Here is a 141,516-nt window from a genome sequence, read left to right on the forward strand (position 1 = left end):
AAGATTAAACCACCCAACAGAGCCATCTTAGGGTGTGCTTTCCCAGTGACAAAATTATCCCAAGGAGTTCCTGTCTCTCGGCAGCACTTTGTGCCCTCAGCTGTACCAATGCACCCAGTTTTTCTGTCTTACTTTTAGCCCTGATTTCCAGCTCAGCCTTGTGCAGCGTGATGGGGTGAGCAGTGAACTTCATCAGTGAGGCCACAAAAAAGCAAGTCCAAGGTAAGAGCCCCTTCTACTGAAGGAAACACATTTTGGGATAGAAGCCAGGACCACAGGAAGCTCCAGGTTGTACCTTTTGGTTCCAGGAAGGAAAAAATTTGAGGTTTGGAACCAAATTCTGATCTTTCTAGACACAAGCTGGCGAGGGACATAGATGCTTCCCAGCAAGGGCTGTCAAGGTGACTTGGGAATGTCCTGATGGGGGTTGTAGAAAAGGCCTCAGAACATTGCAGAGCTCTTGGATCTGTGCACACAGGATGATGTGTTTAGGCTAGAAATGAGCAAATAGAGAAAGTGGGGAGTGGGGTAACTCTTTTGAAATTCCATCAACAAGAGGCAGAGAAAGGGGCTCAAGATGTAGATTTAACTTGTGGGCTCACCATGTGTCAGGAGTGAGCTGGATAAGCATGGCCCCACTGTGGTGGGGAGGATGGGCTGGGAGATGGGTCAGGACCCCTCCAGCCCAACTGACCGGGGACAGTGGCTGGAGGGGGATTTCACCATGTCAGCAGCAGTGCCCATCTCTCTGGGGAAAGCTCTCGAGAGGACTTGGCTGCCCAGTCAGCCCTGGAGAGGCAGCTCCATGACCTGATCAGCCTCACCTCACCTGCTTCCTTTAGGTGTGTCCCCCAAAACCTACGGGGCTGTTTATACAGCAGTCTTATAAAGCAGGGACAAGTGTTTTGTTTTTCTCTCCCTCATTAAAGGAAGTGTCATGCAAACGCTGTCAGTGCAGCAGATAGGTTACCACCCAGGCATCTGCATGCAGGGACCAGATCTCTGTCCTGGCAATGTGTCCCCTCCCAGGTGAAAGCCTGTCCAGGAGGAGATTAGGCACTTGATACAGAGGAAAATTATCACCTCCTTCTTAATTATTCCCAGCCAAACTCAAGTTAAATTAACTGATTACAACCTGGCTCATGCGGTGCTCCCTGCCCTTTCCCAGCATGGGTCCTTGCACTACCCCTTTGTGGCTGAGGCTCTGTCATCCCTCCTGTCTCCCATCCATTTCATGTCACAGATCAAGCCTAAAGATCTTAAATTCTGAGTTGGATGATATGGGTGTTGCTGCTGGCTCTGTCTGGCACACTCAGTGTGGGAGGTTTTGAAATTCACAGAAGAAAATGGTGATTTGAGCCACGAATATTTTCTTTAAACTTGTCTTTGTTTCTTTGGACAGAGGTGATTCCAAGTGCAGAAAGCTGTGGTTTCCTCTGGAGGAACCAGGGAATCTGGGCTGAGAGCAACTTCAAAAATTCTTTGAGTTTTGCTGGGAAAAACAAAGTGAGGAGAAAAGTTGCTTCTGGCACCAGCTTTGCCCACGAAGGCAGTGGGGAGCCTGCACTGCTGAGGGGTTTGTTCCCCCTGCGGTGCCCACCTGGCTCTGGCACTTTGCTGTGGTTCCCCCTGAGGAAACCCCTCTTGCCTTGCCTGTCTTCTCACAGGGTCAAGCTGCATATTTCCATTTCATAGTGCAGCTGGGCATTGATGCCATGTTCATACATCGCTTTCATCAGTCTGGTAGTACCATGCATTTATTCATCTTTGAGGTGGGAGGAGACATCTCCAGTGTTACCTGAGGTCAGAGTGGGATGACAGCTCTTTGCAAGGTCTCTGGTTTTACTAAACCAGTTTTAGGCCCTTAAAGTTGATCCAATGGGAATGTGTAATGTAAGGTGGGGATCTGGCTCAGGGGTTCAGCTCATCAGCATCCTCCAGGCACAGAGAACTGTTAGGACACTCCATGGGGTGAATTTTTCCCAGTGACACCCTTTAGAAACAGATTTCCTTGATCATATTTGCTTGGTAAATCCCAGATAAGTGCTGAACACCTGAGCTGTGGTGGTTTTGGAGGGAGCTCTGCCCAGCCCCGTGAGGATGAACGCAGTTCGCTTTGCATTTGTTAACTCGGAAGGGGTGGAAATGGAGCCAAGCCCACAGCGCCGGGATCAAACCCACGGGCACAGCGCCGGGAGCGGAGGGTGCCCGGCGCTGGGCGTGCCCGCGGTGATGTCCCGGCAGTGTCCCGGCAGTGTCCCGGCAGTGTCCCGGCAGTGTCCCCTCAGGCTGGTGACAAGGCTCCCCCTGTGGGACGGCGCCGCGCCGCACACCCGTCCCAGCCCAGCCCATCCCGCCCGTGCCCGGCGGCAGTGGCCGGGGGGCACACGGCGGTGGCACAGGCTGCAGAGTGCCCCCAGCCGAGCACCTCAAGCGGCAGCTGGGATAAAATCTGTGCAGCAATCTCGCTGCCGGAACAACCTGTGGGGAGTCTTCCATGCTCGCTGCTCGGGTAGGCTGGCCAAGCCCTGGGATTTTCAAGACGTATTGAGGAAACAAAAAAGATCTCTGTTGTGGGTCTGTGGTTCAACTGGCCGTGATGGAGCTGGGTGGGCAAGAGCAATCCTCCAGCAGCACGCACAGCGCTCCTGCCCCCAGGGTCACATCATTGTAGCTGCCCCTATCTCCCTCTGGATTGATGCCACCAAAGTCATCAGCGTTACTGAGGATGTCTGCCAGCGTGAGGGAGCTGCAGCTGGCACAAGCTGACGCCTCTTCCCTCCCAATGCCCGTGCTCCTTGCCATCCGTGCTGGTACCAGGTGAGGTCTGTGCTGCAGCCGATGCACATGGCCAGAAGCAGCACTGTGGGCTTGAGTTACCCAGATCCCACTGAAATAAGAGCCCAGACAAGACAGAAATACAATGGTGAGTCTGGGGGAGCAGTGAAGAGGCTGGAGCTATTATAAAGCCATTATGGAGCTCTTGCAATACTATAAGCTATTGCTGCTTCTGCTCCCTGGAGACAAGGGTCCTGGAGTGGGAGCGATGCTGCTGCCCCAGGGCATCCCCGCCGCCTCCATCCCTGCACTTGGGCTCAGCCCCAAAAGCACACGCCTTCAGCCAAGGCACCTCATGCCTGATTTCTTCATTGCTAAATGAAATGTGTGATTTTGGACCTGCACACCTGTTCCCTTAACACTTTGTGGTGGTGACTCCTCCCAGGGCTAGCAAGGATGGGGGGACCAGCTGTGGTCAGGCGTGGCCTGGCGTAGCTCCTGTGATTAGACAGAAAAATAAAACCTCAGTTCTTCTCTCTGAGGAGAATTTTTTCCAGCATCACGAGAAAACAAAGCAGACCAAGAGGGATTATTTTCCCCAAACAAGATGCTGTTTGAAAACACCCACTTGGAGTCACACACAATTTTTTTCCTCCCTGGTTGTTGCAACTTCGCCAAATCAAAAATTTGGATACTGAGTTAGCTTCTGAATTCATGAGACCAGCTTAAAATTCCTGAAACTGTTTTTTTTTTTTTGAAAATTCTCTTTTTTTTTGTTCAGTGCCTACTGCTGGAGCCTTAAAAGACCTCATTTTCATGTCCTTTTGACCAGAGCAGCTACAAACCCCCTTTTGCTCCCCCCTCCCCTTCCTTTCTTCCTGATTCCCAATGGATTGAATGAATTCTGGACCCGGGCCTTGAAGCAAACATGAAGCATTGGGAGATTTGCAGTTGATGGTAGGAGTTGTCAAGAGCTGTTGTCAGCACAGCTTACAAGATGTGCAAGAACCATCACCAGCAACTGTTCCTTCCCAAGCCAGCTCTCCTGACAAGACAGCGAGCACACGGAGCCGCCTCTCCCGGCGCAGGAGATGGGAGCAGAGCTTACCCTGCTGTCAGTTTGAGCGGTGTTGGGTTGGAGCTGGAGAAACACCCCCGCACACGCACACACCTGCTCCCACGCAGCCTGGCTCAGCCCCAGCCGGCCCCGTGCTGCCTTTCACACTCCAGCCTGAGTGGGTTTTTGCTGCCGGGACACAGCTCGGTGCCCTGGATCGGGCTGGGACAGCCAGAGCTCCCTGGGGACTCACGGACGCGCTGGGTGGGGACAGGTGGAGAGGCCAGGGCTGGCTGCTCGTGCCAGGGCTCCAGGAGGACACACTGGCTTTGTTTGCCTGTGCAATGTGGGAGGCTCCCCCAGCTTGGCACCAGAAGGTTTGTGCTTTTTAAAAGACTATTGTTTTCACCCTGTGTTTTTGGAAAAACAAGGGCTGAGCCAGGCAGAGGCATGAGAACCACCCTGGCTTCTTCTGCCTTGAGTTTCTGCTGCTGTGGGCACCTCCCTGGCAGCACTCCCAGCCCCTGACCTTCTTCCCACATGGTGCAGTTCAGACCCCTGATCCTACAGAGCTTTGGCAGATCTCATTTGCTCACATCTCTCCCTTGTTTCTTTCCCTGAGCCTCTCTTAGCAGGATAGGTCTCTGCTGCATCAGGACCAGAGCTTATGGCAGAACAAGCACACCAAGGTGTTTTTCAAAGACTTCTCCAGCCTTGGCCTTGCATGGACATCCCAGCTTTTGTTGTGGTGGCCAAGCCACTGGCCAAAATGCATTGCCCTCATCACTGCAGAGCTGTGGCGTGTCTCAGCAATCACAGGACTAATGACCCAAATAAGAGAGAACACCCAAATATATTTGAAAAAAGCCCCATATGTGTTTTGAGACTCGGCAGTGGTATCTGAGCTGGGGCTGGCAGGGTCTCCAGTGCCTTTTAGCTGGGCTCCAGCTGTGGTGGAACACACACATGCCCTTTTCCTAGGAGAACTAGGCTCAGGGCTTGTCCTCCCTGGCTTTCACTGCTATCAAATGCCTGCCTAATGAGATTTATTAAATCAACTAACTTTGGTATAACAATGACAGGAATGCAGATCTCCTCTGCCCAGCCGGGGCTTGCTGCAGCTGTGCACAGCAATTAGAGGTGACTCACAGGGGCAGGTGGACTTGGCCAAGATCCTGAGAGGGCTGGCCCTATCCCTGGGATCCAGGGGGCAAAACTGGCTTCATGGTGGTGCCAAAAAAGTGGGTGTTTATCTGCATGTAATGATTTTTTTTTGGCCATAACTGCATTAGCATGGAAGGCATTTGCAAGGTAACACCTCATTTATGTACCTTTACATAACAGCAAGGGGCTGCTGCTAATCGGCAGAAATATTTAAGTTTCCCACCTGGAGCTGGTTCTGTTTACTGATGAACTTGTCTCCAGCTCAGCTGCCCATCAGCTTGGAGGCTGGGAAAGGGCCTGAGCTCCTGGAGTGGGTGGCTGTTGGGGAGCTTTGGAGCTGGAGGATGCTCTTCCAGGGAGTGAAGGTCAGGTTAACGCCCAGAAGGTGTTTCCTAGGTGTGGGTAAGGTGTTCGCTTTGGTTTAGCTTGCCTTGGCTCTGCTCATAGCTCCCTCTCAATGGCAGCATCAAATATTTCCTTGTGTAATGCCTGGAAGGATGAAAATTCACTGTCTCAGCCTGAAGTCATGAGCAGTTTCCTGGTTGGTGTCCCCAGCTTGCCCCACAGATAAGGGCTGTAATGCTCTTTGGTTAAGATAACAGGGAGCCAAACCTGTCCCTGCTCTTGAGAAACTTTAATCTCCTGATCCAGTTCCTGGGTTGAAATGGTCTCCCACAGCAGCAGAGAGGGATGTTTCTCAAATCAGAGTACTGCAGCTACTTGTTTTTAACTTTGAGCCTCTCTTAACTGCTAATTGTGAAAGAAGCACTCCCCAAGCCCTGCTATAAAGCCATGCTCCACCTGGGGCAGGTGGGGGAAAGCTGGGAAGATCTGGCCTTTAACCTTGAGGAGTTTTTCCAGGTGTGCAGGTGTTTGTAGCCTTTGTAGTCAGATCCAGGGGTGGGGAACGTGACTAAAGTTCTTCTCAGCCTATTTAGTGGGGTGAGATGTGTGGATAAAAGCACTGAGATGTTGGGTTTACTGTTTCAGGCTTTAAATGCAAAAAGCTAAATTGGGAGCAGGCTTCATGGGGGGAGACTGAGCCCTGCAGCAGCAGCAGGAGCAGCCCTGAGCCAAGTGCTTGGGGCAAACCTGAGCTGTGCTGCCAATCCTTTATATCTCTGCAAACACAAGAGCAGAATATCTCTGTTGTTTTCTTGCTTTGGCCAGACCTCCCTCCCCTCCTGCCCAAAAAGTGCAGGCTGAGGACACAGCCCAGACCTTTGATTTTTGGGAGAACTTAGGGGCACAGAGACCAGCCCCTGTTTCAGTGATGCCAAAGAAGTTTTTTGGTGATTTACAGTGTATTTGCTGAGCGAGTTGGCAGGTGCTCTGAACGGGCAGAGATGGAAGGAGGTTGTCATGCAGAACAAAACCAAGGAGAAAGTCTAATCTGTGGCCTTACTGCTGAATGCAACACAGAACTTAGAAACCGTCTGGGGGAAAGTAATGGGTTGAATGAATCTGGTTGAACAGTAGGAACTATACAGATTTCCATAGGTGGTGTTGCTCTAAGTGCTATCTCTAAATGCTTCCTCTATGAAGGAACCATCATCAAAGCAAATATTTAAATAATGTCAGAGGCTCCTTGACCCTGAAGTGTGCAGGGCTGAGGGGAGGGCATGAGTCACAAAGAAAATAGCTCTGTTTTCCTTGTTGCTCAACCTCTTGCAGTCCTCACCTTTTATATAAAAATTAGTATTAATGAATCCAGCTGACCTTAAAATAAGTACCTCTTTGAGTCAGGTGCCAAGGAGTCCTCCAATGAGAATGTGAAAAAAAACCCTTGGTCATGAAAAGAAAACATCAGCAGTGTTGAACTGATGAATGTGGATTGAAAGAGCAGCCTCAGCCCTTTGGACACCACCGACATTAACAAAGCTCTGACAGAAATCACTGGTCCTCATGCCCTGTGTTTTCCTTTGGTCTCCTGCTCACCTCTGGTTACTTTCTGTTACCACCAAAGTCGCAGTCTTGTGGATCCACTGCTACTTTTAACTGCAGTTCTGACTATTCACGTTCAATGTCAAGTGTCAAACAACCCTTAAGTAAACAAGAACTTTCTGAACATCACCCCAACCATTCCCTTCTGTTTTCTGAAGCCTGTAGGCTGCCTTCTGCCTCACCTCATGCAGGTACAGGCCCAGACTAACCCTGCTGGAGTACACAGAGCTACTCTCATTTCACAGCACAAGTAGGATCAAACTGAAGCTCCAGGGACAGCAGTTTATCTGCCCAGAGTAAGCACTTGTTTTTCTAATATGATTGCAAATTAATTCCAGAGATAACGTGATACCATGTAATTGAGAGTCCTCTGAGCTGGTGGTACCAGAGTCTGTTTTTGCCAAGTCCTCTGCAGACCAGTGAGGATGTTATTGCACCACCAGTAATGAAGATTTAGGGAGTCTTTTCTTGCTTGAAGGCTTGTGTCTTACATCCCTGTGCTGCTAAAGGTCTTTCTCTCATCCCTAAAAATCAATGCAATACTAAATTTTCTTTCTTCCTTCCACCTTCCCTCATTCTTGTATTGCTTGGTATGAGATGGGCCAAGGGCTCTGTGTGTGCTGCAGTTATCCCAAGGTTGACTGGATCTTTGCAAGTTAGAGAGATAAAAAAGCTGTGCAGAGGTAGCTGCAGCCCTTTTTTAAAATCTGAAATGTTAATTTGAGTATTTCCTCAGCCCAACCATCAATTTGTCATGGAATCTGTAAGTGGGTACTTGTCTCTGGAACCTCCAGCCTACTACAGGACAGGACTGAAGCAGGCCAGTGACTTCCCATCTTACTCGTGCCTGCTGCCAGGCTGGGGGTTTCAAAGTGCAGGAGCTCCTGGCACACACAGTTCCTATTAAACACTCTTCTGAGTGACACAAGGGATGGGAGTGAAGTCTCCAGGCTGCTGTGAAGGCCATCAGGGGGGTTCCTGTGGGTTGGTGCCACCTGGGGCTCTGGGATTCTGCGGGATACAGATGATGGAGAGGGGCTGTGTTCCAGCCAAGGGACCTGTGGGTGCCTGGGATAACCCTTCCCCACCTGACCAAACTCCTGAGCTGCTGTGGAAATGCAAAGAAAGCGGGATAGATGTTAGTAAGAGTTGCAGTGTAAACCCCATTTCTGCAAGGCTCAAAGACAGTTGATCAGAAGAAACCGGTTTATTGTGAGGTTTAGGAAAACAATTTTTATGCAAATTGCTTTTTTTTTTTTTTGCCAAGTAATGGAGTTGATACAGAACTTGGAATTATAATTTTAAGAATACAAATACATAGTATCTTCTTCAACAAACACAAAACAGACTTCTCCAGGGAACATTAAATGAACAAATGTTTCCTAAAATAAATGGGCAACAAATATGGGGTGGGAGGGACAAAATAAAACAACAGTCCAATTCAGAAGCCAAAACCCCACTGAAGAAGCAGCAGTCACATCTTCAATTTTATACTCAGGCTGTACTTTCACTTTGCTTTTCCTGTTCAATAGCTGGCAGAAAAAGAGGAAACAAAAACACCATCAATAAACATTACTGTTTATGAACAGTAAACTTAGCCTTCCTATGGAGACAGACTGAGAGAGTTTTGGGGGTGTACCACCTGAAGAAGAGAAGGCTCTGGGGAGACCTTAGAACCCCTTCTAGTGCTTAAAGGAGCTCCAAAAGAGCTGGAGGGGGACTTTGGACAAGGGCCTGGAGTGACAGAAAAAGGAGGAATGGCTTCACACTGACAGAGGGCAGGGTTAGATTAGATGTGAAAGAGAAATTCTTCCTTGTGAGGGTGGTGAGGCCCTGGCACAGGTTGCCCAGAGAGGCTGTGGCTGCCCCATCCCTGAAAGTGTTCAAGGCCAGGTTGGACAGGGCTTGGAGCAACCTGGGATAGTGGGAGGTGTCCCTGCCCATGGGAGGGGGTTTGAACAAGATGCTCTTTTAAAGTCCTTTCTAACCCAAACCATTCCGTGATTCAATGATAATGGTTCTGCAGGATACAAATTTCTATGATCATACTTAAAGCCAGAGAATGGTTAAATCCCTATTTGGTTTTTTTGGTTACCCTGAAAATGACAACTCATACCCACATCTGTGTAGCTGAAAGGGAGCAGTTCATGATGTGCAGAGCTTCTCTTGTATTTACAGCTTTGGCATTGGCAAGGATAACAAAACAGGGAAAAAACCCAGGTATCTAATGTTGAGGGACTGTGCATCTCCATGGCTATCAGCACATACATCCAGTGATTAGCAATACTCTTCTGAAGGAAACTGCTCACAAAATCTGCTCCAAATGTTCTTTTCATATCTGAAGCTGAGCATGAATCCTAGGCTTATCTGGCTGCCTGTGTCTGGGAGAAGACCCTGCACGAGAAAAGCTCAGGGGTGCTTTTCTGAGGGAGATTTGCTGTTAGATGAGGATGATGATAGGTTTTGCTTGCAGCGTTATTCCCAGAGAAGGTGCCTGGAGGTCTCCTGCCCGTGGCTGACAGCAGGTACCAGTGGGAGGCAGCAGCTCATCTGCCTGATAACATTAAATCCAGAGCTCGGGCACCCTCTGGGGATACTGCCTGGCCTGCCAGGGATGGGGAAAGGTTCCCCTGTGCCTCCAGAGGAGCTGGAAGCAAGGTAATTACAAACAGATTGATCCTGTTACCAGCACCCAGTGGGAACACTGGTCTTGCTTTTAGCAGAAGCAAGAGCAATCCCATCAGAAAGGGTTTTTCAGACAAAATGCACTATTGGTTATAATTACTCATATCCTTGGAAGCCCAGTATAGAGTCTTAGTATTATCCCCACTTAAAGTCAGGGATGAGTTTGAGCCTGTAATCCTGTGATTAGTATTCATTTTGCATATGAACTGCAATACAGATTATGTCCTTGCTACTTGTACTTCAAATAGCCTCATAAGCACTTACTTTCTTTAGTGGGCAGTGGATTTTTCTCTCTGGTTTCTGTCTTCTTCAGCTTGGTCTTGTCAAATGTTTCAATTTCTGCAAAATCTGGTTTGTCGGACATGATGGGTCCTGACAAAGAAAGGGAAAACACACCCATGGCTTCATTAGCTAGTGCTGTGATATCAGCCATCTGCAAAGCATTTTCTCCTCAAGAGAAAAAATATAAAAATACCATAAAAATGTTTATTCAAAAAACCCCCACAAACCTAGCACCCAATGTGGGACCTTTCCCTGAGGCTTGGCTCTTTCAGAGCAAAAGAGGAAAGGCATAAATAGAATTTTCTCTAGATTTCTCTGATGAAATTCCTAAAAAGCATAGTTTTCACATGGCAACAAGAATAATCAGTAATAAAGAGACAATGCTTAATTACCAGTAATCAACGGTGCCCCCTGACATAAACCTGTATTTTAAGAAATGCTGCTAACAGGAAAATCTACAATAAACGCCAAATCCAATAGGAACAAAGAGCTTCAATTATGATTTTCTTTTAATTAATAGGATTTGTCTTTCATTCTGAGCCCCCTGTACTGAGCACATCCATCCCCTGAGCTGCTGTGGACACTTCAGCGTAACAATAGAGGACCGGTTCCCCCAGCCCTTTGTTTGCTCTTGCTCCATACCCCAGTCACAGCTCAATGGCTTTGATTATACTCTGTTATAATAAAGAGAAATCCACAAAGCACACCAGCATTTCACCTGTCAAAACTTCCCTAATCCAGTTCCTCTCTTTATTAAGAAATTCGAGTTAAAATCCAGCCTGGGCGTTATTTCCCTTATTTCAGTGGAGTCTCCCATCAAGGCAAGGTTTGGCCCGGAGATGGCTGATATAATTATAATTTTTCCTTCCTGCAGAAAATCAGATTTCATTGCTATCTGCACTGAGACAACAGAGTAAATATTCACAAGGAAAAAATTTAAAAAAAAATGAAAAGCTACTAAAACCACATGGCATTACCGTCTGGCTGCTCTCTCTTCAGCTGCTTGGTGGCCGTCTGAGGCAGTGTGAGTTGAAAAAGGTCAGGGTAATCCCTCCTCTCCTCTCCCCTCCTCCCCCCTCCCGAACCCATAGCTATTAATATTGATTAGTTCAGTGCTGGGATTGCTCAGCGTTTAGGAAAAGGACAGATTGCTCCTGTAGAAAGTGCATGAGGGAGGGAAATGGGAAAACTGACATGGAAAACTGCCAAAATACATCTTGATTTTTCTTTGTTTCTGTTCTCTTCATGTACCATGACAATCATATAGAAGTTTCCCTTCCCACCATTTTCCAGTGCTGAGGTTTGCAGTAAAGGTGAGGTTTGGGGATTGCTGCTGCCAGATTAGTTTTTGGGGAGGGGATTGTAGGTGCATTCAGCAACATGCCTGGGGATCATCCCCACCTGCCCAGACTGACAGAAGCATAAGGGGGCTTGGGGCTGTGGAGGGCCCTCAGCACAGCCATGGTGTGATTGCCGTGATCAAGGGCCAAGTCTGAGATTAGCACGGCCCAGGCACCACAGTGACATCCAGGAATGTGTCCTGAAGGGATGTACAATGAATTTCTGCTTGCTCCTGTTTTGGTAGCTATTAATTCAGTTGCTGATGCCTCCCTCAGCCCATGGCTCTGGAAGCAGGGAGAGAAGGGCTGTGTGCATCCTCCTGGATACTGGTGTGGGTTTCCTCTTGTGTACCTTTCAGTGTCTCCATCTGAAATTCCTGTCTAGACTCCGTAATAGTCAGAAGGGAGGCAACAAAGTTGGGATAAAATTAACTGTGCCCTAGGAGTACCTGGTTTTCTCTACTGACTATGAGGCAGCCTGAACAATGAGTTCAGAGGGACAGAGATCTCTCAGCTGACTGGGAGCCCCTGGAAGGTCTGTGGATCTTTCTGTTGGCACCGCAGGCTTAGGTAGTGTGGGTTTGAGTCTGATATGTGTGCATGGAGAAAATGGTTTTAATGTGCTTAAATGTGTCTTAAGGATCTCTTCTTACAATGTTTGTTTAAATTAAAACAATGAACAGGCTTGTGGCTGGGCTTGATCTTAAATATTTTTCCCAACCTAAGGGATTTGTGCAGGCTGGCTTGGTTATCTCTGCATCTGCACTGACCACACAAAATCACTGTGTGTGTGCACCATATTTAATGTCAGGACTCAGTTCCTTTGCTTCCACCCCACATATCCAATCAGTTGTCACAAATAGAAAGCTGCATTCCTGCCTGAAACCCCCTGGGAAAAAGCAGGAAGGCAGCCACTTGGTGAATATTTGGTGTAAGCCGTAGCTGAGATTTGGCATTGAACAGTCTTTGTGTCTAGTTTAAAGAGAGAGCATTAACCTCTTTTTTGGCTGGACACAAGATTTAGAAGATCAGAAAAGACTTTAAAACATAATCTGAGTGATTCATGAATCCAGGCAGTTCATGAGTTTCAGTTTTTTAAATATTTGTCCATTTTTAAAATAACAATTATAATTCTGATTGTGAAGAGAGACTAAAAGGACAAACCCTCTTAAAATTCAAAAGTAGCACAACTTCTCTCAGTGGTAGAGAGCAAACAAAGTGTTCAGGACAGCAAAGCAGAAGAACCTCAGTTTGGGTTCTCTGTGTCCAGTCATGGGCTCTGCCCCCAGGATGCACAGCAGAGCTCAGGCTCTTCTAAACATGCTAAGACAGGGTGAGCACGCTTGTTTTCACCACCACTACCACTTTAATTGCCCAATTTATTGGCAAACTTAATATTAAAACCAATTTGGGATACATTGTTTGGGTTTTTAGGCTAAAGATGACCACGTTTTAAATTGAAATTGGGTTGGGTTTGTGAGGAAGGTGCAACAGTGCTAAGCCAAATAACATAATGATGAGAAATTACATGTTCTCACTCTGCTGAAATCAGGAGATACTCATCTCCATAACAAACATCTTGACCATTGCATAAAGTGCCTGTCAAGTTTCTGTAGCTTGTAAATTCGGTGCTGTGGTCAAACACAGCTTGTGTGGGATTCAAACCTCATGTTTACGTGCTCTGTGCAGCACACAGCTGGATGCAGTTTACATATGGAAAGTTTGGAATTTGGCCTGAGGGCATCACATACTTCGAGGGAAAGATGGGTAGGTAATATCTTACTCAGATGCCTTTTCCTTTCACTAGTAATGGAGATATTCTTGCTATATATGCAGCAAAGCTGTTCTTTGTCAGGTTTTGAATTGCAGGATTTCGGAGTCACCATCTTCAGTAAGGGGAACATGATGTTTGCCTGGCCTTGGGGTGACTGTGGTTGCAATGAACCTCAACTTTCTCTGTGTTGCACAGAGGCAGCAGAATGATCCAGTGTATGGAAATGTGAAAAACCAGGAAGCCAGTGGAGCATGCAAACTACAGAACCTTTATGGATGCTCTACACATAAAGCATGTAAAGCTACTTTGGTATGGCTGTGCCTGAAAAGCTGCCTCATACAATGGAAGCTGTGTTTTGTTTCAATTTGTTGCCAAAAGATGAAGGGCTGAGTCAAACCTGCCAGGACTGACACTTCTGATACCAGTGAGTCACCTACCATTGACAGCAGTAAACCATGCCTGGCAGCACAAGCCACTGAGTCTGTCAGACACCCACAGAGCAGCAGGGAAAAACAAACACTTGCTACCAGGATTCGGTAATAGGTGAGAGGAAACGTTTAGAGGGAGCTCAAGTGAAAAGTCTGAAGAGTGAGGCTGGGTGGTTTGGACCCTGCTGCCACTTGACCTTTTCCCTTGGCTGCTGTCACTTGGAAGCAGCGTACCCAGCCCGAGCAGGGCTGGGGCTGCAGGGACATTAATATATATTATCTATCTATCTATGGGCTGTAGCCTTTCGCAGGCTGGGGGATGCTGTGCTCATGTTTGGCACAAGAGGGGCTCTGGAAATGCCAAGTTTCATAGAGACGCGGTGGGCAACTGCCAGAAGAAGGGGTTTCTTTCTCTTTGGTGCAACAGTAGGAATCAAATGGTATCTATTTCCACAGGGAGCTGAGGGGGGACAAAGCACCCTAACGCGAGCAGCCGGGTAGAGGAACAGACGCTCGAGCAGATCAGTGTCTGTAGCTGAGCCAATAAGCTGACACAACTGATTTTATAATCACATTAGTGCTGTCTCGAAATAACACACCCACTCAAATATAACAGTGATTTCATTTTCAAAATGTTGTGGTATTTTTGGTGCTAAAGGTAGGGGATCAATTTGTCAAGGCTGAAAGCTGGGCTGGAATCTGCATGCACCCTAACTCCTGTAGGTCCTCGTGAGCACTGAGCAGGTAGCAGGATTGGGTGTACTATGATCTGTCCTTAGAAGGTTTCCCGTCCTCAGGGGAACAGGAAAAAGAAAAGACTACAGCTTCACTGAAAGGGTTTTCTTAGTTCTCTTTGTGCCTTTTGTTCCGTCTTGCTGCCAAAAAAAATATCCCTGTTTGGGAATGGAGACAGGTTCCCAGGCTAAGAGACAATGAATCCTGGGGGTGTAAGGAAGGCACTGATCCCTCTTTGGCAGACTGTCTGCTGTAATGCCGCACTGCCCATGAGTAAACACTCGACACTTGTCTTACAGTGGATGTTTTATCATTACCTAAGGTGTTTCATTTTCCTTATCAAGACCATTGAACCTTGAGGGTAGGTACATGGAGAAGATGAGGGGGGAGGAGAGGCAGCTGTAGATAGTCCTTCTCCTTGGGCTATTTTTTCCAACCCCATGTTTTCCAAATAGCTCAGGAGTTCAGACAAGTCTATATCAGAAGCCCTGTTGCAGCAAAGAGCAAAAGGAGAAAACATAAGCTCGTGGGAGTAGAAATTTCCTCTCTCCCTTTTTTTTTTTTTTTGATATTATAAAACTTGGTATGGGGGTGAATTTTTAAAAGTTTAACCAGATGGAGATTTTTGCAGCAGAGCTTTCTCAAGAACTGACCCAAAAGCATGTCTTCCAGCACAAAGTACTTGGCTCTGGCCTGGCCCCTTCTAGCAAAATATGTTGACCTGTGCATGCATTATTAAAGGAAAAAGTAGAATTAATACAGAATGTCCATGCACAGGCTTCCCCCCCAAAGCCAGGGTGGGGAAAGAAGCAAGTGATGTGTTAGTCACATAAGTTAGTGCTACAGAGCACATGATAGTTTGTAATGAATAGTGGTATAGAGACTCAAGTTTAGCATGACTTTGAGTCTTTAACAGTCTTTTTTTATTTTCCTCCTTTCTGTCTCTGGACAGAAGCATCTCCTGCAAGCAGAGTTTAGGGAAAGAGTAAGACAGGGAAATCTTGGATGAGCATTGGGAGTGTGCTCAAACATGGCTCTTCTCAGTGTAGCTGGCTGCTCTGGAATTAAACAATGCACTCTTGGGATTCTCCCTCTCTGCTTCAGACAGGAGAAACATTACCATTCCTAATGAAGTTCAAATAGTGGCACCCACTGTGCAGCAAATAACCAACATAATCCAGGAGAAGATAATCAAAGATCATAAAATCCAGAGATCTACTAACTCTATATTAACTTCATATTTTCCTTTTGTCCACAAGAGAAAGGACAATAGGTGGGTCTGTTGTTACAGTCCGTGTTGTGCTGGGGTAGATACAGAGGTGTACTCCTCACTCCTGAGACACAGGGCTGTGGATGTGGTTTTGAGGGGTGCCTCACCAGCACTTCTCTTTGTGTTGCCAAATCATTCCACTCTCAGTAGCCTGGGACTCCTGGTAGCTTGAGTGGTTTTATGTTTGGGGAGAAGAAGATAAACCCTGAAGTTTTTCAGCTGCTTAAGGAAACAAGGCCGCTGAAGCAGAGGAACAGAAAAGGCAGCCAAGTTATCTTTTCTAGCTGATTACTCTGAGCAATTTACAGAATAAAAGCTTGTATTTCTCCATCATCTTTTCCAATTTTATAAGCTTGTTATACAGTGTAACCCAAACACATGGGTATTACATGCTGTGTACAAGGTCAACAATTATGTAAGAAAGTGGTCATCAGTAAGTTCCACATCTGTTAACTTCTGCCTTTTTGATGAAAGCTGCAAGTATTTTACGTTAAATGCTGTTTTTCTTTTTTAAAATGTAAAAAAAAAAAGAAACACGATACTATTTACTTCTCCTGGCATCTGAAGTGAACATCTCTTTCTTCAGAACATGACTGAACTAGAAAATTTTATGTAAAGTGCTGAAATCAGTTGGATTAAAGCTCTGTCTTCATCCCAGGGTTAACCTGAGCTCTGTCAAAATGACTCCTCTGGAGTTAGTGTACCTTGAGTATGAGTGACCACACCATGAAATAACATGGGAACAGCAGAGAGTGATTGTGTTGGCAAATGACAAATTGTGGTAACGTGAACTGTAGCCTTTCCTCAACCCAAGGTAAAAGCACCACAGCAGCTTGAGTATAGATTCCATGTGAGTGCAAAGAACAGGAATTCAACAGGGATGGGGACGTACAAGCTTTAATTTAACTTTAACTATCTTTGGGGCATGAGTGTGTATGTCTACAGCCCAAGCTGGTGAATGCAGAGAAAAGCAAATAGGAAGTAAAAATGCAAGTGTGCAACACCGCAATTTTTGCTTGCCTGGTGCATACGTTGAGTGATTTTCCCCTTTAGATGAATACTAGCTTGCATAAAATTCAAATAACTCAGCTGTCTACAGATGGGGGCTGGGGAGGAGTGTGGGAAGGGGAACAGACGGAAGGAAATGGAGCTGAGAAGACTGAATTAACCTTTCAATGTCTTGAATTTCAAGGAGGGAAGAATCATCTCTTGTTAAGCCTGCAACCATGCAATTAAAATATGAACAAGCCTTAGAAGCCACATTTGACCCATATTCCTAGATTTCTACTTTAAAGACAGATCTTCTAAAACCAAGATTCAGATCCAAAAAGTGTTCAGAGGAAGAGAAAAAAAACCCTCATGCTGTAAATGTTTATTTTAATCACAGAACTCTAGTAGAAAAATGAGTAAAAATGTCTGACATTTACGCAGAACATGTGCCTTTGATATTGAATTCAGTTTTAAAAAACCCTTACATATGTGTCTAGTAATGGCTGACAGTCTTTGAAATGATGAATGGTTTTCTCCGGGCTGGAGTTTGTGTTTCTATAAAATAGATCCTTTCACCTGCTTGCTTGAGAAGTCCCATTTGTTAATACAAGGCAAAGCTATAAAAATGAACTTTGATTCTTAGGTGCCCTTTTGGACACCATGAATTAGAACAACTGGATACTTGCTGATATGAGAGTTTCCATGGACAGTTATGGATGTCCAGAATGGCCAAGTGTCATGTGCTGGGCATCCTGGAACAAAATGTTTGTTAGAAAATGTTATAATGCTGGAAAAGAAGAACAAAGTAAAGACTCAGTTTGGGGACGTGTGTCAGTTTCTGGATGAAATATGCAGGAAAGGAAAGGTCTTTGCAGAGCAACCAGCTGGAAAGTGTTTGCTAATTCCTGCTTGGTGTTGAAAGGACTCACGTTTGTCAGTATTTTTTGCAAGACATCAATAGGATCCACTTAAAGCAAAAATTCCAAGTTCAGAAGAATGTATCAAATAATTTTTAAGTGAACAGTTAAACCCAAAAGCAAACACTTTGCTGACATACAGATAATTTCCAGGAAAAACTGTTTGGCATATACTACACAGGTATTACAACAGACAGTGCCTTGTTTTGCTACGTGTCAGATTCCCATTTCCTCCCAATAAGACAATAACCTAGTATGAAGGTGAGGAGTTGCATGGCAGGCTACCAACCTTCCAAGGATTTGATGACTTTGCAAAGCTGATTTAAGTTTTGAAGTATTTTAGCTCAGTTTGTACTAAGCCTTGTACAACAGTGAGCACAGTTGGGATAAGGATATTTTTCTTCAAGTAGCTTCAGTTTCTGATGAGGCGTAATGCAGGGCTGTTGCTGGAAGTAGACTTAACTGGAAGCTAAAGTCTTCAGAGAATATTTATTCTAAAGTCATTCTAGGTCAGGATGGGAATTGGGGATACATGAAGGAAACATGGCTCCAGTTCTTCTGTGACATATACAGGCGATAGTGATTGTGCTCATGAATAGCTTTTCCTGAAAACAAGGGAATCACACCAGTAATTATTTTAGATCTACTGAGTTACTTTGTAAGCACTTAGCAGTCAATCTCTGCAAAACTTTTAAGCTGAGCAGTTTAGCTGTAAGGACTTGTAAGAAAACACTGAGCTACAGAAATGGCTCCCCCTTCGTGGTGTGGCTCTGGACATGGATTTACTGATGAGGCAGGGATGCCATGGCACTCTGGCTCTTTGGTCCTAGGAGCCAGATGCTGACCAAACGCATCTGCCAAGCTCCTGGAGCTGTGCAGCAGCTGGGGAATGGGTCCTTCTGCTCCTGAGCAGTCTCACACTGGGGCTGTGTCACTGTACAAGGCAGTGCACTGTCATATGTCCTGACATGGGGTGACAGTGCTGTGTCACGTGGTGGGACTGCAGCCCTGCCCTGCACAACCCCTGCTCTGAACGTGCCTGTGGGTTTGGAGTGGGAAATGAGGCTGTGTGAGCTCTATAGCCTGTACAGCACTAGAGTGGGAGGAATATGAAATGCTGCCTTCAAAATTCAGGTGTGCCTGAGACAGTGGAAAAGGTGATGGGAACAGCTAATGGACATTGCTCTATTGTGATGTTTAGGAGGGAGCTGAGAGGCAGATGCTTTCAACAGCAGCCACTCATTAAGTTGTTGCCTCTCTCCTCTCTGTATTTACTATCTTAGAAAATGTGGCTAAAGAACCAGATAGAGACTAAGATGGTGAAACACCTCAAGGGAAAGTCTTACAAGGAGCAGATTAGCTCACTGCGTTTGTTCAGCTCAGAGACGAGGAGACAGAGGGGAGCTCTCATCCATACCCTATAGCTTCCCTTAAAGGCAAGGGGAGATGCTGATCTTCTCTTTGATGACCAGTCACAGAACCTGAGGAAATGGAATGAAGTTGTGTCAGGGAAAGTTCAGCCTGGACATTAGGAAAAGGTTCTTTACTGGGGGTGTGGTTGGTCACTGGAACACACTCCTCAGGGAACTGGTAACAGTGCAGTCTGCCAGAGTTCAAGGAGCACCTGGACAATGCTCTTAGTCACATGGTTCAGCTTTAGACAGTCCCATGAGGAGCAGGGAGTTGGACTCTATGCTTGGGTCCCTTCCAATCTGAGATATTCTATGACTGTGTGACTCCCGGGTTGTCCTCAACCTTTCAAGTAGACAGCAAGAACACAAAGTGAGCAGAAAAGCCTAAAATGGCAGCCTGGACTGCATATGTCTGCCCCCTGCAAGGAGCCTTGGAAGCCTTTGAAAGGAGGTAGGATAAGCTGGCATGAAATGGTGCATTCGGAGCCAGTTCAGAGGAGGGAAGCCACTGCTTTGGACTCAAAACCAGCAAACAGGTGCTGTGCAGTGCCTGCCTACCTGCCTGCCTCTGCTGTCTGTCTCCTCTCACTGCGTGTGCTTTCTGTGTCAGGTTTCTTGCAGTTTTATTCCTGTCAGCTGGCCAATGTATCTGCTGAAGAGCCAGCTGGAGTCCACTCTCCCCCATGTTTCCTCAACAAAATTGCCAGCTTGTTCTGATTCAGTATCTTTATTGTTGTTGATGAGGCTAAATGAATCAGAAAGAACACGGGTATGTATACAAAATACAAATTCGGAAACCTCATCCTGATGTGAGGAAATTTTATTAGTGGTTCAAGTGGAGAAGTCTGCTGTGGAAGCAGATGGACAGAACACACAGACTCCCTGAGAAGCCATTTCCCCCGACCCTACATATTTTATTGGGTTTTCGTGGTACCTCCTAATGACGCCAAATCTTCCAGCAGGAAAGCAGAGTTTTAGATCTGATTAAACCTGGGTTAATTTACTGCGGGACTGTGACTCTCCCTTCTACGGATTCTAAATGCAAAACTTCTTAATGAGTCTTATAAATGTATCTCTAGATAAAATTCAGAATCCGTGCTGGAAAACCTGAAACAAAATCCTCCCAGCTATTGAAAATACAGACGTTTCAGTTAATCCCATCCTGCTTGTATAATTTTTTCCCCCCTTTCATATAGTCTTTGTCAGTTTTTCGTGGGGGGAAAAAAAAAGCTTTTCCTGAGAGGATTTTCACTAACTAAATCCAAGTTTCCTTAAATGCCTTTATTAAACCCACCACCTATGGCTGCTGGCACTGCATGACAGAAAAAGCAGTTGTAGTTTCAGCGTGGCATGTGGGAACCACAGACTGCCAGGCACTGGTTTTAACACTTCGAGTGTAAGCTTGCATCTCCTCTCTAACTTATGCTAACTCACTTAAAGGGTGCTAAATTTTGTGTTTCAAAATGCATTAGCTCTTTGTCAAAGGGCACTTCGTTACTTCTGGCACGTTTACATTTGGGAAATGTTTGGCAGTGATTGCTCCTGATCCTTCAAGTCAGAAAATTTGCAGGAAATATTTTAATATGGTTAACAGAAGAGCAAAACTGGAATCACAGAACCAATTAAGCCAGAAAAGACCTCTGAGATCATTGAATCCAACATATGTCAACCAGGCCACGGCACTGAGTGCCACGTCCAGGCTTCTCTTAAACAGCTCCAGGGATAGTGATGCCATCACCTTCCTGGGCAGCCCATTCCAATGTCTGATCACCCTTTCTGTGAGGAAATTCCACCTAATGTCCCAGCAAAGCTAGCAGGGTACGAGCCCACATGGTGCCACTACTGGCTGTGGCCACTCTCTGGCCGTGGGCACCCCAGGATGAGAGGCGAGTCTTAAACAGCACCAGAGGTGGTTTAGGTCGGACATCGGTAATTTCTTCACGGAAAGGGTGATCAGACATTGGAACGGGCTTCCCAGGCAGGTATTTAAGGAACCACCGGACGTGGCACTCAGTGCCCTGCTGTGGTGGACACGGTGATGTTCGGTTCAAGGTTGGGCTCGATGAACTCAGAGGTCTCCCCCAAGCTATTTGATTCTGTGACTCTGAGCCCGCACGGGCCGAGGCGGGAGGGTGCCTGAGTCACCGTGCGGGCAAGAATATGAGGAAAACGTTAATTTTGGGATTTTGGGCCGGCCGCTCCCGCTCTCCTCACTCCCCCCAGGGCCGGGCCGCCGCCGCCTCAGGCCTCGGCCACCGCACCCCCCCCGCCGCCCTCAGCGCCCGCCCCGCCCCGCCCCGCGGGCACGTGACCCCCGGGGGGAGGCGGGCGGGGGGGCGCGCGCTCTGCACCTGTCAGTCAGCGCGTCACTTCCGCCCGTCGCCGCCGCTGCCGTCGGGGACCCCCCGCTCGCGGCTCGGAGCTCGGAGCGGCTGTGAGGGCACGGACGGCGCCGGGTCCGGCAGCGCGGCGGCCGCGGCACACGGCGCGGGCAGCGGCCGGCGGAGGAGGGCTGCGAGGAGAGCGGAGCGGCGAGGAGAGGCCCGTGCCGGTCCCCGGGGTAGGAAGAGGCGGAGGAACCTGCTGGTGGTGCTGAGGACGGCGGGGAGGGCGAGTCACCCGGCAACGGTGAGGGGCGCGGGGCGCATGCGCGGGGGGTCTCCGCTCTGGCTGGCCGGTGTCACCTCAGGCTTCAGGAACCTTCTGGCACCGACGCCGAGCGGGGCGCGGGAACTTCCTCCTGCCGAGTTGCTGGAGCCGCTCGCAGGGAGCTGTCAAGAGGCGGGAGCGGCTCCCAGGCTGGTGTCGGTGGGACCTCGCAGGCAGCGCTGACAGCCCAGCTCCTCCAGGAGTTGCGTGCCCAGCACGGCCCAGCCTGGTGCCCCCTGCGATGGGGCTTGGCGCGCTGACAGCGTTAGCCTCGCAGCTCCCTGACAGCGAAGTTGGTCCCAGAAGTTGAAAGAAGGGCAGTCACTAAATTGCCTGTGATCGCGAAGGCAGCGCTGGCATTAAGACCGCTGGGTCATTGACTTAACGCGCCAGCCTGTGACCAAATGTGTCTTCCGAGGGATCTGTGGGTTTCCATTGTTCGTGGAAGCTCCTTAGAGATTTGAATATTTGAGTGGAAATGTTTCTTGCTATCAAAAAGTTGCTTTAACATGAGATGTTCCAGGGTGCTCCTTCCAGGTTTGGAAGAAACCGCAACAAAACCCAACAACAAAAACCCTGCCGTCACACACTGCAATGCCAGTTTTTAATGCACAACTCTCTTATTCTCAAGTTCCTTGGTCTGGCTGCATTTTAAGAAAATTTTACAAAATTTTTTACTGCTGTCAGGCTCAAGATGGGGAAAAGAAGTAACAGATGAAGAAAGTAAAAAGTAAATACTGTGTAATAACTTTTGCCTGTAAAAAAAAAAAAGAAGAAAGTGAATATATAAAAACCTACAGTTGTTTGTTTTTCTTTTGGCATGTGTTCCTGAATGTCCTCAGGGATGGAATTGTTAGTATATGAGTTTAGAACAAATTGTTAAACCATATTAGCATTTAGGTTTGAAGTTTTTCTGTCTTCTGTGCAGTCTAATCTGCCTGCCTAAGAAGAACAGAAAGCTGGTTTGTTTGCCTATATTATCAGCAATTTAGCTATTTTGTTTGTTTGCCTTTTTTTTTTCTGCTCGTTACTAGTAAATTGCTTTATATGTTCTTTGTTGCATAGACTTGAAAATGTTTAGAATCTCTTTTAATCTTCTTTGTCTCTATTTTATACATTGTTTGGCTCCATAGGGATCCTTTCCTTGTCTCGACTATGTAACAATAAGGAATTAAATACCTCAGTGTTTTGAAAGCATCTAACTGGAAATTTACCATATTGTTTTAGAAAAATCAATCAAGTAGACTGTCCCATGGTTACATTTAGGAAAGCTGACTCAGAGAAGCTCCTGGAAACTTAATGCTTGCAAATTTTGACATGGACAACACGTCAAAACATCTGAGTTTGGCAAATGATAGTTTTTATCTGCTCTGTGTTAGTTTGGGCACTTGGTTTTTGTGTTGCTTGGAACACTGGAGGATCTTCTTGCAGCTCATTAAAAGGCTTAATTTAACATTTGTCATGTGTGGCTCATACCCTGAGACCTGTGCAAGCAGTGAAGCGCTGCTTTCTAATGTACATAATGGCATGTTTGAAAAAGCAGGTGAGGCTGAAGAAATTCTGTGCATTTGGAACAGACTTCAGAAAGTTCTGTGAGACCCTGGTTGCTGTGTGTGAGGGCTCTATGGGGTAGGGTTTTTTCCTTTTCTAATACTCAGCCTTTTGGTTTCTGTTCAAATGTTACACTGTAGCAGTGATGCCTCTTTCCAGGGCTCATTGGAAAGTGAGCAAAACCTGCCAAGTCTGGGGTAATTTTTAAGTTAGGATTTTTTTTTTTTTTTTTGGTGTGGTTGTTCTCTTTTTTTTCCCATCCCCCACGAAAGAAGCTGCAGCTATGTGGAAGAGGAAGTGATGTCGGTAAGAGAATGCTTCAAGTTGTCCTCTAATTCAGTGCATAGCACCAGGTTAATTTTACTGCCATATTAACACACGAAAATCTAGTGGCCATTTAGGTGGGAGTGAACTAACTATGTGTAGGGCAGTTCATCATTTGCATCTGTAAGGACGAAGGATGGCAAACTTTTCAAACTTTTTTCCTTGCATTGCAGGCCTGGTTGTATATTTATTGATTATTTCAGATGTGAGGACTGTTATTTAAGGACTGAAAAATAACACTTTATCCAAAACATACGAGGAGGAGGTACAGAATCGAAGGACTATTAAATCTTCTGTGAAGGGCTACGGAAAAGGGAGATTGTTACTTGTCATGCAGTTTGTAAAGTGATGGCTCTTTCAGTTTTTCAGCAGAGGGGCTTTATGTCTCTTGTCAAAATTGGATTCAGGCAGAGAATACAAGAATTTTACATTGCTCCCTGGAAAGTTATTGAGCAATTCAGTCTTGCTTACTGTTATCTTCTGTAAGGTAAGAGATCTTACGTGCAAAAATTTTGTTTGAGAATGACTAGCTCTCTCAAAGCTTTGGTAAATTCAGATTTATCTTCACAGTTTGTACTGGCTTGATAGCCAGCTGTTGAGATTTGTGAAAATTCAGTCAGTTCAGGTGAATTCTGTGGATTATTGCAGCCAAAACCATAATATATTTGTTACTGCATCTTCTACCAGGATTTTTTTTCCTGTAGAGCTGATTTGTTTTGAAGTCTAAAAAACATAGTTTAGAAGGTCAAAACCTGTTATGTTTGCAACATATGGGTGGAGTCGTTCACTACAAGAAATGGGTAATATTTTGCAGGACTGTATTCTGATCAGTGAAAATAGTTCTATTGTGATAGCAACAAACCATTCTAGTCTTGTGGTCTTTCCCTTGTAAATGTGTGAAATCCTGTATATTTGTTTTAAAAAAGAAAAGAAAGATATGCCAAACGAGCTTAAACTACAGATAGGGCTTTATGTTTGTGTTCAGACAGCTTGTAACAAAGACTGCGGTTACAGAGGCTCTTTCCTATTGAGAGGTTTAAATGGTTTTTATTTTCTTCACTGTTTGGACATTTCTAAGGACGTTTGGGTGGGGCATCTGCTCGATCTGAGCCCTGTATCTGGTGGGAACCCTGCGCTGATTGTCCAGGTTCCAGTCTTGCTGGCAGCTCTCCTCGTGTGTCTCTTCTGTTCAGTGTTCCCTGCAGTGTGTTCCGGATTAAAATTTGTGCTCAGCTGTGTAGGATAATAATACATGGGCAAAACTGAAAAGGTGAGAGCTGGAATCTTACGAATGTGGCTCTTTCTTCCTTTATACTCTTTAAAAGTGTGTATGTTTGAAAGGTTTTCTCCCCTTTTTGCTGAACTTCACATTTAATGAAATCTTTTACTGTCTTGGCACTCTAGTAATGTAATCAGGTTAGTTAATTTTAGTCTGCAATGTAACTTTTAACCTTAAGGTTTCTGGTGGTGTCTTCAAATTTAGTCATAATCAAGTTTTGACAGGAGACATCAGTACCGGATCTCTTATTTTTGTCTTTTTTTTTTCTTTCCCCATCTCTTGAAATTCAGAGAATTGTTGCTACAGGATTGAACTCTTCACTGAAATGTCTTAGTGTAGTGGGGAGGCTGAGCCTGTCCTTTATTTTGGTGGCATGTGCTCAAGGTTCTGACAGAGGCAGTGTTTCAATAGTGAAGGGGCTGTGTAACCATTTTGTAATCTGCTGAGTTCCAGTGTGTATTTCTGCTTATCTGTTTGGGAGGGGAGAAACAAACTGATGATAAATATATGTAATAGGATAACTTATGTATAATGAATTAAGTGCATTATATATTTATAGTTTTCTTTTTTGTTGTCTCTGAGGTAGCTTGAATTCAGTTCCAAAGTCTGTTTTAACAGCAGTGACAATTGTTAAACTGCTTTAGTTTTATACCATGAAGCTCTCAAGTTGCATAGTTTTACTGATAATTTCTTCCTGTCTGTTACTTTACTGTACTTTTATAATGCCATTGCACTGAAGTTCTGCATTATCTGGTGCAGGGGCAATGAGATGTGTGTGGTTGGTGGAGTAGAGCTTTGCATTGGGGGGTGGCGAGTAGGATGAATATAATTAGCTGTTACACAAGATACAAAAGCCTTTTTATTTATTAACTACTGTTGTTAAGAGTGTGATGGGATCTGTGTGAGCAGGAAGTTTCTTTATAATTCTGCACATGTGCATTGGCAGCAGCAGATGAGAGCAAATCTGGCAGTGTGTGGTGGTGGGTGTGAGGCACTGAGCAAACATCTACTTTTTCTGGTATCGCTGATGGTTTTATTTTCTTGCTACAATGTAGTTGGAGGATTATAAGTTGCTGTAATGCTGTGAAAAAGCCTTTGGATTTTATCTAGTAAGTGAATATAAAACATTATTTTTGCATATCAAAACCAGCTAACATTTTGGTGATCTCTCAGCTTGTTCTTTAAAAGTGTAGAATTTTTTTGGAATGTTGCTTAAATCAGTCCCTGTATTTGAGGTTGTTCTAATAGATAGGATCTGGCTCTTGTGAAGGTCTGTGTAGGATGGGCTTTTTCAGAGACAGTATGATCAGGTTATGTCAACTGAAATTGTAGACTAAACTATAATGACTGGAAAATAAATACTAATCAGTATTATAGTTTCTTGGCTTGTGAATTAAAAAAAGGTGAAATCCAAATTTCTATTAGTTTTTGTTATATCTCTTCCAGAGGAACTTTCATGAGGTGTTTTGTTGCTTTCTTGCATGGTAAGGACATAAAGGCTTAATTTAAATTGCTCTAATTTGTAAATTAGAAGGCTTGCTGCCACATTCCCAGGAAACAAAAATTGCGTTAGAATTACATTCCACTAAATCTTATGTTGTATTTTTTGTGCTTCTACTTGCTTTGTCAGTGTAACCAGTATTTTGTCAGTTGAGTGGTTTTTGAGACTATCTCAGAAGTGCTGGTGGCAAACAATGGAGAATTTCTGCTAGTAGAATTGAGGTTTAACGTGTGTGTGAGTGTGCATGTGAAGGCATACGCAGGCAAACAGTTCATTGATGGAAGAGCTGGTGGTCATGCTTCTGCTAACTCCTTTTGTGATTGTGTGCAAAACTGCAATGAGCTGGTTTCCTTCTGATTCCTACTTGACCAGAAAGCAAACAGGGCAGTGAAGAGTTAGGAGCCATAATGAGAAATGAAGGGAGCAGGAAATTCATATCTGCTTGAGAAGATACTTATTCTAACATGGATTCCTTCAACGCTGCAAGTTAAATTTTGTAGTTATACTTAATTTCAAACAGTATGCTTAAGAGGACCAGCTTATTAAATTTAAAATGATAACTGAGCCCAGTTGTCTGATTTGCCAGTTTAGACTTGTGACTAAAATACCTCATGATAGCTGATTTCACTGACAGTCAAAAAGAGGAAATCTTGCTTTAAGAATCTATTTTAAGCTAATCTTGCTGGTTTTAAGAATTTTATTTTAAATAATTATTGTTTTGACTACACAAATATATTAATGAGTACTTAAATGTGATTATTCTTTTAAATGGAGGATGTTCTGTGTCTGTTCAAGCAGTGGCACATCTCTGCATGCCTTTAACTTGCTCCTGAGACAAGTTTGTTCTTTCCTGTGTCCTAGATTTTTGGTAGAGTTCTGTTTGTGAGGTTTATTTCAGTTTGTCTTTTGTATTAATTTATTCAAGCCATATCCCCTCCCCAGCCTGGCCATCTTTTCAATTTTGACTGGATTAATTCAAACAAGCAAGATACTCTGTTTTTACTTGTTAGCTGAACAAAAGCTGAAAATCAGATGAGCAAAAGCTCTTTTGCCCAAAAGCAGTTCATCTATTGAGAATGCTAGCAGTAATTTGAGTATACAAATGGCGTAAAAATCAATCGGTGTCAATTGTTACAGTTCTGACATAACATTACAAAAATATTAGTTTCCTTTTAACTCAACAAAACTTAAGCTCAAGAGTGCTGGTTGTCATTTTTTTGAAACATAACTAGTGTGTACTCCAGCAGTTGGCAAATGGCTCTGTGTGTTCTGTAGTGAGCTGGGACACAAAAGTTTCCCAGGGAAGCCTTCTTGCTCCTGCTCACGCTTGGCAGCTGGCTCTGGATGATGTCATGAGGAGATGACATGAGGAGAGCTCCTTGTGACTCCAAGTTGGAATCTGTGTCTTAATTTTTGGCCATCATTTAGAAATTCTTAAAATATAACTTTGATAATTTCAAGCTTAGCCAAAAAATCAATTCTTTATTTGGGTTTAACAGTATGTTTGCTGTAGGCATCCAGGGGGACATTACAAGTTCTGTCTAGCTGTAAGTCATATAAATAACATAATACATTATTTTTCCTTATCAAATATAGAGTATGAAATAAAAAAACTTTGAGACACTAATGTTTTTTGTGGAATTTTATTTGTAAATAATTATTGCAGACAAGGAGCATTGATCGTCTTTGTACTAGAGGATGTGTATGTGATCTTTTAGGACCCAGTTTGCAGGCATGTGGTGGTCCACAGGGTCACAGCACTGCGGGCTGAAAAAGCCAAAAACTTGAGGTGTGTTTCCTGAGAAGCAGGGACAGGCCATTTTGTTGCTTTTTTCCTATCTGAAAATCTTACAGTTAGTTTTTGCTTTTATGTGTTAAGAAAAAAGTCACTGGAGATGTTTGCTAATGCCACAAAATAATATATTAAAAATAGGGCAGAACAGCAGTCAGTGTTAGCTTTGGGTTTGGCTTCAGAGACAATACGAATTTCTTGCTACATAAAACAAGCAAATAAAAGAATTGCTTAAATAGTTGAGACTTGTGGCAGAAATTCTAAACGCAGAATTAATGTTTTCATTCCTATGGCATCGTTTCAGTTGCAGCCTTTGTTTATTTTTACTTGTTGCTTCATTCCTTTGTTTCAAGGAAAGGTAGTGGAACCCTGAGGACTTTAAAATGATACCCGTATATTATTTGTACTTCAGTCATTAATGTAAAAGCTGAACTAAATGTAAGTCTAAATTTTCATGTGTATTCCTCAAATATTAACAGTTAGCCATATATTCTGTGGGGTTTTTAGTGGTATTTCATGTGTGGTTGTAAATACTTCTTGAGCTGCCAAGATAAGTAAATGCTATTATGATGGGAAAATGAAGCTCATGGTGCTGTTTTCCCAGTAGACTCTCTGAAGAATTTTCCTTAAATTTTAAAAATTTTAAAATAATGCATGACAGCACTGAAATCCACAATACAGAACAAAACTCTGTGTTTTACCCTCATTTAAGATGCTTGGGCTCAACATGTTGTAAAGGACAGTAAGTTTTTTTCAGTCTCTTGTAAAATTGTGGTATAATATGTGGTTATAATAAGGTGTATTTTTAGTTTCCTGCATTTATGTTTTGCAGAGCGTGATTATAGCTTAAGGATGTTTTAAAATGTTTGTTGTAACAAGGAGGGGAAGTAGACTGAAAAAAATGTAACCAGAATGTTTGTAATTAAAATCAAGCTAGGTAGTTTTCTTTTGTGTGGGTTTTTTTTTAGTTGCTATTTTTTTTTCTTTTTCTTGATGGAACCTGCAAAGCATTTTGGTTGTGAAATTGTGAGAGACAAGCACGTGCTCGAAAGGATCAGGATAATATGGGCAAAAGTAGAAAGAGTTGACTGAATGGGTTAGCTCCTGTTTCCTGAGTTGTTTGATCAGGGCAAAAAAAAGTATTCAAAAACTCCACAACATTGCTTAGTATTTGTAAAAGACTCTGGAAATAATCCTGAAGGTTACATGTCTTGTCCTAGTTTTCATATGTGTTTGCAGCGAAGTGCTGCACTTCCTGAGTCAAGGGAGGGCAAGTGGGGAAGCTTTTGATCCATATAAAAAGCGGAGATAAAATGTTTAATTATTAACAGTTTTTACAGTGTTGGAAATAGCAGGAAATAAAACTTACTGGAAGTTGAATAACTTCCAGAGTTTGTAGCTCTTTCTAGATTTGGTAAATGTCAGATTAATTGTATTACAGCCTGTGAAGGTACCAAAGCCTGAACTAAAAGGGAAAAGACAGAAAATGCTCTGAAAATAAATTGTTGCCTCTAATGATATATTGAAATGTGTGCAAAAGTACGTGTATCTGAGAGGGTGAAAATGAGGCTTTCACTAGTTTTTCTAGGTGATAATAAGCCATATAAAGCTTTCTTTAAAGTATAAACCTGGTTGTAAATCCGGTTTTGCTCTACAATGAGACAACCAGGCTGTTTCAACCTCATTGTTACGTTGCCAAGCCAGTTAAAATAGAAGTCTGTATTTTTCTCTTTTTTTCATGCCTCCTGAATGAAATTAATATTCAGGCAGCCTGTTCATCTGCTGCACCTGGCAAAAGTGGCTGAGCTTTCATGTCAGTGAACTGAGCACAAAGTTGCCTCTGCTGAGAAAGCTGAGCCTCAAGATTGTTCATTTGGTGCCGTATTATAAAGAAGTGGTTACTTCTAATTTGGTCTTTTTATTAGGTGATGTTTGTTTTGAAGGTTTGTTTGTTGGTTTTAGCAAGTCAGCCTGAAGCATTGTGGCAGATCCATCAAAGGTTTTCTCCCAGCTGTCCTTAACCCCACAGCTGGCCAGTGTGAGGTTTTCTGGTTCATTGTGGACAGGCTGACTTTGGTAGAACTTGAGAAAATAGACTGTGTGCAACTTCATATTTTAAAATTTGCATGTTATATTGGGATTGATTGAAATCTACTTACATGCAAAGATTATGTTAACTTTCACTTAATATACTGAAACAAACAGAAAAAGGATTGTACAAGGCCTTCATAAATTATAGGAAGGTCATGAATTGCAGCTGCTTCACTGTTGGAATATGGCAGGATCTTTTAGTAACCGAGAATTTGCAATAACAATTTTGAATAGGATGGTAAAAAACCAAAAAAATAAAACCCGTTGACTGGAGTATAACCCTTCATTTTCCATTCTCAGCTCACCTGGAGTCCTGATCTCAGACCAGTATTCATTCACTTGGGTGAGATGTAACAGATTTACAACCTGTGTGTAATATAAGGCAATAGACAGAGACAATTTAAACAATTTTAAGCCTGAAATATTTTTTGCTCTAGGCCTCAATGCAAGAAAATGCTGAGGAGGTGGAAGCAGTCCTATATAGAGCTTATGACCAATTCCCTTAGCACATGGATGCAGTTTGGGGGGGATTGGGAGCAGGAAAACTGCTTTATTCAAACTACTGGAAGTACTCTGGGTTCCTGTTGTGATAGGCTAATGGTCTGGCATTTTGGTACTGAAACCAGAGGGGTTGGTTGTCAGGAATTTGCAAACGAAGATGAAGTTTATTTGTCCTGATGTGGAACAGAAGCGAGAGCTGATGTGGGAGAACAAAGGGAGGGAAGGTACTTGTCTCCAGTCTGTCATATCAATCTCCAGTTATGAAACAGAAGGTTTCAGTGAATACACTTTGAAGCTGGGGAAAGCCTCTTTATTGTCTAGTTTTGGTGATGTGTGTTGTGGTTATGCGAGTGTGTATGTCGCAAGCTTGTTTTGCCCAGTCACAGTTGCTTGAGTTTATTTAGAGCAGGTAATGGGTGAGATCAAGGGGTTGAGGTGACCCTTTGACTGATTCTGGGCATTACATTGGGTCCACTGTGCCATGAAGCTGCAATTTAAATTTTTAATACCACAGAAAACCATAAAGACAATTTAATGTGGTTTTGTAGCTATTTTGAGAGCTGAGAACACGGAAAATGTCCCTATATTCTGGATTCTAAATAAAAGGTGGCAAAAATGTGGGTGGTTCTATGGAATCTGACTTGGGGGATTTTGCTTCCTGTATCCAGATCTGATGATCACTTGGACTTTGAACTGGCAGTTAGGACACATTGTCAACTTCCTAGAAAAGATGATCAGTACCACCAAAAACTGGTCGACTCTAGATGTTCCTTAGTTAGGATTTTGGTTTTGGTCTTGCTGTTTAAAGATGTTGCATGAAACCCGTGCCTGAGATCCTTCTAAAAATTTCATAGCCATTAAATATTTTAGCATGGTAGGTACTTTAAAACAGTCTGTGTAACCTACTTAGCCCTCCTTGATTCTTTGGAAGAGGATTGTAAGAGTCTGAAAATTATTTCTTAATTGTTAAGACTTAGATGTCCCGTGCTAACTTTCGCTTCAGGTTTGGTTAACTTGTGAGTGAAAAAAGGGATTTGCTGTTCTAGGGGGCTCTCTCATAAGCTGTGCTAATGTGGTCTTTATGCTTTTCTTGTTCAGAACCAGAAACTGATGATTTGACAAGAATTCCTCTAATGTGATGTTTAGATTCGTGACCGAGTTTAAAACTGTTGAAAACTTTATGATCTAATAATATTTTCCTTATTTTCAGATTAACTGCTGAAGTACTGATCGAGTTCTGCTATTCTTCAATGAGGAACTACAGGCTGATCTTTTGCCATAATCTTAAACAACCATAAATGACAAAAGAATGCTTGGTCAGTGAGGGCAGCTGGCGCAGACAGCGTTTTTCAAACTCGGCTGTATAAGTACTCTGAGGTGGGTGTCTTAACTTGTTTTACTGGGGGGAAAAAAAAAAGAAAAACACGTATGGATTTCAGAATGTCTAATCTGTTAGAATTTACCTATTAGTAAACAGAGAATTTTAGTTTGCTTGCAGTGCTTTGACTAACAGCAGGTACTTCGTGTTCTGTGTGTGCCAGCCCCTGTGAAAGTGACTGCTTGCATTTAAGCAAGTATGTTTTCTTTTCTTTTTGTTATTTATTTTGAAAGGACAGTTTTTTCTTTGCTAGAAGAAATATTTTGGTTTTGACAGGGTAACAGCTTGACTGACTTACACTGCCCTTTGTTATCTATCTAGATCCTTTATCAAGCAAAGACTTGCAAGTGAAGCTTGAGCTTCTGCATGACAGAATGGTATCACTGAGCATCTAGAAACTAGCTTTGGGGGTTTTCTGTTCAGTAAAAATTTTAATTTGATGCAGGTGTTGAAAGCTTTATTATGTAGACCAGAAAATGCCAAATAGATTTTAAAATTATTGCAGTGCAGTTGTGTATCACAAAATACTTAATCATTTCATATAATTGAGACTTGGGGTTTTGGTTTGGTATGATCCATTGGTTTCATTTCCTGTTGAGGAGCTTTTGTATTGAGTTCTGAAAGCCTGACTACTAAATGCTGCCAGAAAAAGTACGGAAGAATCTACCAAAGTACCTTAGAACTTAATTAGAAATTCGGTAACTAGAATTTTCTGTATTTTCTTTGCTGCTCTATACGTTCTTCTCAGTCCTCTGTTGAGGACAGAACACCTCAGTGATAGTCATTTTATTGAGTTAGCTGTGTTTGGAGCCATTACAGAACTGTCCATTAAATCAGTGAATGGATGGAGACAGACTAGAGAGTATTTGCATTAGGTAAATAAAACACTTTGTGTTACAGATCAATGCTTTCAACAGCATATATTGAAGTGAGATTTTGGTTTTAATTTCTTCTATTGACAGAAAAGACAGCTTTGATTTTTGGCTGCAAAAAGATATGAGGAAGAGCTCCTCCCCTTCCTTGAGTAACTGCAACTCTGTTCTTGCTAACAAAATATTTGGAATTCCACTTGATGAGCTGCAGCAAGAAGGGCAACCAGACAATGAGGTTCCATTCATAGTCCGCCATGTTGTGGACTATATTGAGGAACATGGTATGTATTACCTTGCTGTATTTAAAATAATGTATTTCACGTTATTTTACAGAATAGATTGTGGGGTTTGAAGAGTACTTGTTTTCTGAAGTTAATTATTCAATTGGGTGTGATTTGGTTGTTTCAGGTACTTCCTTTCTTTACTCTTTCTGTTATGGTTATCACTGTTTTCTAGCAAACAGTGATGCAGTCAGCTCAGCAGGGCACCTGATAGGAAATGCAGTGGTTTAGGAACTGCTAACATTTCCCTTGTTATTTTATTGTTTCCTTGGCACAAGACTGTGTGTGTTCGGAAGAGAACTGCTGGAAGTCTTTCAAAACTGTTGTTCAGAAAATGTTTCAATCAGTGTGGAAATTGTGCGTATCTGATTATCAGTATTTTTCTGATGTATTAGTCCATACTGGAGCTAAAGGTTTATTTCTGCAATTTGTTTTCTAACTCAGGGGGTCTGGAACAAGAAGGACTTTTCCAAGTCAATGGGAATGCTGAGACAGTGGAGTGGCTCCGGCAACGATATGATAACGGAGAAGATGTGGACCTGGTTAAAGAAGCAGATGTACCCTCAGCTATTAGCCTTCTTAGATTTTTTCTTCAAGAACTTCCAGAGCCAGTTATTCCAGGCAGTTTGCACATACATTTGATGCAACTTTCTCAAGGTAATAACTATTTTTGATTCAATGTTTTTTTTTATGATTTTAAGAGTAAAACCCAGTATTGAATTGAGATTTGTAGTGGCACTAAGGTGTCTTTGGTGCTCTGTGTAGTAATAATGATAATACTGCTGTGTGCTTTGGTTGCAATGTTATCTGTCAGGACTGGAAATGGGATTGAGGTGTACTCAGTGTGACAGCAGACTTCCCTTCTATGACTGTAAAATCTAGTGTGAAATTTGGCTTTTTCCTCCCGTCTTTGAGTAGATCACTGTGGATGGGTTTACATATGGATTCTTTCTGTCCTGCAAGTCCCCGTTTAGTTCCCTTTTGTTAAAAATGTGGAGAACCTTTGCTTAAACTTGCAGCTTACTGTCTTTACTGTCTTTTTGTAAGTGTAAAAGTTATTTCAGAAGCATTGAAAGTTATCTGTAGCAAGGAAATCAAACCACATAAACCCTTAAACAGTGTTTTCAGCTGCTAAAATTAGACTTCTGATTTCCTCTAATTGGGTTTTGCCTGTCTGACAGACATATCTCAGTTAGTTTCCAGAATTACATCATCAGCTGCATTTGAAGCAGTGGAATTGCTTAAAGAAATGCAGAAGGTGGTAGTAATTGTTGACCCATATGTTAGTTCTGGTCTTTTCTCTCTTCAGCAGTTCTTCCATATCATTAGGTCAGGCTTAGTCCTCAGGATAGCTTCCTTATACAGCAAGGTGTGGCCTCTGTGCATGTTAGAAGCTCTTTGCAGGCAGGTGGTTCCTCAAAGACAGGTGATTTGAGTCACTGAGTTGTGAATGTGGTGGTCCCAGTGCACTAGGCCATGTGTCCCACAAGTGTGTATCCATGCTTCAGTGCCTCAGGACTTCAGTTAGAGGGTAAGAACGTTCTCCCTTTTGGTCTCTGGTTGTTTAGAACTTAAATTTCAGATTTGTTAGATTTCGGGTTGGTTAGACAAAACATGGAGATGTGTATGTTCAAAGTGGTCTTGATTATCACCTCTCTGTGCTCCCTTTCTTTTTAAAAGTCTACATTGTTAAAGTACTTTTAAAAGTCTTTTTTTTCTGTTCTGTTTCCAAAATGCATTTCTACAGTAAGAACTGTCAATGGAATGTTCATTTTGTTGTGTTATGTGTTGAAACAACTATTTTATGTGCTTGGTTGCCTGTATTCAGCTGCTGTAGATGTTGACTGTGTCTGAGCAAATGAAATCCTGTACAGTTCCTGCTTAGTGTTCCTGTACATGCTCTTAGGGAATTTACTCACTCTTTGCTTTGATATTAAGGACTGGGATGTCTCTGCTCTCTCATCTAGAGAGGCAATGATGGCTCATCATCTTCAAACGTACTTTTCCCTCTCTAACTGATCTTAGAAGAGTTTTCAAGTGTCTGAGAAAGAAGGGGAGGCCTCTTTCTATCAATTTTTCTCCCATTTTGCTTTCCTGACATTTCTTTTCCAATATATTGAATTTCTCAGTTAGGTATAAACAGCTGTAAACTTTTTGAACCTTGCTGCCTGTAAGGCAGATGAGGTAACAAATGAGCTTTATGGGGACATACTTCGATGAAGAGTATAGGTAAGTGGGGTGAGAATGAGGAGGTTTTATGGTGACCCTTTTTGAGATCTGAAATTGAATCAGTAAGCTTTGAACTAAGCATGTGTAAAGATGATTGCATTGAGATAGCTTGGATTTGTCAGTTAAGTATTATAAAAGCAAGTAGAGTGGTGAGAATGGGATGCTTGTAGAGGAAAAGGTGTCAAAGTGGCTTGTCTGCCAGAAGAATTTAACTTGATGGCAGTTAAGTCACTATCTGGAGCTGTTGTTGTCTCTAGAGCTCTTCTTCAAAGCAGTTGTGATGTAACAGTGGTAAAACAAAAACATGCAAAGTTTGCCCTCGGAAATCAGAAATTTGAGTGAGCATTAATTGGGGAAAATGTGCAGAAGAGAATGTGGTGGATAATATTGAACAAATGCAAGTCAATTCTCACATTTTAGGCTGTGGTTTGACCAAATTACTTGTACTTTCAGAAGTAAGTAATGGTCATAGTAAAAAAGCTGATCAGTATCAAATATTAAAAAGCAGATATCTTCTTTGAGATTAAAATATTTTTATTACTTTTTCAGATTACAATAATGAAGATGAATTTGGAAGAAAGTTGAGGTTCCTCTTGCAGCAGCTTCCACCTGTTAATTACAGTTTGTTAAAGTTTCTGTGTAAATTTTTAGCTAACGTAGCATCGCATCATGAAGAAATTTGGTCAGCAAGTTCTTTAGCTGCAGTCTTTGGCCCGGATGTTTTTCAGTAAGTTAATTATAAAAGTTCATTCAGTGTTTCTGTGGGAATTTGAGTGTCTCTCTGTACTTTAAAGTCATTCCTGGCCTGTGAGCAACAGTAACAAAGTGCACAATATGTTTCAGGCAGAATCATTCTGTTTCCACCCACTTTCTCACCCCAGTTTGGTTTTACAATTTTTGCTAAGAATTAAACAGCAGCTCGTCTATGAGTTGTGGCGTGAGAAACCACTGGTTTGATTGTTGCATTACTGTATTTATTCTGAGGTTGAAATATTTTAGTGATAATATGTAAGACTGCTATTTGTAGCAAGAAAACAATTCTGGGAGGAGCTGTTAAACTACCAGTTTATACTATTGTTTCCTCACCACAGGAAAATACTTGAATTTTAAATATTCCTCATGAAAAATTAATTGACTAAATAGTTGCTAATTCATTATTGTAAAATATAAAATAGTATAAAGCTTTATAAGGCAGTAGTGTGAAGGCATGCTTTAAATTCAGTGTGTTCAGAATGGATAGGGGATAATGTTGTGAAGTGTAGCACTTAGTCATAGAAGACATTCAGAGGTGTTCTTTGAGGAACTGTGGGATTTAGATTTTTAAACTAAAACAGTGTTGAAATCTTCAGCATTTACACAGATGTGGAGGATCTGAAAGAACAAGAAATAGTTAGCAGAATAATGGCAGGACTTCTGGAGAACTACTATGAGTTTTTTGAAAATGAAGAGGAAGATTTTTCATCTACTAATGATTTAAGCTCAATAACCGAGCAGGTAAGAATATTTTGAATGGCAATATGTTACCACTTAACTGCCTGTTACACATTTATGTTTATGAAAGATATATTGAAATACAGTTTCTTTAGTATGACTTTGAGAAGTTTCTTGTAAACTGACAAAACCCGGCATTTTCTTAATTTTCTTAATGCTTTTGTAATAAGCATAGCTGTGCTAGATTAAAAAACACATACGGACTAAACCAACAGTGTTATCCTGCCCAACAGAGAGACACTGTTGTAAACAGCTTTAAAATTGCCAATTTAGGAAAGAAGAACTGTTTTTTGATCGAATGAAGAATGACTTTCTTGTTGGTCAAGAGTATTTCTAGGTGTGTCTTACAGGAACATGCAGGGTCTTGCACTCCACTTGATGTTATCAGTGGTGCTTTCCTGTGCCAAAGTTTTTGAATGGTGTTTCTCATTCTAAGACTTGAAAATGATGTATTTTCTGTAAACAAGAAACAGGATAAATAATAAGCAGTTGCTAAGGTAGGTAACAAGAAGTACTGAATTTTAAAGCCTATCTCACAAACCCCTCCTCTAGCAAGACAGGTAAGGCAAGTACTGGGGCAGTTGGTTGCTTCCTCTTCCCTGCAGTAGATGTTGGTCTGGTCTGCCAGGCATGGGCAGCAGGTTCTAGAGTGAGCAGCGTCTGCTGTGTGAGCTCCTTGAGCAAGCACTGCAGCTCTGCAAAGCTCCATGCAGGGGTATGTCTGGCACTGAGGGCTGCCACAGCCCTGCTGCGTGCAGGGAGCTGCTCAGCAAAGCTGGGCTGTGACTCCTGCAGCCAGAGGCTGGGGGCTGCTGCTGAGTTGGGATAACTGCTCTGTAAACCAGAGCTGCTCTGTGCTCTCTCTCATGCTTTGAAATTACTGATTTGGCTGTGCCTCATTATATGTTTCAGCAAAAGGGTTTCCTAAACTCAAAGTCTGTTTGGTGTCTAGTTTTGTTTGTTTTTTCCCTTCGTTGGAGGGCTGGTGGGGTGTCCCTTTAATTTCGTGGTGTCTCCACCAGATGTCAACAGTGCGCTTCTGTCGGGGCCGGTGCAGTGGGGACAGAAGGGCCGCTGTCCCCGCTGGGCACAGCCCCGTTGGCAGCTGCCCCAGTGTGTGGGTGGGCTTGCCTTTGCTTCACTGGCACATCCTCTTGCAATTGCAGAGGAAAAGCAGGGATAAATACATTTCTTGCCTGGAATGTAGTGCCATATAACATACACCCCTTTTAAAAACTAACGAATATCTCCTTTCTGCCTTCTGTGTAATCTTAAACTTCTGAAGTTTCAATTCTTCTTAATTTTGTGTTTTTGTTTTACACTGGTGATAGATTCTATAAAACATATTTTCTTGAGGCTGCTGCTTTAATTTTTGGGTTTGCAAGATTGGGAGATCAGTAATCAATCACAGAGGCAACTTGGAAGTCAAACAGAATCACTTTGTTCTCTTTATCTTTTCATGTTTTAGATGTAGTTGCTTTTTAAAAAATGAAGTTGACTGTCTTGAGTTGCCAGTTGGCTATATTGTTTTGCTTTTGAATTGGCTGCATTTTGCTGCTTCAGTAAAAACATCTGTGTGTGGAAACAAAGAAACAAAAATAGACAAGAGCACAGAAACTTTTTAAGTGTTCGTTCAGATCTTTGAAGTTTGGCTTCATAGACTTCTGTATTGCCTTCCCTAGGAGGGTTTGAAAATGCTTCTGATACATGAATAAGGCTACCTGTGGAATAGAGTAGAATTATCTGTTTTAGACATAGAAGAAGAAAGGTTCTGTAGTTCATGATTTCAGTGTGGTTGGGATTTTGTTGTTTCTTCATTCTGCTTGTGTTTATTTATGGCATCAGAGGTGCTTCTTGCTTTTCAGTTTTTGTCCAGTGTTCAAAAGCAACTTTTTAATGGTGTAGAATTTATGGTTTTACATAAAAGCAAGTCTAGTGTGCCTGTTTTTTCCTAAAATTGAGAAGTGTTCCCCTACTACACGTTACTTTCGTACCTTTCATGCTCTTTTAATTCCCTGGACCTTTTGAAAGGAACTTTTCAATCCATTGACTTTGGTTAAATCTTTTTTAGCTCAATGATCTCTTGGAAGAAGAGGAAGATGTAAAGCTTGAGCAGTCGGAAGAACTTCCAGAAGACAGCACAGAGAAACCTGTTGAAAGGCCAGCTGTGGTGCATCTAGATATGACAGGGACTCTCTCGGATTCCCGGAATGTTACAGCATCAACAAGGTAACTTGATTCTGCCTTGGAGTTTGGATTTAAATTTGGATTGTAATTTATTCTGTCAGAGAGAGAAACTGTCAGACTTTTAAGTGTTGGTGTCTACAAACTGAAGTTTTAGAAGCAGGTGCAGTTCTTCCAATAGTAAAATACGGGTTAAAATAACTGTTTCCAAATTCAGCAGAGGAATGCCTGTAGAACTCAGATTGGATTATAGATGGTGATTTATGCAGGGAAAGGTAAAAAGGGCATATTTTAGTGAAACTGTAAAGTGGTATTTAAACGATAAATTTTATAGCAGAAATAAGAAGAATCTGCATACTGGTAGATTCCAGCGTGTTCTGTACCATCCTTCCAATGGGAAATCCTAGGACTGTTTCTTGTCACATGCTGGTAGAGAGCTGTGGGCAGGTTTGGAAGTTGCAAAATGTCATATAGGCAGGAATGTTGGAGGGGGAGTCAGCTTTTAAGAGCAATTCTCGTAAAAGAGATGCCTAAACATAAAATCATACTTTCATTTGAGAGCTTATCGGTGCTTGCTTGTAGTACACAGATTTATATTTTACTTGCTTGTAGTACACAAGGTTTTATTTTTAGATATGCTTTACTTGTACTTAGAGTTTACATTCTACAGATGGTGAATTTTACCTCTTCCCCTTTACAGCATGTGTTTGGTATGGGCATTGCATGTAAGAACTTGTAGGGAGGAGTGAGGAGGAATCTATAATAAAAATAATAAAAGCAGAAGAAATGTAGGGAAAATCACAAGTAAGTTGCTGCCTAAGAATGGGTAGTTTCAAGAATGTGGATTTTGGGTTGGAATCTGTTCAGCTGCTGGCTGCATGCTTCATTCTACTCCATGGCAAGAAGCTGTAAAATATCAAATAATGACAGAACCATGTTTTTTTGTTTTGTAATTTAAATTATATTTTAATAGTTAAATATCTTTATTGGTAGTAAAGCTTCTTATTTTTAGTTTGAATTAAATTTTTAAAAAGTTGCAGTTTAACTATTCACAGGTATTAGGTTGCTTCTGGAATGTGTAAACACAGCAGTAGTGACAAACTCAACATGTTTGAGAGTTTAAATTGGATAGCCTGAAGAAAAAAACAATTTTACTTGATGTTTAAGGTTAATTAAAAATGAATAGGCATTAATTATGGTTGGCATTTTACATAATTTGTGGGGAAGGATAAGTAGGAATCCTTTAGAAGAAGGAGAATTTTGACTGTAAAACCAGAACAACTACAGGAAACATTAAAAAAAAAAAGGGGGAATGAGAAAGTGTTCTTTACTAAACTTTTAACCACTATGAATACTGTAAATATTTTCCCAAACCTAATGGCTTTTATGTATGCATTATTGGCCTTTTTTTGATCTTAGTTTCTTGATGTAAAAAAAAAAAAGAAAAAAAAAATTAAGAAACTAAATGTTAATGCAGGTTTACTTGGATTATTTATCTTTGTCCTGATGTAGAGCCTGTGGCAGCTTATACAGGAAGGAGGAGGAGACTTAGATCTTAAACGTGATTCTTGCAGTTCTTTAACCTGAGGTTTTGTTGCCTTTTTGCTGTCAGATTTTGGGATCAAAATATCTGTGTATTTTGGTCTCTCTGTGGAGAGAAGTAGAAGAGATTGTTTATCTTGATCTGTACAGCGGGGCATCTGACCTTCCTCCTTGTTATTTGGACTATAACTTGCTTCTAATTGTGCTCACTACCTTTTTTTCTACTCATTCTGTTTGTTCTTGCTGAAACCTATGACCTTCCTACACTGCGTGGTGTTAATTTGACTTTGAGTTAGAGATCTTGTAAGAATGTGGATAATCATTAATGCACTTTGATTTAGTGACTGCTTGAAAGTGGTATTTCTAAATAAACCTGTGGAGTGATCTCTGAGCCCGTTACCCAGCAGGGAGCATTTGTTGCTTACAGGTTGGCAGTGAGCACATAAAGGAAACTTCTCCTTTACCAGAAGCCTTTTCCCCACGGCTCTTTTTCTTTTTGCTGTCCTGACTTTTGGAGTAAAGAACTACTGACTCAGCATTGCAGCTGAATTTTAAGACATGCTGTTGAAATAAGTACTTTAAAATCCTTCTCTGTCATTATTCCAAAGTTTTCATCCCTGAGCCTTGCCAGGCAGTATTTGCTTTAATTGGACAGTTCATCTCAAATGTTGTCAGTTAGAAGCCTAATATAAAAACTCTTTGGTTTTGGGTTTTTCAAGATTTTGTGTGTAAAAATATGAGATATGACAGGCAGTAAGCTGTATAAACAGTTTGCTTTGTTTCTACTAAATGCAGTGACAAGGGCAACATCCTCACTGCTTCTGTGATATTTTTGTTAACCCTTTTGTGATTTAATTAGCTCTGATCAGAGACAAGTGATAATATTAACAGCCACCAAGGGAGACAAAATGCATGGTAAAGCTGACCAAAGAGAAGAGCTGCCTAAATTGCTAGGAAATACATTATTATTTTAATGTAGTGCTGTTTTTAACATCCAAATACTTGTTCCTCCTTCCATCCTGGAAAATCTGTAAACAACACGTTAGGAGAGCTTTCAAGTGTTGATTGGGCAGCTTATTGTCAGGAGTGACCTCATGTTGCAGTCAATTTCTATTTAGACTGCAGGGTTTAGTGCAGCACTCCAGAGGTGCCGGCTCGCAGGCAGCCCCCGGAGCCCAGCCAGCAGCATGCACAGCCAGCAGCCCACATCACGCTTTGCTGGCTTCCAAATGAAGCATTTTTACATGAAGTGCTCTTTTGGGATAGCAAAAATAATCAGAATGGCCTGCAAAGTTCTGCTGCACAGGTAATATATGAAAGGAAAATGTCGTTTTGATATGATTGCAAGTAAGGCTTTAAAATTATGTGAGATGAGATGTAGTTTGGAGACAGGAAATGAAATAATGTCACAACTGATTATTTTAATGAGAAATAAGAATCTGTGTACGGTAAGGAAATTACCAAGGAAAACTTGGACATGTTTTATCTCCAGTTAATGTATTTTCCTACTCAAGGTATGTTTTTGCCGGGACCTTTTATGGGTAGGGAGCCGGTGCTGAAGGGATTCTCAGGAGGGAGTTAGCATTATGAAACAAAGATGTTTACCTTTCTGTGTCTTGCTGTGTCATGCTGCGTTAAGGCTCTGTCTGGCAGTATAAATTACAGCTTTTAAAAAGTATCCTTGAACTGTGGTAGTGGGCTCAAAAGTTGTAATGGCTTTTCGCCTAAGATTGTCACATTTGTTTCAGAAAGTGCTTAAATGCTAAAGTGATTAGTTGAAAATGTTAGCTTTTCTTTATGTAGTAAGAGGATTCTTTAGGCTTTGTAATACTGCTGATTTATGCACAGCTTTTGCTGAGTACCTCTAATGCTCCTAAAGGTGTTGAGTAAAAGCACCTGGAGAACCATCCTGTGCTGGGGGCTGAAGGTTACACACTAGGATGGAAAATTTTGTTGTGAACCATGTCTGAAATCATTTGGATTCTTTGGAGATGAGTTTGAGTCTCCCTATTCTTGACACAGTTCCTCATTGTCTCAAGTGGTAGAATAAAAGGATTTCAAGTCATCACAGTTTCCTATAAATAGTGTTTGTACTTGTGTCCTTGACTGAGTTTTTCTTCTGCAATTAGGGTGTTGCAGTGTTCTGTGCTCTGATTGCCTCATTTTTTTTCTCCCAGTTTGTCCTAGGAGTGACTATTTTAATAGTAAATCGGTTTCAATCTACGCAATTATGTATTTGTACCTTTAGAATACAAGCATACCTTTTATAATGCAACTTTTGTAGAACTTACTGAGATAGGTACTTAAAACGACATTTTTCATATTTTGAAATATTACTGGGGTATTTTTCCAAGATCATGCTTCTTTTCTCTTACCTTGTTCATGAAGCTAAACTTGCAGCTTCATATTTTCATTTTTTATTTCAAGTGTTGTTAATATAAAATATGTTTCTCAGCAAATCTACTTTGTACAGGTAGTAGGGCTGTGCTGAGCTTCTGTGCATGGAAATACAAATGAAATGTAAATATCTTAAGCTGTAAACTACCTCCTGCTGTTTTTTTGTTTGTAAGAAAAATACAAAATGCCAGTGTGTTCCCCCTCAGTTGTTTGATCTGTAGCTTTGAAATTAGTGGCTACAAGATCTGGCTTCTGTGTCAGGTGTTCTAATTTCCCAAAGCTGTGTCTGTTTTGAAATAGCAGTTGTGTGCTGCCTGTTCTGTCAATGCATTTGGAATAGATCAGCTTTGGCTTTTCACCAGGCAAACACACACACAAATCATAAGATGAACTTCATTTGTCAGCCAGTTTCCACAAAAAAAAAAAAAAAAAAAAAAAAAAAGGGAAGAAAAGAAATTAAAAGCATCTATGAGTACCTGCTTGTTCACTTGTGCCATAGTGGGGTTTAAATGCTATGCACTCTGCTGTTGGCCGAGTACAAGGTGTCTAAGGCAAACGGGTATAGTTATTTTTAAATAAATATTTTAACCACTTTCTTTATCATCTTATGTTTAATTGAAAGTCCTTTATTGCTTGTATTTCATCTTCTTGGAGGAAGGAAAAATAGAAAGTCTGCTTGAGGTGATTTCTCTCTCTGGTGGTGGAACTACTAATAAACCTCATAAGTTCTAACCAAGATACTCTTTGCTGTGTTGAAACTATTCTTGGGTAAACAGAGAGACTGTCTACATTTTTTAGTGCAAGGAAGGCTCATACCACTCAAAACTGATAGTGTACCTCACAGAGGTAATAACTTGCTCATTTCTCCAGGGGAGTGGCAAGCTCAGGGTTTACCTTATGCATTAATGGAAATAATATTTAAAATCAACTTTGTCTGGCAACAGTGTTGTTGCATGGTAAACAGTAGAATAAAATCTTCTTTTTTAGCTTTTTGAGGTTCTTTATCTGTAATAGAAAGAAAAAGCCTTTTTTTACCTCCCTCCCTGCCTCCAAGTTAAGCTGAAATTAGTATTTACTTTTTTCTGAGTGAGGTATTTGTGTTGCAACTCGCTGCTGTCTGTAGTAGATTTCTCATCTTTTATTCTTTACTGTCACTTTGTCTAAAGTTTTAGGTATGCTATTTACAATAAAATTTTAATCATATTAATGAAAAATTGTAGAGGGACCACATACACATGAGTTAACTGACTTGTGTTAGTTATGTTGAATTCCCCCTCCCACCCCTCCTTGAGGAGTTTAACATTCTAGGCTGAAGTGGCTTTGCCTGGAGATTTCCAGATGCTTTACAAATGCCAGGCTCCTGTCCCATAGTCTGCCTTGCACTTGAAATGTTGTAGCTATGCTCAGAGAGTGTTGCAGATCTGTTGAACGTTGCAGAGCAAAATTATGCAACAGTGGGAAGAACCTATGGAGGAAAGCAGAGTAATTTGGAATTTGCTTTAGGCAGCAAGGTTAAAATCTGCATTCTTAAGCAAGGTGTCGGGAAATGTTTGACTACAAAATGATTAGTATTTCCCATGGGAAAGACCACACATCTGAGAGCTTGGAGCTTCATAACACAACAAATATTGGCTCTTGAGAGACAGAAGTCTGCATTACTACCTCTACAGCTTTCTGCCTTGTGATGGTGTTCCTGAAGATTTTGTCATTTAAATAATAAAGGAACTGCAACTCATGGTGTTCTTTACATGTTTGTTCTACTTCTCTTAGCTGCATCACGTGAAATATTTAAGTATTTTCTAAGTTGCTTTCCGTTGACTTCAAGACTTTTTAGTGTGATGTTTTTGCATTATATTAACTTCTATTTTCTTTATTGCAGTGCTCATATCTCTCCCATAAGTATCTTGCCAGCCTCTGCAGAGTAAGTATAATGAAAGTATAAAATGTTTGAATTGTGCTCTTACTAGAGCATGCATAGAAGTTACGTATCCTTTCAAAAAAATGCAGTAAGTTTTATGATTACCGTTGTGAATGGACATATTCTAGTGTGAAGGATTTCACTGGTGGCATTTAACACTAATGCAGGAAATACATAATGCCTGTCAGCATTGTTGACTGCAGGAGCATGAGAGCATGGTGTGCTTGCATGTTGAGTCCAAAGCTTTGGTTTTACAATTAGATACATCGTAAGGTACATTTACTTAATATTATGATAGCATTCAAATTGTAATTCTAGCACCATTGATATTGAGTACAGTTCAGTGGAATTCTGTGTACAAATGTGGAGGGAAAATAAAAGCGCAATGTCGGGGTTAAAATGGGATTAAATAGTTCAAGATTTTTATAGGAGGACTTCTGGAGGCCTCTTGTGTATTTGGGATGAGCTGGCTGAGAGGCACTCAGCAGAGTAGTCTGTTTTTAAAGAATACTGTTCTTGATGAATTTTTGGGTGTATCCTATATCCTTCATCAGGTACTTGCTGATTGTGTCTGCTATTTGTTGGCTTTTGCCTTTTAAGATTACAGCCCTGTTCAGGAGGAGGTGCAGCCACATGTGCTGAAGTGGAACCTGCTCCAGGGTTGACTCTGACCTGTTACAGAATTTTACTGTCACATTAACATATAAGGCTTTTATAAGTTTTTTATGTATAGTTGTTAAAAAATAGGTTACTTATTGTAATGTGTTGATTACTCTTAAAATACTGTTGATGAACTTCATAATACTTCATGTAAATCTTATGGATTCAAAAATATTAAGTGTAGTAATTTCCACTGCCTTTCTGGAAAAATTAGTCTCTTTTTGCCTTGAAGTACTGCCATCAAAGATTCCTGTCACGTAAAGTTTATCTCTGCCTTTCTGTGTAGTTGACCAATGCAAAAGTAGTGTTCTTAATAGGACTCTTCTGTCTTTTATTCTTTTTAGCATTTTAGAAAGAACAATCAGAGCAGCTGTGGAGCAGCATCTTTTCGACCTGCAGAGCAGCTTAGATAATGATCTGAAACATATACACCAACACAGACTGGGCTGTAACAATGAAACAAAAAATCCCAGTGGGGATGAGGAAGGATCTAACAACCAGTAAGATTTTGTTGTGTTTGTAATGAATTCTATTGGATTGTATGTCTTAACTCTTCCAAAAGAACCTACCCAAATTCCCCACCTCAACCCAAAAGTTACGACTTCTGCTGTTGACTTCAGTTTTATCTATTTTAAAACAAATCAAGCTCCATTGGTTGCCAGTAATCAACAGCTCTTGAAGCAAATATTTTAAATTGATATTGTAGGTAAAAACGCTGTGAAGTGTATGTTTTACTGCTGAATTCTGTGCAAGTAGCACAGGAACTTAAATTTACTCAAGTGCTTTATTCGTATCTCACCGATATGATTTATGACAAAATTCTAACATATTAAAGCTATTGTAGCTTCCCTTTCAGTTTCATAACCCTGTCTTTCCATGTCAACATAGCTACTTTACTACTTTGGCTGCCAGTGTCAATGAAACAGCCAAAAATATGTAGAATGAGCGCTGTGGGTCTATTTGCAGAGTTCCAACCTTATTTGATCAGATTTTATTTTTCTTGTAAATCAAGCCATTTTTTGAGTGTAGTGATTGCCATGACAGCATTTGGAAGCTGGTACATTTTGGTGCTTTATTTAAAGTAAGTAGTTGTGATTAATCCAGACTCCAAAAATGTGTTGTTAAGATTTCGGTACCTAAATTTCTTTGTTGCTCAGAGGTGGAATACATGAACAGAGCCTGCAATACATGAAGTGTTCAGAGACTCAAATGCACTTTTCTAAATTGTTCAATCTTTACTGATTTTAGAAGACAAGAATAAAGTTTGCAGTGGATCATAAAAGTAACAATCGTTGCTGGTAATGATCAATTAAATCTGAGTTTTAGTGCTAGAGGTTTAATGTCTTTGAAGTAATTTGTAAATGGGTAATTGCCTCGAAGCCCTGTGGCAGCTGAATTCCTTCAGTTGCAGTGTGAGTGCTGTAAAGGTTGGCTGATCTCACAGAGGGGGAGGCTCCAAGTGCCATCACTGCCGGTTTGAAACCAGTATCCTCCTCTGGCACGGGGACTATTCCAGATGCTTCTGATCATCATTCCACTGTGGATTAACTGTAAGAGGATACATGATAGCGTTCTTCAAAGGGGTGTCTGGGTTCTTTAAAGCAGCAGACAGTGCACAAGGCAAATACACAGTTAAATTAAGAACTGAAAAAAACAGCGATCCAGTACCAATTTCTTAGAACTAGCTTAATGGCTGGAATTAAGAAAAAATAGTTAAAATGTTAATTTTCAACCCATCCTGTTCATTATCTCGATATCTGATAGAGAAGGAGCTTTCTTAATGTAGTCTGGAATTCTTTTTGAGTGAGGAGAAGGAAGGCAAAGAAGTCAAAGGCTTGTGATGAATGACAGAGTCCTGTGGTAACAGGGATGGTGGCGCATAAAGAATATATGTGAATACAAATATGATGTCAATTAGTTTTAATCTGGCTGTAATGTTACATGCCTTAAGTTGAAGTCTCAGAAGATTAAATGTTAGAAATAATGGGATTTCTCACTGGAGGGGAACACAGTGACAGTAGCTATAAACTAACTGGCTTCAGTACTGAGAGGAGTGTAGCCACAGCAATGTCATTGAGTCACTGTAGTTTCAGGATGTCATTGCTTCTGGCTGTTGTGTTTTAATTCCTTAGGTTGGTGTGGTAAGTGTGGGGTGTATGCCTGGCCCTTCAGACAAGAATCAAATAAATACATTTTAATATATCTATCATGTGTGGATGTACAAAACATCTCATAAATAATTAAGTTTACCTACAGGTGACTGGAATTGTAATTGTTACCAGTGTCTTTGGTCAGAATAATTCTGTTAAAAAAAAAAAAAAACAAACCCAGACAAAAAGCGTCCTGATGTTTGATATTGTTTAATGGGAAAAAAAAAGTGTTTCTTTTTTTTTTTCTTTTAAAGGTGGAACAACAGGTTGCTAAAATCTTTCTGTTTGTATCTGTAGGAATGATGTTATTGAAGATAATGGCACTGGTAGCAGTGAAAACACAGCAGACTGCTCTGAAGTATTGGTTTGCACTGATTTAGACAGGGAAGCTATGAAACGTGATACTGTAACGGAGGAAGAAGAAAGCATTCAGGTGAGAGGAAGAGTCTCCTGTATATCAAATCGTAAGTTGCTGCAACTTCGGTGCTTTAGAGATCCAAGTTCTCCTAAGAGCTCTGATGTAGCATTACATGGTGCTCTAGCTCTGTGCAGTCAGTTGTCTTCCTTGCTGTGCCACATGCACTCAGAAATGTTTGTGTATTTTGGTGTGACTTGTTTGGACCCTGACTGATATTTTTCCGTTGTTCTTTCACAGGTACCAGCCCTTCCTTCTGCTGAGGTAAGTCAGTGTGAGGCAGCACAGCCCTGGTTGGAGCAGCATCTGTGTTAGTAAACTGCTCCTGAGGAGCAGAAGCTGTAGAGCTGTGATTGCAGCATAGCCCACAGTCACCTTGCACTGAATCAGGAAACGGTAGCAGTCACCTTGAGACTGCAGCCTCTTCACTATGCTTGTGCTAGGAAAGTGTGGTTTTGTAATTAGCTGATTACAGCCTTTTCTATTTCCAGTTTCTTCTGTGGTAGGCAGAGATGTTCTGTTCTTTTCAGCACATCTTTATCTCTTCTCTAGTTGATGCAGTCAAGGAATTCTGTAAAATATGTGCTGACAAAAATTAAATCAAGGATAACAATAATGTGCAAGAGAAGAGAGCATTCTACCACTCTATATCAAGCAGCACATATGGAGCTGTCAGATAAGCCCTTCTAATGAAAAAAATCGAATCTAAAGTTCCTTACTTATTTGCTAAAACTTTTGTTGCTACAAATCTAAATGGTGAATTCTGTGGGTAGAGAGGTTTGTTACACATGTGTAGAGAAGTTTCTGCAATGGTTTTCAGCCTGTGAGTTCGTAAATCTTCCTGAGGGTTTCCTGAAAGATAACCAGATAAGCAAACCTATTGTTAGTAGACTTAAATTAACTAGAAAAATTTAATAGGTCTTTGAACTTGAAAAGATGGGAATGGATGCCTTAGCATAGTGAAACTGAGTTGTCTGGAATCTGTGTTTTTATCAAAACAAAATGTTTCTGTAGTGCTTTTCGCTATTGTGATGTGTTCTTCTCTTGGGCTTCTGTGTGCTTTTGGGGATCCCAGATGACTCTTTAGAATCACCTAGCAAGCCAAATTTTTCAGTTGTTCCCACAAACTAACATATTGTTTTAGAATCCCATTCTGTAAATTAAGTTTCATAGAGTGTATTCATTGTCCTGCTTCTTTCCTCATGCTTTAGTGTTCAAATCTTGTTCTAAAAGAATAATTAGATTGTTATCCTATAGCACAAAATGCACAAGACATGATGTTGGATGTAAAGGGGAACGTGATGCTTGGGAGTGTATGATAGAAGTACTTTTGTTGTCATACCTGGTGTCATTCTTGGCCTTTTTTGCTTTTTGATAGACTTCTGTCCATTGCTGTCAGTGGTGACATTCTGGGGTGAAGTTTTGGTTTTTCAATGTTAGTTTTTACTTTCTTTTTAATACACTGTTTCAAATGTTATTGAAGAGTTGTATCTTTTGGGGAGAGGTTAAAGGGAAATGTGATGATTCTCCTGTGTGGAAGGAGTTTGAGAGGAGCATGTAGGGTTGTAGGAAAAGACAACTCTGCATATGAGTTCTCCTGTGGGCCTGGAATGGAAATAGAAGCAGTTGTTTCCACAACTCCAATAAGTGTGGCTATGCAAGACTTGTACAGCTCATCTCCAGGGTGGAAATTATCTGCTGGAGTATGACAAATGCACTGTCATTCAAAATTGTTTCCTCAAACTGGAATTTGACTTGAGGACTGAAAGAATGTCAACAGAGAATTGCCCTTTTTCTGATAAGGGCGTCACTTGCTGTCAGCAGCATAAAACTGGCAACTGTTGGTGTATTTGAACTCTCCTGGTAAATTCATGTTATATTCAGACACTATGAAGATCATTTTGCGAGAATTCTTGAAGTCTAAAACCAAATGACATATTTTATATTTCAAATTTCTTGTATTCCCCCAAATAAGATGCTTTTCTGAAGAAATCAAGTACTGGGCTTTAGCATAAATACTTATAGTGAATGAAATGGTGACATGGATTTATGTGAACTTGTTTTATGAGATGGTGTCATAGAACTGACAGCACTTCTTCATCCCCTTCCAATTCTGTTGCTGCTTTATTTAGTAACAGGGATTAGTAGCTCTTTTAAAAAGTTTATCAGACTTGTTTCATTTCATATATGCTGGGTACAACTCAATATCCAACCCCGCTGTTTTTGAGACTAGGACTTACAAACTGCCATGATTTTGGTCGCCCCAAACTTCATGTTATGATTGACAATTTTAGGTACAACTTTTACTGAAGAAATAATAAATAATTATTTATCTGGAGATGGAAAGTCATTCATTGTCTGACTTCTGGTGATTAAAACACCTGGTCACTGGCCTTATTTGAGATGTAAAAATGTCGCATGGTTAAAAAGTGTGATTTCCATCCCCACACACAAGAAGCTTTTGGTTCTTGAGGGTGTCTTGTGGTCAGAGATGAGTATGGAAATGTTTTCTGCTGAGAAAGCCATTCCCAAATCTTTCTAAACTACTTTTTCCCAACAGACTGCAGACATATTATTGAAACCATGTGATGAAGATGTTGATGGAGAAAATAATAGTGAAAGGTTTGTGTTTTTCTGTAGTCATACAAACCTATATGATACAGCTTTTTTTGTGAACAACTATATTCTGGGCAAGAGAAACAGAAGAATAAAAAGTTATTTTCTTTAAAATATTTTGTCAGAGTTTATTGTTCTTAATTATTGAAGAATTAACGCTAGCAACAGTGACTAGCCAGAAAGTTTTTTTAATCTGCAGCTTTAGTTCAGCACTGATTGAAATCAGTTTTAGTTCAGTTGAGTTTTAAAATATTTACTCTCAATTTTAGAATAAAGGTCTGAGCTGTTTTTATTTCCAGCTTTCAAGTCTAGTTGTTGTTCAGATGCTACAGCTTGGAATTCAATGTGAAGATCAGAGAGTGGAAAAAAATTAATATAACTTTTTTTTCCCAGAGTTCTAATTATTGCCTTAAGTAAATACATTGCCTATCTGCTAAAACTGCATGGGGTTTGTAAAAAAAAAAAAAAAAAAAGGGGGAGTGTAGGAGTGTATAGTGTTTACTGTCCATTAAGAACTTGTATTAAAATGATAATGAGGTCTGTGTCTTCTTTTTAGGGAAAACAGTATTTTGCTTGATGGCAATGATAGAATATCTTCAGAGGTGTTTCTGGTAAGAAGGATTTTATTTATACACAGATACACAGCATCTCATACAAAATACAAATGTGAAGTAACACAACAAATTTAGCTTTTAACGTCTTATGGTTGTTGGTGGCTGCAAGGCTTGCAAAACCTCTTGTAGAGAGCTCATCATGTCACTTCACAGAAACTCAGGGCAGCACAGCAAGTTTATATTTATGCATCTCATTTAAGAAATGTTTTGTAATGTAAATAATTGACTGCTGTTGGGGGTTGTGTGTATTTGTAATTCCTTGAGTTTGGAAAGATTTCTTTTTTCCTTAAAATTTCTGGAAGCACTGGAACTGGTTAGGCACCTGATTTCCAGTTGCTAAGTAATAATAAAATTGTTCTGTTATTTAAATACAGGATTCAAGTAGCAAGACTTGTGATCTTAATGCAAACACTGATTCAGAGGTGTTGGGGGATGGCAGCATTAATGTTCCCGAGGAAGCTCCAGGTGTCCAAGTACCACATCTGGATCTGAAGAATGTATCTGATGGTGACAAATGGGAAGGTAATTTTCACTCTTTAGCTCACAATATAGTTAGGGAGGAGTGATAAATAAAACAATTTACGAAGTAGAAGCAGCAGACAACAATATATTCCTGTACATGTGGTAAGATCAACCAAGTCATGACATAGGTCTCATCTTGTTTCACAACCATCTGCAACTTAATTAAGGACCTTAAAAAATATAAAGAAAAAAATAGTCCAAGGAAAAACTTAAGAAAGAAAGCAAAAGAGTCCAAGCTTCATTCTAGGTAGCTTGTTTTGGTTTGGTTTTGGTTTTTATTGTTTTTAAAGTTTCAGGACCCTGAGTCTCTCATCCAAGTCTTTAAAAACACTTTGTCTAATTATATTATTTAGCTAAAATTTGCATCGTGTCTTGTTTGTCTTTGTTTTATTAAATGTAAACTACTGAAATTCTAATGCTAGCTGAATTAGCTGAATTTGACTTAAAAATCACTAACCTGCCAAACAAAGCAGTTTATATTTCAATTTTTCTGAAAAATCTGTTGGTTGTTTTGGTTCCCAAGTAATTGGATAGCTTGAAGCAGCTCTAAATTTTCAAATAAAGGCTAAAATTGCAGATGGATATTATTTCTGTGCCACTTCTTCCTCCATGGTTTGCATTTTAGGAAAAGAAAAATACTTGTAACAGTTTTCTCTCAGACAGGATTCCTTATGTTTGTGGCCTTATTCTTCACTGCCTTCCAGGCTTTAGCAATCCCCTGAGCTTGTGACTTGACTGAATTTTATTGCTCAAATGTCTGGTAATAACTGTTTAGTCTTTTTTTTTACTTAAAACAACCATAAGCCCTTATAACCACAGCAAAACACTCTTGTGTTTTATCTTCTGTGATATCTTCTTTTCAAAATACTTCTCTTTTTGTATCTTCCTTATATTGTGTTTCCTCTGCCTGGTTTTGATATTTGGAGTCATCACACCTTAAAAAATGCAAGTGATCTAAGATGCTAAACTACTGTGAGCTGTCAGTGACAGTGCAATGGCCACAGGCCACTCATTTCTGGTTTGGAAAACTTGAAGTACAACTTGATAGATGTAGTGCAGGTGAACTGTGCAGGGACAAGGTTTTAACTTTCAACAGGCTCTTCCAGTGACAGCTGTTCTTTTAGATGCCCTTAAGTGTCACAGTGAAACCTTAGCAAGACACTGGTAACAAGGAATCACTGCACGTAACTTCTGGTTGCAGTGTTGGAAATGTTAAAATGAGGGAAGTAAAGCTGGAGTGTGTGTCCTGTAACAGTGCAGCTTGGAGCTGTCGCATGTGAGCACATACAGCTTTGTCCTGAAGCTCAAGTGGCGATAACTGATTGTTGGTTTGTTACTGGTGTTGACTGTCTTGCAAATTATTTGCCTTCATGAGTCCACGCTTCCCTTTTAGCCCTTGTGCAAATAAAGAGGTTTGCAACTTGTGATTGGCTTCATTAGTTTTGTACAATATTTGCTGGTTGGTGGTCTTGAGCCCTAACAAACTGCACATTCAGAGTATGTCACGGCACAGAGAAGTCAAATTGCAGGCATCCAAAGACACTGAGTCCAGATTTTCATTCGTGTTGCCCAAGTTAAGAACAGTGTAAAGCTAAAAAAACCCATAAAAGTCCTTATGTTTTTGGTGTTTTATTTAGTTTAATTGCTTACTTGCACATTACATTTTGTTGCATCCTCAGTTTATGTTAAGGTACTTAATATGTATTCTCAGAAGGTTTGTGGCATCCATTTTCATAATTTCCTTAAATCTGCTCATGAAATTGCTTTTGGTTTTACTTCCCCAAATAGCTTTATGACCCTTGTTTTGAAAATAAAGCAGCCTGTTTATAAATTTATATTATAACTTCTTGGTATTAAATAATGATCTTTGCAAGAGTTGTTATTTCATTGTGAAGTATTTGAACATTGACCATTCTTCAGTCCTGTTTAGGATGGTTATTAGGAACTCAGCCTTCCAAGGCACTGCAAGTCCTTGTGGCATTCCATTGAAGTAGAGTGACTTTGTTAAGAAATCTGTAGTAGTCCAAGTTCTGTTACAAGATTTGGGTTATTAAAGCCAATCTAATAGAAAACTCAAAGGCATGCAACAGAGTTCTTGAAAATCATCATCAAATGCTTGCTGACCCAAGGCAAAAATGCAGAATGGTTGATTTATATTTCTGAGTATTTTTTTCTGCATTTGCCCTGCTTTTTGGAAATCACCATCATCTCTTATCATTTACAAGCTCTGAGCAAAAACATTAGAGCTTGCCTTTTGTTCATGCGAGGATGCATGAGTCTCTTATTAAACTGCAATAAGTCTTTACTATTCCTGTACCAGTTCTTTGTAAACCTGTCCAGTAAAAAGCTCAAATTGGCCGAGGACTGAGCATCCTTACCTGCCATGGGAATTGCTTGGAAGCTGAGAGTGCTCAGGGCCTGGTCCAAAAGATGGGTTGTTTTTCCCTGGTACTGTATCTTCCTGCTTTACATGTTATGTATAGTTTGTTCTGACTGTGCTGTGTGTTCACTTTAGTATTTTTGCCATTCTTTTTCATTTTATTAGCGCCATGCCCTATCACTTTCCCCCTCATTGATTTCAAAACAATGCATCTGCAGAGAGAAGGGGAGGGTAAGTATGGTTCGCCATACGTTCAGTTATCTGCCTTTTGATAGTTGATGGTTTGCTTTCTAACTAACCCTTCACCTGCTGTCCCTTATATCTTGGGAATATTCTGATCTGCAGTTTTTTTGTTGATTCAAAAAGGTCCCCTTCTTGTATCTTGTACTGTGCAAACAGGCAAGATCGCAGCTTAAAAACAACAAAAAAAATTCCCAATCATACTTAGTAAATGTGCAGTGGAAAGCAGGTACAAGGGTTATTTTTTTTTTTAAAGATTACTTTGTGGGTTTTATTGTTGTTCTGCACACTTTGAACCCAGTTTTCAAATTTCTGATTCAAACTAGAAAAAAATCAGGCAACTCTGAAAGGAAAAGGGGGGTGGGATTTCAAATTAAAGTACTTGGAAGGCTATGTCAGCTTCTTGTTGGACAGCAAGAAAAACGTGTCAAAGAATTATAAGGGATGTTAGCAAGGAGCTTTTCGTAGGGATTTGAAAGAATTGATTGTTTTGGAATCTCCTTCCTAAAAAATCACCTTCCACAAATTAAGAAATCTCTTTTTCTCAGTGGTGTCAAGATAGATTTTATCATAAATCCCAAAAACACTCCTTGAAAAAGACTTAAGCAAATGGGCATTGTACCTAAAGAGGTACTGTCAGACCTACTTTCTTCAAAACCAAGAGGACAACCTTTCAAAGTACCTGTGTACAGTATGAAAACTAATTTCCACAGCAAAATACTGCAATGGACAATAAACATATTCTTATTTTATATTTCTGATGCATAAATAAGGCTCTTTTACACTGCTGTTGAACTGCTCAGAAATGCATACTCCCAAGATACACTTTGAAAAAGGGATCCTAGTGTGCATACTTCATTTCAGTACCTTTTTCTTTCAGTTATATGACAGAATTTGTAGCTTTCTGATGTATTTCACTGTTTTATTCACTTTGTGTATGACACCACATCCTCTAGAGCATACAAGACTAAGCGTTGGGTACGCATTTTTGTTTCCTTTTGACTCTTGGTTATAGTTCTGTTAACAGAAAAGTACCATTTTGTGTCTTTTTTTTATCTTCTAGATCCATTTCCTGCTTTCAAATCTTGGCAGGAGGACAGTGAATCTGGAGAAGCTCAGCTTTCCCCACAGGCTGGGAGGATGACTAATCATCCATTGGAAGAGGACTGTCATCCCATATTGTCACATCGGAGTTTGGATTTTGGGCAAAGCCAGCGTTTCTTACATGATCCAGAAACGTTAGATTCTTCATCCAAAGCACTTTCTTTTGTAAGGTGTGTATTTTAATGCAATCTGGTGGGCAGGAAATGTTACTGGCAGGATGAAAATACAGCTGTTTAAGGACGCCGCGGGTTTTCATGATCTGAATGAGCTGAAGACCAAGGTCAAATGTAGCCAGTCAAATGTGGCCATTTGACTGCTCTGCCTGCCCAGGAACTGCTGGAGTGAGTCAGAGCAGAGGTTCAGCTGGGGTGGGATTGTGTCTCTCCAAGTGGCTGCTGACAGATGCTGAGGGAAAGAGGATAAAAATAGGACAAGCTTGCAGAGCTTTCCCTAGCATTTGGTCAGGGCTTCGGACAACCTGCTGTAATGGCACTTCCTGGGCTGAAGGTGGTATTTATATCCTTTGTTTACCAGGCTTTACTGGACTCTGGTCTGTGATTTTGTGTAAGCCCTGGCTTTTTTTTCTTCTTTTTTTTTAACCTAGTTTATTAAAGTAGAGTTGTCACTAAACAAGCTGCAGCTTATTTGTATGAATTGGGGAGTGTGACTCTCCAAAACTGTAAATAACCCATGACCTATACTGTCTGCTACTGTTAATGGGAAAGGGAATTTGAGAAGAATTGTCATGCTTGTTAGGGAAGAAATAATCCCATAAAAATGAGAAAAGCTGAAACAGGAGATTAGAACAAGTTTAGAGTTTCTAGTTGTCTGTCTGGCAGATTTATTGATGCAAAAAGATCCTTGTGCAAGTTTTCTCCAATTAGCCGCAGAAGATATTTAACCAGTACTGTTAAAATGATGTAGAAGACTGACCTGCAAAAAAATGCTGATGATAATAGCTGTTCTCCTCATTCTGAAACTAATAAGGATCTACTCTAGCAGATTATTAGATCGGTATTATTATTAGATTAGTATCTAATAACTTGAACTACATAGATGTCACTGGCTGTGTTGAGGGATGTTTCAGGCACCTCGTACAATAACTGTTCTGGAAAATTCTCATGTCAGTCTTGAAACAAAAATGCTTTGCAAAAGCAGCAAATGTCAAGGAGCTGTGTGAAAGATGATATAAAACCAGAACCATGTACTCTGTAAGTCTTATTAGTAAAGTTTAGGGAATTTATTACTAAGACTAACAAATGATGTGGATACTTTTTAGCTAAGTATCTGTTAGCTTGCCTGAGACAGTTAAGTGAAGCTGTTTAACTACCAAGGGTTGTTCAGTGGTATTTTCTAGCCTGGGCTTTATTGTGAGCCCAGTACTTGAAGAGCAACTGAGTATATAGTAAACTTAGGTAAATAGCCCAGGCATCAGAAAGTTGGCAATTAATGGTACATTACACTTGAATTTCAAATACTGTTTTTCTGTTGTGGGTATTACTGACATTAGGGAGGAAGAACAGCATAACACAAGGCAGCAGCTCAAAGCAGTTTGAGTAAATAGCTCTGAAAATTTGAAAAGAATGGATTATGAACTGGAAAAAAAAAAAAGAAATTATTCATCTCTTGCTTAAATATACATGTTGTTTGCACTCATTTAACTGTCTAAATGACATTTAAAAAATGTTTTTATACAGAACACGACGAGCATCCTTTAGCTCAAAAGATGACAAAAGGGAAGACAAGACACCATATCAGCTTGTCAAGAAATTACAGAAAAAAATAAAGCAATTTGAGGAACAGTTTGAAAAAGAGAAGAACAGTAAGGTGGGTTAGCACTTCTGTCTTTACTCAGAATAAAGGACTGCATTGGAGGGCTAAGTGGCTCTTGAATCTCATCACTGAGTAATTGTGTGTTCACAAATTAGGAGAATTTTGTTACACGCTGCTGTCTGCAAAAGTGAGCTGAGCAACAGCAATATTAGAAAATGTGCCAGAATGCCAGAGCCAAAGGAGGACAGAGTGACAGCTCTGCTGTGAGACTGAGGGCATTTCAGCTGAGATGTGTGGAAAAGCAGAAGTGTCTTACCACTCTCTGGTTCAACTGCTGAAGTTGTTTCAGTTTTATTTTCACAAGTGTTGTCGTTATGTTGGCACTGAGATCTGATCTGATACTGAGTGAAATCCATGTAACTGTTCACATTCACTGTCACAAATATTACCAAATCTTGAAAGAAGTATTTATAAACAAGATTTAGTGTGCTTGTCTTAATACATAGTTTATTTGTATTTTTTTCAGCCCTCCTATAGTGATATTGCAGCCAATCCAAAAGTTTTAAAATGGATGACTGAACTTACCAAATTGAGAAAGCAAATAAAAGGTAAGAGATTGCTACAGCTTCTGGTTTTCTACAAATACAAGTTACCTACATGACTGAAATGGCTAAATCATTCAGTAAAATTCCATGTGACACTAAAAATGTTTCCTTTTTACATTCTGCACTATTCAAAAATCCAATTATTCTTATGGCTTTAGTTCTTTAGGAGAGAAACTTAGCCTATGCAAATTTCTGTGTTCCTGTATTTGTAGTTAAACTGAGAGTGTTACTTCTTTTAAACCTTTGGATTGAGCAATTTTTCTCATTTCAGATGCAAAGCAGAGGAGCTCAGATGGAGAATTCATACCTCAAACACGTCCACGAAGTAACACTCTTCCAAAAAGCTTTGGTTCCTCTCTTGACCAAGAGGATGAAGAAAATGAAGACGAGATGCGGGTTGTGCAGAAAGAGAAGAAGCCCACCAAGGAGGCTACACTTGAACTCATTTTGAAAAGATTAAAGGAAAAACGAGTTGAGAGATGTTTACCAGAAGATATAAAGGTAAGCATGGGGTTATGGATAGGATCTTTCTAAGAGAATAAGAGGGGGAAATAGAGCACTGTCAGACACTTGGGATACCACTTTATCAACATGATGATGCCTCTGCCCAGCAGCCCTTTGCCAGGCCATCATATTTCTGACAACTCTGGGGAAATTATCATCATGAACCACATTTTCTTTGCTCTTTATTAAGATATTTAGAAGTATGTGCTGACAATACTGAACAGCTTTAAATGGAGGAAGGTGGGTTGTATGATATCAACTAAGCTAAGTTTGGCTTAGGCATCTGTACAGTGGGTAACAATGACTTGTGTTTGATTAAATGCTAATTATTCTTGATAGAAAATGACAAAGGACCATTTGGTAGAAGAGAAAACGTCTCTCCAGAAGAGCCTCCTGTATTATGAAAGCCAACATGGACGGCCGGTAATGCTTGGCTTTACTTCAGACTGTGTCATTGTGTGCATAGACAGCAGTAACTCTTGTGCAATAGTAAGACCAGAATTTAATGCTGGTGTGGGGGTTCTTCTTTTTCCTTCTCCAAAACACAAAGGTATCTATTGGCCTCCATGTTGCCATCTGAGGAACTTGCTGCATTGACTTCTAAAAAAAGAAAAAAGTATGTATTATTAGGCCCCCTTTTCAGAAATCAGCAGATTATTGGAGTATGCAAAGTGATGGGTGTCATTTGGTGCCTTTTATGTCTGTGAGGCAAAGAGACATTTGAAAAATAAACAAGATTATTGAATTTCCTGGGAAAAGACTGGAAATGTTATTCTGGATTTCACAGAAACAGAAATGAAAAGACAGTTCCCATTCCCCTCTCTACAGTTTCATCTTTTTCTTTTTTCCCTGTCATTTCTGTAGAACCATCGTCATTGCCAGGCACACATCTTTTCCCCTAGTTCTTGGTCCCTTTTTTTTCCTCTTTTCCATGGATATTTAAAGACAGAGGGTTTGCCTCTGCTTAAGCTCCCCTAATTTTTAGGAAGTGTTTAAATCTTTTCCCTAAAATATACAGGGTGTTAAAGTGAGAGAGAATGAAGAAGCACCCACTTATTCCCTTTTATCTGCATAAACCCCCTTTCATACACACAATTTAAGGTAGTTTTGTATTCCTAGCTAGAATGTTGGTGGCCTGGCAGGAGAAGCACACGGCTTTGTGTTTGCTTGTCTGTGATTGAGTGACCGGTATAATTAATTCTGTGGTTTCTCTGCCTTTAGGTTACTAGAGAAGAAAGACATATTGTGAAGCCACTTTATGACAGATACAGACTTGTAAAACAAATGTTAACTAGAGCAAGCATTACTCCTATTCTTGTGAGTAAAACAAATGCTATTTCTATTTATTTTCCCACTTTTGAACTGCTAGGGTGCCTTTAGAAGAGCTAGTAACACTGTTCCATAAAACATCTTTCTTGTGGAGATATAAGATGTTGTTGTCATTGTACTTGAGGCATTTGATTGATTTACTGGTGAGAACAGAGCAGTTCCAAGCTGTCTGTGACCTCGATGGCTCTTGGGATTCAAATGGTTCTCTGTGGAAGTAAGTGAGCTGTGCTAACTTGCTGTAGCTGAGATGTTCCCAAATGCCTGTGCTAGGTATGGATCCACAGGACATACTGTACTTTTAGTCCTCCCCAGAATAGTAACACCAGTTGCAGTGCAGGTTGCTGTCAGCAAAGGCTTGAGTGAGAGGATTGCCATCAGAACCATTTCATTCCTTCATGCTTCCCCAGAGAGAGACATGTTACCAGCACCTGCAGCATCCGTACAATATCCATGCTTTTTCATTGTATTTTCACTTCACTTCCTTCTGAATTTTCTATCCTCTCTCTGTGGTCTTCTAAGAGATGAGGAAGAAAAGTTTTCATACTGTGCAAGGAAATTGAGGTAACCTTGTTTATAGTAGCTGTAAAACAGCTGGGGAATGACAGCCAGCTGCTTTTGTTCTGCATGAGCTATAATCCAAGCCTTGCATACTGACCCAGGCTTGCAAAATCCCTGTTTTGATGTTGGCTGCTGACCCTTTTGGAAGGAAGGGACTGCACAGCTGATGTGAGATAATCTCTTTGCATACAGACAGTTCTTCCCAGATGTAGGTAGCTGGGCTTACTCAGCAGGAACTTAACCTGCTGTTTACGTTGTCACTGACAGTTCTTAGCTCTCCCCTCTAGGCTGGAGTACATTGAGATAAAGGGACCAGGTCAAGATTTTGCCTTTCTTGCACATACATTTTTTTTGGTGGCTACTTTTAAAGAAGAACATGATTTGCATCACAGTCATATTTAAGTTTAAGGGCTTTTATATCAGAATCCCTTTTTGAACTCTATCTTAAATACAGGTTGCTCTTAGACACTGATGTGTTTCTCTGTGACTGGTGAGTCACAGTTTTTTGGTAGTGCCATTGACTGGTTGAGCTTTATCCCATCTCTCCCCCCAAAAATCTGACTCTTCAGCTGAGATGGGTTTTACATTCTTGGTAGCCTTAGGACTGTACCATGGTCATTCTGGTTTTTTGGCTGTGAAATAAAGGGATCGGTGATAGCCCACCAGAAGGATTTTAAATTCAGGAGAGATGTCAGTAACACGATTCCTAATCTGTGCTGTAGGCAATACCTGTAAAATGTTTTTCACAGGTCTTTGCTTTTGAAACCTATAGAAGAGATGAAGACCTCTCTCTTGTTACCAAGGGTTGTTCAGTGGTAGCTTCTAGGTAGGCTGTGTTCAGTGCCAGGTATTTCAAGAATGGATTTTTTGGTTTATGTGACAATTGATTCCATGAGATATCTCTTACTGTGTCCTGGTACACTAATGACATGCACTGAAGCCTGTGTGGAAGTGTCCAGAGAAGCAGACGACTATTTACCTTCCATGAACTAAAGTCTTTGCCAGGTCATTGTCTGTGTGGCTTTTGTGTTTCACCTTTCTCTTGTCCAGAGACCATCTGTTGGAATTGCTTCTGCTGTCTGGGGATAAGGGATGAGCAGGACATTATGGCATGTGTGCAACAGGCACCTGGACAGCACAGGGACACCTGCTTTAGGCTGGAGTTCAAAGGATTTTGACTCTGAGGTGGCAATAGATAGCTCTGATTTCACACTTCCAACTGTGGGGCTTCAGAGTGATCTGGAAAAAGAACCTGGCAGGAGATAACCAGCTCTGCCTCTGTAACTGTGGTTTGGTTTGGGAGGAGTAACAGTAACTACCAAATGCAGAGCTATCATTGCACTTCATGAATCTTCTGCAAAACATGGAGAGAGCAAATCATTTTTATTACAAGTCTGAAAAGGAGTATTTTAAAATAAATTATAAACTACAACATTTACTTCTGTGCCAAGGATACCTTGGATATCTGAATCTTTTGAGTTATATGGTTATTTTATTTGTACTCTGTAAGTATGTTTGCAGCCTTTCATTCATCTCAAAGAGGAAATACTGGGTGACTTCAACATAATTCTGACTTCAAACAGCACTTGATGTCTTACTGTACATTTTGAAACAAACTTCCATTTTTGCAGGGATCACCATCAACCAAGAGGCGGGGGCAGATGTTACAGCCCATTATTGAAGGTGAAACTGCCCATTTTTTTGAAGAAATTAAGGTAGGTACAGTGCAATTAAAAAAATACTTTCCAGCACTTGTAATAAGGAACTGAAATCCATCACATTTGTTTTGAATTTCTGTTTTCACTTTCAGGAAGAAGAGGAGGAAAGTGATGGTTTGTCTACAGACCTAAATGAAATCTTAAAAACTGCTGCCCAAACACAGCCCGTTCTAAGCCCAGTTGAAAACTCAGAGTCTGATATTGAAGATGGTCAAGAGAAACTCACCCGGGACCTGAGGCTCTCCAGCACCCGAGCTGCTTCTATGTATGGACAATTAAGTGGATAATTTAATTACAGTAGTTGTAATTATTGTACTTAGAGTCATGATACTAAATCTATGATGTTGGGTGGAAGGGAGTGACATGTTCAGGAAATGTTTGGATTGAATGAGTGTTCTTTGCTCTGACATGTCTGACTAAGATCTTTTTGTTCTCAGTGAATTATTTAGTATCTTCTAAACCTTCTTCAGCCTTATTTGAGCTGTGTAGACAGCAGAAAATTTATACCCCTTTATTAACTGCTAGTTTGTTCTCAATATTTCACTTTCAAATAGCATGTTCCTTATGAGCCAGACAAATAAATTATTAGTGCAGCTAGCTCAGTTGTTTCTGAGGAATTTAAATTCTATTGTATGACCAACAGTATTTTTCTTTCACTTGAAATTTTTAGGCCTGAATTATTGGAGCAACTGTGGAAAGCCAGAGCTGAGAAAAAGAAGCTACGTAAGACATTACGAGAATTTGAAGAGGAGTTTTATCAGCAGAATGGAAGGTTTGTTCAGCACAAAACCAGATGCTGGGCTGCAGCCTCATTATGTAGCCAAGTATATTTGCTGATTTTGAATGTTGTCAGCCGGAATCTGATCTGTTTTGATCTGCTGTGAATAATCTCCTGAGGGAGATAACTTTGTGTATTTTTAACAGTTACATTTTAAAAAAAGAGCATTTAAAAATACTTACTATAAAGTATGATTTTTTTTATTTAAAAAACCCCATATGATCCCTGTTCTGTAACACAGGACAGGGAAATTTGCCCATTTGCCCCTTGTTCCAGTAGGTCAGTTCTGGCAGTGGATATTTGCTTTACCAGTAAAGGGTTTTATAATTTTTATTCTTCTCATTATTGTTTAGTTCTTTTAAGCTTCTTATTTGAATTTGTTTGAATTGCTGCTTATTGTATTTTTGAGGTGTCTCACCTCATGAACAAAACTAACAACACTCCTAAGAGGTCACTTTCTTGACTGGCAAATGCTCTCACTTGACTGTGCTTTCTCCTGTATTGCTCCTGAGCCACCAACTTCTGGACCACTGGTCACACAAATTCCAGTAACGTGGCTTCATCTTGCACGTACTGAATTTGGGACAGAACTCCTTTTGACTTCAGTGGCAAATAATGAGGTTAATTATATTAATAGATTAATCTATTATTGTCCAGTAAGAATAATACTCTGCTGCCAGTTTGTGGGTCAATCTACATACAGTAAAAAACATAGGTTGACTTAAATTTGTCTTTTTCTGTAATGTGTACACAGGATCTGAAATGAAACTCTTCATATCCTGTTAGTAAAATTCCCAGGAGAGCTTAGGGCAATGATTACTACACAATGCTGCAGTAGTTGTGCTAAGTAAAAGCTGCTGGGTTTCAATTCAGTTTTTTAGGTGATGGTAATTTTAACAACAATAAACTAAAATATAATGTTGTGTCTGTTATTGGTGAACAAGCTGCCAATAATGTTTTCATCTGCCCTAAAATAACTGCCTGTAGCTTCGTCTGTTTTTGGCTTGCTGCAGGATGGAGGATTTAGTTGAGATTTTGATGTTCTTGTTTTTACAGGAATGTACAGAAAGAAGATCGTGTACCAATGCTGGATGAGTACAGGGAATACAAGAAAATCAAAGCCAAACTGAGGCTGTTAGAAGTTCTTATCAGCAAACAAGATTCTTCAAAATCCATTTAAATTATATTCCTCCAACCTGTTGAGTAACATGCTGTTTCCATATACTACCCCTGTACTTATTGGGTGCTTGTGTTCATGTGTCATGCACTGTTGAAAGAATCCAGTTTGTGCACTTTACTGTGGTGCCACTAGGACATGCTTGAAGGGTAAGTAGGTCCTGTCTAGGGAGCAAATATGGTTTCTGAGTTTGAGACTGCTCTATCCAACTTTAGCAAACACAGTTTCCATCAAAGTTTTGTATTCCAGATGCATCCATCCTGTTCCAAAACAACCCTAACTTTTTTTTTCTTTAGCATTCAAGAACTTTGAGACTTTTGTTATTACCAACCTTTTGCATTGTTGAAGAAATTATTAATATTGTAATGCTCCACTGAACTACTCCTCTTGCCTATTTTTTTATTATGGGGAAAAAAATGTCAGCAAATTAAGGGTACAGCTCTTAATTCCTGGAACACTTAACAGACTGTAATTCCTTTCAAAGGACTGCTGTGGAACAACTTTGATTTTTGATATTCTAAATTGCACCTATACACAGTAATAATTAACGTCTATGGATTTTGCTCATTAGCGGTCACGTTTCCTCCTTGATAAAGATGACAGTGGACAAACCAGAAAGTGACCTTTTCTTAGTGGCTTTTAAACCATGGAAAACTGAAAAGTTCAATCACATGCTGCCTGCAGGACTCATGTCATTGTTGTTCATTTGATCCCTTTTTCGGTTGTTGTTTATCAGCCAGTGGTGACGTAGTGTTTGGGCTGAATTGGATACGGCATCTCCGCTTTTGGAAGATTTGAGGAGCACAGTGAACACTTTGGTCTTTGGGAAATCTGATGGCGCTCAGACTTGCGTGGCTCCACAGAAAGGAGCTGGCTTAGGACAGTTAAAATCCCTCTGTACCTGAATTGAGTACGGTGTCAAGGGCTAAAATCAGTGTAGTTAACACGCACCACAGGGAGAAACGTCGGTTTGGAGTGGAAAGATTACTGTCGTTTATCACGGTTTTGTTTTACAGTTGGAGAATAAAAATACATTATCTAACTCTTACGATGTAAGCAAAACAGTTTATGGGCCTTGCATGATTTAGCTTCAGAGTTGAAACTAAATAATGTTTTGAGTATCACATCTGCTGTGCTGAATGATGATTTAGGGACTAGCTTTGCTCTGCAGCAGCCATCCGCAGCTGTTTCTGATCTGACAAAATCAAAATGTTAATTTCAGCTGGTGCTTTCTTGTTTTTTTTTTAATTTTAGTGTATCAGTTTGATTGTGGCCATGTTTTGCATGCACTTACTCTCACTGCATGTTTTTATGACTGGCTAATGTCAACAAAGCAATGATTCACTGCTTTATGAAAGACCAAAAATGAATTTTCTCACGATGCAAGAAATGGCTCACACGTAACCTCAGAGACTTGCTGTTCTGTCATGAAGCATATGAAATAGGTTGCAAGTAGGATTTTTAGTGCTCAGATTTCATTTGTGTACTGTAGAATATTTCTTGGTTTGTTTAACTCTGCTTGTAGGCACGTAATTTTGGAATTCAGAAAAAAAAAAGCACTAAAACTATTGAGCACTGGTGATATGCCTTTTCTCTTCTTTTTTTTTTAACTGCAAAGTGATCTGGGACCTTAGAGAATTATGAGGTTAAACTAGTCTTGAGACCATTTATCAATTTTATTCAGTTCCATTGTGCAATGTACACTTCAGTTCCTTTTCTATCAGTCTGCAGACACGGGTGTATCCAAACGTTGAAACTAATGTGTACTGTATAGTGTTGTACATGAATGTTTGTGTTTTATATACCACATGCAAAATGTCAATATGCACTATTTAAATGTTTTAAATAATATATTCCTCCTTTATAATGCTTAAATCTATATGATTCCAATATTTTTATAAGTGAGTGAGTGATCAGACTGGTTCCAATTCAGAATTAACAGCTGCTTTGTGTTTGTTATGCAGTGTTTGGCTGTTTATTCAGTATAGTAGATAAGCATGGCAACAGTTATGCTGAGTGTCTTTTGTGCCATCCTTGTTGAGCAATAAATAAATGGTAGAACTAGGCATTTTGTGATATAACAGTTTTACTTTGGTAAAAGCAAAACCTATATATCCATATGGATATATAGATATGGAATATATATAACTAAACCAGATATAATTGCATTGCTATGTCTGGTGCTCATTGTATAGACTTTTATAATAAAAGTACCTTAACCTTTATTGTCTTACATCTTTTGTTTCTCATCATGCTTTCTCCACCACTGCCATGTCTTAAAAACAAGTGCTGAGTCCTTTGCTGCTCTTGTTTGTAGCTCCAGGGTGTTGGTGAGGTGGGTCTGAATTCCACAGTCTGCTTTGGTGGTGGCTCAGGTGAAACTGCATCCCCTGGAGCCTTGTTCTGCCTGTGCTGGCTGTGCCTCTGGCAGGGGCAGCGGGAGAGGGGCCCCAGCAGCTCCTGGACTGACAGCTTGGATCGTGGTGCTGGCTGGGCTTCAGTTCCTGCTGGCAGTGATGCATGAGCAGACTGGGAGACTGGCTCCTTCCTGCCCCAACAGCAGCACCAGGTCGGGAGTAGATGGGGCAGGGAGCCACGACTGGGATAATTCATTCACTGCCCGTGAATGCACCCTCAGTGAGCACACTGCTTGTGTCTCTGTATCCATGAGGATCTCATCCCTGGGATCAGTGCTGCAGCAGTTACTGCTGTGTTTGTGGCCAGGAAACACTGCTCTTGCACACTCTGCTCCACACACCAGAGGATGCTTTTCCCCTGAACCAAACAGACTTTATTTCATAGTATGCTGTTGTGAGTTCATAGAAAAAGTGATCAAGGTCTTTCAAGCTGACTCTTGTGTTGTATTCTGTGAAAATCCACCTCTCTTCAGCCTCAGGTGTGGCAGGGGAGGAAGAACTCCTGAAGGTCAAGACTCTGCCTGTGGATGTGTCGCGGTGCAGGTAAATGGGAGCAAGAAACCAGGAAGCTGAGGGAGCAAGGGAGGGAGAGGAGATGGAAGGCAGCCTTGGGCATGTTCTTTGGGTTGGGACAGAGTAACTTTCCCTCTGATCACATGGCCTTTCTCTGAAAACAGGGGGAAAGAAATTCTTAAAACATTGGCCTAAAAAATGAACAGAGTTCCTACAGATGTGTTCTACAATCCACCATTTTTCCTTAGTTACATTATTTATTCAATGAAGCTTGCTGTGATCAGGATGCTAATAAGAAAAAGCCCTCAAAGAGTGGTTTAGTGGGAACTGCTGCAAATCCATGTGCATTGAACTAAGATTTTAATGAGGAAAATAACTGTGTTGAACACTATTAGTCAAAATGGAGGAGAAGCATGCTTTTGAGGGTGCAAAAAGCTCAGTTATATTAGGAAAATCTTCTATTACTGAAGAACCAGTTCTGAGACAACACAAGTCTAGAGTATTCCAAGCTTTTCCTCTTCAAACAGATTTGCCTGAGCCATTGTGTCACTGCAGGGTACAGAGCTTGCAGGAAAAAGCCAGGCAGGGTGTGGAGAGGGTGTCCTGTACCCCAGAGGAGGGGGGTGGGGTTGAGGAGTGCTTGAAAGCTCTTTTGGGAAGTTCTGGAAGAGGAACTGTGTCCAAAGGTTTTGAGGCTCTGCATGAGAGGGCTGCCAGGAGGAGGAAAGGTTGGAGATGCCAAAGGTGCTACACACCTGCTTTCCTGCAGTCAGGCTATTGAGTAATCAGGATAAACGGATCATCAGTGACCTATGTGTTCTGGGACAAGTGTCCTGGGGTACTGCCTGGCAGCAAGATCCCTTTGGAGGGGAAGGGAAGAGGGGTTTCATTTTTGGAACTGGTCCCTTTAGAAGAGAGCAGATGGCTTGGTTTGCCCAGGAGACCAAAATACAAAACCAGTGGCTCCTGGCAGGGGGCACCCTGTGCTCCCTGTCTGAGCTGTTGGGCTGGAGGTCTCCTCCTGGGACCCTTTGAATGCCTCTGCTCCCTTCTCCGTGACCCTGCTCCTCCACACTGGGATTAGACACAGGGAGAATGGAGCCCGTGTAGTAGCGTGATAATGCAGGACATCGACTTTAAAATACAATTCCTTGTAGGATTTTTCTAAGATTCTGGGGGCCGGGGGCCGTGTGTAAAGCAGGCACCGAGATGTGCAGGAGCAGAACTTGCCTGGGACAGGGACGGGGGGTGCAGCGGGTGCTGCATCCTGGTGCTGGCCCCGGGTTTTCCCGTGGCATGTCCGGATGGCGCCCGGACACGTGTTTTATCTCCTCCTGCAGCTGAGTCCTAGCGATGAGCAAACAGCAGTGACTGCCTAGGAGTGCACAGCTTCTGGCCTGCGCATAACTTGTCTCTGGGGCTACGGGTAGAAAGGAATTGAGGAATAAAAGGGATGTTCCTGGAATTCCGGCTGGTGCAAGGGTGAAGCGAAGCGCCCTCTGGTGCCACCAGCTGTGAGCGCCTGAGCCAAGGAAAAAAGATTTGGTGTTTTTCCTGAAAGCTTAACTTTACTCCTTTTTCTCGGAAGGTAACAGATGCCTGGGATAGGAACTGTTGAGACATGAGCATTAACCTCGGCAGCTGATGCATGAGCGGAGCAAGAGTCGGGAGAAGGGAGGGCGGATGTGGGGGAGCAGGTCCGGGATGCTGCCCGGGCTCGGGATCTGCTTCCTTGGTCACGGAGCTGAGACTCAGAGCAGCCCGAAATAAGGCAGAGGAGTTGATGTCATCCAGGCATTTGTAGAGGTGCCTGCCCAGAGCTCCAGCAGAGCTGGGCAGTTCTTCTCAGAACAGCACCTGAAAGGTTCAGAGAAAGTACCCAGAAGCAGTTTTTGTTTATACATTTATTGACAGTCCTGCTGCTCTTGCTCAGAAATAGAAAATAAAAAGGGTGGAGGAGGACTTTGGTTTTAATTAAACTGTGTGGACAGTCTGTTACCAGCTGAGCTCAGACATTTTACTGTGCCCTCTTTCCTGCAGCTCTACTAAATTCTTCCCTCCCTGAGGGCAGCTGTTGTCAGCCAGTATAAAAGCACTTAAAATATCTTAAAATCACTGACTTTGTGCAGTTCTTCTGTCTCTCAGGTTGTCAGTCGGTGAGGTTTCAGCAAGGACTGCAGCTGCCTGGGGATGGGAACAGCATCTGCAGGAACAGTCTCCCCTACACTGCCGGAATGCTGCAGTGGAGATGTCGCTCTGAGCTGTGAATGAGAATCTGTCCTCAGTGGTTGGATACCCTCAGTGAGGTTCCTTCCATTCCTGTAGCTTTGATAACTCCAAATTCAACACCAGAGGGATTTAAAAAAAAAAAAGTCACAAACAATGCCAGCATGGCAGAGTGGGACACAAGTAACACAATCGCTCCTGCAGGAAAAGATACAGGCGATTTGTGGGGAAAAATGTTTCACATCTGGCTGAAAGCAAAATTTCCTTCTGGCCCTTCCAAAAAGACAGGACATAGAAATACACATTTCTTTTCAGAGTGGAGAGAGATGGCAGGGATTGTTGTCCAGTAATGTTTACAGCCAGCTTGGGGGTTTTTCCCTCTCTTCTTGTAGAAGTGATTTTTAAAAAAATCTGTTGTAGAAGTACTTGCACAGACTTACTCCAGCTATGGAACTGGAACAAAGACTGCTGGAAACCTTTTAGCAAAGCAAAGGGAACTTTCAGTAATATTTCTTCTTGCTGTAGATGCAGCCTGTGACCCAATAGATTGCTGTGAAACTTGATGGTTTTCCATACATCTGGTTCTGTTTAACATTTGGGCAAATGTCCAGCTCACAACTTTATACAATTGCTAAAACTTGCTAATCTCGCCCTGCTGCCGACTCTGCTGTTGCAGTGTATGGCCTGGCATGAACAAGATTTCATTTGATTTTATGGGCAAAAAAAGTGATTTTTCTTTCTTTATAGGTCTAGATTTTGCTACTCCTATGATGTTAAAAATAGTAGCCTGTGGAGAAATAGCTTTTGTAAGTCACAGTGGGGGCAACTGTGACTCCTTTTGTATTCTTCAACTTCCAAAATGCAACTAGCAGTTTCTAAGATTATAGGAAAGAATAAAGCCTACCTTTTTCTTAGCACTGTCTCCATTGGTTTGGCCCTGGAGCACTTGGTTAGGAGCAAAGGTAGTCCCTAATTTTGGAGAAGTTTGCACTCTCTGTCCAGAGATAGCAGATGTATTTGCAAATAAAAATGCTATTAAATTACGTGTCCTGTCATGAAGGCAGTCCTGAATCAAATTCAGAACACTTTGCCTTCTCCTGCCGTAGCTACTTTTTTCATAGCTTTTGGCTACAAAACTATGACTGCCTTCCTCTCTTACTGCCAGGCTGTCTCTGCAGGTCATACCTGGCTAACACTGGGTCTAGGAAAAGGCTGAGTTTATGGAGGCTCTTTGCCTGTGGTGATTTCCCAGCTGCTTCAATGGAGAGAGCTGCCCACGTGCAAAATCTTTTTTAGATGAGCTTGGAATTTGTGTGACCCATGTTCATGAGGGGGAGGTAATTTTAAACTCCTCTGGAATCTTATAAACAGAGTTCTCCCTTTTAGCTCCACCTTTGCATCTCACCCATGAAAAGATGAAAGTGAACATTTCTGCTGTGCTCAGGAACACTGCGATTCCTGAGTACAGAGAAAGGAAATATGAGCCAATATTTTTACCCAAGGAAAGAAGATGTTGGCAACATGTTTACAACGTGTTGTGGTGAAGGACTTACCAGAATGCAAGGAAATAGAAATCTGGATTTACATGGGCATCAGACAGCAGCTCTTCCTTTAGCAGGGACATTTCCGCAGGGCAGTAGATGTTGGAGGCAAGGGTAAGGATGGCTCCTGAATGAAAGCAGAAGCCAGTGAGACTCCAGTTCAGCTCCCTGCCCTCTCTTCAGGCTGTCATTCTGCACAGGAAATACTGGATTGACTTCAAAAGGCCCTTGGTTAGATTTGAAAAAACAGAGCTTTTTTGGATGCTTTTTCATAAGCTGTATATATGAGCCTTTACTGGCCAAACCTTTTGTATTTGTGCTATGGCAATTCTGGGCTTGTGCTGTGTCACAGGCCACACACATTCCAGTTTTACTGTGTTAGCTCTGCTGTGCTCCAGCCCTTCCCTGCTCTGCTAGGATTAAGGCTAAAACAAACAGGGTGGGTAATGGGTAGGGAGGACACAGAGCCACAGCAAGGCCAGAAAGGGGTTTGTGTGCTGGGGGCTGGTCTGTGCAGCCTCTTCAGGGTAGGACAGGTTAGACTGAGTCTAACCAGGCACAGATTGGGTCTCTTCTGCCTTGTTGCCTCTTTAGCCAGTGCTGGCCTAGGCTGGCAAACACAGAGGTGAAAGTCAAGGGGTAACTCACTGCCAGAGCAGCAAATGGAGCCAGTTCCAGGCACTTCTGAAACATTTCTTTCTCAGTTTTACTGTCTTTGCAGCTTCCTGGATTATGGATGCAATGACAGAGAGGCAACATGTGACTTGGCAAGGGCACAGGAATCAATCACGAGATGTGACCAATCTGACGGACCTCACGTGGGAGGTGTGTGGGGAGCTGAGAGCACCCTCGGTGTCAGGGAAAGGCTGCGGGCTGCTTAATCCTCTGAATCATCTCAGGCCTTAATTTTCTAATATTTCTAATAACAAAGACTAATATTGCAGTCTTTGACCTTGCAAAAGGCTAAGAAATCTTTTCCAACAGCCAGCAGCAACCAGTGTACAGACCAGACACCAACTACTGCCAAAAAATGGGAAGGATGGATCTGGGTCTGCTCCCTGAACTAACTGTATTTCTGCATTCTTAAGAAATTGCTGTCTTTCCAGCTGCTACCTGAGGAAAAGTGGCTGCACATGCCTGTGGTGCCCAGCCTTTCCTTGTGTCTTTATGGAAGCATCTTGCCTCGGTAAATTGGATTTCACGCACAGTAAATGTAAGAGCTCACCTGATTACCCAGAGGAGGCTCACATCAGCATAGTATCTTGAGAAATACATTATACATTTATGGCTGCGAAATACAAATGCAGGTATGATTAATGCAGCTCTGGTTCTTCTAGAGACCCAGCTGTTCTTCCTGAGGAACACCAACTTCTCCACCCTCTCCTGCTTTGATTTAGGTGAAGATATATCCTCCACTGCTGTACCAGTCCATATATCCCAGTTCCATGGGGATAATGAGAAGGCTGAGGGTGTTTTTCCATCTCTCAGAAATGGGAAAACAAAGCAGCTCAGCTTATGGAACCCAAACTGACATAAGCCTGAACTTTTATTTTATAATCTTTGTTAGCTCTTGTGTTCTTCGGCATGCTAAACTGATCACTTAAGACAGACCTTGAAATAATACTTTTCTCTACATGAAGCATTCATGAGACACACAGCCTTAAGACATTCCCAGTCCCTTTATTTAGTTGCTCAGTACCTTCACAAAACAGCAATTGCTTACGAATCTGGATTTCACCCTACACGGGCCAGGCAGTTTATTACTTTAAAACCTTATTTCATTACCTTAAATGAAATATCCCTGGTTTACATAGTTCATTGTTACTTAGGCATGTTCACGTGGTCTCTCATTGTATTAAGTCAGTGCTAAATGAAGTGTGTGAAGCAGAGAGTTTCCAGAGTATTTTTCCCTGATTCCAACTTATAAATATGTGATTTAAATTCAGGCCTCCTACAACAGATTTCTCCAGAGATGACAGAGGGGATAGGAACACTAACATGTTCTTCTGCTCAGCTGGGCTCTCTGTTTCCTGTTCTTCCTGTCTCTCTGCTATGGATTTCCCATGCCAAATACCCATCTTTGATGTTGGCACAAAACCAAATCCATGGTTTATCTCAATGCAAACAAGAGAAAAGCTCAGCTAATTGCACTCATAGCTGTTAATGGCTGTAGCATCGTGGCATTGTCAGAAACATTTCTGTGCTCAGGCAGGATGACTTGCTCAGATTGATTCCTTAGACTGAAGCTAGACCTGTCTTCAGCTCAATGATGATATTTGCTGTAAATATGCTAAAAAAGTGTGGAAATAAAGGTAGACGGATCCAGTGTTGTTGCCTCCTTTCAGATGGTGGACCTGGGCTACTCCCAACAGCAAATTCTTGTAGTAAATATGGCTGTTGTTGTTTGGGAGGTTTAATGTTGTGTTGTGATAGCTTTTGTCCCAGGAGAGTCCATCCAACAGGGATCTCTTTGCAAACCATGAAATTATTTTTTATTGAACCCTTTTTCCAGACCAAGCTTCGTATTGAGTATATGATGCAGCAATTAGCTGGCATATTGTTTTCCTAAGCTGATTATTCAGAAATATCAGTATTGTTTGTACCCAGAATTTTTCCAAATGCATTCAAAGAAGTTGGTTGCCTTTCTTGAGCTGAAAGCATTTAGCACATGGTTTTAGGGGAACCATGAGGTGAGATTGCTCTGAACTAACACCGGGAGCTTCTTCGCTTGTTTGCTCTCTGAGAAAGCATATTTACAAGGAAAGCCTTGCCTTCCAGAAATCAGCTGCCAAATAGGAGGGCTCCAGGCAGAGGTGGGACATGACTTTGCTCAGGAAGCACGTCTGTGCTCACCACGCTGAATGTCACCGCAGAGAAGGGGCAAGGAGAGGAAGCTCACAGGCTGAATTTAGAGGGTGACAACAGCTTCTAACCTTGCTCTGCCATTTCCAGTTGTCACTAAATAGTGCTGCTGGGAATTGAGAGCCATTTCCACTGCAAGGGCATTTTTGGGTGGATGATGTGTGGAGTAAGGAGTGAGTACTCAGTGAGGTACAGCTGATACCGTGATTGCTGGTAAAGAGTGGGAGTCACCTCAGTTATTCCATGACCTGTGTATAGAGACATCTGTCAGAGAAATGATGCAGACTTTCCAACCTTCCAATGGAACCTGTGGGCAAACTGGGTACTGGTTTGCCTCTGATCAGCTCCATCTTCATGTGTGCAACAGGGGAGTTATCTCAGTGTGTTTCATCACTTGGGCAGCCCAGAGGAGAAGTGTGGTGGCAGAGCTGCAGGATTTTGTTGGGAGTTTAATAGCCATTGTTATGCAGTTCAGATTTGGGGGGTTATTTAATGGTACAGCAGTGCAGGGTGAAGCTGAGACCTCATTTTTTCTGTTCTGGAAGATGCTTGAGAGGTTTGCTGACTGTGCACCTCGATGAGAAGTTCAGGTTAGATCAACCCCCACAGATTTTCTCATAGTAAGTACAGTTGAAAAGTCTTCAGTTTTTGTTTTTTGGAGTTTGGCAAAATCATATTCCATGGTTTTAAATACTGTTTTGAACAAGGTGTCTGTGAACAGCAGCACACAAACCACTTGGGTGACTCAAATCAACAGCTTGTTGAGAGTCAACAGGAAGACGAGTTGCAACCACTCATTGAGTAAAGGAGGGAAAACATGATAGCCTTAATGATTCATACTATAGAGGGCAGCTTTTGGGTCAAGAGTGCAAGGAGAAGAAATATTGACGTTGCCTCACTGGCATGGCTTAGTGTTAATAGGGTGTCGGCATTTAGTTTATGCTAAATATCTTACAGATGTCAGATGACAAATGACAGTGGGAGCAGACAGGGCAGGGGACAAGGGGAAGGCTTAGGTGGGTATGAATCCATCTTTCCCAGGCTGCAGCTGATGCCAGACTTTCAAAAGCTGCTTTTAACAGATCAAGCAAGGAAGAGTCACAGTTGATGTTGGTTATTTAAAATTTTATTTGCCTCTAATTTATTCTCATAAAAACACTCTAATCTATTTGGTTTTAGTATTCAGACAGCACAGACTTCTGATGTCATCACAAGTGATATTAGAGAAGCAGTACAAACCAAGCTACCTTAGCATGTAACCAAGCACAGGTGGAACTAAGCCCACCCACACTTGAAAAACTAATTAACCTGCTTTCTTAAGCTTTCTAGTTAAAATGCAATACTCAGTCAATGGTTATAGTCACCAAACCATATAAATAAAATCTAACATGGTAAAACGGGAACAGCTGAATGTGCAAGAGTCAAAGTACAAATATGTAAGTAGGAATTTTGCTAATCAGAGCAATCACCAGATAACTGCATCTATGTTGTAACTGTCTCTTACAGGTGTGAGGTTTTCCTCTTCATTTCCAGTTAAAGTTCATCACTTTCATACAGTCCAGACTGCTCAGCCAAACGCTGAAACTCCCCTTCTGGTGAGAAAGCTTGTTTCACATCCAGTCCTCTTCCATTAAGTGCCAAGTACTTGCTAAAAGTTGGTCGAACCCGTAACTGCTTTGGGGCTGGAAGTGGCTTATTTGCATGTGCTGGAAGAGAGAGAAAAATCCTCTTTCAGTGCCTTTCCAGAGTGTAGAAAAACCCACAGTAGAGCAACCCCATTGCTTTTTATCTGCAGTATAAACCAGCAAACCCTTGGGAAGAATTTAGCAGACAAACCCATATCTCAGACACCAGAGATTTATATTCAGCCTCTTGCTTGGTGTCAGGGAAATTGTAGTCTTTAAACAGTGCAAAGGACACACCACAGTGTCCTGTTACTACACAAAAGAGCTTTTCCCAGGATAGTTACTTTTTGTCTAGGAAATAAATCCTCCCAGCAGGCTGAGCTTCATGAGGTTGATCTTGAGGGCCTGTTCTGAATACAAGTGCACTTTCTGTGGCACGGGAGCTGGTACTTACTCGCGACTTCTAGCCGGGCGTGGCATGTGGCCACCCCTGCCCCGTTGACAGCAGACACGGTGTACCAGCCAGCATCCTTCTTGTTTGCATTATGGATCAGGAGGCAAATCCTTCCAGTATTGTCATGGAGCAAGCTGAAAAATGAAGGTGTTTTATGTCTAAGTGCTTTGAGGGAGAAGGAGAGAAATCAGAGTCAGTTGACATGCTGAGGAGCTGAGAAAGCGCCAGAACAACTCTTACAGGGCACTGCAGACTGCTCAGACATAAACACTGCATTCGTATTAGAGCCACCAGTGATTCACACCTTGGCACCATGCAGGTGTGTAGCCCCACGCTGCACATTTCAGTCCTAAAGCTGTGCTTCTCCATGGGCCCTCTAATGCTGCTGGCATTCAGAGCATCTGGGCACAGCTCTCCCTCTGTGCCCTTGAAACAAAACTCTCAGCACCGTGCCTGGCCAGCACATGGGCCTGTGCCCCCTGTGTCACACACGAGGGGCCAATCCAGCTTTCCAGCTTGCTGCTTTCAGAGACCAGCCTATTTACATTTGATTTAACAAATACTGGTTGTTGTTTTCTAACACACCAATGGCCGACTCTTCAGTAGGATACCTTATTCGGTCTGTATTATATTGTACCATTTCGTTGTTTCTTTTCCAGTAAATCCGAGGTGTTGGGATGGCAGAGATCTGGCATTCGAGTCTGGCTGTGTCTCCTTCAAAAACTTTTTTGCTTTGTGGCTTGAAGATGAAAGTTGGAGGCATGTGATGTTCTTTTGCTAAATTAAAGAGGAGAGATAAGGAGGAGTTACTGGAAGTGTGGAATGCTCATATCATGCTTGTTTTTTTAAGATTTCAGGATGCTAAATTCGGGAGGACACGTGTTCCTCACTGCATCTCCTTAGCCTGCAGGCAATTCCCATGAGCATAAGGGTGTAGTAAACACAGTCCACTTTAGAAGGAGAGTCAATAACATATGTTATCAAACCTGGAAAATTAATAACATTAATTAACTTAAATTCTGGACATCTCACTATATCTAAATATCCTGATAGAAGTGGTTTGAAGAAATATAGCATCCTAGATGTAGTTATTAAAAATAGTCTTGGAAAAGGTAAGTTGGTTTTTATCGTTTGAGCCTGAATATATGGAGTGCTACCTCTGCTTCTTATTAGTTTTATGTCCCAAACACAGGGATGAAAGCATTGGATTACTGAGACTTTCCCTGTGTGGCCAGGGAATTATCAGTGCTCTCAGCCTTACCAATCACTTCCACTTTTACTGTGAAAGATGCCTCTCCTGCACGGTTGACAGCCACACATTCATATGTTCCTGCATCAGCTGATTTGACTGCTTCAAAAATAAACGAGTGGAATCCCTTTTCTGACACTATCATTTTATGGAACTGATCCTGATGAACCATCCTTCCATTCTGGTACCACATCACATCAGGGGTTGGGAGCCCGCTAACCTGTGAGGGAGAGGAGAGCAGTGAAGAGTTAAACACCTTTAAGATAATAAAATCCCTCCAATACTACAGGGAGTTTGATGCTGATGGGTGATCAAACCATGATTCTACTGCAAAATTGTAAAGTGCTGCCTAGTTTTGAATACTAATGTGATTTTGCTCATGGAGTGCTGGGAAAAGACAAGCTTTAGCTACAAGACAGTAGATGCTGTTCCTGCAACTCCCTGCTGTTCCCTTCTTGTAAGGTGGCTTTGATCAGCCCCAAGATGCTCATTGTGGGTTCAGCCTTTCATTCTCATGGCTATCACTGCAGGCATGCTCCAGAGTCTCCATGGCACTCAGAAGTTTAGGCAACTTGCAGGAAGAAGGCTAAAGGTCATGTCTAAGGCTGGCCAGAGTTTACTGATGTAAAGAGAGTGGAAGTCATTAGGAAAATGCAAGCCAAACCCCAGCCAGCAAACACCCTCTGCAGTGAAGCTGCATGTGAGGGAGAGCAGGGTCCTTTCTTACCCGGGGTTGGTATAGCTGCCATGAAGTTTCAAGCCATTCCCAAGTTTTGTTTGTATTTAGGGCATTTCCTTGCTTGTCTGCTCCAGCAAGGGCACAGTTACCTCAGGAAGGCTCATTAAAGGAGTTGAGTCCTACACACACCTCTCTGGACGTGGGTCCACTGAAGTAGTGGAGTCCCTGGGCAAAACACAAGGTTCCCTGCCAAGAGGACTTTTTCAGCAGGGCATTAATATTCATTCTTCCCAAGGATGTCTAGAGACATTCTGTAGTGGTCTATATTTACCACTATTTAGCTTTAACCATACTCTTATGCAGCTAATTCCATTTACAGTTTCCAAGGGAAAATGCTGAAATATTTAGCCATTTCCTATTTCTTGGTTTCCATAGCCTGGGGAGACCCTGAACCATCTGCCATTAGTGCTCTGGCTTATTGAAGTGCACAGGCACTGCAGAGACCTCTCTCCATGCCCCACACCCCAAGAGGGAATGGAATTGGAAGGGAGAGGTTGGCATTACTTTGAAGTCCAGCCTGCAGAAGCGCCCCTCCTCAATCACTACATCTTCAGGCACTTGTGTGAAACGTGGCTGAAAGAACTTTTCCTGGATTGAGTCGTGTCCACGATCGTCAGCTCTTGAGGATGGTCTGCTCCTGAAAAGGGGACAGGAACCGTAAATTGTGTAAAAGCTACCATAGCACAAATGGCATTGAAGCTCTGATTGCAGCTGGAGTCCCTAAACACGTGTAGGAATCCAACACTCCGGTTCTGAATGGTTTTTCAGCTGTAAGTCATAACTTTTGATCAGCCACTTCTATTGCTCAAAGTTGTTCAATTCAACACAGAAGCATAACCTTCATTATGGCCTAATATCCAAAAGAATTGGCAAGAGAAATGTAGGCTGTGTTTCATTTTCATCATTCATATCCATTTCAATATTTATATTTCTTTGACTAGAAATTAATCTTCTAGAATACAAAGAATATTTTCCCAAGATGAATGGAGTTTTTAAACCGCTAGTGCTATGCTTAGAATTCACTGGATTAAGATCATAGGCATCATCACCCATCCACAAATGGTAGCATTTCAGTTGAAAGGGAGTGAATTAAGTAATTACTACTTTAGCAAAAGTGATAAGTAGTGAGATTAAACCAACATTGTCTAGAAATGTTTGAAATAAGATCTTGAAGAATAGCACAGCACAAGTTTATGCTTTACCTTACATGTGTTGTAGGAACCTGCAGCCTGATGTTTTCTGCATTCTGGTGCTTGGGAAGAGAAAGAGGAGAGGTGAGTTCACTTAGATTTATCTGTAGACTGAATGAGAAGCCATTTTAAGTTCATATCCTGACTGCTGCTTAAAAACAAAATGAATCTACTTCAGAAGTCATTGGGACAGGAGGTAGAGGAACTTGCATGAGGATCTGACACACTCTATGCTCACCATAGGCTTTGCCATGGCAGAACCTTTCATTGCTGCCCAGGTGATGGGTGCAGCAGCTTTGTCTGGCACACAAAGCTGTCTGCCAGCCCATAACCTTTGTTAGAGAGGAGCAGGACTCCTGGCAATATCTAAACTGAGACCTGAGTACAGAGTGTCCTTCCCCACAGCAGGAATAGAAGTGGAATCGCTGGCAAGAGCCTTGTATTGTGCCCACTTAAATATGGTACCAGCAGTGATGGAAACATGCTGAGCTGGAAAATACTTTTCTTTCTAGATCACAGCACCAACTAAGCTTGCTGACAACTCTGCAACCACATGACTAAATCTGCTAAAGTGCCCAGGATTGATTCCTGTTAGGAGCTTGGATGTTTGGAAAACGCGACAGAGTTTAGTGCCAGCGACTTGTTTTAGCAATGGAGTCAGAGAGAGCAAACGCTGCATGGAAATTTCTGGAGCGTTTGCATTGAGCCATTCCAAAGTTTGGTTCTGTGCTCAGCAGCCCAGTCCTGTGGGACTTTTAAGCCTGGATTTAAACTTCAAGCACAGAGGCAGTTTTAAGTTCAGGGGAAATATTTACGTGAATGAGGGGTTTGCTGCACTGAGTTCAATGTGGAGTCCAAAGGCAGTTGCCTGTACCTGCTCATTTACACAAGTCCTGTACAGTTATTCCTTGTCCTGTGAAATGATGCTGTAGTGATGAAGTTGCTGATGATTCTAATGACCTGTTACATGGACTGAGTTAAGTTCCTGAGGAATCAGGAGGCTGAATGAATCAGTGACTACATCATTCAGAAATAAGACTGAACATTAGGAGTAAGATGTCCCAAACATAAGCCAATCTCTGCTTCTAATGTGCTTTTTTTAAAGCAGCATTTCACACATGCTGAAAAGTTGTCAGTCATTCTGTTTTGACTGAGTATTTTCTTATCTCTGCAAAAGATGAGGCTTCCCTTGCTCTCTGATGTTCATTATTTTCCCTTCTTTCCTGTTCTTGCCAGGTGATTGTTGGGGAGAAATAGCTCAAACTGTGCATTCCTCCTTTGCTGTGATCTTAGTGTCTGTTCCATGGAGGCGTTTTTCTGAGTGCACTTTGCCAGCTGTGTGCCTGCTCCTGGCTCTCTTCTGCCTGCAGCAGGAGGAGTGTTTCTGTCCCTGCACAGGTACCCAGTGCCATACCATGGATATTTCCACTAACTTTGAGCACAGAAGTACCAAAGAGAGCTTCTAACTGGCCTGAATAACCAACAGATGATGCAAGTCTCCAACTAAAACACTTTGGAAAAAGCCAGTAGTAATAGATTCTTGTATATCAGCATGTGGACTGCTGAAATAACTGCTTTGCATTCTCTTAATGGTTGCAACCCCCTGTAAGGGCTAAGACCCAACCAATCCCAGCCCAAGGCCATGACCTCTTGAAGCCAATGTCACTTATTCTGAACAGTGACAGGTGTAAATCTTGTTGTCCTGGCCAAGCCTGCACTCAGGCTGTTGGGAGTGGGTACCTGGATCCCTCATGGTGCTACTCCCTGCCTGTCACAGTGGGTACTGTGCTGTGCAGCAGCTGCTGTAATTCCTCCCTGGAGAGGTCATTCCTACAGATCAGGCCCACTAAGGGAATGGTGCTTGAATTTCCCCCCTCTGCCATCACCCTGCAAAAACCCCAAACCCCTGCCGTGCAGAGCCCTCCCATTGAGAGCCGTCTCCTCACCTGCACTGGTACCAAATAAACCCAATCTGTGCCCATACAAGCAGGTCACAGCACAATCACCAGGAAATCCTTGCTCTAGAGACAGGTCCCCAGTTACCTGTGCATTCTGCATGTTGTCTTCACCCTGTGAGTCCAGTACAGAGGCAGCATTTACTGGTCCAAGCAGCCTGCGAGCCATTCTTTCTTCATAAGTCAATCGCTGAAAGCAGAGTGGAGAGGAATTCTAGTCAGAAGTTCATTTACTATTTCAGATCAGCTTGTTAAGAGTCCATTTATATGCCACAAATCCAGGATGTTGTCAATGGAAGCAGGAGCTGACCAGAAGCCCCATGTGTGGCCCAGAGGGTTTGCAGTCTGTGATGCCCACTGAAGTCAGCCTCAATATATACAGCACTGAAATGCATAAAAGATTAAACTGCCTGTTCATCAAAGCCTCCCTAATGCCATCTGTGGCCTTCCACTCCTCCTCTTTCTCTGCTGGGATTATTTATGGGTAGCTGATGGCATCATCCTCAGAAGCCAGAGTGAGTCCCAGGGTACCTTTCTGTTGGGGCTGGGAAAACTTCCCAAGTCATTCAGCTGTGGAGCTAGAGGCATGATGGATGCTCCCAAAAAAGCAAGAGCCACACCAGAAGCAGGTGCAGCCAGAGGGGAGCACCACTACCCCTGAAAGCACTGGGGAGGTTTATGCCAGCACATCTGCAGGATGAAATGCTGTGAGCTGTCTGGAGAAGAGGCAAGGACACGTTTCAGGCATGACACAGTAAGTTCCTGCAATCTGGATGTGGCACACAGAGACCAAAATGAGCAGAGTTAAATTCAAGCTCTGTCAGTTGAGTTACTTTAGAAAAGTATGTTACTGCCCTGAGCACCAGAACACCTGACACTTCACTGCCCACAGAGTTTAACTCAGGTCTGGAGTTTGTGACACGAGGATAAGCTCTGACTGAATCTCTACAGTGTACAGACATACATGCATCTACTACTGGGTGGGGAAAGGCTTGGGAGCCTTGTGGGACTTTTCTTTAGAAGAGAGCACAAGACCTTTAGGAAAACCTGTGAGAGCTGAATATCCCTGAGGTCCTTACGTGTGTATCAAGTGTGGCTGAGATTGGCCAGTTGGCTCAGACGCTGCTGGAGGACAAGGAGAGGAGGACACAGTGGTGATTGCATAAGCCTTATTTTTAGCCTGGCTTCCTATGGGAAGAAAAGCTGACTTGCTATGACAAGCTTTCTTACAGCACATAGGACATTCCTGTTAGGGGCATATTAAGTCAGATTTGACCTATTTGTTTGCCCATCAGTATTTAAAATGACATATGTGACACAAACCTGTTCTCACTGATGATAATGAAAATAATCCTTTCTACTTCGGGGGAAAGAAGATGGAAACTTTAAACACTGGGCTTTTACCAGTCTGCCTCCAGCCAGAAGAAAGGTTCCCACGTTATAAACCTGCCTGCTCCAGCTGTCTGCAATGGGCTTCCCTACTGGTAAGCAAATTTACGACCCAGATTTGGATTTCTCGGTAAAGGGGATTCCATTGTGACCCTCTGCAGAATAAATAATTAAGTACTGAGACTAAGAGGCCTTCTTATGGGAGACAGACCTTATAATAAAAACTTATATATTTTCTTTCATTTATTGTTGTTCATATAAAAAAAAAAATTACCACATTTCATGGTGGTCCCTAAAATGAACTTTCAAATATTCCAATTTTTCCTCAGGTTCTAAAGATTTTGAGAGGTTTATTAACCCCAGTGTTGAAAACCAGGTTGTAGTCATGTCTAGAAAACTGAGGCATTCTCCTTGGATTTCTAACTGTCTGTGGATGTGATGTGCAGCAGGATCCCCAGAAGAGAGTTCAAATTTGTTCCACAGCTCTAAACATGTTCCTTTCTGTTTCACAGTGAAAGAATATTCTGATCCAACTCTCATGGGATCTGTTGGGGTTCTGAGTAAAGGTGTTTGGGGAGTGCTGCTTCTGCATTTCCTCCTGCTTTTAGCTCAGTTGGGAGGCTCCAGCCTCTGGGGTACTAGAGGCAGTCTCTGCGTCCCTGCCTGCACTACTGGGCATTCTTCAATCCCTTACCTGGTTGCCGTTCTGGAGAAGGCTGTCTTTGCATCGGAGTTTCTTTTCCAAGTCCTGAATGAGGGCCTCTTTTGTTCCTCGAATTTCTTGGTCTGATGTCTTCTGCATAGAGTTGATGCTGGCTTGCTTGTTATACATGGGCTGTGAGTAACTACTCGTGCAGGAAGAGAAAACAAAGTTATTCCTGTAGGCCTGCTGGATTATTTGCTACAGCTTCACAGAATGCACACGAAAATGAGAGCCTGCCTCCTAAAAACTGTGGTTCTAATGAACCCACAAAGCATCTGGGAGATGAATAGGCCAAGTTGGGTAATTGAGTATCAAAACCTTAAGGGGAAGAAGCATCATGGTGCAGTCAAGTCACTGAGTGTCCTCCCACAACACTCTTTCCGCATCCCTACGTCCTGCAGTGGCCCCTCACAGCCTGACCCTGTAATCCATAGCCACTTGTGGAGCTGGGTAGTACATTTGGTTCTGAAAGATGCTAGGAAAAGAGGAGCATCCATCAGAACGGGCTGCAAAGGTCTGCTGGAGGTCACAGCACTCTGTGCTGACAGCATCTAACCTGGTTCGTGACCTGCACTTGGGCCTCCTATGCTGCACTTGTGCTCAGAAATTATTTCTATTCCAAATCCTCTTCTTCCTGTTGCTTAGGAATTTGTTCTGCTGACTAGAGTAGAGTAGAAGGGTTATACTTCTGGAATACACCCAGCACTGCTTGGACTTAATAACTTAATGCGAGTTATAACTTAATAACTTTAGTAATTTGCCCAGCAGATGAATTCATCTCATGTCCCTGTTTGCCCATTAGCAGTGTGATTGGGAAAATAATTCCTCAACTCACCAGCTGCTGTATTTAAGAGCAGCTTATATGAAAAACAAAGGGAGGCACCCAAGTCCTTTGCTATGGAAACAAACAACCCCACACTACAAACACAAACCCCAGCAGTCACTCCAGGTGCGTCCCAAACCCCCCACACTCCTGCAGGACTTCAGGAAACACTCCCCCGTTAACCCACTCCATCTTACCTTTCCCCTCCCCTCAGTGCTGTGATTCAGAAAACAGACAGAAGAATTCTGATTTCCTCAATGCAGACTGACACTTAAACCTGGATTTATATCCAGCAGGACCCCCTGCCCCTATCAACTTTCCAATATCTCACTTTGTGCGAATTCTATCCTGACTTTCCCCAGGACCTCCAGCTGATATTGGCAGGGATACAAGTTGGTGAGAAGGCAAGGCCCAGCTCCCTTTGAGATCTCACTGACCTTGGGAGATATTTGGATTGCAGCCCAAAGGCAAAATGATATAATACATATTCAGGAACGAATTTAGTCTTTGGTCTAAAGGGGTAAAATTTTCAAGGGGCTGCATTTCTGTTCACATATATGATTAATGAGAAGGGTATCGTAGGTGAGTTTAGAGCCACACCATGATGTGGAACCTGAAAATATTGCTGAGACTTACTATGAAGGTCTAAGTTGTTTATAGGTGGGGAATACTACTGCCTTCGCCGTTCATAAGCCATGTTTTTTGAGATGTTAATTTGAGATGGGTGCCTGTTTTCTGTTCTGAATAACCTTAAGAGATTTCTGTCAAATCAAACGAAACAATTCAAACCAACTCCAGAAAACCCACACAGCAGCCTGTGACATGCCCACTGTGCCATTTAATTCCTGGTGGACACCCATCTCTCCCACACAAGGGCAAGCACTCAGCCTCCTAACCTGACTCATGCAGAGTCCTGCCTTGAACACCAGAATTCAGCGGGAGCTGTGCCACTGGCTTTGGCCAGGCTGGTGCTTTACCGGGGGGCTGGGTTGGGATGGTCAGTGCTCGGGACAGGCCAGGCCAGAGGGAAGCAAGGGAGGTTAGAAGCCTGTGTATACTTACTGAGGTTCCATGGGAGAAGGAGCTGGGCTGTTATAGTCAGGCTGCGAGGGGAGCACTGAGCACAGGAATGCTGCGGGGGATTGGTTAGGCATGGATTGAAGCCTCTGCTCGGATGATGAGCTAGCAGGAGACTGTGCAGATGCAGGTGTGATGGGATATGTGGATTCCTTAGGGGCACTACAGGAAGGCGAGGAGAGCGTGATTGAAGAGCTCAGCGATGACGAGGAGGAGAATTTCTGCCCACTGGGGTTATGAGGCTGTATGAGGATGGAGGACTGTTTGATTTCTCTGCTTGACTCTGTAGAGGCTGCAGGTCCTGGAGGCTGCTGTTGCCCTTGACACACATTCTTAGATTGGATAAAGTGTTTTGGACGTTCGTAGTTAAACATGGTTGGTTGGCACATAGAGGAAACAGATGGGAGATTAGGGACACTCATAGGAGAGGTTTCACGGCTGTCCTGGGTTTTTGTTGGTGATAATTGGCTTTGGATAGGTGGCTGGTAAAAGCTAGGTGGTAGGCCACAAAAGTTTTCTTGGCTGGGCTCCTGGCTAGAATGGAACCCTTGCCTTGCAGAATAGAGGCTTTCTTGGTGTGGATTTTCCCTTAAGGAAGACAATACAGATAAAATAAATTGTATGTCACAAGCTGAATCACAAAAATACTGTGTTGTGAGCAGTCAATAGCAATCCAAAGAGTATGAAGTTCAACTAAATTAAAGCTTGAACTTAAAATAAAGTTATTTAGGATTTGTTAGAACTGTCCCAGAACTGTATGAACATTTTGGTTTACACTAACAAGCCACGCAGTCTGTCTGGCTCAGGTGCAGAGCTCTGTGGTTGTCTTGTATGCCAGAGTCCAGCAAATTCTAAAGGAAACAGCAATTGGTTTACCACCTGCCTAAGTCTACAGATAACCACAGATCCTACTGCTAAGCTAGGTAATTTCCCACATATCACCTTAACTAAAGATTCCTGGATCCTGCTGTTTTGTGCCCTGTCAAAATGCTAAATGTACTATTCCCTAGAACAAGCTATTTGTGCCAAGAAATTCCTCATACCACAGGGAAGCATGAAAGGTTCACTTTAAGTCTAAAATGAAACTCTTGAAACCAAATCTTCTGATTTCTTCCCTAATGGATTTTGAATTCAGAGCTTTTTATTTCCAACTGAGATTAGGGATTAGAATGCCAAGGACTGTGCCTCTCTGTTTGAGGTGATTTCCTGAGATTTGCTATTAAAGCTGCTAATCGCCAGAACAACATGAGCTGCAAGATAGCATAGGGCAAGCTGAGCTGCTCAGAGTCCTTCATTTATTTTGCAGGTGCTTGACATCTAAACCTGAGCTTTCCATCAGCTCAAAACCCAGGAAAGTTTCATTGAGCAAGCTTGTTAAAATGGACAAACCACTTCAGCTTCACGATAAATAAATAATTGCCCAAAATAAACACAAAACCACTACTAAAAAAAAGAAACGAAAAAAAGAGTATATAAATCCCCACAGTTACATGTGCTGGAAAAAATTGTAATCTTGCCCCACCGAGATCAGCTGTTTCACTGCTATATATACACCCAGTATATTGTATTCCTCTCGTTGGAGAGCCCGGAGAAGGGCTCCACGAGGTCATAAATTGCCATGGGGGGAGATAACTGGAGATGTTGCTCTGATTTTAAAGATTGAGGGCTTTCATTTCCTAAAGGTAGTCGTCAATATTAGTTGTGAACTAGCTGTATGTAGACAGAGGCCTTATAGTAAAAATTCCCTAACTTTTCCCTTGTCATGCTCTTGGAATTTGAAGCTGACTCAGATTTTCGGAGCGTGTCCACACTGTGTTCTCATTCACTGGTGCAGAAAACTCGTTAAGTCTTGTCTTTACCCCATTTTTATATCACTACCTGTGCACAGATTTCTACATTCACTGTGCCACAGGCTGTGTACAGAAGCCAGCGTTTACTTTGTTTTCTAGAGCACTGCACTTAACCAAGCTCTGATGCACAGCGTCACTTCTCACAGCAAGCAATAAGCCATGTTTTCCTCAAATCATTCCAGCTTGATTTGGGAAGGAAAAAAATAAATCCGAAGAGACTTTTGACCTTACAAGATGAAAACAGTAAGTAATAACAGAGACATCTTGCTTGTTTAAAAACAAACCCATTTTTTGGCTCTGTTGCCGCTCACGTTACCTTTGACACCGCCGCACCCTAAAGGTACGTTTTCACCTCGGCATTCCCAGAGCGCTGCAGTCCCTCATGCCACCTCCCTAGCCAGCTTCCAAGTAAAAAGTGACGTGGAAAAAACCCAAACAAGCACCTTACCTACAGCCTAGAAGTTGTCACCTGGGCCGTGGCCGGTATTTTGGGAAGGGACGGTCATTCACCGGCCCGGGCTGTCATAGCCGCCCTCTGCGCGGCGGTACGAGACCGGAGGCTTTAATGTGCTGCCAGCAGTGACACCGCGGGACCTGCCTGTCCCCGGCCCCCGCCGCTGTCACAATAAGAGTCTCCGCAGCCCGGCCTGCCCGGACACTGTCTGAGGGCCGGAGCCGGGACTTGGGCAGGTGCCCGCGGGCAGCGGATCCCCCGCGGGCAGCGCTGGGACCGCCCGGCGCTCGGAGCCGCCGCTCCCGCGGGCGCTGCTGCTTTGGGCCGGCCCGACCCGGCTCTGTCCCGGCTCTGTCCCGGCTCTGTCCCGGCCCCGGAGCGCTGGGGTGGCGATGGGCACAGCCCCAGCCCCGGCTGGCCTCGTCCCGCCCCGAGGGGAAGCGGCCGGGGCTGAGAAGGAGAAGGGGGAGGGAGAACTGAAGGAGTCGCCAGCTCTCGGACAGAAAAGCAGGTGTTCTGCCCATAGCACCGTCAGGGAGCAGCGAGGAAGGACCGCTGCAGTATGCTTGACCATCCCTAAACCCCACTTTGTTATCCCAAGGAAATTCTTGCCCAGAGAAGCTGTGGCTGCCCCATCCCTGGAAGTGTCCAAGGCCAGGTTGGATGGGGCCCTGAGCAACCTGGTCTAGCGAAAGGTGTTCCTGCCCATGACGGAAAAAAAGGTCACCTTTAAGGTGCTTTCCAGCCCAAACCATTCTGTAGTTCTAAATTCCTTGTTTAATTTATTTACTAATTGTTTGTAGCTAATTGCCTCTGCAGTGATAACACTCTGGTACTGCATTTAGGGCTGTGCACTTAAAGGCAACAGATACTCGAGAGCCAGGTTTGAATGTGATTTAAATCCCCCCAGCCGCAGACCCGAGCGAGCCCTCCCTCCGTGCCCAGCGCCACCTTGCCCAGGCCGGGGGAGACCCACACTCCCCTCATGTATGGAGCTCGGTCAGGAGCAGTGGCACTGCTCATGGATGTGTCTGAACAGTCATAAACTGAGTAACAAAACAAGCCTTGTGAAAAGAATGTGATAAAAATATGGTAAATATTAATATTTTGCTGTTTGTGTTTGTTATTACAGCTATTTACATGGATGGAAAAATGCAACTGTGCTGTTTCACCAGAACAGCAGCAGATCCTGCTGGCAGGTTAGGTGATTTGTATACCTTTAATCACCAGCTTCAATGCCTAATTACGTCTTAAATTAACATTATAGTGTTTTAAATATCTTAATCATACTTTGGCAACTCTCGCCTATTGTTTGAAAACACCCCAAGCCCGAAGGTTCCGCCGCTGGGCTGCGTGTGGGCTCTCAGCTGCCTCCCCTCTCCCTTCTCTGTGCCTGTGAGTCTGTCAGCACCGCGATCTTCAAGAGGTTAATCCACCTCTAGTGTTTGTATTTAAACATCGGCCCAACATTTTTGAACTAAAACTACAGAGCAGGCGTTAATTGAGCGCTAATTTATCTAAATTCCTCGTATGAAACTGATTAAGGGGGGGAATGTGTCCTTAGTTGTCAGAGACGTTATTTGCTTTTTAAGTTTAAAAAAAATTAAGTAAAATAATTAAAAAGGGGTAGTTTGTACAGAGAGAGGCGAGTACTTAAAAAAAAGGTACCTGTGGCATGCTCATTGCCCTGCAGGAGGCTGCGAGCACCCTAAAGGTCAGGCTCTGTGCTCAGACAGGCTCCCCGGCTTCCCACCAGCTAAAGTTGGCTGCAAGGTATCGATTTAAGGAAGTTTTATACACTTAAACGACTGGACACAACTGGGACAGCTTGTGTGAAAGAGAAGGAACAGAAAAACGTGATATCCAGCAGGTAGGAAAAATGGTGAAAGAACTGGAAGCTGAACTGATGAAGGCAGAGGAATAAATTTCATCTCCTGTGCCAAGTAACTTAATAGTGCTGTGAGTAGCACTGCGAGGTGTCAGAAACCAGCTTTTCTGTCCTGCTGCAGTTTACTTTCTAAGAATGGTGCGCTGCTGTTTCTGATTGGGTTCTCCTCGTTGCTTGAGTCATACAGCAAAAAATGTCTAGAAAAAGAGTTAAGGATCTTTTGCTTATTTGTTAAAGATACTTCAAAGCTACCTAAAAGACCTGGCAGTATGGTTAGTGCCTGAAGCCTCTTCTTTTGCTTGGATTGAGTTTCTTTAATGAAGTTAATAATCAAAAATTGTTTTGTTCTGCTTCTTCAAGGCTGCTGAGGACAGTGTAATCTGCAGGTGCCTTTACATCTGCTCAGAAAGGAGAAACGGGTAGCGACAGTCTTGTTGAATTCAATTTTCTAGCTTTTGTGGAGTGCCTGTTGCTAGGCAATAATTGGGAGAAGTATGAGTACAAGGATTTCATTCATTTTATAGCTATTTCCAGTAATGGCTTTGTTCTGTCATCACTGCCTTTGTTGGTATTTGCCTTTGGTAACACAGTTGCAACCACATACACTACATGAGGGAATTATATGTTAAATCTGACTAACAAGACAGTTATTTTACAGCCAGTCATTAGCCATGATTGCTTAGTTTGAGGTAACAGCAACATTTACAACGCTGAGTCACACTCATAATGATGTTTCAAAGCACCTGGCAGTACGTCTGTGGGCTTTAAAAGTATTTAAATCCTCATAGATGGGTATATCTAGAAATTTTAATAGTTTCTCTCTGTATCTTGAGATGTGTCCAAAGTCCGGTACTAGTTAATGTTTTTTGTTTACATTTATTTATATATATACGCACACACATATGTAACCTACATTTTTAGAAGCTACTACATAGCTGATTTTGGTGGCATGGTACATCCCTTTATGCATTAGGATCTGCCTAGGGTCCCAGCCGATTTCCCTGGAGCAAGCCTAAATTTCATGGAAGGGCTTGAAGCCAAACTCAGAGCTTCCTCTTAATGATCTGCATGCCGGTTATTGAAGCAAAACCATTTTTACTCAGTGATTAAGCAAAAAAATAACTCCCCTGCATGGAGACATCTATATTGAAATATGATCTCTCCTGTGGTAAAATTTGAAGGAGGGTGTTCAGAATTGTTAGAATGGCTGACTACATCCAAAAATAATCTCTAACCCAGGGAATGCTTTCTGTCAGGGACAGCCTTTACACACTCTGTAACAGGATCACTGCAGCTCCAGGCTGGCACTCAGCTGGGAGAGGAGGCACACGGCTGCCTTCCACGTAGCTCTCACTGTCACTAACAGGACTGAGGGAACTCCTCTGCTGGGCTTGGATGGCTGAACTGTCACCATTGGAGGTCATTGTTATGCCTATAAACCCCTGAGAAACCCTCTAGAAATGGGGCTGACATGGCCAATCTAGGCACTCTAACATGTTTTGTTTCTCTGGAGCAACCAAACAGGATAACTGATAATGCAATAAGTGTGCAGTGACTGGAGAGCTGCATTTGGGATGGAAATTGGATCAAGTCTTGTTATAAAATGGAATACTTTATTACTGGGGGAGAATCTCCATCTCCTGACTGGGGAGTGTCCCTCCCATGGCCTGGGACAGTTTTCATTCTACCCAGTGGGTTACTGGTTCAGTGCTTTTTCCTCCACGGAGTGCTTTGCAGGTCCTGTCTGCACCATGCTTACAGGATCTTGAGTTTTATTACTGTTTTTTAGAATAGGAAACAGAAACATGAGGTGATGCCACCTGGCCAAGGCCACTGAGGAAGGCAGCGGCCACCTTGAGATTTCCCAGGTACTCTGATCTTTGCCTCAAGCTCTGCTGTGGAACCAAAGGTCTCCTAGAGGATAATTATTTGGGGTGATGCTTTTAAGTTATTCACAGGCACTCCTGCAAATGACATCAGGCACTTCCCTGAGCCTTTAGGTGGTTACACACTTGGTCAAATGGAGCCTGTGCTGTGACCTGCCAGGCTGGCGCTGCACATTGTCATTGTCACCCAGGCAAACAGCTCAGGCTACTGCATGTGCCTGATCCCTGTGAGGGTAAGGGGCACTGGAGCTTGCAGCTGGCATCACTGGACAGTTCATTCCTTAAGTGTTGTAAAAAGCTGACCCAGGGATGTGATTTTCTCTTTGTCTTACCGCAGAGGTGAAGCCCGAGGTGAATTTTCATACGCTCCATGGAAATCTTCAGCTTGGCTCTTGGTGTTCGTCTTACCAAAGCTTGTGGCTGCTGCTCGAGTGCCCAGGCCGGGGCTCTCTGGGCTGTAGGATGGCAGAGCAGCTGCCCCACGGTCCTTGGCTCCTGTCTGGCTGTTCCTAGGAAAGGTCGGTTTCTTCATGGTGACCTGCACAGCTGGCCGGTGGGCAGCACCTCCAAAGCTTTCCAGCTCTTTAGCTCCTGGAAGGAAAATTAGCCCCACGTCAGGTGGGAAGCAGTGGTGGCTCACCAGTACAGCACATGCAATAACAGGGGATGGGAAACTGGAATGTCTGAGCAGGTGGATGAGGCTCATCCTGCCTGGGCTCTGCACAGACTGAAACCTGCACAGCTGCATGAGCCAAACCTGACTTCTGGCCGGGGCTGGTGAGCTCTGGGTACATGCCAGGTGCTGTTCTGATTGCAGATGGCTTCCAGCACAAGCCAAACAGGTCAGGTGGTACCATAAACAAGGTATAGACACAGCCAATGTGTTGGGCCAAGCTGGAATCCCTGAAGGGATGAAGCTCAGGGATGAGATTCCTCTGAGAGAGGGAACATCATCTCCCCCTTGTCATCCTTGACCCAGGAAGAAGAGGAACCAAAAGAAGAAACACAGAACAACTTGCATCCAGCTTTGAGAGGTACCCAAGCAGACTGCATTTTTTGGGCATTTCTCTTCTCTGGGGCCTACAAAATTGTTTGTGTCTGGCTTCTGCTTGGCAAATACCTGTGATTCTGCCTCATGTAGAGCAGCAGCAAATTCTTTTGTGCTTAGTTGCTCAACACAGAAATCCATGTGCTTACCTGGGGAAACAGAGAGATGTGCACTGGATGCTGCAGATCCAAATTCATTTTCAGCAACACATTTAAATATTCCAGAGTCTTCTGGAAAAGCTTCTGTAATAACCAGGGTGCAGACTTCCTCTGAAATAACAGATTCAGACATGCTGTTGTACTACGAGAGGCAAATGTTAACCTGTAGGAATTGCTCTTTACAGGACTGTTACTTAGTGATGGGGATTGGCATTAATAAAGTGCAAAAAAGTGATGTACAGGGTCTTAGGAAGTCAAGGGGCTTAGAAGGAGCAAGGATGAAGGAAAAGTCTTTCTTTCTGTGATTTTAATGAAACAAGGCACATTTTTTGTGGTGTTTTTTTTGGTTGGTTGGTTTGTTTTGTTTGGTTTTTTTTTTTGGTGGGTTTTTTTTGCTAAATTCTGTCTTTTCTTGCACAAGTTTAAAATATTATAGGTCAGAATGGTTGATATGTTTTCTCTTAGCACAGGGTATTCTTCATTGGCTGAATGCAAAAGGATTGATACCTTTTCCTAGTGTTGTGGGAAAAAAACAGGGCCTTTTGGGTGATTGCATCAAAATTAAGAACTTGAAAGCTCTTGGCCTGACTGAATATTCTGGATACCTTTGGATATTATCGTTTTATCTTGGATGAGCTGGGAAACACTGAGTGTGGTGAGGAGTCTAACAAAAAATGCAGTGTACTTACCAGGAACTGCTGTTGAACAAGCCTCTGCTCAAGATAAGAGAGAAAGAATTTAAATGGTTATAATGTCAGAATGGAAAAAAACCCAAACCCTTCAGCCCTCACTCCCTTTCCCACCTCAGCTGTCACCCTGGTTACCAGGGGACCATCTCCCTTTCTGTCCATCACGAGGAATAGCATCTGGTCAGGGAAAGCTCAGGTGTGGCTGGGGAACCTGGTGGTACAAACACGTCTCCACTGAGGTGATACACAAAGAGCTCTACTGACTTTGGAGTTGGTTGCTGTGGGTTTGGCCCTCTGGAGCTCTGACCTCATGCCTGGGAGTGTCAGAAATCGTTTGAAATGAGGTTATGCTTTTTTCCCCATAGTTCATCAGTAGTTCTAGCATATGGTGACAATGTCTCCATGGCTCAGTAGGGCTGTCATTAATAACTAACTGTATGGAATCTTCCCCTGTTGTGCCTGACCCACTCATGCATTGCCAGAGGAAGGGCAGACTCTGGGCAGCAGCCTGTGACTTTGGGTCATCTGATACCTGTAAACTTAACTCTGCTTCTATGAATGATCTCCTGATTTCTATAGCAGTTCTCACTCCTGTCTTATCCCTGTCCCAATAAAATATCTGTACATCAAACAGGTGCAGCAACACCTACTTTTCCGCAGTATTCGGAAATCGGCAGAATCCACGATCTGATCATATTCCCTGTACCAGTGAACCTGCAGGCTGGGTGTGGAGTGAATGCGACACTCAAATACCACCAGCTGACCCTTGGTAGCTCTTATGTTTTGTAGACCCTGGAGGGGAAAATATTTGTGTTAAATGCCTGATTTAAGTATTTCCCCATTGAAGCATTTATTAGGAAATGATACACCCTTCAGTGAGGAGAATGGTCTCAAGCCTGTATTTTCATTTTACTTATAATTGTTGGGCTGCCTGAAGTGGCCACCTAAAAACAGAGACTAGAAAAGAATAAGGGAACAAAGGTAGGTATTTATTTGAAGGGCCTTCAAAGGTACCCCCTGGGGAGCCAGAGGCTACTGCCAAGATGGACCCCAAGACGGACCCCAGGTCACGAGTTCTGCACACTTGTATAGGTTTGGTTCATTTGCATATCAAGGTTAATTCTCCAATTAAAGCTTCAGTTAATGATGTAGTTTCCCCAAGCTTGTGCCCCCACCCTTAAAGGCTTTTGGTTTATACTTTTTGGGCCTAGGACAGTCTCAGTGTCCTTGGAGAGCAGGCCTGGAGAGGCTTTGTTACGTCTACCAAGCAGGAGAGAGCAGAAGTCAACAGGCTACAAGAAACTTCAGAGTCACACACTAGACAATACAGGATTTGAAAAATACGGAAGTTAAAACCTAAGGCATCAGTTGACTGAATTCTAAATGCGTTTGCAGTGGGTTGTGAGTGAAAGTTTTTCCAGCAGAAGACCAGTGCTCCTTAAAGCCTTGCTTGTGCATTTAAATAAAGATACAAATGCAGGAAAAACATCTATTCCACTGGATGCAACATAATAAGGGTGGTTACTATGTGAGGTTTCCACTCCAGCCTCCTTTGCAGGAAATAAATGAGATGAATTCCTATAAGTGGTTCTGTCTGTCTGGATCGTTTACCAAATAAGATGTTAGTTTGATAGCATCACTAAAGAAGAATGCTGGCTTTTCTGAATTGTAAATGAACCAATATTCCAGCCTAGAGATACCTTCTGATGGAAGAAAAACATGCAAAATCTAATGCTGGTAGTTGCAGGACAAGCTGTGTTGTTCAGACAACTTGAGGTTTTTACCTTTGTAAACACAGGTGTGGCTCCATAGGCAGACCCAGCCAGGCTCAGCGAGGGACTCTGCATCTAGATGGCAAAGAAAAGAGATTTTTATCGATTGAATTTTTCATATGCAGAAACCTGGCTGTGTTGCAGGCACTTTACTTTGAAAGAGAAGAAGATTCAGAGTGTTTTACCTGTTGTTCATGTTTCAGGCTAGTAAATACCCTGTGGAGAGTCTCCACTCAAGTGCTTCAAGCAGAAACAACTCCCTGGCCTGTGGACACCAAGTTAGTGGGAAGAGGAGCTGATAGCCAGTAAGTGTTGCTCAGACTTGCCCACATCTTGTAGCCTCTGTGTAAAGATCAGTGCTGCTGCCAGTAGCTGTCCCCTTCTACAGAGATCCTGACCTGGTTTAGCTGATCCCAGGCCTGGCACTCCCTGGCTTGTGTTGTGTCTGTGGTTGATACTGTGAGGCTGAACATAGGGAAGTGAGCAGGGTCTCTCTGCTCTGTCCTGACATCCTCTCTTAAAGCTCAGCTGACACACAGGTTCCAGTAAGGCCTCTGATTAGGCAAGAAAGGCAGTTTTGAGATGATCAAATATTTGCAGTGCAAGATGTGTCCTTGTTCCATGGTGGAGAGTTGATGTGCACTCATCTCTGTCGCATTTAGCTTTGGAAACATGTGTCTTGCATATAAATGTGCAACTGAAGAGCTTGGGTTTGTTTTGCTGTGGCCTTTTTTTATAATCTTAGCTTTGAAATAACCCAAGTTTTCATCTCTTTCCCGGCCAGCCTGAGTTTCGAGTCTGTCTCTAGGTGCCCTGACTTCCACAAATGTGCTCTAAACCAGCTCTCTGTTCTGAAGTGAATATTTGAAGTATAACTGTGGCAGCCCCTCAAGCATTTCCAGCCCTGTCACCTGCTCCATCAGTTCTTGGCAATTCTGACTAGGAAACCTTCCAAGCCAGAAAGCCTTTTTCCAGAGCTTAGGGCCCAGATCTTGATATTCATGCTGACCTTTGCCTCTAAGACACTTGCTGAAGATGAGCCTGAGCTGATCCTTGCAAAATATTCTTAGAATGCTGTAAATAATAATTTAAAACGTGTAACCTGCCCTTTGAGGGTCAATAGATAAGGCTGAACTAAAGTGGTGTAACTCTGGTGAACTGAAGGTTGTGGAAGACTGCCCTGGATGAGGAACCAAGGGACAGCGAAACACTGGCGGCTCTCTGCTTTTACCTAATGTGTGGGGAAAAACAAACAGGGCAGGATGGAGACAGAGGCTTTAGGAAGCTGAGTATACTTGATCCAATAATATTTACACTTACTGTGACATTCCTCTGGCCCTGACAGGATGCTGAGACTTGCAAGGAGGCTTAGCCTTCGGATTTACCCTAAGAACCTGGAGAGACAAACATAAAGCAGTGTGCGTTTAGAGCTATCTCCTTTTCCTTAGAACACAGTGATGACTCTGTTTTGTGAACTGAGCTTAGGCTGCTTGGAGTCACAGAGAGGTACCAGAGGAAATAGAAGCATCCTGAGTATTTGAGAGTAGGCTCAGGTCACCTCCAGGACACGGAGAAAATGAATCAGGATTAATAATACAGACCCAACTTACATGTGAAACCTGGCTTCATGCTGGAGTTAGGGTTTTCCTGCATCTGGATGGAAAAGTCTAAAGAAAACCCTTGTTACTTTACTGAAAGTGAAAATGGAACCTCATAAACCAGCTGCTAGGTCCCTCTGCATGAAGACTGTAGCATAATGGATTGACACAAAAAAAAAGTAGTTACTGAGATCTTAATAGCTTATGACAGTAATTAAAGGTTTACAGGTTCCATCTTTGCTTCTCTTTTGCTATATCAAGAGGGATATCCTTGTCGATGTACCACAGGCTGCCAACCCTGCTTCTCCTGGGGCCACCTGCACCAGGACAAAGGCCAGTCTTGACAAACATCCAGAAGGAGCAGCAGCAATGCTGCTGTCACAAACTCTTCTGCAGTGAGCCTTAGAACTGTGGCCCTGGTGAGGGACAGCAGCACGTGTGACACATGGTGACAGTGCTCCTGTGCCTGTGTGCCTACAGCTGTGGGGAAGGAATGGAACCTGGTTTGCCATCCAGGAGAAGACATGGAAATGCCTGAATAGGCATTCTGCTGGCTGCAGGAGCCGTGGAGGTCCTCTGCTGCTCTCTGCTGTGATGCAATCCTCATGAGCAGAAGTGGGCCCTGGGATTTGCATTCCCCATCCATTAAGGCAGCTCCCACCCTCTCCCACTCTTGGTGCCTGTGGCATTGAATTCGATGCTGTCTGGCAGCTGATGTGTAGTGCCAAGCCCCGAGCCCGTGGCCATGCACACAGCACCTGAAGGTACTGGCAGATGGTTGCAGAGCTGCTGTTTGCTGTTGAATGATCAGTTGCTAAGGCCACTGTAGTGTTCCCATGTGAGGTCCTTGCCTGAGCCACTGGCTGTGTGGCAGTTTTGCTTTGTGTTTGCAGTCTGTGAAGAACCAGATGTGAGAGGTCATGGTTTGGCACCTTAACTCTGTTTAAGGCTGCAGTTGTTTTCTGGCACCCTGACAGTGCTCTAGGTCAGAAGAGCATGTGTGTTTCTTCAGGGTTTGGATCTTACCCTTGTTGATCTCACATGGTAGAGTTTGGCACTTAGAGCATTTGTTAGACATTATGTAGAGTAACTGCAAATTTGGGATCTTTTAGCTGACTGTCACCCTGTCTGGGAGTCGTATTGGTGGAGTTACAGATGGGTGCCTGGTGTAGAGCTATGGAGATACCTCAGCAGAGTGGGATTTAGTTACCTTGAAGAGGTCAGTAGGTTACAAATCACCCATCTTATCAAATAAAATCAAAGTACGTGTCTGAATTCCTCAGAGGATTTGCATAAATAACTTACTTGAGTCTGTTCTCTCTCTCTTCTGCTTTCTGGCACTCCCCAAAACAGTCACACCTGATTACCGTGATGGATATTTTGCAGTCTAGTTGGATTTGCCTGGTTAAAATAAGAACATATCCCTGTGTGTCTCATTCAGCCCTGCTGGGTGTTACCGAGCCCTGAGGGCCCCAGGCACAGTTACCCATGGACTTGGACCACCCATGGCCTTCATATTTCTAGCTGTTGCTCTTGATTTATAAATGTCTCTCAAGCAGTTCAAGGATGGCTCCTGTCCAAGGTTATATCATGAGGCCATCAGCAGGGCTCTGCTGTGATGCAAGGGCTGCTGGATAATCCCAAACCCTTGGATGTGGGAGCAGGGCCTGGGAAGCCAATGTTTTTGAGTTGCCCTGGGTTCCCACGGCAAACCTATCCTGGCTGGACGCCACCACAGATTCCTGTGGTGCTGGTTGCAGTGCTGCCTTCCAGTCTATCAGGCAACAGTTGGTATAGTCAGTTTTCAGGACCTGGAATATTGGATGATTTGGTTCTTTTCTATTTCACTTTCAAAGAAAAAAGGGTGATGGAAAATCAGACATGTTCAGATAATGAAAGGAGTTCCTGGACTGACATATCTGCTTTAAAGATTGTCCCATGCATCTGAGAAAGCATTAACAAAACTGCATTGGAGGACTATTTCCCCTTCTTTTCTTGCACAACAAAAGACTTCATTATCCTTAGAACTGCCACCACTCTTCATGTTCCACTCTGTTTCCAAGTCCATGATCAGTCTGGAATCACACAAGACATGCACAGAAACAGATGGCACAGAGGTTCCCCTGTGCAGTGGTCAGAGGGGACTGTGGCCATCTGTGGTTTAGGACCACAGCACAGTGAGGTGCTGCAGGAGGCATTGGACACTGTATCTGGAGTGAGGAGCACGATCTTGGAGAGAGGTTGCTCTACTGAACTGAATAAGAACAGCTCCTGACGAGTTTCCAGAATGATGAAAGAGGCACTGAACTTTAGCACTAAGCAGGAATAGCACCAGCTTATGAATTTGTGTTCAAGACAGTTACTCAGTTGCATGGCATTAGTTTCTTGATGTGATGATTGCTGCTAAGACCTCCTGACGTGGCAGAGACCATGGCCAGGGGATGGTGGCTGTCAGGGTTGCAAGTGTGCCTGGCCTGATGCCCTGTGACACACCCGGCAGTCAGTGTTCCCACAGCAAATTCAGGCAGCTCTACGTGGGCTGCTGCAGCTGCCAGTGCTTGAGAAAGGCCGGGTTAAGCTCTCATCAGAGCAGATCCTGTGAGTTCAGCTGAGTGAAGACCCCATCACTGGGAATTCTGTTTGTTCTTGGCTGCTCTAGGTGTCTACTGCTTAAAGCAGAAGCCATCCTTGAAATCCACGTTGCTGGCAGCACCTCTGCTTGTAGACAAACATCCTTCACACACATGGTTCACGTTATATGCTCTGTTCTCACCTCCTCTTGTGTGGTCCTTCCATTTCACAGTTTGCTTCTCATGAGTATGTTGGATGCTCTCACTGTTAATATTGGATTTGGGTAAAGGAGAATTCATGGGAATTGATAAAAGGCTTATAAGTTTCAGTGCTGGGACAGTCACTGCTTTAGTCTAAATTCCCCGGTTTTGATTGAGATCTAATGACTTTAGGGCTTAGGATATTTAGTAAACCAGGAGACTTTCAAGCCTACTGAACATGATGACTGGTGCTGCTTTAAAGGGCAGAATGTATTTGGGAGAGTAAATGTCCTGAGAGCATTTGGGCACTGGCTGCAATGCTGAATAGCCCTGCTACTACTAATTGGTTTCATGTGGTTGAAATAGTGGGCTTCTGTAGGAGGGCAAAGCTGTCCTGTGTGTATGGCTGTCCAACTCAGCAGTAAAAATGAGAGGAGGTCATTCAGCTTCCAAGAAAACATTGGAAGGTCACTCTGAGATACCTGTTTTCTCTCTGATGCATCTCCTTTTCTTTATGAGTGATGCTCCAGGCTTCTGTAACCATCAGTTCTCAGACTTCTGAGATCCTGATCCCACATGCTGCTGAGCTTGTGTGTGACTTGCCCCTCTGCCTGTGTTTGTCTTGCTAAGCAGAGAGGTTTTCTACAGCAGGTTAGCAGACCTTGTTCCCTGTGAGGGTGGTGAGGCCCTGGCACAGGTTGCCCAGAGAAGCTATGGCTGCCCCATCCCTGGAGGTGTTCAAGGCCAGTCTGGACAAGGCTTGGAGCAACCTGCTCTAGTGGGAAGTGTTCCTGCCCATGGCAAGGGAGTTGGAACAAGATGGTCTTTAAAATCCCTTCCAACCCAAACCATTCTGTGATTTCACGAGTCTGTGAAAAGTCATCACCCTACAATTTACGCCCTTGAAAGATTATCTAGCCAAGGTTTTACCTTGGTGAGTCATTCTAGCAGTCCTAGTGTCTCATGTAAATGTCAACCTTTACTTAGTGTAACTCTAGATCTTTGTGAAGTGGACAGAATTAGACTTAGCCAAATGAAGAGTCCAAGGACCTTTGCAACCCAACACCAGAATGATTGCAAGGTACATACAGATCACGCTGTTGACACAAACCATAATGACGACATTCTGGCATTACCTGAATAGTTGACATGGCTGCAGAATTATGCTATATGCAACACTAGGACAAATTTAACACAGGGCTAGGAAAGTATTAAATTCTGCACAGAGCCCTTTTGCCAGGTGTTTAGATCATGGAAAACACATTAAATCTGTTTTAGGAATGAGACGAGCATCTGCTGGATCTGAAATACACTGCATTGCAAAGAGTGTGTGTAGAGGGGAGGAGTACATTTAAAAATTTACACTTAGAGGTGAGGCAGAGCTAGACTGCAACATCACATTAATGTACCAGCTTGCCTTTTATTTTAAAAAAGGCTTGAATAGATACACTGGATAACAACTTTCAATCACGTTGAAAATGATGATTTTGCAAGCCATCTGCATGTACCTGATGGTGCTAGTCATTTTCATAGAGGTGTTCAAACTTAGGGAGTGTGTGCTAGACACTTGGGTATCTTGTGGCACTACTCTGTAGGGCTTAACAGAGATATGAGCATAGGTCTGCAAAGAACCCAATGGCAGTGGGCTGGAGAAAGCTCTGTCTGGAGCTGTATTTCTTCTGTGCCATATGGCTAAACAGGGAAATTGTCACCACTTCAGTAGTGAGCTTTCTAGCTGTGAGTTCCTTAGTGGCGTGAATGTGTGATTAGAAAGTGGCTTCTCTGTTGCTCCTGGGGTGTGAATAATGAGACTTCTGTAGGAAGTGAGAAAAGAGTGATTTTATTTGTTTCTCTTCCTACACTCCAAAGATCCTGAGAAGATCAGTAAGATTGCAGAAAATTTTGTTATTTGTGGGACTATTTCTTAATATGACTGCTCTTCAGCTAGGGAGTGGGGCAGGTTTGCGTCAGCCGGGATGTTCTGAAAATAATCAAATAGCTGCAAGAGGTTATTGTAGCCACTGATAAGGTATTCACAGAAACTACAGAATCCTGGTTGGATGTGAAGCGTGCTGAGAGTCTCTCTAAATTGTAGAAATGCAGCTGGGTATGTTTCAAAGACCTTTTTATTTTTGGCATATTTTCAGAACAGGTGGCACCAAAGAGCACAATTTCAGAGGCTCTGTTTTCTGTGAATTCAGCTTTTAATGCCTCCCATGAAGCAGGTTGGAGATTTGCATCTCAAGAGTTGTGTCTGGCACTCCTGGGTGTGTTTCCATACACATTTGGGAAGGGCAGAAATGCGTGCTGGCTTTCAAGGACAGCCTCCCTCTGGAATTGACAAAGACTGTCAAGCATGGAGACCAGCAGGGCTGCTGAAATGGGTGTACTGTGTTCCATGCTTCAAAGTCTTTGCTAAGTTTAAGCTGGGTCTGTCCATTTTACAGAGCAAGCGGCACAAAGAAAAGAGGATCAGCTCTCAGAACGTAATGGCATTTGAGCAACAGTAGCCTTAATACAGGAAAGAGAACAGTAGAAAGCTTAATTTTGGTACTATTTAAGGCACATCCCTGATGAGATGGTGAACAAACATACCCTGTGTGTGGCTCACGTGGTCGTGAAGCCTGTGGGCTGTTGGTGCTTGTACTTAGGGTGCTTCTGCTCACGAGCACGTCCCACTCCAAGTGCAGTGTGAAGAGATAGGGCCTCAATATCTGTCCCTTCAAATCCCCTTTTGGTTGCCTGGGAGGTCCCTGGGGGAGAGCAGAGTCCCTGGCGGGGCTCGGGGGCCGCCTAGCGAGAGGCTCCCCATGGCCCCAGCAGCCCCGTGGGACACGGTGGGAGAGACAGGTCCTTCATCCAGCGCCTGGGAGAGGCTCACACGCCACGGCTGAGGGGGGAATTAATTTTATCCCTCATATTACATGCCTCTTCTGAGCACAGCTGTTTCTCAGGGCTGGAAAATCCTGGCTTTCCCTCCCCTATTTGGATAACAGCTGAACTGCCGATAGATATTGGACACTTGAGTCAAACTGGAGTTCCTAGAACCAAGTGACTAAATCCCCTTTTAAGCACCGACATTAAAAGATGCCTAGAGCTTATTTTAAGAGATGCTAAGCTTCCACTTGAAATCGTGAGGCTCCATACTTGTTAAAGTATATTCGCATCAAACAGAAATCCTGGTAATTTGCTCCTTTTCTTCCCTATAAAAAAACCTCCAACCCTGCCCCACTTCTTTGCATGCCAGAGCATTACAGAGATGTAGAAGGATTTTGAGCCCAGACTGCCTGACATGTGAAGCCTGCAGGCCCTGGGATGTGTGGGGCATGAAGGCTCTGGTGCCCATGGCCGTGACCTGCAGAGTATGTGCAGGTGTGAGTAAAGGTGACAGCATTTGGGGAGTCCCTGGGCATCCTGTGGCACTTTCCTGCTGCTCTGTGCTGTAACTTTGGCATTCCCATGGCACAGGCACATCCCAGAGGCTGTGTTTGGTGGATGCTGAGGGTCCCTTATGTGAATCCTAAGGACCATTCAGTGCCATGGAAAGAATGTTGTTTCAAGAACCTGCAAATGCTGTTTCTGTAGTTAGGATGTTGTAACAAAGCTAGACTAAGCTCTTTCTTGAAAGCTGTGAGGGAACACCCACAGTCTCACGGTCCCCAGGATTCCTGCTTCCTCAGAACTCTACGTTAATGCTGAGCTGGGGCGCTGGAGCAGGGCTGGGCTGCACTGCCCAGGTACAGCTCTGAGCCATCGAGCCCCCGTTCCCTCCTTGCAGCTGCACCGTGCCGGGAGCCAGCGGTTCCTGCTGCTGCACAGCCCTGGCTGTGCCTGAGGAGGGGATGAATCCCATCCCAGCTGTCCTTTTCACTGCAGACTGCTGGAGGGTGTTATTCCCAATCCCACATGGATGCCTGCAGGTAATAATGAAGCAGAGCTTCAGCCATAGTACGAAAACTCACAGTCTTGTTTTTTTAAGGTATGAAATGTGCCCTGCACTGTTCAGCCAGTGAGCGAGTTGACCTCCCCACCATGGCCCAGTGATGACTCTGCTGCATGTCATAGGGAGGATTAAGTTAACAGGGCCAAAGAGGAGGGCGAGCAGCCTGTCCAACCCTGTGCTCCATGGGGGGCACACCTTCCAAGGAGGTGACTCTCATTCCAGCAGGCTTAGGAGATGGGAATTGTGTGATCAGTGCATGTAACTGTGTGTGACTCATGGCTTTGCTATCCGGAGCCCCAGGGATGACTCTGCTGCCATGGCTGTACCTTTACGTTTGCATTTTCCACAGAACGAAGCGAGTTCTGATCTCCAGTGGCCCCAGACCACACCTGTCACGTGTGTCCCTCCTTCGGGAATAAGGAATTTTTGTGAACAGCACATTTTTGTGAACAGAGGGAATCGCAACTGCTACAGCATCCTGTAGGCACAGGATGTCTTTGCTATACTAGTAATTACCAAAACGGAGAAAGAGCCTTTTCTGTCCCCAAACCTCATGATTTTACTTAGCTGATTTCATTTGCATAGGAATAAAAGGAAAGTATATCCTCAGATGGGAACACATTCAAATGGGATTATCTCTAGACTGACAGCAGTAGCTACTCTGCACTCAGAAACAAATAGGAATCTGGCATAGGTTTTGCAGAGCCTGCATAACATTTTTCTCCAAAGTGCTATGCAAAGTAGCATGTGCTTGCTGTAGCTTCTGTCATCTCCTGTCACACAGGTGTGCCTCAAGTGGTTACTGACTGGTGATCTGATGCTTCTCCCCTCTAAACCTGAAATCATCAAAGATGGCAGATCGAGAGAAGAACCAAAGCTCCTGAGCCTGCTGGAATGTCAGCTCTCTTGTCCCAGTGCACATGAGGCCCCTGAGCTCCTCATGCTGCTGCTGCACAATGCAGGTGAGTGACAGTCGTGCCCCACGGGAGCTCCTCCCAGCCTGTGCCACACGCAGGGCAGCTGTGCATGGGAACAACAACACATAATCCTCCAGTTACCCATCACCTCACATCTGTGCCCTCAGTGAATTCTGGCCTAAAGATCTTGTCCTGGTTCAGCTCCATCAGCACTGCTCACCATCTGAGACAGGCAGTGCCAGCACTTCCACGAGTGGAGCGGAATCAGTGGGTGAGATCTGATCATGCACAATTAAACAAGAGCCCAGGATTCCCTCTGGAGTCTGCTTGCTGTGGGGTGTGCTATTTAAAGCTCTCTTGTCTCTGCTTTCCCTGACATGCCAGGAGATGTTTTTAGCTCACTGGTCAAAGAAGTGTCTGTCTGGGCTGCTGAGAGGGCTGTGCCTGTGTCCCCATGGTGGTGGTGCAAGGAAATGGCCACAGGTGCCTTCCCAGAGGCACACATCAGTGTTGGGGTTCCCCCAGGAGCTGGGGGGTTTATGGTGAGCACATGAACCAGAAGAGCAACTGCTGGGCTTCAGAGATGTATAAATGTGGCTCCCTCCATGCCACATGTGCAGTGCTGTGGGCTGGGCAGCCTGGGAGTGGGGAGGAGAGCAGCCAAAGGATGGAATCTCTGGCCAGCTCCTGCCCAAGCTGGGGCAAAGCTCTTCCTTTTGCTGCCACCTGAGCAGCAGAGTAATCTCAAGCACCTCTCAAATGATGCTAGAGCAGGCTGTTAGTGCTGTGGTGGGTGGGTGGCAGAGAGGGAGCAGGGGGTGCAGCTGGTGCCGTGATGGCAACATGAGAAGGGCATTTTCCATCATTTTTCCCTTGCATGGGCCTTGCAGAGGCTGGAGGGCTACTGTGCCATGGGGCAGAGCTGGGGGCTCTTAAATACTTGTTCTCAGTCCTACATCTGGTTCAGGTCCTATCCCTGATTTCTTCACCAGAGAAGCCTGGGCAGCTTCAGCATCCTAAAGAGAATTTGAGTCTACACCGAGAGCCCTGAGTCAACAGCAGGGCTCATGGTAATTATCCAAAACTGCTGGGAGCAACAATGCACCATATAAGTCAGGAAGAACAGCAGTGGTCAGAGCACTGTCAGCCCATTGCATGTGCTGCAGTGTCACCACCAAACTCAAAGCAGGGACCTACCTGTTGCACTGTAAAATGTGGTAAAGAAAACTATTCCTGTCTGGAAGCTTTTACGCAGAGCATAAATCGTGCATTTAAAAAGTGCAAATAATCAGAATATTGCTAAGCACTGTTGTTTGGAAGCCTGTGTGTAGAACTAAGGTGTAGACTGTGAAGCAGTTAAAGGTGCCAATTCCCCAAACCATCATTGTTCAAATTGCCTAAATTAACCTGTCACTGTACAGTCAAAGGAAGCTTTTTTAAAGGAAATAACCTTACAAACCCCAAGCCATTTCACAGAAAATTGAGCTGGCAGAAAGCATTGCATAAAATTAAATGACTTGCACAGATGTTTCTTGAATGAAAAATAAGTTCTAATGGTTATTGTCTGTGCCCAGCAAGCATCAAGTCTGTACCATCCAAGCTCTCCCAAATGCCTCCTGTGACAGTGCCATGTGCCATACCCCGTGTCCAAGGAGGAGGAAAGGTTGGTTTCAATGAATGTCGTGGCATTTGGGCTCCCACAGACTCCCGTGTGCTCAGCTGGTGCCAGGCAGGGACTGTTCACAGCCAGGAGCCCATGCGCAGACAGGCAGTGGCTGCACAGCCAACCCCCCACCCCGAAATAGGATCAGGCTAATTTTAACTCTGTGGACAGCATTTGATATGGAAGCAGCTGGTGTCATACAAAACTCTGGGCCTGTCGAGCGACCCGAGTGCATCGCTAAAGCAAATATGTTCATTTCCACCCAAAGGCTGTTAGGAAGCCAGGCCTGATTTTAGCTCGCACTTGACTCATTATAAATCAGAGCTGTAGCTTTGTAGCCATAGATGTGCAGTGCCCAAACTCTTAGATTTTAATGCCATTTTCTTAGACAAGTGAGGCACGACGTAGCTATTTCTCTCACCCTGTAATCTATTGCATTGCTAGTATGTACCTGTTTCTGTTTGCAACTGGTGAAAAGGTTTTCTGGTCATACTCCCTGTGTTCCCCTCTTGTGAAAAGGTGTTCTACAGTAAAAAGTTGATTTACTAGGCATCATGCTAATTGCCAAGAGCACATCTAGGCACTGATCTCAGTGGGTGCTTGGATTGCCTTCTTTTTGGCAGCTAAGACAAACTTCCTGAGTAGAAAATCCCTAAAAACACAGCTGAGCTTTAATTATCTGGCTACTAGAGAGTGGCAGAGGTAGCACACGTGCCAAACTTCAGCTCAAGTGTCCCACAAGCAATTGATACTGCTTAATTGTTGGAAAGCCTCAAAACCAAAAATGCCTAATTTAATGTGTACCCAGCTGCATCGGAAAGTTGTCACAAGTACAGCCATGTCAGGGTGGCTTTGAACTCTAGCTTGTGCTGCAGCCAGAGCCTACAGCAGCCCTGGCACCCAGCAGGGGGCTGTCTCCTGCCCTCTGTAACCTTTGGAAATTAGGAAATGGTAAAAGAAAGGCACGTGTGCACTGCCACTTCGAGGCACGGGAGAGCCAGGGCTTTGTGTCTGCCTGCCCTCCCTGCCAAAAATAAAAAGTTTGCTTCTGCCTAGAGAGCAGGTCAGTAAACACATTTAAAATGTTATAGGTTAAATTAGCAGCAGAGGTGGAGGTGAGTTACAGTTCTTGTTAATAATATTTGTGGTAAGTGGACAAAGTTCCTCTCTCAGGCAGAGAAGACACACCACTCAATTTTCTTGCTACCTTTTGCAACAACAGCGAGGAATTTCTCTAGGAGATAATAATGTTATGGACAAAGCTTTTGGATACCCAAAACCTACTAATTAATGCAACTGAAAAGCAAAACATGAAAGAGAAGATACTCAGGTAACAAACAGAATAAAGTTCCTTTCAAGAGGCAAGTCCTGCCCTCAGGTTTGCCTCACCCCCTGGTCTGCTGAGGAAATACCTGATCCTCCACTGTTTTGTCCCTTGGACCTGGGAGGCTCCACACTCTCATCCACACCTGGCTATTCTCAGAACCCTCTGGATTAAGCCTACAGATGATGGGCCAGGTGTTCATTGTGCCTTAGGGCCTGGGCTGTGGCTCCTGCCCTGCTGGGGCAGGAGAGGATAGCACTGCCCAGCTCTGCCCATCGCCTGAGGTCACCCTCTGCTGCTGCCCTGTTGCAGAGGCACAGACAGGCTGTCCTCCCTCCTTGGCTGCTGCACAGGAAAAGCCAGTGATGTGTTCTGGTAGCACAGTGCTGGACCGTAACATCTGTGGCTGTAAATGGTGTGCTGTTAGAGAATCAGAGCAGCCTGTGCTGCTGCAAGGTGGAGCACAGGGTAAAAGACTAAATCCAAACCCCACTGCCGTGGTTCTGGTTACCTGTATTGCCTACAGTTCTCAGTGCTCTGAAAAGACATCCACTGAGAAGTTGTATTATATTTTCTGGCCACTTTCTTCCCTGTAGCACTTCTATCTCTTTTCTCTTTCCCCTGCCCACAAGCCATGTTTAGGAGGAGGCTTTGGAGCCCAGTGGATGCTCTGCTGCACAACCCAGTCCACATCACAGCTGAGTGTTTTGGGGACTGTTTCATCTTCTCTCAGCCCAGGACACTAAATGAAGCACTGGTGGATTTGCTGCTTGCAGAGTACCTCAGGAATGAAGTGAGACATTCAGAGGGGCAGAGCTGACCATGGCTTCACCCCTGGTACCCGTGCTGTGGAGCTGGGATGCCCTGGTTGGCAGTGGAGTCTTGCTTTGGAAAGCACAATCTTCCTGGGCTCCCTGGGTGCAAGGGTAAGAGATGCTCGTGCAGGCAGCAGGACTGAGCCAAGGATGCTGTGGGTTTGGAGCTCCTGGTTTGCCAGGATGCTCAAATGACCACCCTTGATGAGCCTAAAGGTAAGAGCAGAGCTTGGTGTGCCAGCAAGGGGATTGCTGCTCTCTGAAAAGGAAGATCATATCCCTGTCTTGTCTCCCCACCTCTAAAAAGCCCTCAAACATCCTGACAACATGATTAATGTGATAGAAATTAAAGTGTTACTTACCTCTATAAGCCATCAGCTTGGTTTTGGGGCTCTTGCTGCCAGCAGTTTGTGTCAGTGCTGAGTCTTGAAGTGGAAAGTCTCCTCTCCAGCAGCTCCCCTCTGAGGTCTGGAGGCTGTCTGGGGTGGTGGGTTACATTTCTAATGTTCAGATCCCTGCTTGTGAGTGATGGCATGGCGGGAATGTCAGCTGTATGGGAATAAACTGCAGCAATTTATTCCCTCCAGCCTGTTTGAAAGTTAACAGAGTGGCACCATTAGCTGGAACAAAACAGGTCCAGTGTTGTGAGATACAACGATGGCCAGATCCGTAATTGCTTATAATTTGAAATGCTAATAGCCCTGAGTGCTGGAAAGATGCCAGCTCAGGTCGATCGTGGCTCTCTACATTGAAAGAGAAGTGTAGAAAAACTTCATTAGAAGCAGGACTTTCTTATACAGATCTGGAATGTAAAGAATTTCCCATTCACTTGGGATGTAAAGAAAACCTGAGCTTCTTCCCAGATGCTGAGGAATGCAGGGAGGTATCTTAGTGGAGCCAGCATATATCTAGCTGGCTTGAGCAGCCTCATGTAATCCTCCAGACTTGGTAGAGGAGCTGTGTAAAGCTCAGGGGAGCTGAAGTGATGTCCTGATGATGGCAGAGGTGCAGTGCCATTACACTCTTAAATTTCACACAAGGTGTGCTTTCAGTGAGGTGTCGTGGGGAGGGAGCAGCAGCGAGGGCGTTTCTGAGGTGGAGGGTTGTGTCTGTGCCAGTGTAACTGCAGCAGGTGCAGTTGGGATTCCTGTGCTCCCAAACCCTTGGAGGAACTGCTTTGTGTGGATGCACAAAGGGCAGGATGTCCAAGCAAAGCTGATCTGCAAGTGTCTATAAACAAATTGTTTCCTGTCTGCCACCATAGCAGTGCCCTTCCATGGCTGAGAGCTGGACTGGGGTTCTGTTCAGGCCTGGCTTGGTCAGCCTTTATGGCCATGGAAATAACCCAGCTGCTTTGCAGAACCCTGCCCAGCAGTGTGAGGTACTGAATAATTAGTTACCTTTTGTGGGATTCCCCAGAATCCCAGTTTGAAAATATGACTTGCAGTTTGCTTTCCTGCAAGCACAAGCTCTTAAATTTTTCCAGCTGCCTTCCAGCTTCATTCATACTGAGTCCCAGAAGCTGTGTGAAAATATATCAATTATTTTTGGCTAAAGCATCTCTCCTGGCACTGTTATTAATGGCTGTTGCTACATTTTTTGTGTCACTGCATATTGTATCAAGACCATTTGGGCTCAAGGATGGGATGGATCCTACCCTCCAGTATGGACTATGGTGTAGGGATGCTCTCCCCTTCCTCTGGACAAGAAATTCTGCCACAAATCAATGGGATTTACTTGGATCCCCTCACTAGACAATCCAGCCAGAGGAATTTAAACTATTACTCACCTCTTGGGGGCGTAATTCCCAGATGAACTTTTGATGCTTTTTGAATGCAGGGCTGCTGGGAAGAGACAGGCTATTCCAACCATCTTAAACCCTTCCCTAAATGGAAAAGCAGCAGGTGCAAAGGCCACAAATGCTGGTGCCCTTCTTCCTGAAGGGCTTTGTCGAGGGTTCCTGAAGTGACATTTCAATTTGTACTTTGAATTCTGAGGCAGATGAGTAGGGACTTTAAAAAAAATTTATTTTTTCCAGAGAGATTTCTGAATGAGGAGTGCAGGTAACAAAAATCTTGTGAAGATGAAGGGATCTGCGCTGTAGAGAAGCTGGGTATCTTCAGTGGCAAGCTGGTGTCTGGGGTAGTTTTGACAGCAAAAATTTAATTAATTCTGGCCATTGTATTCAGAGTTCAGGTGGAAACTTCTCACTTCTTGAGGAAAACGAGCACATCTTTCCACTCTTGTGTGAAGAAGCTGAGAATAAGCTGGTGTTTGTGTCACAAGGGAGCTTGGGATAGGGAGGGAGCTTGGCAGTGCTGTGAATTTTGGGAGAGAGAAGCTCCAGGTGGGCTGGCAGGTCCCAGCAGGTGTTTCCCAAAGAGTTCCCAGGGTTACCTGTGGCAGTCACAGGCTGGTTGAGGCTGGTTACTGGAAGGGAGGATGCTGAGCAGGGCTGTGCCAGGACAGCTTCTGCACCCGCCTGCGGGGCTGTGTGAGGTTGGGGGTGCCCACTGCTGGGGACAGCCAGGGCTTTTCCTCCAGGAGAGCCTCAGACAAGGGCAAAGAACACGACTGCAAGTTGGACATCACCATTTGTGAGCAAAGGAGAGACTCTGGGAGGTTTCAGTCACATGGAGGTGTCATTGCCAGAGGATGTCACAGCCTGCCTGATGTCCCAAGGCGGTGGAGGGGCTGTGAGTGCATCCTGGGAGCCTCCCCAAGCCTCCCCTCCTGTCTTCCCACACTGGGGACTCCACGTGGGTGGTAAACTCTGGTAGACTCTGCCAAACTTGGCAGGTTACACTTAGTCAAACCTGTCTGAAACTGGACTCACCAGTAGACTCAGCCAAGTCTGACTGATTAAACCGAACCAAGTCTGAGACCAGCAGTGGTTGGGCTGCATTCATCTTTAACAGTACACTGCTCCAACCCTAAATTTGGGTTGGTACGGTTCCTCTGGCTTCAGAAGAGCAGCGCAGGTTTATGTGAGGGCTGTGTTTGGACAACAAGGACACATTTGACCTTCCTTCTGACAATGTTGTTCCATTTGAGATCTGATGTTCTCAGTGAGACAAACAGATCAGTAGTTTTAGCCTAGGTGCTTATCATGGGCATCTTGCAAATTCAGATTATCTCTGACCACATTAGCCAAAATTACGCTGGTGCATATTTGTAGACTTCAAGGGGATTGAGCAAGTGCGGTGGAAAAGGACTGCAGATGAGCATGAGCAATTTGGAACTTTGTTACTATATAACAGAAGTGGCATTGCTGGCAGATATCCTCAGTCATCTGTCAGTATTAACTTCTGAAAGCAACTTAGCAGAGCTGCCTGCTTGCTCTCCACATGCTGAATCCCAGGAACAATATTTTAGCAGGGAGGCTAACTAGGCTCAGATTAAAGTTCTCTCAGAGTGTTGCAATAGAGACATTACTGGATGCTGCCTCAAGGCACTGCTTTATTGGGTGCTCTTACAGTTCTCTTAGTGCTGCTTTATGGCAGCATTCCCCGGGGTTTAATTTCAGGTATTTTGATGTATCTAAAGTATTTTCCACTGTAATTTAAACCTGTGCCAGTCTGGGCTATACAGACTTGTCTGTAGGCAATTTGAGGAGTGGTGAACATTGCTGGATGCTTGCCAGCCCTGGGTAGGACACTTGCCCCGATATCTATAGAAGCTGTACTGATGAGCTCCCCAGCTGGGTCCTCTGCAGGCTACATCAAGATACAGCTCTGCAAAATACGTCAGAATTTTATGTGAGTTTCCCCCGTGGATGTGGGTCTAGGTTTTGTAGCCGAGATATTTCCAGAGAGGAATCTCTTTTCATGGCCTTTCCCTAAGCAGCCTACTTGTTAAAGCAGACAGGATTGCACTCATCATGATCTCTCATTCCATTTCCCCTCATGACAGTGGTTCCTACAGCTGGGTTTTCCCCTTGGTGCTTACAAGATGGAGTTAAATTATTGAGGCAGAGAAAATGGCTCCAAGCAGAGACTTTTCCCCTGGGCTGCCTCAGCCAGGGATGGTCAGGACACGTGCACAGCGTGGATCGCCGGCACTTCGCTCTCCCCGCCCGCGCTCTCTGTTTTTAGCCCTGGCAGGAGCCCCCTCTGCGTGCTCAGGATGCCATCCCAACAGCTGCAGCTCTCTTGATGGACACACAAGCACCTCTGGCCCTCAAGTTTGCCGTTTTAGTGACTGTAAACAAGGACGTTTAAAAGTTATACTGCCTGTGCTCTGGCAGAAATATTCCCCCTGATTTGTGTGCATGGCACAGAACCTTTTATCAGCATTTAGGGGCTGGTAGGTGTAGGAAGAGGCATGGAAGTTGGTAGGAAGCCCATTTTCTGGCGAGACAGCGGGCTTAAGTGCTTAAGGCAGAGCCCAATTGTCAGTATAAATAGCTCTCTGTAAGGACAGTGAAAATGATTCTCATACAAAGCAGCTGAATTGGGACCAGCAAAATACTATCCTCCCTCGTGAAACTCACACGACTGTCTTGAGACCTGCTGTGTGTGTCAGGTCTGGGTGCAAACTGGGCATCTTGCAAAGGCAGTTTTCCAGATGGGGACTGTGAGCCTCTGCAAGTGCCTTCAGTGGAGGAGCTGGATCAGAGCAGATTGGGTTTCTCTCTAGTTTTATATATGGGGATAATTTTTAGGAAAAGATCTTGGTGCTCTTCTCTTTGGGACTGCTGGATTTTTGAGCTGCAGGAGTTAAAACTCCTGGCTGAGGAGCTATAAGTAACTAAGCTAAAGGTAACTTAACCCTAAAAGTAAGTGTCTATCTCTGTTTCCATCCCATTCTTTGCTTCTAGAAGGGCACTGTGTATAATCTCATGCAGCATCAAGGACTGTGTTAGCAAGGATTTGCTTGTGATATTTCCCATGTAAATAAATTTTTCCTAAAACCTCGTTTATCCCAAAATTACCACAGGAGACCCTCAGACATCTGAAGGATTTTCATTTATGCCAGACATGAACTAGTCAATCCTTTATCTTTTGTGCTGCTGTTCCTGATGTGCCTGTGGATGCCAGAACGGCAGATGGCACCAGCACCCTGTGCTGCTCACAAAGCTCAGGTACCTCAGCACAGCCTCGGCTGTGACCAAGCAGGTGAAATCGTACAGGGAATTTTAGCTCTAAATCCCGGTCATAGCAGAGGTGGGTTTGTTTGTTTGTTTGTTTTCTGGGTTTTTTTGGGTAGGTTTTTTAGTTTGTTTGTTTTTGGTTGGTTGGTTGGGTTTTTGTTTTCATTTTTGGTTGGTTGGTTGTTTTTTTATATAAGCAACTCCACAGACAGCTGGGGGCTGTAGTTCTACCCGTAATTCTCCTTCCCCTCATGGGTGCCTCGCTGCAGTGGTTTGCAGCTGAACATAGAAACAAAAGGTTTGATTTCTGCTTGGTGGCTGCTGTGTGGGACAGAGCTCCTGTCGCCAGGTGGGCACAGAGCAGCCACCCTCAGGGGCTGGGGCAGACGGCAGCCTGGTGCAGTTGCAGGTTGGGATGAGCTGCTCTGTCAGCTCCCCTGGCAGGACCGTGTCTGGGTGCATGGCATCACTGACCGGGAATTGCAGCCCCTGTTTGAAGCTGGCCCAGCAGTCTGACAAGTCCACGGTTCTTTGCCTAAGAAGCTTCAGCACTGGCAGTTGTCCACAGCAGAGCCTGGACATGAAATCCAGCATTCAGCAGGTACAGCAAGGGAAAGGAGTGGAAAACAAAGTCAGTAGATGGAAGTCAGGAGGAAAGGACAGAAGAGATTGCATTCATTAGTTCTGGTGATGCTGAATCGCTCTTCTCCACTTGCCTTGTGGTTACAGGAGAGTGGCAAAGCTCTGAGCACAGCTCTGGTTTGTTGTCTAACAAACATATCTGCATGTACATGTGCTTTACCTGGGGCAAGCTTATGGGACTATTAGTGAAAGCTTTTAAGTTGTCAGGTGAAATCTGCCCAAGCAGAGTTGTTGAGGCAATGTGGCCTGGCTTTGTAGCTGGTCCTTGCCTCTCCCTGAGTGTCTTTTCCAAAGCCTTGGACACTGAGTTTCTCCTTGGTGTCTTTCTGTGCATCCCTCGTTCTGACCTTCCCCACGGCTTTGCTCCTGACCTGGGTAAGTATCCGAGATCAGATGCTGTGGGCTGGTGCCTTGTGAGGATGCAGGGCTTGGTCCTCCTGTGGGCTGTGGGCACTGTCCTGGATCCAAGAGGAGCAGCTCTGCCCCGATCACATGGGGTAAGGAGAGTGTTTGCAGCAGCACATGGGAAAGAAGATTGATCTTCTGAGGGATTTGAATACCCAAGTCCATTAGAGTTCCTTGGGAAAGAACTCAGATTCATGCTGGCATACGGTGGAAATAATTTAAAATTAAGTACCAAAACCCAATGCACTGCAAGACTCCCAGCATGTAATTCTGAACCCATTAGGAGATTTGTGCTAATTTTGAAAGTAATCTTCCTATTTTAAATATTGCTTTGAATGTATTTTGAACTTGAATATTTGGCAGAAGAGGAGCAATTAAATCAAAGGAAAGATTATATTGTGTTATTTTAATTGTGATGGATTGAGTCATTTGCTGAAGGAAAATATGTACAAAGCATGTCTAAGTGCAGAAGCAAAACTGAAAACTGGTCTTGGCTGTTCTCTTCCCTGTGATGAATATATATTTATGTAATGCATTCCTTCTCATATCTTGATAACACCATGGGCCCACAGTGCACGAATTAACTCCACTGAGATTGCAGTGAGATTGTCTCTGAGCCTGTGTAAGCACGAGATATCAACATTTAGCTCCTGTATGTATTCATTTATACTTTATGGTTTTAAAGCTACATGAAGGAGAGGAAGAACATCTGTGACTGGATGCATTGCACCAATGTCTGGTGTTATTCGGGGTCCAGAAGTCTGTCCCATGGCTGTTGCCTGTGCTTGCTTCTGCTGTCAGTGCCATAGGCTGGGAAGTGAAGGTTGGGGTATGTGGTATTTTGTGAGAGCCCTACATTAGGCAGTGGGTTTCTCTTCAAGAGGAACTGGTGAACCCTACCTGACTTACACCTGCAGAAAATTAGGCAATGAGTGGTAGATCAGTGATGATTTTATTAAAGCTGTCTTTTTTGGGAGGTTAAATTAAATCTAGTTATTAATCTATACATCAGGTTTTCTGAGTGCAGTTTTTGTGTTTACTGGGAGGTGTATTTGGTGAATGCTGGGCACTCAGAGCTCCCAATCCCAGCAAGTCAGCTGTGAGTGCTGGACACCTCGAGGGCCAGCACGGATGGGAAGGAGCATGGCAAGCTCAGAGGCTGGCTGATCTGTCTGATGCCACCATGCTCATCGTTAGCTCCCTTCAGCGTGTATCATCTGTCTCTAAGCCATTCCCATTCCTATTTCAGCTCACAGGCTGCTGGCATCTGCTGTCCTTAGAGCTTCTAACTCAAGCAGAGGGGCAATGGTGCTAAATGCTGCTGGAGACAGGGAATGGCTTGGGCAAAGCTGGGAGAAGCTTTGTCCAGCAAGTGATGTCTTGCCATGAAGGAATCATATGCGCAAAAGTACAGCAACAGCTTTTGCTTCTAATTAAGCTGCACCTGTGGAGTTCCTGGGATTATGGGAACAGAGCTGCAATACAGGTTTTTAAAATTGTATGCTGTGGTAATAAAGCCATTAGTATTTGAGGCTGGTGTTGGCTGTTAACTGTCTGATCCTTCCTTGGTTAATGAAAATAGCTGTTGGATAAAAATGCAAAGATTTTGAGTTGTGAAAATGTGTGTTTGCACCACTAATCACTTGAAAAATCAATCTCCAGACCTTCCTTTGTTAAGAGCAGCTGATTAACGGCTCTCTATGCTTTTTCCCTTTTAATAAAACCCCTGAATCGAACAACAGAAGGACTATAATTAAGGAGCAGTTTTTTCCTTTCTGTGTGACATTCTGTCAAATGTTAGCCAGCAGGTAGCTGGCACACACAGGACAGAAATGCCTTTGCCCTGTTGGTGCAAGCCCAGGCTTCACCTGTGAGAGGGAGATGGGGCTTTGCTCCTCTCTGCACAGGCATTGACAAACTTGGGACTGGATTGTGGTTGTGCTGGATTTGACAGCACTCTCTGTCCCTTGCTCAGCTGCCCTGGTGAGGATGCTCTTCCTTTGCCACCAGACTGTGCCTTGGAGGTGACAAAAGGAGCCACAGCAGACCCAGGCTCTTGGTTTCCAGGTGCTTCTTTCTCAAGGGCCCCAGGCTAGATGATGATGATGACAAAAAGATCTTTCAACATAGTGAAAGATAACTCTAGGGTTAATACTCTGTCCCTTCTGTATTTTACCCTGGAGAGTGATTGCTTTGAAAGAAAAAGAATAATTCTGAAGTCCAGAGAGATTCAGTAAAATTGTAAAGATTTGCGCTTCTCTTAAATGACTTCTGTGTTCAAAGGTATACAGTACAATCTGTCTAGCCAGGCCAGAGGTAAAAAAGGGGCTCTGTGAACAAAGCTGAGGGCTTTATCTGATTTCTGACTGGTACCTTCTGGTTTCTAAATGGCCACATATCAGCCATCTGGCAACAAGAAGGTTTTTAGTATGAAAAATTAATTAGATACAACCCAAGCATAATTCTGCCTTAATTTTCTGCAACGCAAAAATAGTTTGTACCCATAAAAGACTTGCAGGAAATATGGTGATAAAATAACCGCTCCTCTTAAATTTTTGTTGATTTGCTTTTTTTTTTCAAAGAAAGTGAACAATTCTCCCATCTAAAGATATGCCTTGTGCAGGTACTTGCTGTGTTATCTGAGCTGCCCAACCCAGCCTGTACTACCGGTGTGATCACCACAGCTGCTGGCTTGGCCAAACAAGGATGGCAGATAATGACAATAATGACAATATATGCCAGTAATGACAGATTGTGCCATAATGGGTTTATGATGTGAACAAGTAATTATTATGGACTGAAGCAATTCCACCAAGCCTTGTGACTGAGGCCCCAGAGATAACAAGACAAAATATCAATACAATAAAAGAGTGAGATGGGGAGAGACTTTTGGTTATTTTTCTTCCTTCTTTTCAAAACTGAGCCAAGAAAAAAATCTGATTGTTTCATAAATTTGGGCTCTTCGTATTTCCATTGAAGTCACTAGGAGAAAAATACATGGAAATTTCAGATTTGCTGACAGAATAGTGAGCATGATGTGGAACTCAGCAGACAGCTCAGGCAGTTCATGCACAAAACTGGTCTGGATCCTCTTAGGGTTTTGTCTAAATGCAGCTGTATGAATTCATTGATAATACAGTGTCTGAGCACTGTCTATGGGAGTGTTGGTGTAAAGTGTGGCAATTTGACAAACAGAGGTCTGGGTTTCTTGGGAAGAAGAGCTGACACGGGGCTGGTGCAGGAAATGTTGCGGGTACTCCAGGAACATGCAGAAGGGGATTGCTGGTCCTCACAGGCACTGCTGGGAGTAAAAGCAGAATAAGTAAAACTGGGCAGGGATCTAGAGCTGAGTTTGTCCTCACCTTTTGTTACACTTAAAATGAGGGAGCTGATCTGCCAACATGTATTCTTTGTGATATCAAAAATCTTCGTATTTTGGAAGTATTTAAAGAGCAAATTTTGTGCATGGGAAAAGTTGTCTGATCATGTTGGCAGTACGCTGATTTCCCTAGGAAGGTTCAAGCTGATGTTGAGCTAGAGATCACAAGGATGTTGCTCCAAACTTCCAGCTGATGTAGCTCTGCTGACCCAGCCCCAGTGCTATGGAGGCAACCAGGCTGAGAACGTGGATGTGGACTTTGCTAAACCTGTTGGTGGAAGTGGTGAGGTGATACTGGGAGCTTTCTTGGCTCATGTTTGCCTCACCTCTGCAGAGGTGAAAAAGGTGGAAAATGTCTTTTGAGGAATTCCTGCACAGCTGCTGTACTGCAGGTCCAGTGTTTCTTGAGTGTCTCAGGTGTGCTGTGGAAAGCACAGTGCTGTCAAAATCTCTGGGAAGGAGAAGGATGAGTCTGGTATTTGGTAGTTTACTGTGCAGGGACTCTGCTACTGAAAATTCCAAGACTTGCTTAATGGTAAAATCTGACCTTTGATTCCCAGCGCTTTGTAGTAGTTATTTTTTAATTAAAAAACAACTTAAGTGAATGGAAACAACTTTTTTTCATCTAGATATGATGGCTGGTAAAAGTTCCAGAGTGTGTTAGTGTTTTGTTGTGGTTTTTGTTCATGTGATTTTTTTTATTTGGTTTGTTTTGTTTTTTGTTGGTTTGTTTGGGTTTTTTGGGGGGTTTGGGGGGGTTTGGGGTTTTTTTTTGGTTGCGTGGTTTGTTTGGTGTTTTTTTGTTTTGCTTTGTTTGTTTGTTTTCAACTTTTTTTAAATTTTTATTTTTGGTTGGGTTTTTGTTTCCTTTTTTTCCCCCTGCAAATAAAACCTTCGATTTTCACTGTCCTGATTGGTAACCCTGAATTACAGGTTGTTAAATCCTGGTGCTGGGTTCTTGCATCATGTAGATGTTCTTGCTAAATCCTGTGAGAAATGTTATCTCTGCTTTTTCCCAGTGAGTAAGGGAGTGGTAGAGAGAAGGAAGGAAAGGGAAACTGAAAATCCAGGTAGAGGAAGCTGAACACTGGAGGATTCTAGAAGTGGGTGATGGGCTTTGAGACAGGAGTAATCCATTTCCCACATGTATTTTGGAAGCTCAGCCTGGGAGAAACCTTCCTCTCTCTGTAACCATAACAGATAATAACACATTTCCTACCCCTGGCACCAACGTGGTTCATTTTTGATGTGCTCAGTGCACTGAAGTCAGTGCTGTGTGAGCCAGATTTCTGTTCTGGCTGCAGCTGGGGACATTTAAGAAGGTTCATTGCTGTGTGAAGGAGAAAGCCATTGTACCTCTGTCACCCCCTGGGAATTCTAGAGCCTTTCAAGGCTTTTTGATTAGGACTGCAAAGTGCTCATTTTTGCAGCAGGATGACTGCTGAGATGTTAAAACTAGACAGGAGATTAACCTAAATGCTGAACAGTAGAGTAAAAAAAAAGGGTTTTATACAGCCCTTATCATTTGATTTGAAAGGAGCATTTGGTCTACTAAAAATTCATTAGAACAATTTATCTAGAAATTAATGCTTTTAGGTGAACTGTTATTTTAGTGTTACCTAAAGCTAACACTGGGATGTGGGCAACTTTTGATAAGAAGGTATTGTCAGTACCTGGTTTTCCACCTGACTTTATGTGGAAGATGTGCCCAGAGGGCTGGGCATGGGGTGGTGGGCACAGGGCTGGCCAGGTCTGTCTGTGCTGCAGAATTGGCACCTTGTGCTGAGGGTGGGTGTTGGGTAAGTGGTAGAATGAGGTTTTCAAGGAGTGAAGGACTCATTTCATTGCCAAGAGTATAAGTCTGCTTTCTTCCCATCTGGTTAAATAATGTCAGAGCCAAAATAGATTTAAATCCAGGCACACAGGTTTGCAAGAAGAGGAGGAGAGAAAGCAAAGTGGGTAAAAGTAGGTCTAAGGAATTGGGCAAAGAAAGAGCAAGGTGTGTGAACCTGTACTGTGATGGCTGCATAGCACTGTACTGGTTCAACTACCTGCAAAAAAGGTTTATGGTGTGCTGAGCAGACATCTTGGCATCAAAGCCTTATTTATAAATCTTTTCATCACAATTCCAATAGTGTTGGAAGCTAGAAATAGCACAGGCGTAGCAGGAGCACCATATGGTGAGCATGGACCTCTCCAAGACAGGGCTGGAGCTTCGGCCAGGCTATGCCTGTGTTCAGATCTCATTGCAATGCTGAGCACCAAGGCTGCAGCTTTTGGAGCAAACACCACGATGCTAATCTGATTGTTAAAGGTGGCATGTGAGTAATGCCTGCCTCGGGGACCAGCTCAATTGCTCTCAAGGTAAAGCAAATGAAGTCAGTATAAAAGGTTGACACATATTCATGAAGATCAAATTTGACAAGCATCCTCTAGATATATTTAATATAAAATGTAGATGACAGGATTTTGCAGGATCTCTGAATTCTGGTCATCTAAGGCAGTTCTGCTAGTGTCTGTTTCTCTATCTGTACCATGTACTGAAATATTAACTTCCAAAGCCATCAGGATCCCAGAGATGAAGTGGACAGGAAACCAATTTCTATTGATTTCAGCCCTGGTTTGGTCTGCTGCATGAAAAAAAGGATAAAAGAATTCTTTTTCTGCTTGCACATCTGCCCAGACATACCAGGCTCATGCCTGCTCCATCAGCAGCTCCACATCATGTCTGCTCACTGCTACCTTCATGCTGGCGGCTGAAGTGGCTTCCACTGGGAGATTTTTGTTTTTCTGAGGGACTTCAGCTCCCAGTTTGTCAGCAACATGAACTGGGACAGAGAAAAAAAAAATCCTTCCAAGAGGGGATATCCTGAACTGGAGCAGCACCAAACTTCCCAGTGAGGTCAGTGGTGGTTCAGCAACACTCACCCAGGAGCAGCTTTCTGGTGAAGTTTTAATTAGGCAAATTTATGATTATACTTCAGAAAAAGCATTTTATCTTGCTGAGCATGGGGGGTTAGACTAGATGATATCAAGAGGCCCCTTCACATCCTCAACAGTTCAGTCATTCTATATATTTTTAAATTCTACTTAATTGTTAAACTAGCAGCTGACTTTTTTGAGCTTTTCTAAGAAAACAAGAAGCAGCTATTATTTCTTAGCAGCAGATGTACAGTAACCCTTGATTAAATTAATTTGACTGTTCATAATTTTTCTTTGTTCGTAATTTGTTTTTGCTCATAACTTGCTGTTGCTATTCTCAGATGCTTTTTATACAGCTGCTGCAGATCCCCTCCATGCAGAAACACACTGAAAATATTTTAACACTCACCTCAGTCTTTTAATATGACTTGAGTACTCCTAAAATCTTAATACACTGTATATTTTTCTTTAGAAAGGGGCAAGGGCTCAAAGCAAAAGCTAATCAACTCTGTAAATTGGTAAGTCAGAAAAGTAAATGATGCTAACAAAACCCCCAGCTTTTCCTTGAAATATTTGTTTTTTTGTGTATGTCAATGAATAAAGATGTGAGGTTTAACAGGATATTTGAACTTCAATGATTGTTGGGATTTTCTTGCGTAATTCCCTCAGTATGTCTGTGTCTGGTCTGTTTGCATGATGGGGATGGGAAGAAAGAAAGTTTTTGTTATCGTTCATCAAAGGCTTTTTTTTTTAAAATTTAGTGTCAGAGCTTGGATTTCCTGGAACATCAAGCAGTAATTATCTCCCTGTGTTTGTTGACCTTTCAGTCAACTCAGATTTTGCTTTTGGATTCAATGCTAATTCTGTGGCAAATTTTTAAAGGAGTCTCAAGTTCATCTTTAATTAGAATCCAGGAATCTTGTTCCCAGTCAGTCACGGGACTTCTCTTCCTTCAGCTGACGACTCAGTGCAGTATGTCAATGGTTTTGTTTGAATGCCTAAATACAGGCAAAGTTTTAGCTGGTTTTAGTTACTAAAGAGCATTTCCAAAGATGGTTATGCCTTCATATGCCTTAGGTTTTGGGGTTTCTGTCTGACAAGCCCTGGGGGTCTGACCCTGCCAGGTTAGTGGGAGGTTCTGCAGTGCTCAGAGGTTGTGGATGCCCGTGGAGAGTGTGCTCTCTTGGGATCAGGTTTACGGTCACTAACACGGATGGTGGCATTCAAAACCACTGGAGTGTGATATTTTTCACAGTTCCCCCTGCTCCCACCGGCCACAAAGAGCTGGAGACAGACGGCGCCTGTGGCAAGAGGCCTTGAGAGCCAATTCCAGGAGAAAGCCCGGGCTGCCCTGGACACATATTTGATCTTGGTTGACATGCATGACACCAGTCCCAAGGAGGAGATCTCTGATTTCCACTCAGGGCAGGAGTGCACGGTGCATTTGGTGTAAGTGAGAACTTGACCTGCTCACACGGTCAGAAAGGTCTGGGAATAAAGAGCTGGAAGCACTAAGACACTTAAAGCCATCTGAAATGCACAAATGTAAATGTGTGCTGGACAGGGTATCATGCCATGCTGACAGCATTGCTAGGCTGACCGGCAAAGATATTCTTTACAAATAGTGAAATAGTGGGCTGCATAGCTAAAAGAGATTATTTGCTGACTAATTTGCCTCCCAAAGGTTTACCCTGTGGGTGTGGCGAGGTCCCTCTGACCTTTACTTTGCAGCTCCTCAAAAGGCAATAAACGTAGAGCCGCCCAGTGAGGCTGTGAAGTGCCCATCCTGCAGCGCAGCTGGAGCAATCTGCTGCCCTGGGCCCTCCCTGCTGTTTGCTGTAAGAGCTCCCAAGCCTTACAGGAGGAAGCTGGGAGTGCCTCGCTGACAGCTCAGGTGCCTGATGGCTTTGTGCTCCTGCAAGGACTGCCTGTCTCTGGTAATGGCTGCAGTTTGTATGTGCATCTTCCACCTGTGCAAGTTAAATATGAAATTGTTCCTGTGTCTTTTTTTTTCTTTGGAAAAATTGTCCTGTGAAAACATGATGCTCAAATACAATCTTTTCTCTGGCTGCCCAGATAGCTGCCCATGTGTTGAATTAAACACACACAAACATATATCTATTTTCTTTTTTTTTACATGCTGTTACAATTTGAGACTTGTAAACTGTATCTCCATTTTTCTTGCAGAATCTCCCTAGTCTCTTCCAGGGTCTGAGTTCCGTTGAGATCTTGTCTCAGCTCTGTTCTGCTCTGTCAAATTCAGCTCCTTCCCTGCCACCTTAGAGCCAAGCCAAGCCCCTTCCCCAAGATTTAGGCTGTTTAGCATTCATTCCTGCAGCTGAAGAGAGCTCCTTTAGCAGTGGAATCTGCCCAAGAGGCACTGGGAATGGGTAAGGACTGCAAGGTAATAGTTGCTGTGGTTATGTAAAAGGAGAGGCAGCTAGACAGTTTTGTTGAGGAAATTCCAGAAGAACGGGAAATTGGCTCTGGGGAAACTGTTCTGAGATCTCTTTCTTTTTTTGATCCACACAAAGATGCTTGACTTTTATTCTTGCCTAGGTTTACTTTTCATGTGTAAGAAAACAGTGGTTGAATTTATTTGAAAAGCAAAAAAACCCAAATACCACTCCCAAACCAAATAATCTGATGGGGATTGAACAGCTTCCATTGGCCAACTACTTCAGGAAATGTGGGAATATGATCAGACTACAGTCATGGGTTGGTTTTTAGTAGTTGTAATGATGGCAAATCCTGAGATGGCTTCAAGGTAGAAATTAAAGCATGGAATCATCTGACACAACTATACTATCCAAATTATTGTAGTCCCAAAATTAATCACTTTATAACTTGTTAGTAGACAAATCTGTTGGCCCTTATTGAGGACAGGAGAGATTTGAATGTGCTGGGGATATATAAGGGTGCCCTGGGAGCCTGTGGAGGGTGTGCAGCGCTCACTGCAGGTGTGCCTGGGAAATCCGTGCCTCTCCCAGTCCCCCCTCAGGCACTGCGGGTCTGATTCCATGCAATTAAGCACTGCAGGAGTCTACAACCAAAAACGGAGCTGCCAAGGGGGGATAAGAGATTCTCTTCAGAGGGAACCCAAACTTTCAGAGGTTCTTGTGACTCTAGTAGCCATTCCTGGCTGGAAGAACTAATTCATGGAGCTGTTACAACCCTGACATCTACATGAATTAACAGCTTTTCCTCACCAGGTATGAGGGTGAAGTGAATTCTGCAGAGAATAGCTCCACAGAGGTGCCAATTCCATCACATTATGTAAATAGCCTGTGACTAATGGAGAAATCTATGAAATGAAATGAAAGAAATGAAATGAAATGGAAATGAAATAAAAGGCATCAGTCAGTGCATTTGCATGGAAACCAAAGGAACCTTGTTTAAAAATGAGTGATATCAGACAAGATAATTCTACAGTTGCAATTGTGGAATATTTCTAACTGTCTTATTAGCATAGAATTGAAAGGACAATGTTGTTTATGGAGTCTATCTGGTTTCACTAAGTTCTGCAGCCTGTCTGACCTTCATTATGAGGTTTCTCAAAACTTTGCTACAGATTCACTCTCCTCTCATTTTTGAATTGCTTTTCTATGTCTGCTCTTATCTATTTTCTGTCCCTGTTTTAATTTTTTTTCCTCCTCTGCCTTGTACCCCTTAGCTTTTAAAATTTTTCTGTCTCCTTTTATTAAGCTGGCTATTCCTGTTTTTTAATTTTTTCTTGTTTGTCACATACCCTGTTGCTTTTTAATTTTTCTTTGTCTTTTTTGTTTGTTTATTTTCCTCTTCTCTTAGCTCATCCTGATGTTTTAGAGCACACTGCTGTGTCTGGAGTGTACTTTGTACCCCCTCTGGGTTTGTCAGGACATCTCCGGAGGTCACCCCTTCTCCTCAGAGCAGTCTCTGTGTCCTCTCATCCTTCTTATTTGTCTCCACTGGGTCAGCAGCTCCCTCACACATCTGAAGTCTGGTCAGGTCCCTTCCCGAGTACCTTTGTGTCCTTGATCTGTGCTCATGGCCATCCCTTCAACCTGCAGCAGGCTCTGGTTCGTTCTTGGACCTTTGGATCTTTCTTTGGACCTTTTGGTGATTCTTGTTGTTCTGGTGCCCTGTTTGAATTGGAGGTGTCCTATCCCAGTTACCAACAGTACAATTCACCAGCTGGGCAGGGTGATGGTTTTACACAGGGTAATATTTATTTGTCAGCCAATGGGAGAAATCAGTCTTTAAATCACACACAGCACTGGCACTGCCTTTGTCCCCAGACAGGATTACAGTCAATAATCAATTGAGCTCTTTGTTCAATGGAATAATTTCCACAGTGGATGCCAGTTCCCAAGTACCCAACCCTAGTTATATGTGCTTAAAGTGAGATGAATCAACCATAGAATACAGACATGTAAGGACACAGTTCATTTACGAGGATGTTTATAAATATATTGGTCTGGTCTGCATGACCAAACCACTCAAACAAAGCTCTGACACAGTTTTTTATTTTTTAAAAGCTAAGAGTTTGTACACTGGAATAGCATGTGGGAGTTCAGGCTCCCCCTCTAGCTTTCCGTAGTTAATTCCATGGTGCTGCTCCCACCGAGGAAGCTCACAGTCCTCCAGCTGGTTGCATCAGGTAACAACTTTCTGCTGAGAAAGGCTGTTAGTATTTTCTCTACTTGCCATACCAATAAAACAAGGGAAAATAAAGTCATCAGCATTACCCAAGACAGGGCATTTGCCAGTTTACCTTGAGCAATCTTTAAGTATTACATATTGCAGTTACATTTACCACTGCCACACACCACGTTGGAGTCCATAATACTTATGCTATAAAAACAAGCAACGGCTCTTTGATCCTATTCCTGTCACAGTCAATTGACTCCCACTGACTTGCTGGGAAGTTCAGTACCAGGAGGCACAGGAAGCCAGTGGATGTAGTGAGAGAACATGCAGCGCTGAGGGCAATGTCTTCGAGACAGTGAGGATCCTCTGTTCCATTAACAATGATTGTTACAAGTGCAACATTAAGGAGAAATACTTGATGACTGAATGTTCAGAACAGAAATGGAGCATCCATCAGCACTTGAGTCAAATGATAGTGTGAGAAAGAAATGAAATGGAGAAATCAAGGCACAAGTATTGTTCACTTTTGATTCTGAAGCAGTGTCATTGCTGAGAGAGCTCCCACCTGCTAATGAAGAACCCTCTTATACCAAGATTTGGACTGGAAGGAAAAATTGAATACTTAACTCTGATCAGGGTGTCAGGAGTAGACAATTGGTATTACAAAAAGTGATGGCAATCTTTTTTTTTTGCCTGTCTAATGCATACTGCCCAAGCACTTCTCAGGAGAGAGTAGAGAGACCATCCATCAGCATCACATAATTTGAACCAGAATGCATTTCATGCCTGTATTTAAACCACTTGGGACATGATACTAAAACCACCTCTGCTGTAAAAGTAAACATGCTCGGGCTTGTGGATGGGATGGGATGGGACAGGACGGGAGACACTTAGGCCAAGTTCACACAGGGAATCTCAGCTGGGCCTGATTCGAACACTACTGTCTGAGACATTTGCCAACAAGAGTAATCTGAACTGTTTTGCTAGTATTGATAAGTTAGAGTAAACTGTGAATGTCATGTGCTTGTAAAATGCTTTTAACATGGGCCCTGAAGCTGTAAACAAATATGAGGAAGAGAATGATAGAGATTTGTGTTCCAAATCCAGCTGATAGTCCAGGCTCTAGCAGGTGTGACACCAGCAAATGACTTCTGACAGAAGTAGATGGCTTTCTGTACAGGTCCTGGGATCCCCAAGAAAAGCAAAGTTCCTGGATCAGATCTGCTCTCAGTTAAGCCAGGTGCAATGAAGACAGTGAATCATTTTGTTACCCACGAGTCTCAGTTCTCAGAGAGAAGCAGCTCCATCCCCTCCCCTTCACCAAAGCACAAACAGCCCCTCTGACCATGCACGGCCCCAGAGTCATTGACTGCAAGTTGCTGCTTTTAACTTGATTAAATGCTTATTGTGCAGATCAAACAGATGATGTGCATCAGCAATGAAGGCAGCCCAGCAACCCGGGTTGGAGTTCATTGAAATAGTTAGAACTAGATACTCTCAACAGTCTGATCATTGGCTGTTATTAGGTATTTCTGTCTCCTGGTTTCTTTCGTATGATGCACAAGGCAGGTGTTTAAGTTAAGGTTTGTGTAATCGATTCCAAATGCATACTATTTGATTTAATTAGATAAAACCCCTAAATTACACTAAAGCTAATCCATACCTATCACTCAGATACTGGATTAGCATGTCACTAATTCTGCCATGCTTGCTCTTGTGATGGAGCTGCACTAAGAGATTTCACCGAAGCCTTTTATCTCAGTGTGAATCAGGGGGCACTTAACAAACCTGAGTACCTGCATGAGCTGGTGAGGCTCTTCTGACAGAGCTTCTCTGATGAGCAGAGTGGTGCAGACAGTCTGAACAAAAGCTGTAACAAGAGAACTGTGACCTGACCGAATCCTTTAGGAACTGGATGGCAATGGAAAGTGATGGTCCCTCTCCAAGGGAACTTTACAGCCTTAAGGTGAGTTGAAAAGGAGCTCATTGTAATTTGAATGTTAATTCTTTTTGCTTAAGTGGGGCATCGATAAATTGCTAAGAAATACTTTACAAGAAATCTTATGTACAGGTGTTAAAACAGAGGTTTTTGAAACTCAGAAAAAAAAAAAAAAGAAGGGGCTTTAGCAGTACAAGTAATTACTTATATTTAATTTGGACATGGTGAGTTGTTGGACTAAAGTGTTCTAAGTACTGTCTTTCAACAGCTCAATATTAACTGATTTTTTATGTTGCCACTATATCATGGATGAAGAATAAGTTTGGCTGTTCTTTTATGGCCACACTGGAAAGTGGTTTTTAAAATGTTTTAGTTTTAAGAAAAGTTGTTTTCAGTATTGTACCTTTAGGCTTCTTTGCACTGTGTTACAAAAGAAACTATTTTCAAACACAGAAACTGTGTTTCTGTGGACAGAAATGACCACATCTGCTCAAGTATGCCCTTTTGCTAGTGCAAAAATGTGGGGAAAAATATTGCTGAAATTAAAATGCAAACCTAATTTTCTACTCAAAGGGAAATCTAACTAAGTAGCTAGACCAAAATTTACTCTGAATTCGTAGTGTGTTTTTTTGATAATGGAGATTCTAAAAGGTCTGTTGTAAGGACCGGTGATGATGGTAAGAGAGAAAGCAATGATCTTTACTGGTGGTTTGGAGAATGCAATGCTTTTAGGAGAAATGTTAAATATGTATTTAATCTTGAACAACATCATTCTGAGTGGAACTTGCAGTACATCAACGGGTCCTGTTTTAGAGTTCATTAAAAAAAAAAATTCCAGCTCTAGCCTTTTCCCTTGTTAAAATACAATTTCTGGGCTGAACTGGTACTAAACCAAAGCAAACTGCATGAGGGGGCTAAAAGGATGGTGGTGGAGTCTTAGGATAACTTCAAGGGCCTTCCTTACAGTGTGAACTGCCTGTCAACTGCAGATTAACCAGGGTACTGATGTAGTGTTGGAAAACAAAAATGCCAGAAAACAGTGTGTGAAAGGCCGCTGAAGTTAGGAATACCACAACATTCAGGGTTTGCTTGGGGGAAGCCAGGTGTTTAGGAAGGACATCCCCATCAGTGGCTGAAATGGAAACATTTTAATTGGAGTTAAGGTAGCATGCCAGTAACTTGGAAACTGTGGATTAAAAAGGAAGATGTTAATACTGTTTATGATTTATTATTATTGATCTTTAGGACTCTTGGAAGTGGTTTATCAGCATTAATACTATCATAAAGTAGCTGTTAAGAGTATGCCTACAGGAGGATAATCCCGGTTGTGCTGAACTAAATGGCAAAGACTTCCTCTAAACTTGGTGGTAACATGACCAAGACCTGCAGAAAGAGGCCATCTGCAACAAAATACAGAATTTTGGAAACTGCAGTTAGATTATTTTATATATCCACATGGGGATTATTTAACTTCAGAGATCCCTTAGATGCATCTGTTTGCAGGTTTGAAAGGGCAATATTTTCATATTCCTCATGTGATGCTGAGCATCTGCAGTGGTGAACTAACACTACCAAATCCTTCTGAAAGTTCCTGTTCAGAAACCCGTAAAAGATGGGATTGATACATGTTGAGATCATGGCCACAAGGTGGCAGATTGTAAATGCCAGGTTATGATTACAGCTCATAAGTGCCTCATAGTTCCAGTCAAAAACCACATTGAATGTATTGAGAGGCAACCAGCAAGCTGCAAAGGTCACAACAATTGATACCAGCATCATATTAATCCTTTTGTTTTCACTCAGCCTGTTCTCATTCTCTCTCATCCTGTCTATTTTACCACGTCTCCTTCGAAGACACACAAATATCCTGAGATAGCAGATAAAAATAAACCCCAGTGGGAAGCAGTACTGGAAAACCAGCAGGCTAGTGGTGAAAATCAGTCTCTCTGTATGAGATGGCCATGCTTCGATGCAAGCAACCTTGTTCTTGTAGAAATCACTATGGAAAGACAGATGTTTGAAGGGTTCATCTGTTATTTGGTGGAACACTAAAAATGGAGTGGATATGATGAGGGAAAGTCCCCAGATGAAAAGAATTCCCCAATAAGCATGTGAAATATTAGGCTTCCAGCCACATGGGTTCACAATTAACTGATATCTCTCAATAGCAATGAGTACAAGTGAGAAAATGGAGACTGTGACAGATAGACTTTGTATGAAAGAGCCTATTTTACACATTGCTTCCCCAAATATCCAGTGGTCCATTAAGGTATATGCAACTGTGACAGGAATGCACATGATACAGATTAAGACATCTGATAAAGAGAGGTTGGCGATCAAAATGTTGGTAACATTTTGAGCTTCTTTCCGTCTCTTTATTATAACAATTAAGCAAAGATTTCCAACAAGCCCCACTAATGTAACCAGTGTGTAAGCTGTAATAAGCAAGAATTCTGCAAGGAAGGAAAGTTGGCATGTATCAAAGTCCAAGAACTGAGAAAGGCTAATGTTAGAGATAGTTTGATTAGCCAGGATCTCACTGGGGTGCTGAACAGCTTTATCCATCTTGAAGCATCTTCCAACCTATGGACAAAACTTTGTATTATTTAGAATATACTTTGCGTGGAGATTTTCAAAGCAGTGGGTACTGTGGGTCTGTCATTGTAGTCGGTGTCCTTAAAGTTTTGAGCAAATCTCACATGATTAATTACAGTACTGGAAAGCATGTGGTTATTAGTGGGTTTATGTATCTCTGTGGAAGGAGGTTGATGTCACCTTTCTGAGATTCTGCACTGACTGTGCTACAGGTCTATAAATCACAGCAAGAAATAGCTGTGATAGCAGCTCTGACTAAACTTGTATGGATGCTTTCATACAAATCCTCTTTTACCAGTTGTGGATAAAGTTTGCTTTCCAGAATAAAGTATTCTAAGATCTGCCTCTGCTGAAGATTTAACAAGGTTTAATGGATTCTGGTGAGGATAATCTGTTGCGTTTGTATTGCCAGCAAAGAAGAACTGGGTCCTGCCATCACTCTGCTAGCTTAGACATCACACTTACATTTTCTTTAGAACTACAAAACATTGTGAGTTAATACACTCAATCCTCCTGAATTAATCAAAATGATGTGTGCTTGAGCTCAAATGGCATTCAAAACCTCTATGATATCTTAAAGGGAGTTTCCTGTTCTGCTGATGAATTGAAGATAGTATGTCCTTTTTCCTAAACCTAACCTGAGAAAAATGTAAACAACACAAAGCTCACATAGTTATGCAAGCAATTATTCCTCTTTCAGCTCTAACTTAAGCAGGAGTCAAGCAAAAAAATCTGATATTAGCACAGTGCTGTGGTTTTAAAACTAATATCTTAATGGGTTTGAATTTATCACTGAGTGCAAAAGTCTATCTTAATTTAAAGGCTCACCAGCTTTCTTGCTAGAAAGTTTTTTTTTCCAACCTGGGAAAGGAAAAGTGAAGTACGAAAAGAATAACTTTTAAAATTTGAAAGTGGATAATGGATATATGCTCTACACATTTATCTTTCAAAACTCAACTTTAACTCACCTTTATTCCCCTGTGAAATTACTGGAAAACTAGCTGGAAGGAGATTGTTCTTCACCCCTAGTAGTGGTGATGAGAGCCTGTGGAGAAAGGAGAATGAAGAAGCGGTGGGAAGTTAAAGAGGATACACAAAAAGAAGAAGGGATAGGTAGATGTTTTATTACTAGAAATAATCTGCTTATGTGGAGATTTGTCAGCCTTTTCACAGGAATGATTGCCATTATTTATTCACTAAAGAGTAAAAAAATCTTTAGTTGCTTGTACAAAATTAAACACCAAATCCAGGGTTAAACTGGAATTATGATTCTGTAGTTGTTTTCCGACAGACACTCAAAGAATATTCCAGCCAGAGTTGTATCCTGGACTGCTTTATTCTGATACTTCTGTTTGGCATAAGTTTGGGTGCTTCAAACTAGGATTCTAAAAAACTCCAAAAAATACCATGCTTGCCTTTGGAGCATCTATTACCACTCTCATTCTGATTAAAATATCCTTTTCAATCAGCATACTTGTGTTGGAGTGAGAAGAGGCTGTAGATATATGTGCCTCTATGTGACCCTGATGTCCCAAAAATGACTTAAATTGTGGTCAGGGCTAACATTAAACCCTGTAGTCTCCCTGAAGAATGTACCTGGTTTGGTTACAGCTATATTGCGCCAATGACATGGAAAACTCTACAATCCTGCTGCGAAAGCTATGGAAGTCTGGTGGCTCTGATAGATTTTGCAGTCCCTTGCAGGTGTCCCTACTTCAGTAGGGCAAGACCAAGAGCTGGGTACTTCACTGTGTGCCTACCAGCCTCCAAAAACTCTTCTGTTCCTGAGTCCAGGAGAAAGGCCGTGGACTGTGACTCAGACACAGTCACATCTTGCAGAATTCGGTGATGTGGCTGGACAACAGCACCTTCAGGACCCCTATTTCCTGGAATGCATTGGAACCCACATTTCCCTGGAGCAGCACTAATTGCCTGGCTGGATTTGTCACACGGAAGGATGCATGTGCTGGAAGGACAAGAGGCAGTAAATGGTAAATTTACCACCAACAGTGGCAGTTGTTGCCCCGGTGAGATTTACTGCCACTTCAGAAGTGTGAGGATCTAAAGTCTGGCTGCTTTGCCCCAAGGGTGATCTTTCTCTTTGCCGTGCCTGTGGTGTTCACCTGGCTGGCACAGATCTGATACCTTCAAAGACAAACTCTGCTCTTCCCTGCTTTTTATGTGAACAGGAGAAGCTGTAGAGACTCAAAAGGCCATGAGGCTGAGCCAAGTTTGTAATATTTTATGCACTATTTACTAAGCTTGCTTATTTCTCCATGGATGCACAACACAGTTTGATAGCAAATTCTGAATGTCCTCTCCCAAGAATTCAGGGTGGTAGGGCTTCTTTGGCATTTTCTGTTTGGGAAAAGTCCCTGTACTGACCTAATCAGTTTGCTCGCTACATCAGTTTTAGGCACATGCTCCATCTACACTGTCCTTTTGTCAGGAAAATGTGTCATTTCTTTTCACTCGTTGGTTTGTGCTGGGAGTTAAAGAGTGCATGCCATGCTGCAAGGCAATTTAAACATTTCCTTGGCAATAAAACAATTACAGCTGTCTTGGTAAACATATGGAGTATTCACAGCATTAAAAAAAATAAGTTACTCTAGTATTTACTACAGCATGCTGAACTGTATTGTAATACCTACTGGCATTTTTTAATCTAATAAATAAATGTTACTGGAATCAGCATCCTTGAACCGCATCTACAGCTGATATCAGAATTGAAGTGTTTTATAAAAAGAACTAATTACTTCAACCCCCAATCCATGCATTTTGGAAAAGATTCTCTACCATAGTAAGAGTTTAACACTAAGTTATTATAAACCCCTTAGCCTAGTTGTTTCATTCCTCTGTCTGCAGAAATATTACTGAAACATTCATAAGCAAAAGAAAGGTCTAAAATAAAATTAGTTTTAGAAAGGCTTTTTTTCCCTAAGTATTTTCTTACCTATGCTAAAGATGAACAGTCACATCCTTTCAAGGTGACCAGTAAACGTTTCAATTACAAACATTGTTTATTCCTAAGTATTGCACAGATAAAATGTGGAGGAAAATTTACATTCAGTTTTAAATATAGGTTGTAGAGAATAAAACAATGCTTTAAAAGATATTTCAGTAACTTTTATCACAGTTTTATGGATTTTCTGACTTCTTACCTGATGAAAAATTCAAGTAATATCCACACTGCCTTTAACAATTTTCCTTTTCTCTCAGAGCCAGCAAACACATCTTCTTTCTGTATAAAAGAATCGAGAGCAAAGTCATCTCTCCTAAAGCGATACCTAAACTCTCCTTTCTTCTCTGTCTGAAAGAAACCACAGATCCCCAATTTCCAACAGTATTGAATCTGCCAGGCTGTAGGAAGGCAGCTGAGGAATAAAACAAGCTCTGGAATCCAAGAAGAGACGAACAGCAGTGAGCAGGGAGGAGGAAGGACCAGTAGTCATGGGGATGGATTTTCCTCCACTGTGCTGCTTCCCTCCACCCTGTCAAACACCTTATCATGCAATTTCTTTTTCAATTATTTAATCTGTTCTGTAGTTCAAATGTTTTCCCTCTGCAGGATTTCATACATAAACATCTGTGGATGGCACATTCCTTTCTTAACTGATATGGCAATACAATAAGCTGCTTGGAAAGAGCGTGCACATCCTATTAAGTGTATCATTTGCTTTATTGCAATTGAGATAATTGGATTTTCATTATAAATTGATATTTTAGCATATACTCCACAGATAAAAAATATTCCTGGAAAGGAAAGCATGGCACACTGTACTAACACATAGTAAAAAGGGGCTTAATTTTTATTACTGTTTTTTCAGTAAGAGTCCATACATTCTGTAGTCGCATGTTTATAAAAATAAGCATTCGGCTTATTCACGAAATATTTGGAATGAACGTTTATGGAATGGGAAAGGAAGAGCTTTTCTTAGCATCTGCAATCTGGTAAGTTGCTGCATAAACTCTTGTATTTTCACCTGGGTCCATTTAACTTCCAGTAGCCCAATCTGGCTTTTTTGAGAGAGTGATTTTTGGAAAGCAGGAGGATTTTTGGGATGAGCAATGCTGATGCTGTATTGAAGTGCAATTCAGAACTAATTATCTAAAAATATTGTTGGTTGTCATTTTACAGTGTTTGTATAAAATAGGTGTAGGGTGGAGGGAGCCTCTGTGATCAGCCAGACGAACCTCCTGCTTTTCATATATTTGTGTTTATTCACCATGTGTTTGTCCAGACTGTTTTTTAACCATCTGTGGTAATCTTAGATTAGGTATTCAAGTGCCTAATTGACTGCTAGGAAGACTGCCTTAACACCTCCCCCTAAAACTTCCTTCTCTTTAGTTTAACCCAGTGCTTTTTATTCTAGGTGTGATCTAGGAATTCTGATATTTTAACCAAAAATGCTATGATCAAGCAATGTGAATATATTTTTCTAAAGCATTTCTAGAACTTGTGGGTTTGATTGTCAAAATTACTATAAAAACGAAGTTTTGCTAAAGTACTTTAGAAATTCTGTTTCTGGTTGTGCTGTAACCCCAGGAAGTTAATCAGGACCTGAACATGCAATGTGATAGATAAGCATCAGAACAAGCCATAAAAATGCATTATCTATTTATGAAGCAAGTAAGTCAATAAAATTAAAAGATGTTCTGATTCTATTTACAAATTTCAAAGGTCACGTTGCTTATTTACACACGCCTTTGTTTCTAATATAATTCTGTATGCAGTCCTTCATTTGTGGAAAAACAAGAGTATTTAACATGTAATCCATTGGTTTTACAGTTGTATCAACCTGCTGCCTCGCGTGGATTCAATTGTGTTGTAACCTGTTGTGAATTAGATCACATCCAGCATCAGAGGCTTGTGGGTGTAGCTGCTCGTGGTGTGTTTAATTCTGATGTCAAAGGTCTGTATGCTAAGTGGGACCCGTGGCTCTGGAGGACGGATCACAGTGTAATGTTTTCAGCCAGATGCTGGAGTGTCTGTTTGCAGAAAAGGTTAATGGGTAGCAGAATTGTATTTACTTGTTATCAATGGTCTTGTTATTTCTGAATTTCTCAGTATTAAGTGATGGGTGCAGTGCCATAATAGGCAGGTTTTTAAACTTTGTAACAACTTGTGTAGCATTGGCAACAACCTGTTGGTGAAAAATAACATGTAAGTCCTTTGAGTTCACCTTTTGCTTTGGCATTTACATGATTCCTTGGCTAGCAGGAATCTTTGCTGATGGTTTATCACTCTAAACTTTTGCTTTTGCTTAGTTTTTTCTCCCATGTAACTGTGCAGCAGTCCTTGTTTCTGCCCATTGCAGCCCCCTTCTTCAGAAAGCAAGATTTAGTAGAGATGTACAGGTACAATTTCTCAGCTTCCCAGGTGAAGGAATTCTTTAACAGCAGATTGGCCAAGAGGTGGTTCAGAGACCTGTAACATCTCTGAAGGGTCACGGAATCACAGATGGGTTTGGGTTGGAAGGGACCTTAATGATCATCCAGTTTCAATGGGCAGGGACACCTTCTACTAGATCAGGCTGTTCCAAGATACATCCAACATGGCCTTGGACACTTCCAGGGATGGGGCAACCACAGCTTCTCTGAGTAATTTGTTCCAATGACTCACCACCCTCACAGTCAAGAATTTCTTCCCAAATCCCACCTGACCCTGCCCTCTGTCACTACAAAACCATTCCCTCTTGTCCTGTCATTCCAGGCCCTTGTCCAAAATCCCTCTCCAGCTCTCTTGGAGCCCCTTTAGGCACTGGAAGGGTTCTGAGGTCTCCCTGGAGCCTTACTTGTCAGGCTGAACACTCCCAGCTCCCTCAGCCTGTCTCGAGAGCAGAGCTGCTCCAGCCCTTGGAGTGCCCTGATGGCCTCCTCTGGACTCACTCCAACAGATCCACAGCCTTCTTACATGGGAGCTCCAGAGCTGGATGCAGCATTGCAGGTGGGGTCTCACAGGAGTGGAGGAGAGAGGAAGAACCACCTCCATCATCCTGCTGGTCACACTGCTCTGGATGCAGCCCAGGACAAAGTTGGATTTCTGGGCTCCAAATGCACGTTGCCAGCTCGTGCTGAGCTTCTTGTCAACCAACATCCACAAATCTCTCTCCTGGATTATTGCTTCCTGGTAAGTACTGTTCTTAACAGCACTTCAAAGAGGCACAGAAAAATAAACAAGAATAATTGGAAATCTCATATGTTAGTGTTGGATGTGCTGGTTAATGCCATGAAAGTAAGATAATACGCTGTGATGGAGGAAAACCACACTCCCCTCGTATTTTCCTGTTCTGTGGAGAGATTAACACCCTAGTAAGGGATTTTCAGTAAATAGCTTATAATGTGACCAAACTAGCAACAGCTAAGTGTGAACTGTGACTTTTTCTCCATGGATGTACATGTGTAAGTTGGAGCACTGCTTCATGACTCAGAGTTTTTTCCCTAATTGGAAATGATTGTCACAAAAATAATTCATGTTCACTACCTGGAGTTTAGGTTTCACTCCATTATACTGCATAGCTCTAAAGGACAGCTTTGCAATATCCTTGATGCCTCATCATGATCTCAATTTTGATTCTCAATTAGCTCATGGCTAGAATGAAAAGTCAATTGTTTTAAAATCTGATTTAACTATAAATGAGTTACTTATAATAACATATTAACTTTTAAAATTATGTCATGCCATGAACTGTTGGCTAATTTCTGGACCTTATTCAGCTGGCATAGAGCTGAGATGGAGATGAATACACTCCCTGGCTGGAAGGTTAGCATCTTAATTTTTTGGGTCAGCCAAGTTACTTTTCTCACTGAAAATGAGATTAGATATGTGAGTAATTGTAATAGGAGTGTGACTGCATAAATTCATATTTTGTAATAGATTCCACTTTCCAAACCCTGATTCAATTCTTTGTAGCTTTCTAGAACTTCTCCAACTCCCTTTTACCAAAAGTCATCTCTGCCAAAAAATGAATTATTTCAATAGCTCACAGATTCCGGGAGAATATGACAATTTGTTTCTCTGGTTTGTTTTTTCCCATTCTAGAGTCTTTTTATAACAACACTGTGAGCACCGAACCCTGCTGTTCTCATGGCACGACATCTTTCAGTGTACTAATTGTTAATTAAGAAATACTTAAAAAATCAAAAGGTTTTTCCATTAATCTCAGTCTGTTTCAATTTTCCAGCATGTTTCAAACTGTAATAAGTGTTTTGATTTTCTGAATTAAAAATATGAATTCTAGATTGCTATTTTCTGTCTAGAAAGTCTCACTTCACACCACCTCATTTTAAAATTTCTTGAATAGCATGGATGCCTTACGGCTAATTTCAGGCAGGTATTTACTGAGCTTCACAGCACAACTCTTCCTGCTGTGTTCAAACAAAGCTTAACATCAGTCATGCAAAAGCACCACAAACCTACCCCACAGAGGTTCTGTGGAATGAGAAACAGTTGGAGCCTAGGAAGAGCTAAGAGGAAAAAAAATAAAAGCAAGTAAATTTTAATTTAACTGGAAAAAACATAATGAAAAATTTGCAGGTGAAAAAGATCAGAGTGTGGCTGAGATTGTTGCTGGCTCCAGGTCTTCTTTTGGCGAAATTTAGAATCCTGGTCTGTCTCAGACAAAGATACAGTGAAAGTTCTCCTGTCTCACATCTGTCACAGCATTGCTACATTCTTTGATCCTTCACAAGAATCTTGACTTTTGAGACTGTATTTTGCTGCCTCACTTTCATCCCATCACTTCAAATTATGGCCAGCTTTTATATAAAATTTTAGGAAAGAGAAGAAAGGAAATAATAAATTATTAAAGAAGAGTGAAAAGATGAAAGAGGAAAAGAGAAATTGAACTTCAGAGGGAAGAGGAGGGAGGGCAGGATTTAAGGGAAAATGGTAACTTAAGTCCAAAGAAAAGGATGCAAATTCAATTCTCTGATGACTTTCCATTTCACCCTTCACAAAGCTGTGTTTCTTTCTTCAGCAAACTCCCCTTAAAAAGGGCTCCAGGAAGATTTTGTTTAGTAGATAAACTTTGATACTACTTACTGAAGAAATAGTACCTGTGGGTTATTCTGTTACCTTTTTTTCTGTAGGTTATGTTATTTTGCATTAAGCAAATACAAGAGTGGGGTAGTGTTTTATTCCCCATCTGAATTTACAGAAGGTAGAGATTTTTATCCTGAGGAGTGTCATGTTCAGACTTCAGGCAAAAGACTATCTGGTTGCCTCTCAGTACTTTTAAATCTTTTTCAACAAAAAACCCTCTCCTGATCAGTACTAATTCATGAAAGTCTCCAAAGTAAGATCACAGGTTTGATGTTTTTATGCAGATTAAAGTGCAAACAGCAGAACAGAGTGAAAGAGAAACTTTTGCCAAAAAGGCAAGAGCTCTCCCAAAGACAGCTGTACATCTTTTAGAAGTTTTCACAACTGTAACTAAAGCAAGGTGCCAGGCTGGAAATGCTCGTGGTGCTGCTGCATTTTTAGACAAAACGCCTCCCTATGAACCGCACAATTACGCTCTGCCTGAGGTGTTGATTTGGGTAGGAGTGAGGTGTCCAGAAGTCTAATAATATCTCATTGAAATTATGAGAATAAAAATCTTTGCCTCTGTGTGTGTGTATCTCAGAGTGATGTGGGAAATTATGGTTGAATCCTCTGTATTCCCACCTATGCCTTCTGGGTGAAATGTGTGTGTGGCTAAGATGATGTTATTACAGTCTTCAATGTGAATGCAGAACTAGTTCAGCAAACAGTCCACATGAAGGAATCCTGTAGCTTCAAAATGCTTTCTACCTGCTGAAAAGTCAAACTAGACCTAAGTCTAGAGCACTGCACTATACTAAAAAAAAATACTTAAACTCATTAAAAATTCAAGTGATACACTTAAATTCCTTAAAAAAAAGAATCAATACCTGCTGACTATGGAAGCCAGACATGTAACTAGATTAAAGAGGTTGAAACTAGTTAAAAAGATATGACTTTGTGTTTATATGAGGGTTTAGATAAAATATTTATAACTTATGAACTACTTTTGACTTCATAATGTTTTTCTATTGCCCTTCATGCTCTTTTCCAAAACTTCATTATTCCTTTTCCATCTTGGCAGTTTGGACCCATTAAATAGCATGACAAAGTTGTTTCTTTAATGACAAAAATTGATATAAAGAATTCCTTAATAATTTATTTTGTACCAGTTTTACTAAGAATATATGATAACATAGGAAGTCATGTTGGAAAGGGACTGCTCAGATGTCTCTGGTTTGCAATCTCTTAAGCAGTAATGCCCTCCTGTGGACTCTAGGCAGTATGATTTCTTCTGAATAACTAGAGAGGTGTATGCATGAAAACGATTTGGCTTCCCTTCTTCCCAACACACTGATTAAACTGTCCCATGAAGACATTTAACACATGGCATCATTTGGCCAAAGTTTCTGGTTTGAGAAACACATTTCCTTTAGGTAATGATACAGGTGGAACTTTTATCTGAAAAAGCACCTAAATTTAGAAACTTCAGCAGCTTATACAATGATTTTTTTTTTATTATTATTCTATAGGCTGCTGTCAGAATTGAAAAAATGTCGTGCTGCAAGTGCCTTGTCAGAAAGTGAGAGGCATGTATTTCTTTTGTGTGCTGCTTTCCTAAGAATTTTTAAACCCATAGGATGGTATTATGCATCTACTAGTTTACAGCAAAAAGCAGTTTAAGAATTCTGTGGGGAAGCTGCTGTAGGTGCTGGAGTGGTGTCTGGTTTACATCTCACACAGTGAGGCTCGTCTTTGGTTCTGCACTCACACTGTGGCAGCACCTGTGTCTCTCGCTGGCTCACATAGCTTGAGGGAAAAGGCACAGTTCAGGAGCACAGAAAGGCACCTACTTGCAGGAATGTGTGTAACAAGTGACTTGCTGCACCGATCAGGTGACTGGATGTGTGTTTTCAGAGGAGACATTTCCACCTGCAAGACTTGGTATGTGTGTGTTGAAGGCATTTTCCTTTCATTAATCAACCAGTCAAAAGCGTAAATGAAGAGGAAGCATTTGGGCTAACTTGAATTGAGTCAGTGGCTGATTTTTCCTACTGATTTACTCACATCTTAAAGACCCTCATCTCCTCCTCCTGATGCAAGCAGTGACTTTTTTTCTCTGATCTGTTCTTTGGCCTACTTGTTTGTCTTGTTTTCAGGGAGAGAAAGTGAGCTGTAAACAAGATTTGTTTTCTTTGTTGAGGCCATAATTAGCTCCTCTTAATTTTTTGTCCTTTTTGCTCTAACTACAGGTCTATAAAACTCCCATGGATTATTTTCTACCTGACACATATTAATTTATCTTGTGAAGGGCCATACAGGTCTTACAATAACTAGTAGGCAAAATATAGTTTTTTATTTCCTGTAATTATGTGGAGCTTGCAACAGCCTCTGGAAGATTTTTATTTAATAGAGTAGGATATATTTGTTTATTTTAAAACCGCAAATATTTCAGTGGATTATGGGCATATTCTCTTTTCTTAAACTAGATAAAATGATGGTGTCAGTTCATGCATTGAGATAAATGGATCTAAACGTGACAACTTTCCTTGTGATTTTCAAACACAGGCATTTAATAGGTTACTTTTACTATAGACTTGGATGTAAGATAAAAAAATCCAATTTGAGTAAAATCAGATTACTGCATTTGCAAGTATTAATGCTACTGGTTAGTGATAATCATAGCCTGTGAGACAAAAGCATGTTCAGCCTCTTTGGATCTCCTCTGGGGCTGTGGTTAACCAACCTTCCAGCACAGTCAGTGTTCCTCTTGTGTCTGTGTCTCCAAGGGAGCATTTTCAATTGATCTCTATCAGGGGGATGTTGCAGTTCTGCCTCCTCCCTCCAGCAAGCACCTGCAGGTTGTGCAAAAAATGAGGCAGCTGAAAACTAAGTCCTTTTTCATTATAAAACTGTCTCAGTTCTTTTAAGTGGATCGCTGTGTGTTTGTAGAAGCATCAAGGCTGGCACATGGAAAAAGGCAGGATTGCAAGGCTGGAGCGCTGCACCAGTTCAGGCAACTGTGGAACTACATCCTGACAGTGCCCGACGCAAAACTGCAGCCATTCTTAGCTCCTGCATAATTTTTAACATAAACCCCAGTGGCTGTAAGACCAAAAAAAAAATCGTGTTTCTAATGAAAAATTCGCTAAGTAATGCTGCAGTCTTCATGATGGCAATGTTTAATGTACTATAAAAGTAAGAGGAAAAAAAAGGAAAATTATCTCACTATGCCACAGGGTTTGCACACTCTTGAACAGCTCTAATTATTTCTCTGAGCAAATACCTCCTTTTCAGAGCTAGGGAGAGATTTAAGGGTGAGTAGGCTGTGATACAGTGGGAAAGAGGACTGAGAAGCAGGGGAGGAAACAGTAGCAGGAATAGTGAGTGGGAAAGAATCACAGAAAGTTGGAAAAGCCCTCCAAGATCATTGACTCCAACCCTTCCTTCGGCACTGCCAAGACCACCACTGAACCGTGACCCCAAGTGCCACATCTGCATGTCTTTTAAATCCCTCCAGAGATCTGACTCCACCACTGCCCTGGACAGCCTGTGCCAGGGCTGGACATTGTTTTCCGTGAAGAATTCTTCCTTGATATCCAATCTAAACCTTCCCTGGTACAACTTGAGGCTATTTCCTCTCATCCTGTCCCTTGTTCCCTGGGAGCAGAGCCCGACCCCCACCTGGCTGTCCCCTCCCGTCAGGGAGTTGTGGAGAGCGAGAAGGTCCCCCCTGAGACTCCTTTTCTCCAGGCTGAGCCACTCCTCACCAAACTTGTGCTCCAGACCCTGCCCCAGTTCCGCCGCCCTTCTCGGGACACGCTGCAGCCGCCCGGTGTCCTGTGAGCCCAGATCGGGCACTTGGGAGCGGGTTACCAAGGGGAAGGGGGACACAGAGAGAAGACCCATCTTCTGACAGGGAGCAGACAGGAACAGGGCACACCGGAGGGTTAAACCCCCTACGAGGGGAGTCAGCAGCGGGCTGGGGAAGGCGAGGGCTGGAGGTGGAGCCCGGCCGGGGCCGAGCCCAGCGGGTGCCGGCGCTCCGGGCGCAGGGAGCGCCTGTATCCAAAGGGGCGGTGCCAAGAGGCTGACCAGGCTCAGCTTCATGGTGCCAACCACGAGGACACGAGGCAACGGCAGAAAGAGATGCACAGAAAGTTTCACCTGAACATGAGGAAGAACTTCTTTACTGTGCAGTGACAAGCACTGGGACAGACTGCCCAGAGAGGATGTGGAGTCTCCCTCACTGGGGGTACCCAGAACCGTCTGGACGCGATCCTGTGCCCTGTGCTGGAGCGGGGAGGTTGGGCCAGAAGCCCGCTGGCCTGCCCCGCTCTGTGGCTCTGGGGAAGGCCCCGAGCCCCCTCACGCGGGAGCAGCGGCTCCGCCGTGGGGGGCGCGCGCGGGGGGCGCCCAACGGTCCCCGCGTTTCAAACGCTCCCGCGCGCC

The 141,516-nt window shown here is 42.8% G+C and overlaps 4 protein-coding genes across 8 annotated transcripts; 1 reads left to right on the forward strand and 3 right to left on the reverse strand.

The window, feature by feature from the left end:
* Positions 1–8,126: 8,126 nt before the first annotated feature.
* On the reverse strand, positions 8,127–10,988 carry LOC104689605 (thymosin beta-12-like). Its single transcript, XM_010399820.4, has 3 exons — positions 10,888–10,988; positions 9,893–10,000; positions 8,127–8,475 (listed from the first exon to the last, which is right to left on the reverse strand). The coding sequence occupies exons 2-3, from the start codon at positions 9,990–9,992 to the stop codon at positions 8,438–8,440; spliced, it is 138 nt and encodes a 45-aa protein (XP_010398122.1). The 5' UTR covers positions 9,993–10,000; positions 10,888–10,988; the 3' UTR covers positions 8,127–8,437.
* Positions 10,989–21,223: 10,235 nt separating this feature from the next.
* On the forward strand, positions 21,224–66,132 carry FAM13B (family with sequence similarity 13 member B). Of its 3 annotated transcripts, XM_039559518.1 has the most exons (25): positions 21,224–21,404; positions 31,675–31,841; positions 32,805–32,995; positions 33,440–33,652; positions 35,774–35,951; positions 36,574–36,718; positions 38,787–38,944; positions 44,718–44,759; positions 45,761–45,916; positions 47,864–47,999; positions 48,222–48,245; positions 50,542–50,603; positions 51,154–51,208; positions 51,586–51,733; positions 54,279–54,344; positions 55,417–55,627; positions 57,155–57,284; positions 57,757–57,838; positions 58,107–58,336; positions 58,679–58,762; positions 59,561–59,656; positions 61,858–61,941; positions 62,037–62,209; positions 62,615–62,716; positions 63,779–66,132. In XM_039559518.1, the coding sequence occupies exons 3-25, from the start codon at positions 32,839–32,841 to the stop codon at positions 63,900–63,902; spliced, it is 2,856 nt and encodes a 951-aa protein (XP_039415452.1). In that variant the 5' UTR covers positions 21,224–21,404; positions 31,675–31,841; positions 32,805–32,838; the 3' UTR covers positions 63,903–66,132. The 3 variants fall into 3 exon arrangements, with proteins under 3 accessions (XP_039415452.1, XP_039415454.1, XP_039415453.1); XM_039559520.1 differs by lacking the exon at positions 59,561–59,656; XM_039559519.1 differs by lacking the exon at positions 54,279–54,344.
* An 8,430-nt stretch (positions 66,133–74,562) lies between these two features.
* Positions 74,563–94,482, reverse strand: MYOT (myotilin). Of its 3 annotated transcripts, XM_039559868.1 has the most exons (14): positions 94,420–94,482; positions 93,286–93,427; positions 92,636–92,659; positions 91,938–92,057; positions 91,073–91,331; positions 84,648–85,250; positions 82,754–82,904; positions 80,759–80,860; positions 78,728–78,777; positions 78,030–78,162; positions 76,799–77,006; positions 76,149–76,314; positions 75,538–75,671; positions 74,563–75,164 (listed from the first exon to the last, which is right to left on the reverse strand). In XM_039559868.1, the coding sequence occupies exons 1-14, from the start codon at positions 94,480–94,482 to the stop codon at positions 74,992–74,994; spliced, it is 2,328 nt and encodes a 775-aa protein (XP_039415802.1). In that variant the 3' UTR covers positions 74,563–74,991. The 3 variants fall into 3 exon arrangements, with proteins under 3 accessions (XP_039415802.1, XP_010398128.3, XP_010398129.3); XM_010399826.4 differs by lacking the exons at positions 91,073–91,331; positions 91,938–92,057; positions 92,636–92,659; positions 93,286–93,427; positions 94,420–94,482 and adding an exon at positions 86,961–87,234; XM_010399827.4 differs by lacking the exons at positions 84,648–85,250; positions 91,073–91,331; positions 91,938–92,057; ... (1 more) ...; positions 93,286–93,427; positions 94,420–94,482 and adding an exon at positions 86,961–87,222.
* Positions 94,483–124,061: 29,579 nt separating this feature from the next.
* Positions 124,062–140,692, reverse strand: LOC104689608 (neuropeptide Y receptor type 6-like). The gene is made up of 4 exons (XM_019285997.3): positions 139,811–140,692; positions 132,203–132,282; positions 130,010–130,086; positions 124,062–129,029 (listed from the first exon to the last, which is right to left on the reverse strand). Exon 4 carries the CDS (start codon positions 129,009–129,011, stop codon positions 127,890–127,892), a length of 1,122 nt encoding a protein of 373 aa, XP_019141542.1. The 5' UTR covers positions 129,012–129,029; positions 130,010–130,086; positions 132,203–132,282; positions 139,811–140,692; the 3' UTR covers positions 124,062–127,889.
* Between the last annotated feature and the right edge of the window lie 824 nt (positions 140,693–141,516).

This window comes from Corvus cornix, chromosome 13 (genome assembly GCF_000738735.6).
Source record: "Corvus cornix cornix isolate S_Up_H32 chromosome 13, ASM73873v5, whole genome shotgun sequence".
Taxonomy (NCBI): domain Eukaryota; kingdom Metazoa; phylum Chordata; class Aves; order Passeriformes; family Corvidae; genus Corvus; species Corvus cornix.

Excerpts from the sequence above, each read along its gene's own strand:
- LOC104689605 (XM_010399820.4), bottom strand. The coding sequence starts at position 9,992 with ATGTCCGACAAACCAGATTTTGCAGAAATTGAAACATTTGACAAGACC. Across the intron at positions 8,476-9,892 it reads TCCACTGCCCACTAAAGAAA|CTATTGAACAGGAAAAGCAA; the intron begins GTAAGTGCTTAT and ends TTTTTCTGCCAG.
- LOC104689608 (XM_019285997.3), bottom strand. The coding sequence starts at position 129,011 with ATGGATAAAGCTGTTCAGCACCCCAGTGAGATCCTGGCTAATCAAACT.
- FAM13B (XM_039559518.1), top strand. The coding sequence starts at position 32,839 with ATGAGGAAGAGCTCCTCCCCTTCCTTGAGTAACTGCAACTCTGTTCTT. Across the intron at positions 48,000-48,221 it reads AGGAAGAAGAAAGCATTCAG|GTACCAGCCCTTCCTTCTGC; the intron begins GTGAGAGGAAGA and ends GTTCTTTCACAG. Across the intron at positions 57,839-58,106 it reads ATTGAGAAAGCAAATAAAAG|ATGCAAAGCAGAGGAGCTCA; the intron begins GTAAGAGATTGC and ends TTCTCATTTCAG.
- MYOT (XM_039559868.1), bottom strand. The coding sequence starts at position 94,482 with ATGCAGAGTCCCTCGCTGAGCCTGGCTGGGTCTGCCTATGGAGCCACA. Across the intron at positions 80,861-82,753 it reads TTCTCCAGAACGGCAACCAG|CGATTGACTTATGAAGAAAG; the intron begins GTAAGGGATTGA and ends CTCTGCTTTCAG. Across the intron at positions 75,672-76,148 it reads TATAATACAGACCGAATAAG|CTTGCTCCATGACAATACTG; the intron begins GTATCCTACTGA and ends TTCATTTTTCAG.